The sequence below is a fragment of the Pelophylax lessonae genome, assembly GCF_965119305.1.
Source record: "Pelophylax lessonae genome assembly, chromosome: 1".
Classification (NCBI taxonomy): Eukaryota; Metazoa; Chordata; class Amphibia; order Anura; family Ranidae; genus Pelophylax; species Pelophylax lessonae.
In genome coordinates this window covers 333,062,544-333,206,722 of record NC_138768.1, presented here as the reverse complement: position 1 = coordinate 333,206,722, position 144,179 = coordinate 333,062,544, and the positions used below count along the sequence as shown (strand labels likewise).

The 144,179-nt window shown below is 43.1% G+C and overlaps 1 protein-coding gene across 1 annotated transcript; it reads left to right on the top strand.

Annotated features, from left to right (window-relative positions):
- Positions 1 to 42,750: 42,750 nt before the first annotated feature.
- On the top strand, positions 42,751 to 100,768 carry RABGGTA (Rab geranylgeranyltransferase subunit alpha; the record flags this gene model as incomplete). The annotated part of the gene is made up of 16 exons (XM_082243295.1): positions 42,751 to 42,807; positions 57,696 to 57,806; positions 59,889 to 60,013; positions 62,613 to 62,800; positions 62,908 to 63,105; positions 64,894 to 64,977; positions 65,086 to 65,168; positions 68,111 to 68,203; positions 69,034 to 69,133; positions 69,220 to 69,271; positions 71,486 to 71,574; positions 92,433 to 92,521; positions 93,679 to 93,795; positions 93,879 to 93,992; positions 97,751 to 97,838; positions 100,568 to 100,768. The coding sequence occupies 16 exons, from the start codon at positions 42,751 to 42,753 to the stop codon at positions 100,714 to 100,716; spliced, it is 1,737 nt and encodes a 578-aa protein (XP_082099421.1). The 3' UTR covers positions 100,717 to 100,768.
- Between the last annotated feature and the right edge of the window lie 43,411 nt (positions 100,769 to 144,179).

The following is a 144,179-nucleotide window of genomic DNA, read 5'->3' as shown; positions in this document are numbered from 1 at the left end:
TTGCTGGCACAAAGCATGTTTGCTGCCCTTTCGGGAACTTTGCATGCCTAGACCAGAATTTTCCAGCAATCGCCACAGATTCCTGATTGGCTCACAATGGTCACATTTTATGTAATATGTTTACAATGACGAACGTGCAGTACACATATGCATTGGTTCCCTGTCACAAGAGGGGTCGTCAGATCAGGTACGCCTGTCAGTTGTTCAGACAGACCTGCTTGGACAATCCATTCACCCCTAGTGGGTGCAAATAGACTTGTGTCTGTTTACACCCACCTAGCTCCAGTCCAATTCAATCTGCTGGAAAAAAAAAACATAAGGAGATCTATCCTCTTCCATTTAGGCGGATCAAATCGGAGGGCATTTGGGTGTAAATGGACAATAGAGTCTGTTTACACCCAGCCACCCATAGAGCAGAGCAGGTTCTGTCCATGTCCCCTGCATACATTGAGCCTCATCTGCCTCTCTGCTCTGATCAGCAGGGGATCAATGGACAGATCCCCTGATAATCTCAATGGGGTCTGCTATGTGTTAAAGGGGCCTTAGCCAAAAGTAGGGGGTTAACAAACCAAGTAACAGTTAAAGTGTTACTAAACCCAGGACCCTGCATTCACTATATCCGGTCTCCCACAGTACACAGAACATGGAAATGTTATTATTTCAGTAAATTAAAACTGCTAAATACCTTTTCTCATCAGCAGTATATAGCAGTCTTGTACCTTCTATCATTGTCCTACCGGGCACCAGGTAAAGCTTGTAAGAGGGGCTTTCATTCTTCTCTGACTGTCCTAGGAGGCTGCATGACCCCTGACTTTCTGTCTGGACAGTGCTTATTGGCCCTGTGCTGATCACATGCACCATCACAAAAAAAAAACGGTAGCAATACACACCAATCTGATCACACGCAGAGTGTTTTCAAGGCTCTGTTCTATCAGGAGATGGATTGGGGAGTGTGGAAGAAGGGGAGGATCAAAGAAGACAGGATCAAACAGCCTTTTTTTTACACAATGTGGAGGATTAACCCCTTGGGTCCCACAGTGAGTATAACAAGCATGCTTTACTGCATATACAGACTGCTTTTACTGTTGTGGGTTTAGTAAAACTTTAATAGGTAATAGTACAATATTTATCATATTAAAAGGTATCTAAGGTCAAAATGTATAATTATATATTTTTTTTTTCCACAGTGTATTTCAATTTTTTCTAATTTACTCCTAATAATCTGAATGAGATTACTTCCCTAAATTCTGTGACTCATATTCACACTGCTGTGTCCCACATTTCACAGAGCCTGCCTTCTGAACTACAGAGGTGCTAAGAGGAGGAGTTTCAGGAGGCGGAGTCAGTACAGGAATCACTGCGTGCAGCCAGCAATGTACCATGGGACATATAGTCATTATAAATTGAATGTAAACTGCAGAGGAGAATCTGCAAATTATGCAGGGAACCCATGAAGCTGTGGAAAGAGATGGCCAGCAGACAGGAAGAACTCACAGCATGGACAGAGATGATTTAAGCAAGCTTGTTTTGGATTGTCAGATATAACTATTGTTTGTATTGTCATTACAGCACTAATTTTATAAAAGTTAAAGTGTATGCAGTAACCATAGAATCCATTTAACTGACTCTTATTAGTTGTATCAGCAGTACTTCCTATCTATCGAGGGCTTTCTATACAGTCCAACTGTGTAGAAGACTGTGTCTAACTGCTATTTGACTATTTTAGTTTTGTACAGAGTATGGTCATCAGATGTCAGCTCAGAAAGAAGTCAAACAGAATAAACATGGACGATTTCCCATGTACTTTAGCCTTACCTTATATGCATGTTCTAAGATCCACCCAATGTTCTCACTTTTTAAATGACGGTCATCATTTACTGTGACACATACAAAACGATTCCAGATCTAATTAAAGCTCTGAAATATTTAACACACCCTAGAAAAAAATATACCAGATAATGCTATCACTGCAGACCCATACGCAGGTCATTACAGCTTTGTTAGTATATTGCTTATGAGTAAAGTTAGTAAATTATATAATTGTGTTATTAGGATGCAGTGCAAAATTTTCCTGAAAAATCATGTTGATTTTGGTCAATTTTAAAAATAAATATCATATATCATTTTTCCTTTTTGAAAAAAACTCAATTCCAAACATTGCAACGCAATGGCGATTTGTCCGTTTTTTTTTTGTTTTTTTTTCAACCTGCTGGGTGTACTGAACCCAGCACTAGCTCTACTCCTAATATAGATTTCATTGTCTCTATTTGTTGAGGGCGAAGGGTATGTTTCACTTTTAGGTAATTCAGCTGACTCACTCGTGTGTGTATAATGTGAGATCCCATTGTGCATGCCTGTATTCACAGAACAGAAGTTTTATTCCTGCTATGACTCACACTCGCCACCTGTTGGCTGGAGGAGGTAGATGTGAAATATTCACATGCAATATTTCATATTTTCCTGGTTAAAAAGAAATGTAAAAAACACGTTTGTATTTGCTCTTAGCGGCTAAGTACGGCCGCCGGCCCCGCTTACTAAATGCTATTTGGCGGCTTTCAGCATAGCCCGCGATTACCTGCTGGACATGCTTGTCATTATATTGACTGGGGCCAGTAGCTGCGCCTAGCCGCTGAGAGCCGCAGCAGGAATCATAAGATTCCAGCTGCTACACTTCGCACCAGCCTTAACAGCATGTGTGAATATAGCATAGGGCCCTTTCACACCGAACACAGTTGGCTGCAGTTAGATTCATTTTGAACTGCTCTCCAACCGCATAGACAGCCCAAAACCAGGGTAATCCTATGGGCACAGTTCACATTAATGTATAGAAAAATGCACTGCACTTACAGTGCTAAGCGCAGCACAAAACGCATTCAAGGGCACGTCAAGCGCGTGCCAAGTGAGCTTCAAATGCATGTAAACCTGCAGTCAAAAATGCGCAGTTAAGTGAAGTTTTTGGTGTGAATGGGCCCTAAGTGGTTCTTAAAAATTCAAACAGATACATCCAACATCGATGTTTATCTGTTGACTGCCAGACATGTCCTACACATCATGGCAAGCTGACAACTGCCAACTGCAATGGTAGCTAAGATACTGTTTTAAAATCTGTAGAAGGAACTGTAAAAGCACTAATTGTAAACTGTATTAATTGTTAATTAACAATTAATTAAATGGTTAATTAATTGTTAACTGTAAAAGCACTAATTCCTGATAAATTATAAAAATAAAGGTATGAAGCACTCATCAATTGAAAGACCAACTTTGACTCATCAGCTAAATTACTAAAAAAAAAAAAGATTTATGTGATATAGTTTTATTTAAGAGGCTTTGACGATAATCGCTTTTATTGATATCTGTCGTTGCACTCATCAGAAGTAATGTTAGGAAAAATTTCTGAATTTTTAAAAAAAATTTCCACTAAATTAAACCTAAAAAGAATAAACTTTGCTAGCAAATTAAACCCCTATTTGCCATTTTCCGCCACTGGAGACTGGGTCGGATCGGCTTCAAAAAAGGTATGTGTACTGATTTCTTTACAGGGCTAGATAAGTTGGTGTTAGATTGTGCAGCTCTATAGATGCAGGGATTTTAGTTTTAGGGTGGACTAACACTTTAGTTGACATTACTAACCGCATGCAGTACAATGTCTGTCAACACACTCTAAGTTTCTGAAACATTAACAACTATGTGTAAATCTTGATGGCCCCTAGATTTTATACCCAATGTCTTATAGCTGGCACAGTTGTTTTATTGGCAAAACAGCTATTTTCAAAAGCTAATATGGTCCCCTATTGTTTCAAAGAGTTACTAAACCCACAACAGTAATATCAGTTTGTATATGCAGTGAAGCATTAAACTCACTGTGGAATTGATGCTGTCTTGATCCTCCTGTCCCCAATCCATCTACTGATAAAACAGAGCCTTGGAGGCACTCTGCACATGCTCAGTATGGTGTTTATTGCTAGAGAGTTCTTTTTTTGGTAGGGTGCATGTGATCAGCACAGGGCCAATCAGCAGGGCTGCTGTTAGAAATCACAGGTCCCCGTACAGACTACCCGGCAAGACCCCCTCCCCCCCCACACCAAATTTATCAAGACAACATTTTCACTAGAAATACACTAAAATCATTATTAGTGAACACAAACATACTAGAGAACCTGTGTGAATTAGCCCTTTTTAAATTGTTTTGTAACCTTATTTTTTAAATGTTAAAAATGTTTACAATTATTTTATTTAACAATTTTTTTAATTATTTATTACAAAGTTTAATATTTTTTTTTTTTTTACAATTTGTTATTTTCTTACAGGACAGGGAAGCCTGCAGTGCTGGGGGGGGGGGGGGGGGGCGGGCACAGCACAGTGAAAGGGGGGCATACGAGATGGGGGCCAGAATCAGACAGAACATGGAGGGGGGGGGGATCGGTGTCAGAGAAGCAACTATAGGAATGATGCCCTGTGTCTGTGTCTCTCCCCACAGCAGGTGAAAGCTGGCAGGAGGGGGATAAACGGCAGAACTGGCTTTTAGCTGCTGCAGAGAGCTGTACAGGGCTTCTTACTGTAATTGCCTCACCGCCTGACCGCACCAATTCCCCATGCTTATGGGGCCCTCTGCCCTGTGTTCCCAGGCCCCCTACAGAAGGACCGGTGGTCCTCCCCGATCAGCGGCCCTGCCAGTCAGCACTGTCCAGACAGTAGGTCAGGGGTCATACAGCCTCATAAGACAGTCAAATAAAAACTCCTCCTACAAGCTTTAACCAGTGCTTGGCTGGACACTAATAGAAATCATTTAGAAAAGAAGATTGCTATATACTGCTGATGAGAAAAGATATTTATCAGTTTATATTTACTAAAATAATTGCATTTCCATGTTCTGTGTACTGTAGGAGACTAGATATAGTGAATGCAGTGTCCTAGGTCTAGTAAGATTTTCTTCAGGTGCTTTGCGTTTTCTTCCACAACCCAATAAACAAGTCCTCAGACAAAATAAAGTGCTTGATTAATGTCTCAAATATTAATTACAATACAGTAAGTGGTTTGCAGGTCTCTACAGGACAGAACCCTAATGAGGAGGTGTTTGAGGTATGTCACACCACAACAAGGAGGCACCTAGCTCTAAGTAGGGCCAGGACCAGCCACAATCTTGATGAAAACCCTTGGGGCTGTGGCTAGGCCAACAGGCAAGGATACACACTAGAAGTGAAGTTCTCCAACTGTAAAATGCAGGAGTTTTAAGCAGTGGGATATTAGGGACAAGGAAAAAAACTTTGCTACCATATAAACCCTTATTTGCAGGGCTTTTTTTCAGCGGGAACGTGGGGGAACCCAGTTCCGGAACCTCCAGTCTGAATGTATGCAATGGCAAAGTCTATTGTTGCAGGGGAGGATTTATGGGGGGGGGGGGGGAGATTGTTGCAGGGGATGATTTATTGTTGCTGGGGGGGGGGCTATTGTTGTTGGGGGTCTATTGTTGCTGATTCCAGGGGATCTATTTTACTGTTTTTTTCTATTGTTGCAGTGGAAGATTTATTGTTGCTGGGGGGATCTATTGTTGGGGGGGGGGGGGGTCTATTGTTGCTGATTCCAGGGGATCTATTTTACTTTTTTTTCTATTGTTGCAGTGGAAGATTTATTGCTGCTGGGAGATCTATTGTTGGGTCGGGGGGGAGTCTATTGTTGCTGATTCCAGGGGATCTATTTTATTGTTTTTTCTGTTGTTGCAGTGGAAGATTTATTGCTGCTGGGGGGATCTATTATTGGAGGGGGGGGGAGTCTATTGTTGCTGATTCCAGGGGATCTATTTTACTTCTTTTCTAGTTATCATTATCAAATTCCATACAAATTACCTAGAACCACAACATAATACTTGGTTCTGTATTCTCTAAAAGGGGGGGGGGGGTACTGGGAGGTGGGCAGAGGGTGGAACCAAAGGACAGCGCTCGGAGGTGGGTAGGGAGTGAAAACAAGGGGTGACTCAGAAGAGGGTAGTACCTGCACCTATTCTCGGAGAAAAAAATCCCTGCTTATTTATCATGCCCCACAAAAAAAGCATAACAACTCTGAACAGCCTAGAAAGGTAAAACCTATTTACCACAAAACTGACAGATCTCTGCAATTTAAGAAACATTCTGGTCCTACATGTCCTACATGTGAGAAAGGGCTATGATCTTAAATTGTTTAATCTGAATGTAAATAAGTCCATATCTGGAATTCAGCTTTCACATAACACATTGGTAGTGTTTGGCCCTGTATTTGTTAAAGTACATTATCACCTGGGAATCCCCTATAAATGGCAACTGATAAATAGGGTGTGACATTTATTTTCCTACAGCACAGATTACTGTGAATGACACGGGACTCGTACCAGCAACCAAGCAGATATTTTTATTGGATCATACTAATATATGCGGATAACTGCTAAAATCTGATTCGCCGTGTTTTTCTAAAAAAACGTTAAAAAAAAAAAACGGTTTTATCAGGTAATCTCCACGTAAGCTGTCTTTATTTTGTCTTTCTTATCACATGAAGATGAGGTTATGTTATCCTGACCTGTTTTACCTAGTTACCTGTGATGCAATGACATAGGTTTTTGTTTTTTTGGTCTACATCTGTCTTTTAGCAAAACTCCTAAAATTCATATCATACATACATTATGCACACCCAATATTAGTACAGAGATTGTAAAAGGTATACATCTCAGCCTGACTGCACATGCCTTAATTAACCACTTAAGCCCCGGAAGATTTTACCCCCTTCCTGAGCAGGGCCTATTTTGCGATTCGGCACTGCGTGACTTTAACGGACAATTGCGCGGTCGTGCGACGCTGCACCTAAACGGATTTGATGTCCTTTTTTTCCCACAAACAGAGCTTTCTTTTGGTGGTATTTGATCACCTGTGCGATTTTTTGATCATGCGCTATAAACAAAAAAAGAGCATAAATTTTGCAAAAATAACAATATTTTTCACATTTTTTTATATGAAATTCCCCCCCAAAAAAATGAAAAAATCAACATTTTTAAACATTTTAGGCCAATTTGTTTTATGCTACATATTTTTGGTAAAAAAAAAAATCGCAAAAAGTGTATTTTGATTGGTTTGCGCAAAAGTTATTGCGTTTACTAACTAAGGGAGAGATTTTTGTCATTTTTGTTGTTTTTTTTTAACGCGTAATGGCGGCGATCTGCGATTTTTTTTGCAGGACTGCGACATTGCGGTGGACAGATCGGATCCTTGACTGACATTTTTGACACTTTTGGGGTTACCAGTGACATTACTACAGTAATCAGTGCTATACATATGCACTGTTACTGTAAAATGACACTGGCAGTGAAGGAATTAACTTTTTTTTGAGAGGGAGGGGTGGTGTGTGTCCCCAGTGGCGTGATTCTAACTGTGATTGGCTCTGGCTTGAGGTGTAGGAACAATGATCAACGGTCCTACATAGTAGAACCGTATGATCACTATTCTTACACAGGGGAGAATGACAGGCGGCTTGTTTACATCAGCCGCCTGCCTTTCTCCCGCTCTAACGGACGATCACGAGTGCCCGGCGGACATCGGTCCGCCTGGCACACGAGCGGGGGGGTCCGTGACCGAGCAGGAGCGCGCATCCGGCGGCGCGCGCTCGCTCCCCAGAGCCTCACAGGCTAGTGACGTACCCATACGTCACTTTGCCTGTGAGGGGCTGACCGCCGTATATGTACTTGCGGCGGTCGGCAAGTGGTTAAAACCCAGGCACAAAATATACACCTATCACTGTTAGGATCATTTTTACTTAGCTATCTACTCGTGGCCCCTAAAATTGGAGCATTCAACTTGTGAAAATAAACAGATTAAAAGTCGATAGATGTATTTCGTTTAACGTGTAGCTGGCAGTGAGTAGTCACTTCAAGACATTTACATTGTGCACTGTAAATTGAAGAACAACATCGCCATCATCTGGTACAATAAAAGAATGTATCTTCCTGTTTAGTGGCATTCAACACTGGTCCTCGAGGCCCACTAAAATTGCCGAAAGACATGAGATTGTCACCTAAGTCTGCAAATAATTATTCTCAACCTTTGGAGCGTTGCTTGCGCAGCAGATTGTGGGGAAATAAATATCATTAGAATGGATTGTCCCAAGCAATCACTATTATTTTCCTAAGATGAGGCTAGGACCAAGGTTCTGTTATTTACAAAAATATTTTGGCTGAAACCATTGTACACGCCTATGGAAAGATTTGTTGTGAGAGTTGTTTAACTGGGTATGATTGATTTTATAGAAAAACATAAAATGGGATGTTAAAATTCAGTATGAGATATTTTATGAAAACTTTAAATAAAGAAGAGGATAGACAGATTATGAGTGGTAAAAGAGTAGTATAAAAACGTGTCTGTGGTTATACTGAGATGTTTTGATGTACATAATGATGAAATGTATTAATTCTCTTATGTAACATTTGATGTATTCTCAATGAACTAAGTGTTGTTGATTGTATAATGATCCCAAAAGTTTCAATAAAGAAATATTTGAAAAAAAAAAAAGATTTGTTTTTGAGAAATAGCATTTAGAATTATAGTATAATTATAGTAAGGACACACACTTGGCAGTTTTCCTTCAAATTCAGCCATCTTTTGATTGTATAAAAATCAAATGGATCAAGATACAGTAGGTGGTGGAAAATTGCTGTATGTGTGGGCGCACTGGGCAGCATAAAAGTGCCCATTTTCCCTACTACATAAATACATACTGTATGTAGCAAGGAATGATCTATGACTTGTTGTCATGACTTATTGGACAATGCAGGCTAAGACAAGGTTTTTCTTTTTGAACTTTTTTTTTCTTTTTTAACCACTCTAGTACCGCTCACAGTAATACTACTGCGGCAGAGTGGCTCGTTCCCGTCCAGTCACGTAGTATTAACGTGACTGGACTCCTCCCCTTCTGGGCGGCGCTTGCGCGCCGCCGGAGGCTCGCTCCCGCTGTTTTCATTCACAGCGGGAGTCGGGCCAGGGGAGGAGCAGCGGCGATCGCCGCTGCTCTTACCCGATCGTCGGGGATCGAGTCTGGAGATCCGCCCGCTGTGTGTAAACACAGCGGGCGGATCTCCATAGTGACAGGGAGTGACAGATCGGACTGTTCAGCATAGCTGGACATCCGATCTGTCCATGAATCACATAGTCACCTCCCCCCCTACACGTCAGTAAGCACAGGCATACATTAACCCCTCCCTCTCCAATAAAATTAACCCCTTCCCTGCCAGTGTCATTTTTACAGTAACAGTGCATATATACAGCACTGATTACTGCAGTAATGTCACTGGTACCCCCAAAAGTGTCAAAAATGTCAGTCAGGGGTCCGGTCTGTCCGCCGCAATGTCGCAGTCCCGCAAAAAAAATCGCAGATCGCCGCCATTACGCGTTAAAAAAAAAACACCAAAAATGACAGAAATCTTTCCCTTTGTTAGTAAACGCAATAACTTTTGCGCAAACCAATCAAAATACGCTTATTGCGATTTTTTTTACCAAACATATGTAGCATAAAACAAATTGGCCAAAAACTTTTAAAAAAATTGGTTTTTACATCTTTTTTGGGGGGAATTTCATATAAAAAAATGTGAAAAATATTGTTATTTTTTCAAAATAAACGCTCTTTTTTTGTTTATAGCGCAAAAAGTAAAAATCGCACAGGTGATCAAATACCACCAAAAGAAAGCTCTGTTTGTGGGAAAAAAAGGACGTAAATTTCGTTTGGGTACGGCGTCGCACGACCGCGCAATTGTCAGTTGAAGTCGCACAGCGCCGAATCGCAAAAAGTGGCCTGGACGGAAGACAGCAAAATCCTCCGGTTGTAAAGTGGTTAATCACCACAGAACACTTTGTGTTTTACATTATTAAACGGATGGAAGAGGGCCGTCATGAGGGGGAGGAGCCTAACGGCACGCACGTAGGCTGAAGGGGGAGAAGGCTATCTCCTACATGAAGGAACTAAGGATCCCGACCGCTCCCGACCCACCTTCGGCCAGACTCTAGACGCCTAAGCTCCCGGGGATGAGCGCGGGCACTGTGAGCGGTGAACCTCGCTGACCCCCCCCCCCCTGCCTGACGTCTCCCTCCATGGTTTGATACCACGCTCCGTGCAGCACCGATACCTGGAGGAGTTCCTCTCGCTTTGCAGCACACTGACGCCGACGCTGGCGAGCCCTGTCTCCTGCACGGCGACGCAGGTGGGCAGCTACAGCGGCGATAGGTGAGGCCTCTATGCTAACCGCTAGCGCGGGAAAGCCGGACGTGGACAGTAAGAAGCGGGTCCCGAGGGAGCGGACCTCAAGAGAGCTGCCCGGTCCACCTGAGTCCTGTGAGCGATGTGAAGTCTACAGGGTAGCTGAAAAGGAGAGAAAGACTCCCCACCATTTTTGCACCGTCTCACCCTATCCCGCATAGTCTGTCTGGAGATGCTGATGCCTTGATGCCTGAGGGCTGGGAAGCTGAGGAGACAGGAGAGCAAACAGCCTACAGACGAACAGAAAGTATTTTAAAAGAGGACAGTCTACTAAAACCGTGAGTTACAGAGGAGTAAACCCTCTTTCTATATCATCTCTACTGCCATCCTACTGTTTATTAGAAGGACTTATAAAGACTTCCTAGAGATAATATACAACAAAACAGTATGGTAAAATATAAAGCCAGCACACCTGAGACTGATCTAGCTGCTCCTTGTTTAAACCAGTAATTTTACATAGGTGTCTTTTATTGGATTAGCAGTTGCAACAGTTTCTTCATACCTTAAATCAGCACACGTTTATACTACATGGTACCTCGGCAGCCGGACCATCATATGCAGGTACATATGTATGTATAGCAATTTAGTAGATAAAGGAATGAAGGACCTACACAGAGACTCATAAGAAGAACACAGGTATAAACAAAGACCTCGGGGCTGTATAAAATAATTAACACTTTCTCTGTGAAATAATACCTGGCATTGCCCACGCATTTTGTTATGCCATACAGCATGAGTTTCTTTCTTGCTCTTTTGCTTTTTCTCATTTTTAACATTTAAGGAAGAGATTCACCCCAGCTTGTATAAGGACCTGAGTAGGGAGGTGGAAGGCTGGAAGTGCCTCACACTTCTATCCTTTATAGCTGCCTGTTAATACGGAGTCAATATAGAGGTTACTCGGCCTTTCTGTACTGAATATCAATACGGTATACCTAATTTTTGAGTACCAACATATGGAGTTGTGAGACTTTATAAAGGAACCTCGGAATAACTCTCTACACAATGAGGGGTAAATCCACAAGAGGAGGAGCTATTGCAAAATCACCAAGGGTGACCTCAAGCCCTAACACAATAAGGAAATTTATGACACAAGAAAACTCCTCAGAAAAAACATCTCAGGAAAAACAACAAGGAACAGACAAGAAGAAAGCGGAGAAAAGTCAAAAAGCTGAAGTAGCTAAATCACCAATCAGTTCAGCAAACTCAGAGTTAAGCCTAAGGACTGAAAATGATGAGGAAGAAGAGGAAGAGCAGGGAGAAACAAAAGAACATGCCCCTACAAAAGGTGAAATGCGAGAAATGTTCGCAGGATTGGAAAAATCATTAAAAATCGAATTGGTTAAAATCCAGACCGACCTAGGACGTGTACAGATGGATCTGGGACACGCCCTGGGACGGGTAGAAGAACTAGAGAAAAAACAAGAGGACCAAACAAAAATAATACAGGGAATGAGAAAAGAAATAAATGAGACCAAGAAAAAAGCCAGAGATCTAGCTTATAAACTAGAGGATCAAGAGAACAGAGCAAGACGAAAAAATTTGAGGATCCGAGGATTAAGGGATACAGCACAGGAAGAAAATTTAGGAGAAAAACTTCAAAAAATCTTAAACCCAGTATTAGGAAGAGGGGAAGAAGACCAATTACTGATTGAAAGAGCCCATCGCATAAGAAAACCGACAGGAGTCCCAGCAGAATCACCTAGAGATGTGATAATCAGGTTTCAAAACTATACAGATAAAGCACAAATATGGGAAAACCTAAAGAAGAATAAATCATTACTAAATGCAGGAAATACAGAAAATGACAAGATACGGATATTTACAGATTTGGCACCGGAAACATTGAGGAGGAGAAGAATTTTAAAGCCTTTGACAGAAGAGATGCAAAAACAAGGAATCAGATATAATTGGGGTTTCCCAGCTAGTTTAATAGGAAAAAGAGATGGACGATCAGCAAAACTCACTTTTCCAGAGGAAACTCAAGAATTTTGCAAAAAACTTGATATACAAGAGCCAAACCTGCCCGGATGGTATGAAGGTGACAGGGATGATGATCCAGGAAGAAACTCACAGACGGAAGAACAGCAATGGACATTAGCTAGAAAAAACAAAAGATAAAATATGTGGAAATACTGTCTAAATAATGCAAGCCGGGAGAGAAAAAAAAAAATTTTTTTTTTCCCTCCTGCCATACGCTGAGGGGCTCTCTCCTACCCTCATATCGATGTGAACTGTGTGGGGGGACTGAGGGAAGGGGGGCCGGGGGGGGGGAAGGAGGGAGGGGGAGGGAGGGGAAGGGAGATAAGCTATATAAAGGAAGTAGGATAGCCCCCCCAAAGCCGGAATGTCCTTCAAATTGAGGAAGGAGATATATCGTGCTAATCCACCAGAGCACCACCCCAAAGGAAATGGGTATCAGGGAGAATGACCCAAAGAAACAACTAAATACCCTAAGATCAAAAGCTGATCAAAAGAATATCAATACGAGACGGAGAGGGACGGAGGTGGGGGGGAGGGGGGGGAGGGGGGGAGGGAGAGAGATGGGAGGAAGGGAAGGGACAGGGAAACTCTCCATTGCCTAAAAGGAAAAGAAATTTTAAAAGTCTGTCAGACCAACAACATGGGTAGTATGTTGTCAGCAGAATTTAAATCGATCCAGCCCCTCCGTGTTCGAGGAGGAGCTGGACCGAGCAGAAAAAATAAAAATGAAAGATGAACAACTAAAAATAATAACATACAATGTAAGAGGATTAAATTCCCATATAAAAAGGTATAAAATATTGGAAGAGTTGAGGAGAGAAGCAGTAAATATCGCTTTTCTGCAGGAAACGCACATCTCTCTCCACTCGAATATAAAACTTTTTTCTAAACACTTTCCTAAATGGTATTACGGGGACTCACCAATAGAGCGTGCAAGAGGAGTAGCAATAGGAATAGCTGGAAATATAGAATTCTCCCTAGAAGAAATGAAAACAGATCCGAATGGCCGATACATTTTTCTTAAGGGACAAATAAGGGGGATGGAGCTGACATTAGCCAATATCTATAACCCAAACAAAAAACCAAGTGAATATCTGGGGAGAATCCTGTATGACCTAGAGAGCTTTAAAAAAGGCTATCTGATAATGGCAGGAGATATAAATTTTTGTATAGACCCAAGCGTCGACAGTACATCGGGTGTAAGGATGCTGGGAGAACAAAAACTAAGGAAAATAAGGGAAAAGTTACACCAGAGTCAATTAGTAGATGCATGGAGGGTTCAACATCCAAAAAAAAGAGATTATACTTACTATTCCTCAATACACTCGATGTACTCAAGACTGGACTACTTTTTTATTGACCATCGCCTATTGGAATTTATAGAAACTACAGAAATAGGTACAACCACACTGTCAGACCACGCTCCCCTAACCTTAACAATTAAGACACCGACCCACCACAAAAGTATGGGAACATGGAGGTTAAATGAAGAACTAATTCTAGAGGAAGAAATAGGAAATAGACTAGAAAAAGAACTAGAGTTATATTTTCAAAAGAATGACACGCCAGAAATATCATCCGCTACACTCTGGGAAGCACATAAAGCGTATATCCGAGGAATATTAATATCCAGTGCATCAAGAAAAAAGAAAGAGAGGTCCAATCAAATCAATACACTCATAAGAGAAATATATGATCTAGAACAAAAACATAAAAAAGAATTTAAAAAAGAAATAGAGAAAAACCTTATAATTAAAAGAGATGAATTAAAAGATCTATTGGAAGAAGAATCTAGAAATCATTTCAATAAGATAGCTAGATACAGATACAAATTTGGAAATAAACCAGGGAAATCCCTAGCAAGATTACTGAGGAAGAAAAAATCAAAAAATTACATAGAAAAAATTAAAAACAGTAAAAACGAAACAGTTAACCCAACCACAGGAATAGCTAAAGCGTTTCATGCCTTTTATAGTGCTTTATACAACGTCCGGAAGGAAGAAACCTCAAAAATAAGACAGGAAAGAATAATAAATATCCAAAAATATATTAAGGAAGCAAACCTGCCCAAAATCCCAGAAGATAGATTGGAACTTCTCGAAGCTCCAATTACTGAAAATGAAATAAGAGAAGCATTAAAAACCACTCAAAATGGAAGGAGTCCGGGTCCGGATGGATACACAATAAAGTACTATAAAAGATTTAAAGAAATATTAATACCAAAAATGCAAGAATACCTGAATAAAATAGGGAAGGAAGAACTAAGAGAAGAATCTCTAATGGCATATATAACGGTCATACCGAAAGAAGGGAAAGATCAAACCCTTTGTTCTAGTTATAGGCCAATTGCGTTGTTAAACGCAGACACAAAATTATTTGCGAAAATCTTGGCAACGAGATTAAAAGATTTACTAAAAACGTGGATCCATCCGGACCAGACCGGATTTGTTCCAGGTAGAGAAGGGAAGGATAATGTGATACGCACCCTGCTTCTACTACAAAAAACAAAAAAACATGAGGCCCCCTCCATCCTATTATCAATTGATGCCGAAAAGGCTTTTGATAGGGTGGACTGGGACTTCATGAAAGAAACCATAAAAAATTTAGGGATTGGGTTAAGAATGAGGCAATGGATAGAGGCATTATATAACAACCCCACGGCAAAAATCAAAATAAATGGAAGCCTATCAGAGAAATTTGGAATGAGTAATGGGACGAGACAGGGATGTCCCCTGTCACCCCTATTGTTCGTGTTAACCCTGGAACCATTATTGGCAAAAATTAGACAAAATGTAGACATAAAAGGAGTGACGGTAAACCAAGATGAACACAAAGTCGCAGCATACGCTGACGACTTGTTATTCATCGTCACAAATCCAAGGATTACCCTCCCAAACATTCAAAAGGAGTTAAAAGATTATGGAAAGTTGTCAAACTTTAAAATAAATCCAATAAAATCAGAGATTTTGAATATAGGGTTAAATACTCAGGAAGAACAAATAATAAAAACATACTTCCCATATACGTGGACAAAAGAAAAATTAAAATACTTAGGGATATACTTAACACCTCAAACCGAAAAATTATACCAAGCTAATTATATACCGTTATTGAACGAAATAAAAACAGAAATAAGAAAGAAATCAAATGGTCAAATCTCATGGATCAGAAGAAACAATGTTGTTAAGATGTTTATCTTGCCAAAAATCTTATACACCTTCTCTCTGTTGCCAATAAACATCCCCGCAACTTTTTTCAGGGTAATCAGAACCTTACTGACAAAGTATATATGGCAGTGGAAAAAACCCAGAGTACAGTACAAGATCCTTACAAGAAGCAAAACACAAGGAGGATTAGCAACTCCAGATATAGAAAGGTATTATAAGGCGGTAATTATTACACGAATGGTGGATTGGACAAAAACAGAAAGGAGGGAAAAAAGATGGGTAGAGATAGAATGTACACAAAATAATAATCACCTACACAAAACAATATGGATCCCACCAAAATATAGGGAAACACAGGGAGCACATGAACTGACAAAGGTAGTTTATAAAATATGGGATGGGATAAATAAACAACTGAAATGGGAATACAACTCACCAATGATAGCATTAAATGGCACTAAATACTTCCCACCCGGGGAAGAAGAACAGGGGGGAAATTGGATTGGGATCAGTCATCGTATTGGGGGACTTCAATTACCCCGACATTGACTGGGAAGAGGGGACTGCACACTCACAGAAGGCCCGCCTATTCACGGAAACCTTACTGGATAATTACATGTCACAGTTGGTGGATTCCCCCACCAGAGAAAACGCAGTCCTGGATCTATTGCTCACTAATGACCCAGACATAATCTCGGAGGTAGGAGTCCAGGACAACCTGGGCTCTAGCGATCACAGGATGATCACATTTAGTGTAAATAACAACATAACAAGACAAGTGGGGAACATAAGAACCCTAAACTTCAGAAGGGCAAACTTTCCAAAATTGTACTCAATGATGGAAAAGGTAAACTGGGACCAAACCCTGGGATCCCTGACCACAGAGGAAAAATGGGAATGCTTTAGGAACATATTAGGCAAAGGCATCTTGCAGTGCATTCCTATGGGAAATAAATTTAGAAGAGACAAAGCCAAACCTGGCTGGCTAAACTGTAGCGTCATAAAACTTATTAGGGGGAAAAAATTGGCCTTCAAGAAGTATAAATCAGAGGGCACAGTATCGGCTTTCGAGCAATACAAGGAGGCAAATAAGAAAAGTAAACAAGAAATCAAGATGGCTAAAATCAACTTTGAGAGACAAATAGCGGAGCATAGTAAAAAAAACCCAAAGAAATTCTTTAAATATATCAACAGCAAAAAAACTAAGGCAGAGCATATTGCACACATAATTAACAATGATGGGAGGATGGTTACAGAGGACACTGAAAAAGCAACCGTGCTAAATGCTTTTTTCTCGTCAGTCTTTACACAGGAAAAGGAGGGGTACACTGACCATGACTGCATGGTTAGTAGTAATAAACAGGACTTGCCACCATGGCTAACAGAGGGGGAAATCAGGGAAAGGCTGGATAAACTTAACACAAACAAATCACCAGGACCGGATGGCATACATCCGAGAGTACTCAAGGAACTCAGTAAAGTTATATCGAGACCACTGTTCCTGATCTTTGCTGACAGTATTAGGACAGGAGATGTACCAGGGGATTGGAAGAAAGCTAACGTGATTCCAATATTCAAAAAGGGCCAGAGGCATATCCCGGGAAATTATAGGCCTGTCAGTTTGACATCAGTAGTATGTAAACTTCTGGAGGGGATGATAAGGGACTATATTGTAGAGTTTGCTAAGGACAACAACATCATCAGCAGTAATCAGCACGGGTTTACAAATGGGCGTTCTTGTCAAACCAATCTCCTTACATTCTACGAGGAGGTGAGCTGTGAGCTAGATAGGGGGAGACCAGTGGATGTGGTGTACTTGGATTTCGCTAAGGCGTTTGATACAGTTCCCCACAAGCGCTTAATTTATAAAATAAGGTCTGCAGGTATCGATAGCAGGGTTTGCTCTTGGATACGGAACTGGCTAAAAAGGCGGGTCCAAAGGGTAGTAATAAACAGCGCATACTCAGACTGGTCTGAGGTGGTAAGCGGGGTCCCCCAAGGCTCAGTCCTGGGACCAACCTTGTTCAATTTATTCATAAACAACATTGAGGTCGGGATCAGTAGTTCGATATCAGTTTTTGCAGATGACACAAAATTGGGCAGGGCAATAACTTCACAACATGAAGCAGATATCCTGCAGAATGACCTGGACAAAATAACAGAGTGGGCAACGACATGGCAAATGAGGTTTAACGTGGAGAAGTGTAAGGTTTTGCACTTGGGGACTAAAAACATAAAATCACAATACACGTTAGGAGGGGAGCCCTTGGGGGAATCAAAAATGGAGAAGGATCTGGGAGTATTGGTTGATGATAGATTAGGAAACAGCATGCAATGTCAAGCGGCAGCTTCCAAAGCCAACAGAATATTAGCATGCATAAAGAAAGGGATGCATTCCAGAGATAAGACTATAATCCTTCCACTTTATAAAACTCTGGTCCGACCGCATCTGGAGTATTCCGTCCAGTTCTGGTCGCCAGTCCTCAGGAGGGATGTGTTGGAGCTGGAGAGAGTCCAGAGAAGGGCAACTAAACTAATTAGGGGATTGGAGGACCTTGACTATGAAGAGCGTCTACAATCGCTCGATTTATTCTCCCTGGAGAAGAGACGTCTGAGGGGGGACATGATAGCAATTTATAAATATCTTAATGGGGATCCCAGCTTAGAAAAAAAGCTGTTCATTCGAAGGGATTGCATGAGGACTCGAGGGCATACAATGCGATTAGAGGAGAAGCGTTTTAACCTCAGGCAACGCGGGGGGTTCTTTACTGTTAGGGCAACAAGATTGTGGAATTCTCTACCACAAGAGGTGGTTTCTGCGGGTAGTATGGTGGCTTTCAAAAGACTCTTTTTTTTTAAAGGTATTTTTATTAATAAACATAAAACACAGACAACAGTCCGATATAAACCAGAAAGTACAACCAAGAAGGAAATAATGCATATCCAAAAATCATACAGACAGAAGTACAGGGTAGTAAGGCAAGTAACATCAACCACAGTAGCGCACATATAGCAACCTCAATTGACTGCCCCCGCCCCGCCTCTCCCGCACCAACCAGAGACTTCGTAGGATGATATTCAAAAAGTTTTTTCTTTTTCTTTTTTTTTTTTTTTTTTTTTTTCTTTTTTTTTTTTTTTTTTTTTCCCTAACAAAACCCTTCACGGAATGCATTCCTATCACATCAGCAAATATGCAACCCACCATATGGAAGAAGCACCACCCCCCTCCCAGCCCCGGGCACCCAATAGGTGAAAAAAAAAAAAAAAAAAAAGAAAAACAAAACGTCCCCAAGGCGGAGCAATAAGTTTGACAGACAGTCACATAGCATCTCAGAAGTTTAGACCTCTCTGGACCCTAGAACCGAGTCCATCCAGGAGGACCATACCTTAGCAAATTTTTTCTTGGAACCCCTAGCCAGATATGTTAATTTATACATAGGAAGAGCATTGTTGACCAGTTCCACCCAGGCTGCCACCGTAGGCGGAGCGTCCTGTTTCCATCTCAGGGCAATCAATTTCTTGGCATAGAAAAAAAGTATACACAACAGAGTCCTCTGGGACTGCCGAATACCCTCCTCCCCCAGATTGCCAAGTAGGCATCTGTCCGGCGCGAGAATATTCGGCAGTGCCAATTTTTCCGCAATAAAGGTACATACCCCCTTCCAGAAGGACTGAATCAGCGGACATAACCAGACCATGTGAAAGAAGTCCCCCCTAACTTCCTGGCAGCGGAAACACAATGGGGAGGCAAGCCTTCCCATCGCAAAGAGACGGCAGGGAGTATAGTAAATTCTATGTAAATAATTCAGTTGAATAACCCTGTCCCCCGCAGCTATCAATCCATGGAACTGGGCACTGAGCAAATCATCCCAGTCCGCCAGTTCCAATTGAGGTATATCAGCCTGCCACTTTGCCCGAAGGGACCCCATCCTCCCCTCACCCTGGTCAAGAGTCAACCCATATAGTCGAGAGATGAGTTTAGTGTGGTCGGGATTCATCAATTCCTTTTCCAACCGAGTCGGAGCCAGGTGGACCCCCCGAAGGCCAAATTGGGCCGCCACTGCGTGTCGAAGTTGCTGATACAGAAACCAGCACGTCAAGGGAATCCCCAGCTCCATCCTCAGCTCAGCAAAGGACTTAAAGGTCTGATTCACAAACAATTGGTGGGCATATTTTAAGTCAAATCCCGCCCACCTCCTAGAGGAATCCAACTTATGCAAATCTGGCAGTCCCGGGTTAAACCATATAGGAGCATTAGGGGATCTGTTGAAGGAAGAACCCCCCATTCTAACGTTACAAATATGCACAATTTTGTAGGATAATCTAAGGATAGCGGCACCCTCCTTCGGGTAAGGACCATTCCTATATAGTGAATTAAGGAGTGCCTCATAGGAGCCCATCACCGCTGCCGACGTGGTGACCGCTGCGTTCGGCAGGTCCGGGAAGAACCACGCATGGACATGTGTCAATTGAGCAGCCAAGTAGTAAGCCTGCAGATCAGGAGCCGCCAGACCCCCAGCGTGAGCGGGGAGTTTTAGCGTGCTGAACGAGATCCGCGCCGGCTTCCCACCCCATAGAAAAGAGATCAGTATGGATTCAATGCTTGCAAAGAACCGTTTGGGAAGGTACACCGGTGCCTGCCAAAAAAGATAGAGGAAGCGGGGCAGATAGATCATTTTAAATATATTGATTCTACCCATCAGGTTAAGGGGCAACTTGCTCCAGGTGACCAAGGTTTGTTTCAACCGTTGTATCAGTGGAGTAATATTGTTGTCAACGTACATGCCCACCGGTTGCTGAATGACCACACCCAGGTATCGAAATTTAGTCACCACCTGAAGGCTACGTGGAAGCACTAGGTCAGGTGCCCGATTAGGGTCGAGGGGGAACGCCACCGACTTATCCCAGTTAACCTGGAATCCCGAGAATCGCCCGAAGGATTCTATCACCTCCAGGGCAGCATCCAGGGACTCCCGGGAGTCAGCCAAATAAAGCAGCATGTCATCGGCATATAGAGATGTTTTCTCTTCCAGCTCCCCCACCCTGCAACCACGTATCCTCTCATCACGCCTGAGCAAGTTGGCCAGTGGTTCCAGGGCCAGGGCAAACAGCAGGGGGGACAATGGGCACCCCTGCCTAGTGCCACGGGACACCGGAAATTGTTCAGTAACCCTGTTGTTGACACGCAAGCGCGCCACTGGCGAGTCATAGAGTAATCGCACCCATCTGATAAACTTTGGACCAAATCCCATCCTGCCCAGCACTGCGAATAAATAGGGCCACTCCACCGAGTCAAATGCTTTATGAGCATCTAAGGATAATATCAGTCTGGTGTCCACTCCAGAGGGTGGAGCCTGTAGGTTGATGAAGAGACGACGCAGGTTTATCGCCGTAGAGCGGCCTGGAATGAATCCAGTTTGGTCGGAGTGAATAATCTTAGAGACAACGTTATTCACCCTACGGGCCAAAACCTTTGCCATAATTTTGACGTCAGCATTGATCAGGGATATAGGCCTATAAGACTCGCAGTACATCGGGTCCTTTCCTGGCTTGGGTATCAACACTATCAGGGCCTCCCGAAGGGACGGTGGGAGCTTCCCAGTCTCAAAAGCTTCAGCATAAACCTTGGATAGTCGGGGGACTAGAGTCCCCGAGTAGGCTCTGTACCACTCAATCGGAAACCCGTCCATCCCCGGTGTCTTATTAGCCGCAAAAGAGGAAATCGCAGCCGCGATCTCCTCAGCAGTAATAGGGCCCTCAAGCGACACACTATCCTCCACCTCAAGCGTCTCCATCGGGATGTCCCGTAGGTAGGAGTCCAGTTCCTCTTGAGAGTAGGAGGCTCTTGAGGAGTACAAGGACTTAAAAAAATCTAGAAAGGCTCCCACTATCTCCGTGCCCTCCGTGCACCGCCGATGCTGGGCATCGTAAACACTGGCAATAGCCGTGACCGGGTGCTCAGAACGAGAGAGATACGCCAGAATCTTACTATTCTTATCGCCATATTCAAACACCCGCTGCTTTTGATAGAGTAATTTTTTCTGAGTCTTTTCTACTAAAATGAGATCCAGCTGCCGAGCACTGTCCCGCCACACAGAATAGTTCTCAGATGAGGGGTTTTTAATATATTCCAATTCAGCCTTAGTCGCCTCCGACTGGAGAGACTCCACCCTCCAGGCCCTATCCTCCCTGAGTTGCTTAATCACCCCGGACACTGAGCCCCGCATGGTAGCCTTGAAGGCATCCCACACCATAGCGCCAGAGGCCGTCTCCTGATTGACCAGCCAGAAATGAGCCATCTCCTTCTCAGTGATATTGAAAAAGATTTCCTCGTTGAGCCACTGAGGGCTCAACCTCCACAGTTTGTAACCGATTGAGGAGGAGAGGCCAATTGTAATAAGCAAAGGAGAGTGGTCCGAGACGGCCCTAGGCAAGTAGGAGACGGAAATTAGTCTCGGGAGCAAGTCCGGGGAGACCAAACATATATCCAACCTGGAGAGGGTTTTATAAGAGGCCGAGTAACAGGAATATTCTCTAGCGGTCGGGTTCCTCCACCTCCAGCAGTCCACCAACTGATACTTGTCGACTGAAGCCGCAAGAGAGGAAGAAGCCGACACATCGCCAGGATACCTATCCACCGCAGGGGACATCACTGCATTAAAATCACCCGCAATCAGCAAAGGCCCTTCGGCCACCTGCAACAATTGGGCCATTACCTTGTCCCAGAAGGCTAGTGTAAATGGGGGCGGGATATAAACAGACAAGAAAGTATACACCACATTCTCAATTTGCAATAAAACGATAACATATCGCCCATATAGATCGGTAACAACCCGTTTCACCAGGCACCGAAGTGAACGAGTCACCAGGATTGATACCCCCCTGGCGTGTGTGGAAAACATGGAGTGGAAGCCATGCGCCACAAACGCCCGCTTAAGGGCAAGAACCTTAGACCCAGTCAAATGTGTTTCCTGTAAAAATACAATCTGAGGGGTATATTTCTGTAAGTAATTAAAAACCAGGGCCCGTTTCACTTTATCGTTAAGCCCCCTAACGTTCCAGGAGAGCACAGTTAATTTGTCCACAGCCATGGTAAGAAAAAAGAGGACAGTCCCACGCTGATGAGGTCCCCCAAAAACCGGGCAACAGGGGGCAGTGCATCAACCGCCGTAGGAAGCGTCTGTAGACAGAAGGTAAGGAGCGCAGGAAGCATCCGTGAAGGGTAGAAACCAGTCCCGAAGAAACAAAAAAACAAAAAGTCCCCAACCCCCCACCCTGCCCGTAGCCCCAACATGCCCGAGCCTGAACCCCAAACCAAACCAAGTCAGTGGAACTAGTGGAGAACCGAACCTAAGTAACGTTCCTAGAATGCCACCATACAGTCACACCACATAGAAGTTACCATCCGGGAAGGGGAATCAGGAGTACACCTCCCACAGGTAAAGAAGAGGAGACGGATAAAAATCCAAGGCACAAAAAAAGGGTATCCCCAACCTTGCGACAGGCTCAGCATCCGGAGAGATATCAGGAAAAAAGAATACCCCACTCAGCAAAGTCCTCAGCCCCTGCCCAAGGAGTCCAGCCATTGAGCAGCATCCGCAGGATCCAGGAAGAATTGCGTCTTGCCTCCACACACCACACGTAATTTAGCAGGATACAACATACTGTAAGGTAGCTGCCGCTCCCTGAGACGTTTCTTGACATGCACAAATGCTGCTCTCTGTTTTTGCGTGCCCGCTGAGAAATCCGGAAAGATGGTAATGACAGCATTGTCAAAGCGGAGATCCGGTAGTTCCCTGGCCTTCCTCAGAGCTGCATCTCTATCCCTGTAGTGAAGGATCCTTGCCAGCAAGGGTCGGGGCCTAGCTCCCGGTGCAGGGGCCTTAAAGGGGACCCTATGAGCCCGCTCAACAGCAAATAGTGGGGAGAAGGAATCAGGGCCCAGCGCCTGTTTCAGCCAGGATTCTACAAAGGCCTCAGGATTTCTGCCTTCAGCTCCCTCCGGGAAGCCCAGGAATCGCAGATTATTGCGCCGCAGGCGGTCCTCCATGTCCCCTAACTTAGCCGCCTGGGCCTTCTGCTCCGCCTGTATGCCTCTAAGTGCTGCAGGGAGAGGGAATACATCGTCCTCTACGGAGCTTATACGTTGTTCTGCAGTGGTGACCCTCTGCCTGAGCTTGTGGACATCGTCTTTAAGGAGGGAGAAGTCCACCCTAAGAGCATCAATCTGGGATGTAAGGGAGGTCTGACACATTTTTATGGCATCCATTATTTGCGACAGGGTGGGTTCAGGTACCTGGGATATGCGTGGTCCCACAGGTTCTGCAGCGGTATGGGCACTCGGTGACAGCGCAGGCCATTCAGGACTGTCTCCCATCCAGGATGCGTGAGCAGCTGCAGCGGAGGTCCCGGCAGCGTGAGAGGATCGGGCGCCATCTTGGACCTGCGCCGAGGGATCCGGATCGCGATCCTCCGGGGACACCGGCCTGTCCCTGCCGTACTTCACCATAGCTGTCGGATGCGGGAGTGATCAGGGAGCCGAGGGAGGTAAGTAGACAGCGAAACAGAGCCCGGATGGCAAAGGATTAGGTACAGGAGAATCGATCGGCAGCGGAGCTAGGAGAAGAAGCTCCTCACATCCCGGAAGTCAGCCACGCCCCCCTCAAAAGACTCTTAGACTTACATCTCAAGGATCAGAACATTCAGGGGTATGGGAGATGATTACAGCCACACATGCCTACACAGGTTGAACTGGATGGACTATTGTCTTTATTCAACCTCACCTACTATGTAACTATGTAACTATGTAACTATGTAACACTCAATTAAAAGATATCTTACACAAAGGTCACATAAAAACACTTCAGAAATTAAAACAAGAAAATAATAATATAAAAATAGACGATTGGAGATATCTCCAGCTGAAACATTTTGTCAGCTCATTACCACAGCCGATTAGGTCTGAAAAAAATCTTAACAACATCGAGAAACTGAGCTACTCTCCCATACAAAGGCATGGAGTGTCTCAGATTTACAAAATGCTGACGGAATGGCACAGTCTGGAAAAACCTCCATATATAGTAAAATGGGAGAAAGAAATAGGGACACATTTGCAAGGACAGGAACTTGGGACTGTACTAGGGATGGTTGGATCCACAGCCATAGACGTAAGTACTACAGAATTAAACTATAAATGTCTATTCAGGTGGTATATCACTCCAGAAGTGATAAATAAATACCAACCAGGCAAGACAGACAAATGCTGGCGGGATTGTGGCAACATAGGTACAATATATCATTTATTTTGGGATTGTCCCAAGATAAAAGATTTCTGGCTAGAGGTTAGACAACTGATTGAAGATATCACTGAAATAAAAGTGCCGGACGATCCATGGGCCTGCCTATTTCATAAAACAACAATACCTTTTAAAAAATATAATATGACTCTGGTCCCAACCATGCTGAATATAGCAAAAGGAACCATACCAAAAAAGTGGAGAGAAAAGGAGAGCCCGAAAATAAAGGAATGGTGTAAAAAGATAAATAACAACTATAATATGGAATATGTATGTAATACACAAGAGGAGATCCCAAGAAATTTGAAAAGAAAATGGGGGAAATGGATAGAATTTAAAAAATCAACTAAATATATTGAATTAAATAGTTAAGCATATCTACCATGGGGTGGCACTGTAGAATGGAAACTGCTGGCAAGAAGGGGAGGAATCCTGGGAGGGGGGGGAGGGTGGGAAGGGAAAAATGTATGATATTTAATGTATGAATTACTGTATTTCCTTTTTATTTTTTTTTTCACATAATTTTATTATGTAATTTGTGAATTTAAATCAAAATTGGTGGAATACTGTTGTATATTGAAATTTTATATGCAAATAAAAACAAAGTAAAAAAAAAAAAAAAAAAAAAACGGATGGAAGAGGGTGATATGCATTGTCCTTAAAGTGTAAGTCCACCCTAAAACTAAAATCCCTGCATCTATAGACCTCCATGATCTAACACTAACCTATCTAGCCCTGTAAAGAAGAAATCAGTATACATACCTTTTTTGAAGCCGATCCGACCCAATCCCACGCTGAGCTGTCAGCGGCGGCTTCGCTGTGTAGGTGGTTGCTGAGGACACAGCTGACAACAGAAGCCCCATAGTAAGTCTATGGGTGACATCACTTCTTATTCATTTCATAGCCGTTATCGGCCGTGTCCTCTGCAGAGCTTCTGCCGCTGGAGATCAGGTCGGATCGGCTTAAAAAAAAGTGTATACTAATTTCTTTACAGGGCTAGATAGGTTAGTGTTAGATCGTACAGGTCTATACAGTAGATGCAGGGATTTTAGTTTTAGGGTGAACTTACACTTTAATTGACATTACTGTCCGCATGCAGTACAATGTCTGTCAACACACTCTAAGTTTCTGAAACATTAACAACTATGTGTAAATCTTGATGCCCCCTAGATTTTAAACCCAATGCCTTATAGCTGGCACAGTTGTTTTATTGGCAAAACAGCTATTTTCAAAAGCTAATATGGTCCCCTATTGTTTCAAAGAGTTACTAAACCCACAACAGTAATATCAGTTTGTATATGCAGTGAAGCATTAAACTCACTGTGGAATTGATCCTGTCTTGATTCTCCTGTCCCCAATCCATCTACTGATAAAACAGAGCCTTGGAGGCACTCTGCACATGCTCAGTATGGTGTTTATTGCTAGAGAGTTATTTTTTTGGGAGGGTGCATGTGATCAGCACAGGGCCAATCAGCAAGGCTGCTGCTAGAAATCACGGGACCCCGTACAGACTACCTGGCAGGGCCCCCCCAACAAATTTATCAAGACAATATTTTCACTAGAAATACACTAAAATCATTATTAGTGAACACAAATATAACAGAGAACCTGTGTGAATTAGCCCTTTTTTTTTAATTGTATTGTAACCTTATTTTTTAAATGTTAAAAATGTTTCCAATTTTTCAAATTATTTATTACAATGTTTAATTATTTAATTACATTTTTTTTTTTTTTTACAATTTGTTATTTTTTTACAGGACAGGGAAGCCTGCAGCGCTGCGGGGGGTTGCGGCACAGTGGAGGGGGGGGGGGGGATCAGAAGCAGGCAGAACAGGGAGGGGGATCGGTGTCAGAGAAGCAATTATAGGAATGATGCCCTGTGTCTGTGTCTCTCCCAGCAGCAGATGAAAGCTGGCAGGAGGGGGATAACGGATAAACTGGCTTTTAGCTGCTGTAGAGAGCTGTACAGTTTTCCTTCTGTAATTGCCCCACCGCACCGATTCCCCATGCTCTTGGGGCCCCCCGTGTGCCCGGGCCCCCTACAGGAGGACCAGTGGTTACCCCCCCCCGATCAGCGGCCCTGCCAATCAGCACTGTCCAGACAGAAAGTCAGGGGTCATGCAGCCTCATAGGACAGTCCGAGTAGAATAAAAACTCCTCCTACAAGCTTTAACCAGTGCTCGGCTGGAAACTAATAGTCATTTAAAATAGAAGACTGCTATATACTGCTGATGAGAAAAGATATTTAGCAGTTTAGAATTACTAAAATAATTTACATGTTCTGTGTACTGTGGGAGAGCAGATATAGTGAATGCAGGCTCCTAGGTCTAGATTTTCTTCAGGTGCTTTGTGTTACAATAAACAAGTCCTCAGACAAAATACAGTGCTTGCCACACCACAACAAGGAGGCACCTAGCTCTAAGTAAGGCCAGGATTGCAGCCACAATCTTGATGAAAACCCTTGGGGCTGTGGCTAGGCCAACAGGCAAGGATACACACTAGAACTTCTAGTCTAGAAGTGAAGTTCTCCAACTGCAAAATGCAGGAGTTTTTAAGCAGCGGGATATTAGGGACAAGGAAATGCCCAGAGGCCAGAGATTTTCCCCATTCCAGGGATGCATGAACAAATCTGAATAATTCCTTACGGAATTTCTTGAAGCAAACAAAGGCACTGTGAGCCTTGAGGTCCAGAATAGGCTAGACCATGCTATCTTGCTTGAGAACTTGACCACTTGCAGCAGTCAGCAGCTCTCTGCTCACGGAGCTGTGGGAACAGAGGGAACAGAGCGATCAGTGGTATTAGATTGCTTAGTTCACCGTTCTCAGTGTAGAAGCGGCGGGGGACAGATGCAGCATCGGATCAATGCTGCATCCTCCTAGGTAAGTATAAATGTGCAATATCCCTGATTCCCATACTTTAAATGGTTTGCCTCAACCCTCTAATTGACACTTTTGCTGGACAACATGATCTGTTAAAAGTAAGTTAAAAAATAACAGACTTACAGGCTGGATCACCATGGAAATAAAAGGAAAAAAAAACGAATAAAAATACTAAACCACCCACCACATTTAAAACCACTTGCTGACCTCAATACGTACGTTGCGGTTTGCAAGTGGTTTACTGGGTTAGGACTGAAGTTATCAGCCATAACCCCAATATTTTTTTTGTTCAGTCGGTGGCTGGCTTTCTCATGAGACGCTGGAATGTTTTCAGAAGCAGTGGGAGGGAACAGGGAGGGAAACCCCCCCCCTCCCTGCCCCTCGCTCTTGTTTCTTGGATGTACCGTTTTTACCGGCGCGTCTGAGAAATAATCTGAAGATGTGGCCGGCTGGTCACAGAGGCGATAAAAGACTAAATCATCTTTGATCGCCTCTATGGCCTTGACATCACTTCTAGTCCAGGGTGGAATTAAACAATTTATTTATTTTTTTAAAGCAAAAGATCATTTTTTTTTTGTTGTTGATCTTTTTCTTTTAAAGGTAAAGGAGAGATTTGGGGTCTTTTTGACCCTAGATTTCTTTTTTTTTTTTTGAAAATTTGTTTTTATTGAATTTTTGCACACAAAAAACAGACAAGACAATGCCACGCAGGGCAACAACCATATACAGTGACAACAGGTCAAACCCCTCCCACACCAAGACGGTCCCTCGCAGAGACCAGGTAGGCAAAGGATGAACTCCACATATCATCCCAGTCATCACCATCCAGGTCAGGCACCTCCTCCACCCAGCGTTCCCGACATCTACGTACAGCAGGCGGAGTGACAGCGAACAATTCCCTGTACAATTCTGAGAGAGGCTTCCGCATACCCGCCGCTTGTATCGCTGTTTCAAGAGCTGAAGCTTTAATCACAACCCGAGAGGAACCGAATTGTGCCACAAACGCATGGCGAAGTTGGAGATAGCGAAAAAAATACCCATTTGGAAGATCATAACGCGCCTTCAGGGCATCAAAGGAGCACAGCTCCCCACCAGAGACAATATCCCCCAGCAACTTCACCCCCTTAACGGCCCAGATGGTAGGATCAGGGATCGAGGCAAAATGAGGAAACTTGGGGTTCCACCACAATGGGGAGGCCGGGGAAACACCAGTGGCTCCTGGCTCCACCAGCACCTGCATCTGTTCCCAGGCTTTGATGGTAGAACGCATCGTTCCTGTCAGCTGAAATGTAGCCCTGGACCCTCGATGCAGTAAAAGGCGAAGACTCTCGTAGGAGCCCAAAACAGCCGCCTCCAGCACCGTGGCGGAGTCCCCATCGTCCCCTGCAAGCCAGCGTCGCGCCACCACCCCCTGCCCAGCCAGGAAATATTTATAAAGATCAGGTAAAGCCAATCCCCCCTGACCCCAGGGCTCCTGCAACACCTGCAGACCAATTCTAGGAGGAGAGGTACCCCAAATAAAGGAACCTATCAGGCCATGAACGCGGCGGAAGAAAGAACGCGGGACCCACACCGGGGAATTTCTAAGGAAGTATAGAAAGACAGGGAGAAGTTTCATTTTCACCAAGTTAATGCGCCCCAGAACCGACAAAGGTAAGTCGCGCCACACCTCCGCCCTGCGTTTAAAGACCTCCAGCAGTGGGTTAAGATTCAGAGTAAGATAATCCGCCACCCTCGCCGACACCCTGACTCCCAGGTAGGTGAACTCCGTCACCCATTTCAATGGTAGCGCCCCATCAGCTGCAGCAATGGCACCAGGATCAATAGGGAGCATAGTGGATTTATCCCAATTCACCCTTAGGCCGGAAAACTTTGCAAAAGTGTCTAGCATATTGAACACCGCCCGCAGAGAAGCATTGGGATCCTTCAAAAATAAAAGCATATCATCCGCATAAAGTGCCAGGCACTCCTTAATGGAGCCCACTTCCAGAGCCCCCACCTCCGGAGATGCACGCAACGCAATAGCCAAGGGTTCAATCATCAGAGAGAACAAAAAGGGCGAAAGAGGGCAGCCCTGCCTAGTCCCCCTACCTACTGCAAAAAATGGAGACAGGGAAGATCCAATCTTCAACGCCATACGCGGGGAGGAATACAAAAGGGAAATCCACTTGCAAAATTTAGGACCAAACCCCATGCGCCTCAGCACCACCCCCATGTACCCCCAATCCACCGTGTCGAAGGCCTTGGCAATGTCCAAGGACACCACCACCCTAGTGCCAACGGAGGCATGGGACACCTGCAAATGAGTAAACAGACGTCGAAGGTTGGTGTCCGTGGACTTGCCCGGCATAAACCCGGTCTGATCAATGTCCACCAGGGAAGGCAAGACCACCGCCAGCCTAGTAGCCAAGACCTTCGTGAGTATCTTGAGATCCACATTGAGTAAGGCAATGGGGCGGTAGGAGGAACACAGGGTGCGATCCTTCCCCGGCTTGGGCAGGAGAACAACATACGCCTCGAGCATGGAACCCGGCAGGGCCCCCTGATCAAAACACGCAGCATACAATGCCTGGAGCCTGGGAGCCAGGGAGTCTGAGTACTGCCGATACCATTCCACCGGGAACCCATCAGGGCCCGGCGATTTATTGGAGGGAAAGGATGAGATGGCTCTCTCTATTTCCTTCAACGTGATGTCATTGTCCAGCCATGCACTGTCCTCACCCTCCAAGACCGGAACCGGCAAGCCAGATAAAAGGCGCTCCAACTCCTCCAGGTCATATGCAGGTAGGGGGGAATAGGTGTCAGAGTAGTAATCCATAAAGACCCGGTAGATCTCCCCCGGGTCCCTAACCAGTTCCCCTGAACTAGACTGGATGCACGGAACACTTACCGAAGCCCTCTGATCTGCCACCAAAAAGGCCAAAAGCTTACCATTCTTGTCTCCCTTCTCAAAAAGTGACTCCGCTGTATGTTTAAGGTTGGCATGCGCAAAATCAGTATCCAACAAAGCCAAACGCCTCCTGGCCTCCTCCAGGGCCGCATAGGCCGCCGGTCCCGGAGTGGCCGAGTATTCATCTTCCAACCTACGGACCTCCAGCAGAACAGCTTCCCTGTCAGCATTAGCCTCCCTACGAGATGCCTTAATCGCAGAGATGTAATGACCCCGCATAACCGCTTTGAAAGCATCCCACAGGACCACCCCTGCCGTGGACGAGGCATTATCTTCCCAATATGTAGGCATCTGGGGCTCCACCTGTTGCATCACCTTGTCAGTTTGCAGCCAACCCGGCGAAAGGCGCCATGCACCCCTAGTTCTACCCGTTCCCACCCGCAGAGTCAACAGCAGTGGGTTGTGATCAGAGAGGCCACCCGCCAAATATGTAGCATCCTGGACCAAAGCAAGACAAGGCCCATTAGCAAAAGCCAGATCTATCCTGGACGCCGTTCTGTGCACCCCAGACCAACAGGAGTAGCCACGTACCCCAGGGTTTTTCCAGCGCCACAGCTCCGTAAGCTGAGCCGCGGAAGACCAGGACACCAGTTCAGGAGACGACAGTCTACCCGGGTTAGAGGAGTCCAGCCCGCCGTCCAGAACAGCATTGAAATCCCCCGCCATAATTAGAGGAAGATGCATATAAGGGGCCAAGGTCACCAGGAGATCCACCAGAATCTGAGAGTGGAACGGGGGAGGTAAGTAGACACTCACCAGTACCACCTGCCGGTGAAAAATCTCCAGTAGAACAATAACATACCGTCCGCCAGGATCCGTAATTACCTTTTGAATCGAGCAGGGTGCATTTCTACCCAGCAAAATAGACACCCCACGGGCATACGTGGAGTAAGTGGCATTGAAGATCCTCTGAATCCAAGGCCTCTTCAAGGCAAGCACCCTGCTCCCATCCAAATGCGTCTCCTGGAGGAGGATAACATGCGGTGGAACAGATTTAATGTACCTAAAAATGGCTGTGCGTTTCACCTTGTCATTGAGACCCCGCACATTCCATGACATGATTTTAAGTAGCTCAGCCATAGAACAGCAGAGGGACATATAGCAGGAGGGAGCCGGAGGACCAAGCACAGCCCGAGGACCAACCCGATCCCCCAACTCCATCCAGACATTCAGCAATACAGACACATAAGTAAAAAAGAACAGTGACCACCGGATGGAGCCTGGAGCCAAAAACAAAAAAACATCCCTGCTGTGATACCCAAACCTGGAACAAAAAAAAGTGCAACAGGGTACCCAGCCTAATCCCAAAACCCAGCAAAAATTTTAAAGGCATGGCTGCAACATAAAAACCGCAGCCGGCGTTACTCTTGTCCACCAACGGCAGCCCCAAAAAAGGGGGGGCCGCTAGATAGTCATTCCTCAAAAAAAAGGAAAAAAACCTAAAGAGAGGAAAAATAGAGTCAAAACAAAAAAAAGAGAAAAATGTCAGTTCAACAACGTGTAGCACACAGAGCTCAAATGACCTGTAGACCAGTCCACAGCCCCAGGAATAGAAGCATGGATCCAGCCCAGGGCAACCCAGGAAACTTCAGGGCAGGATCAACAATACAGGAACCATAGATGTCCCCCCAGCAGCAATTGAGGAGGCAGACCGTGCGTAGACAGGAGCTGCAAATAGGGAGTACAGTGCAGCAGGGCCCCAAGAGCCCCATATCATCCAAGAGAGCAGGAGTATCAGAGGAAATTAGATGGAGTCCAACCAGTCAGCAGCCTCCCCCGCCGAATTGAAGAAAAGGACAGATCCCTTGTAATCCACACGCAAGCGGCTCGGGTACATCATACCATATTTCAGGCCCTTGGTTCTCAGGAGTTTGCGCACTTCAGTAAATGATCTGCGTTTCTTCTGCGTTTCCACAGAGAAGTCAGGAAATAACATTATCTTGCTGTTCTCAAACTGCAATTCCTCCTGCTTCCTGGCCTCAGAGAGGATACGATCCCTGTCACGGAAGTTCAAAAAGCGGACCAGAAACGGGCGCGGGGGGGCCCCGGGTGGCCGAGGTCCCGTGGGAACCCTATGGGCCCTCTCCACCACATATGTCGGGGGAGGGGGAGGCAATTTGAGTAGATCACAAAAGAACTTCTCAGCAAACAACGTAGAATTAGATCCCTCAGCCTTCTCTGGCAAGCCGACCACCCTGATATTGTTGCGACGCTGTCGGTTCTCAGCATCCTCCATCTTGTCCGCCAAAGCATTCACCTGGGCCTGCATGGCAATGATTTGTGCCGAATGGGAAGCGGTAACATCCTCCACCTCAGACACCCTGCCCTCAGTCTCAGTCAGGCGCCCCCTGATTTTATCCAGATCATGGCGGATTAGGGTACATTCAGAGGCCAGGTGGTCAATCCGGAGCATCAGGGCAGTTTTTGAGGCGTCTATAGCAGCCAGTATGGGAGCAGTAATATCCCCCCCTCCATGCGACCCCCCATTCTGACCAGCGGTCCCCGGCAGAGACCCCCCGGTTCCTGAGTCCATAGGCTGTGCCATAGGAGGGTCCCCGGCCCCCGCGGATATCCTTCCCGACTTCAAGAAGGCCTGGGCGCCTGTGGCTGCAGAGGAAGAAGATGAGGCCTGGACCTGCAAGATGGCGGCGGCCGCTTTCGCGCCTCGCGGCGGGACCGCTCGTTTAGGCCGCGGGGTCGGTGCTGAAACCCGGGATTTTCTCCCCGGCATCCGTGCCCCACCTGTGCCCGATGCGGAGGAGGGCAAAACCGCCGCGATCCGAGGCACAGGGGCCGTGGATGGAGCCGGATAAGATCAGGATGGTGGAGAGCTCTGCTAACACACGTCCGGCGCCGTCTACATCCCGGCCACGCCCCGACCCTAGATTTCTACATAAAGAAATTTCTGTTAAAAGGGATATTTACATTTCCTGTAATAGGAAAAAAAAGTGATAAAGAAAAAAAAATGAAAAGGACAGTGTAAAAATAAAATAAATAGGGAACAAAAATTAAAGTGCCCCGATCCCTCTGTACATGGTTGGGATGGAAGGGGGGGGGGGTAAAATTACCTATTTTTACCACACTCAGCCCTAGTGAATAAGGTCTTAAACTGATTTCCAGGCAGAAACGAAAAACGTTTATCTGCAAGGTTTTCCTAATCCATGTCCCTCTTGGGCTTTGAGTTCACCAGAGCTTCACAGGTTGCCATTGGAGTCCACTGGAACCCACTTGACACCATCTGAACCAAATACGTTTATCTTGGTCTAATTAGACCACAGGACAAGGTTCCAGTAATCCATGTCATTAGTCTGCTTGTCTTCAGCAAACTGTTTGTGGGCTTTCTTGTCATGTCATCTTCCTTCTGAGACGACCACTTTGATGCAGTGTGTGGCATGTGGTCTGAGCACTGACAGGCTGACCCCCCCCTCCCACACCCCTTTAACCTCTGCAGCAATGGTGGCAGCACTCATACATCTATTTCCCAAAGACAACCTCTGGATACGATGCTGAGCACATGCACTCAACTCCTTTGGTTGACTATAGCTAGGCCTGTTCTGAGTGAAACCTGTCCTGTTAAACCGCTGTATGGTCTTGGCCACTGTGCTGCAGTTCAGTTTCAGGGTCTTGACAATCTTCTTATAGCCTAGGCCATCTTTATGTAGAGTAACAATTCTTTTTTTTTTCAGATCCTCAGAGAGTTCTTTGCCATGAGGTGCCATGTTGAACTTCTAGTGATCAGTATGAGAGAGTGAGAGCGATAACACCAAATGTAACACACCTGCTCCCCATTCACACCTGAGACCTTGTAACACTAACAAGTCACATGACATCGGGGAGGGAAAATGGATAATTGGGCCCAATTTGGACATTTCCACTTAGGGATGTACTCACTTTTGTTGCCAGCAGTTTAGACATTAATGGCTGTGTGTTGAGTTATTTTGAAGGGACAGAAAATTTACACTGTTATACAAGCTGTACACTCACTACTATACATTGTAGCAAAGTGTAATTTCTTCAGTGTTGTCACATGAAAATATATAATAAAATATTTACAAAAATGTGAGGGGTGTACTCACTTTTGTGAGATACTGTATATAGCAACAACAATTTACACAGCACTTTACATATATATTGTACATTCACATCAGTTCCTGCCCTCAAGAAGCTTACGATCTAAGGTCCCTTACTCACATTCGGATATACACATGCTAGGGTCAATTTAGACAGAAGCCAATTAACCTACCAGTTTCTAAAGCAAATTCTGTATACCTATAGTGCATAATAATACCTAATGTATAAATAAAAAATAAACTGTAAAAAAAAAAAAAAAAAAAAAAACAGTAGAGTTTTAAACATATAAATGATATAGGAAATATACAGTACAATATGCAAAATTCTCAAGCCCATGCAGTAAAAGGTAGAAAAGAGAGTATGGAAGAATATTTGTAGGCAAATATTAACATATGACCACTAGAGGGAGACAGTGTACTAATATGAAATGTGATTATGAGCTGAAATAAATGGCAAATGTTATGATATACAGTAGATTGCAACATAGTAATTCTACTGGAGGGTACAATCCAACTATCATAATAAATAATATGTAGCAATCAAAATAAAGCAAGAGACTGAACTATTCCTTAAAGCGGTAATAAACCCAAAAGCCATCATTTATTATATTGCAGCTTACCAATTCTAAAGCTGGCCATACAATATACAATTTTCCAGAGGTGTAACTAGAACCTTCAGGGCCCCAGTGCAAGAAACCATAAAGGGACCCCTGACCCCCCCTCCCCTTCCATCCGAGCTTTGGGCTTCCAGTTCTGGGAGGGCATCCATGGACATCCCCCCAGAATCCTGCCTCCCACGTGCCCCCTGGGGCGTGTATCCAGCATGCTCTGTGATTGCTGTGTCCTTCGGACAATCTCAGTGGCCCTTTACCATGTGATCAGCTGATCACAAGTAAACAGACATGCTGTGTCTGTGTGAGGAAAGGAGAGCTGTTAACCAGCAAGACTGTCAGTACATTGTTTACACTGATAATCAGGGCTCTAATCATCAGTGTCCTGATTATCAGTGCAGCCTCATCAGTGCTGCCTATCAGTGCTATCTATCAGTAGACTGCGAGCCAGGCCTTCTCTCCAACATCAGTGCTTGACCTCAGAAATGCGCTTCTGGAAGAATGATCAAACATTTTTATTGACACACTCCTAAACCTTGTGGACAGCCTTCCCTGAAGAAATTGTTATAGCTGCAAAGGATGGGCTTGTAGGAGAAGTTTTCATTCTCCCCTGATTGTCTTATGAGGCTGCAGGACCCCTGACCCTCTGTCTGGACAGTGATGATTGGCCCTGTGCTGATCACATGCACACTCCTAAAAAAAAAAAAACTCTCTAGCAATACACACCAAAACTGAGCATGTGCAGAGTGACTCCAAAGGCTCTGGATTGCAGATGGATTGGGGCCAGTGGAAGAAGGCGAGGATCAGAGAAGACAGGTTCAAGCAGCCTTTTTACACAATGAGGAGGATTAACCCTTTAGGTTCCACAGTGAGTATAACAAGCATGCTTTACTGCAGATACACACTGATTTTACTGTTGTGAGTTTAGTAACACTTTAACCACTTCAAGACTGCAATACGTATATATACGTTGTGACTTTGAAGTGGTTTACCAAGATTATGGCTGAAGCTATTAGTCGTAACCCCACTATTGTTTTTTTCAGCCGGTGGCTGGCTTTCTTGTGAAGATGTTTTGAGCAGCTCATGAGTCGCTGGAACGCTTTCAGAAGCTGGTGCCTCTTGTTCTTACTCTTTTTGCTGGCTGGCCTGAGAAACAGTCCAATGTTGCGGCTGGCTGGTCCCAGAGGTGATCAAGGACTAGATTATTTTTGATCGCCTCTATGGCCTTGGTGGATGGGAGTGACATCATGATGTCTGATGTCACTTTTGGTCCAGGCTGGAAGTAAACTATTTATTTTTTTTAATGCAAAAGATGAAAACATGTTTTTTGGGCCCTTTGCTTTTAACTGAGAGATTTGGGGTCTTTTTGACCCTAGATCTCTCCATAAAGAGGACCTGTCATTCTTGCATTCCTTGTAAAAGGAATAAAAAAAAAAAAATGAATGTAAAAATAAAAAGTTAAATAAATAAGAAAAAAATGTAAAGCGCCCCCCATTCCTCCATCCTTGCATGCAGAAGGGAGCACATACGTAGGTAAGCTGTGCATTCATATGTAAACAGTATCTGCACCACACATGTGAGGTGTTGCTGCAAATGTTAGAGCGAGAGCAATAATTCTAGCGCTGGACCTCCTAAACAGGTGTAGCACCCTGCTAGGTAGGTGCTAGAGAGTGAGTATAGTTTTGGCTCTGTCTGCCTATCAGAGGAGCAGCAGGCAAATTCTATATTGCTTTCTACTAAACAGAGAGCAGGATCTGTGAGTTAGGTCTGCTCATGGTGCTCAGTGTGTGATTCATTTGGTCTGGAGAGTAGTGGCGGCTGGTGCTCAAAATTTTTTTTTGGGGGGGGGGGGGGCGCAAACAGAAAAATTGAATAGGCATTGCTTTGAGGCAAAAAACGCTGTAAAAAATTGCGTGACTTTGAGGTCACAAAAGTGTGAAAGGGGCCTTCAGTAATTAAGGTATAGCGTGCCCTTTTCAATGCACAGAGACCAGCGTGCCCCCTTTCAATGCACAGAGATAATCATGCCCCCTTTCAATGCAGAGATGCCAGCGTGCCCCCTTTCAACACAGAGATGCCAGCGTGCCCCCTTTCAACACAGAGATCATCGTGCCCCCTTTCAATGCAGAGATACCAACGTGCCCCCTTTCAATGCAGAGATACCAGCGTGCCTTCTTTCAATGCAGAGAACATCGTGCCCCCTTTCAATGCAGATATGCCAGCGTGCCCCCTTTCAATGCAGAGATGCCAGCGTGCCCTCTTTCAATGCACAGAGACCAGCGTGCCCCCTTTCAATGCAGAGAGATCATCATGCCCCCTTTCAATGCATAGATGCCAGCATGCTCCCTTTCAGTGCAGAGATACCAGCATGCCCCCTTTCAATGCAGAGATACCAGCGTGCCCCCTTTCAATGCAGAGATACCAGCGTGCCCCCTTTCAATGCAGAGATGCCAGCGTGCCCCCTTTCAATGCAGAGATCATCGTGCCCCCTTTCAATGCAGAGATACCAGTGTGCCCCCTTTCAATGCAGAGATACCAGCGTGCCCCCTTTCAATGCAGAAATACCAACTTGCCCCCTTTCAATGCAGAGATACCAGCGTGCCCCCTTTCAAGGCAGAGATGCCAGTGTGCCCCCTTTAAATGCAGAGATACCAGCATGCCCCATTTCAATGCAGAGAGATCATCGTGCCCCCTTTCAATGCAGAGTGACCAGCGTAAGCGTGCCCCCCCTTCCCTCGCGAGACCAGTGCACTTACCTCAGGCAGCGACGGCTTCTCCTCAGTCCCCCGGCGTCTCCTCGAGTCCTCAGTCCTCCCGCCTCCTCCTCGGCCAATGGCATGGGGTTTGCATTTCGGCCAATCAGGAAGCGGAAGGACCCGCTTCCTGATTGGCCAGGAGGAGGATCCGTGTGACAATAGCGAATTTTCATTCGCTATTGTCACACAATGGGTGGACTCGGGGCGCACTGCTCTGCGCCCCGGGTCCACCCTTTGCTGAAGCCTATTAGAGCCTCTGGCTCTAATCAGGTGACTAAAAAAAAAAAAAAAGCCCCATTGAACTCCATGCGTCAGGCGCCCCCCGTGCAGATTAGGGGGTCGGACGCATGGATGGGGGGCGGTGCCCCTGTGCCCCCAATTCACCGGCCGTCACTGCTGGGGAGTGTTCCACACTGGTCCAATGGGGAGGCACATTGGACAGTGGAGGAAACCTGACCGATGGGTACACAGACTTTGATACAGCTTCAGTGACTGGCACAGACTAGATGTCTCTGTGCATTCTGGGGTGCGGTATAAAAGCCAGGAGCACGTGTGCTGCGGGGTCTTTGGCTGGTGAGCAGAGTCCTGGAGGGAGGGTGACGGCTGTCTCCTCCTTTGCATTGGTGGCACGTGGTCACAGGCAGTCAGCTTGGGGACCAGTAGGAAAGGAGCTGAACCCAGAGGTCCAGAAGAGCTGACTGGAAGGGGTTGAGACACTGGAGACCCTTGAAAAACAGTATCATGAGTAAAGGGGATCGTGTCTAAGGGCCTGACCTGAGAGGTGGCCACCCTGGTGTAGGATAGTCAGAGGACGGGTGTCAGTCTATGGAGTGAAAAGGGGATACCAGTCGGGTATCCCGAAGATAGTCTTCCTTTCAAGTGATCTTACAGAAACTTAATCCTGATTCATCCAGTGGCAAGGTGGATCTGCAGCCTGGCTGCATCTTCAGACAGGAGTCCTCATCCATTGTGAACAGTTCAATTTGGAGTATCCCACTCTTCCCTTTTTCCCATCACTAAATTATATAAAAAACACAAAAACAACTACAATCCCTAGACTGTTTATTGACTGAGCCAAGCAGTAAAGAGTTAATTGTGCATGCTGCAGTTGCTAACGGTAATCCAGGGGGATCCCAAGGTGAATAATCCAGCAGTCCTTAAGGGGGCAGTGCTACACAGATAACCTGAAAAAAATTTAAAGCATTGTCTACTGAGATTTTTAAGTACTGTAGGTTGTCACCATTCCACGAGCGCGTGCAATTTTAAAGCGTGACATGTTAGGTATGCATTTACTCGGCGTAATATCATCTTTTGCATTTTACAAAAAAATTGGGGTATAAATTGTGGGGGTTTTTTTCAATTCATTGAAGTGTATTTTATGCCAAAAAAATTGTGTTTGCAAAACCGCTGCACAAAAACCGTGTGAAATAAAAAATTGCAACGGTCGCCATTTTATTCCCTAGGGTTTCTGCTAAAAACAAATGTATAAAATTTGGGGGTTCTGATTAATTTTCCAACAAAATATACTTATTTAAACTTGTAAACAGAAAGTGCCAGAAAAAGCTTGGTCTTCAAGTGGTATGTTATACTTACCTATCATCTTTTATATTTTATTTTTTTTTAAATGGGAAGGATATTCTGTTAGGAATTGTAGTATATTCTTTACTGAAAATTAGAGCTGCACGATTAATCGTTAAAAAATCACGATCTCGATTCATCCCTCCTCATGATCGGAGTTCCACCCATTTTTAATAGGTTGGAATACATAGATCTATGTAATCCCCTTTAAAATGGCTTTTACCAATGGAAACTTTTTTTTTTTTTTTGCTAGTAAATACCTTAATTTCTGCTTTATTCCTCCTCTCCTCACTTCCGGGTCCGATCGGCGATGACGTCATTCGGCGATTTGCAGTGTGTGCTGGGATGTATTCTATTCCAGAAATCTCGCAGGAGCTGAGCTGTAACACCGTGCCTGCCCCGCCTCCGCCCCGCCTCCTCTCATTGAGTTGTATTGTATGCCATGTATTCAGGCCGTTCTCTGCCCCGCCTCCGCCTCCTCTCATTGAGTTGTATTGTATGCAATGTATTAAGGCCGTTCTCTGCCCCGCCTCCGTCCCGCCTCCTCTGTGAGTTGTATTCTATGCTATGTATTCAGGCCGTTCTCTGCCCCGCCTCCGCCCCGCCTCCTCCTCGCCTCCTCTCAGTGAGCGAGGACTGAAATCATTATATCCTTACTGAGCTCACTGAGAGGGGGCGGGGCGGAGGAGGGGCACAGAACGGCCTGAATACATGGCATACAATACAACTCACAGAGGAGGCGGGGCGGAGGCGGGGCAGAGAATGGCCTGAACACATGGCATACAATACAACTCAATGAGAGGAGGCGGGGCGGAGGCAGGGCAGGCACGGCTCAGTACAGCTCAGCTCCTGCGAGATTTCTGGAATAGAATACATCCCAGCACACACTGCGAATCGCCGAATGACGTCATCGCCGATCGGACCCGAAAGTGAGGAGAGGAGGAATAAAGCAGAAATTAAGGTATTTACTAGCAAAAAAAAAAAAAAAAGTTTCCATTGGTAAAAGCCATTTTAAAGGGGATTACATAGATCTAAAGTTCCAAAAATGGGTGGAACTCCACTTTAAGTCCCGGTTCACATATATGCGATGGCAGACATCGCATGTGATTCGGAGCGCACTGCTCTGCAAATCACATGCAATATCTGTGCGATTCGAATTCAGCCATACAGATTGTATGGCTAAATTTACATCGCATTCGGACACAACTCGCACAGGACCCTTTTTTGGGTCCGCACCAGAAACGGATCGCATGGGTGTTCACACCGATTCATGTCCAAACTGACAGTTCGCACTGCGATATGTGAACTGATCTGGGGGTGCCGTTAACTTTGTATTGACACCCCCAGCGATTCGCATATGGCAGTGTGAACTGCCTGCGAGTTGGATTCACAGGGTTCCCGTATTGCATTTATGTGCAATACGGCATACTGTATATGGTGTGATGCATATATGGTGTGATACAACTATAAACACAATGTTTACAACGTATCATTTCCTTCTTTTAGAATTTAGATCAAAGGAATGATCTTCCATGTGTAAGTGAGGGCAGTTTAACCACTTCTGGCCCGGAAGGATTTGCCCCCTTAATGACCAGGCCATTTTTTGCGATTCGGCACTGCGTTACTTTAACGGACAATTGCACGGTCGTGCGACGCTGTACCCAAATAAAATTGACGTCCTTTTTTTCCCACAAATAGAGCTTTCTTTTGGTGGTATTTGATCACCTGTGCAATTTTTATTTTTTGCGCTATAAACAAAAAAACGACAATTCTGGAAAAAAAACAATAATTTTCACTTTCTGCTATATAACATTCCAAAAATAAAAAAAAATAAAAAATTAAAAATCAAAATGTTTTAACATTTTAGGCCAATTTGTTTTCTGCTGCATTTTTTTGGTAAAAAAAAAAAAAAATCGCAATAAGCGTATTTTGATTGGTTTGCAACAAAGTTATCGCGTCTACTAACTACGGGAAAGATTTATGTCATGTTTATTGTTTTTTTTTTTTACTAGTAATGGTGGCAATCTGCGATTATTTGAGGGACTGCGACATTGTGGCCGACAGATCGGACACCTAACTGACATTTTTGACACTTTTGGGGGGACCAGTGACATTACTACAATAATCAGTGCTAAAAATATGCACTGTTACTGTAATAATGGCACTGTCAGGGAAGGGGTTAACACAGTGATCAAGGGGTTCAATGTGTACCTAGGGGCGTGTTTCTAACTGTATGGGGGTGGGGCTTGTGAAATTATCATAGAGACCTGTGTTCCTAAATAGAAAGATTACAGGTACTCCGGGATCATTCCAGAGAGAAGAGCGGTCGGCTGTGTTTACAACAGCTGCCCGTCCTTCTCTCTCAGCGGGGAGCGATCTGAGCCTCCTGCCCTGTGCATTGGAGTCCCCGCTGATGAGTCGAGGCGGGAGTGCGCAGGCGGCGGTGTGCTCTTGCCCCCTAACGTAGACCTGTGCCGATTCACGCAGGAGGGGCTGCCTGCCACAGTAAAACTGCGGCGGGCCATCCGGAAGCATTTAACCTCTTAAAGACTAAGCCTTTTTTCTGACACTTGTTGCTTACAAGTTAAACTCAGTATTTTTTTTTTTTTGCTAGAAAATTTCTTAGAACCCCCAAACATTATATATATATTAGCAGGGGCCCTAGAATAAAATGGCGATGGTTGCAATATTTTATGTCACACTGTATTTACGCAAAATCTTTCAAACGCATTTTTTTGGGAAATAAAATACAAAGATCAACATTAAAGTTAGCCCAATTTTTTTATATAATGTAAAAGATGATGTTACGCTGAGAATCGTGATCTTTATTTTAGGTAAAAAAAATCGGATGTCTCGTTTTATCCAGAATCGTGCGGCTCTACTGAAAATATGGGTTTGATAAAGAATTGTGTACATAAACATTGGAAGCTATTATCTTCTTCTACAAACCCTCTGCTTTTAGAAAATATAATATTTTGGTGGGGTTTAAGTCATTTTTAGGGAAAAACTGCACATTTCTGTGTCTGAGGGAAAGAGAGAAATGTATACGCCACCGAAAGGGTTACATTTCCTTCCTGAACAGTACAATCCCCGCCTAATTCATCCCTGGTAGCCAATCAGGGACCTGATGCCAAGTCTCTAGGCTACATGCTTTCCTACTGGTGGCTGAGTGGAGAGTCACGTGGGCAGTTCTCCAGCGATGATTGGTGGGGGTTTCCAGTATAGGACATTAGAAGGAGCTGGCTGTCACAGGCAGGTAATTGGAGTGTTCATTGATTGTATGGAAAGATGGTTGTGTTGTAAGGACTGCAGACATCAGCAGCACCCGACATTCTCTGTATAGCACTTCATTAGAGGTTCTGTGTCCTCCCTGTCCAGTCACAGCACCTCAGCTTGTCACATGTAATGCTTGTATGGTGCTCACTCACACTCTGCCAACACCCATACTGTATGTAGCACCATCATGTCACCAATGAACAGTAACACCCTTTATCCAAACCTATATAAGGGGCCCCTAAAGAAAACGATATGGATTGTAAATGTTCCATTTTTTTTTTTTAACCACTTGAACGCCAGAAGATTTTACCCCCTTTATGACCAGGCCATTTTTTTGCTAGTAAGCACTACATTATACTTCATAATTATACCGTCATGCAACGACGTACCCAAACGAAACTGATATGGTTTTCACACAAATAGAGCTATGTGATCCCCGCTGCACTTTTTTTATTTTTTGTGATATAAAAACGAAAAAATATTCAATAAAAAATGTAATTTCTTCATAAATTTTAAACAAAATTATATTCTTCTACATTTTTTTGATAAAAAAAAAAATCCCAATAAATGTATATTGATTGGTTTGCTTGAGAGGTATAGCGTCTACAAACTATATATATATTGGAATTTGTATTTTTATTTTTTTTATACTACTAATGGCGGCAACCTATAACAGGACTGTGATAGTGCAGCAACCAAGCTGACACTAACTGGCGCTGGAGGGTACTGACTGACACTGACATCTCCAGGGACACTAATACAGTGATCAGTGCTAATAATATACACTGTCACTGTATTAATGACACTGGCTGGGAAGGGGTAAGCAAGGGGCTAAAAGTGTGCCTAACAATGTGTAATGGGTGTAAAGCGTGCTGATTATTACTAACATGAAACTGACAGATCGCTCTTTCTGTACATGAATCATTGGGTAGGACTTGCTCCCAGGCTCCTGTTGTGTACAATCATCATCAGTGTCCTGATAATCAGTGCAGCCCTAACAGTGCCCATCAGTGCTGCCTATTTGTACCCTTCAGTGTTGCCTATTTGTGCCCATAAGTTTAGCCTCATCAGTGCTGCCTATTTGTGCCCTTCAGTGCTGCCTATTTGTGCCCATATGTTTAGCCTCATCAGTGCTGCCTATTTGTGCCCTTCAGTGCTGCCTATTTGTGCCCATACGTTTAGCCTCATCAGTGCTGCCTATTTGTGCCTTTCAGTGCTGTCTATTTGTGCCCATAAGTTTAGCCTCATCAGTGCTGCCTATTTGTGCCCATAAGTTCAGCCTCATCAGTGCTGCCTATTTGTGCCCTTCAGTGCTGCCTCGCGATCGTCCGTTACACTGGGAGAAAGGCAGGCGGCTAATGTAAACAAGCCACCTGTCATTCTCCCCTGTATTTGTGCCCGTAAGTTTAGCCTCATCAGTGCTGCCTATTTGTGCCCATAAGTTTAGCCTCATCAGTGCTGCCTATTTGTGCCCATAAGTTTAGCCTCATCAGTGCTGCCTATTTTTGCCCATAAGTTCAGCCTCATCAGTGCTGCCTATTTGTGCCCTTCAGTGTTGCCTATTTGTGCCCATAAGTTTAGCCTCATCAGTGCTGCCTATTTGTGCCCTTCAGTGCTGCCTATTTGTGCCCATAAGTTTAGCCTCATCAGTGCTGCCTATTTGTGCCCATAAGTTTAGCCTCATCAGTGCTGCCTATTTGTGCCCATAAATTTAGCCTCATCAGTGCTGCCTATTTGTGCCCTTCAGTGCTGCCTATTTGTGCCCATAAGTTTAGCCTCATCAGTGCTGCCTATTTGTGCCCATAAGTTTAGCCTCATCAGTGCTGCCTATTTGTGCCCATAAATTTAGCCTCATCAGTGCTGCCTATTATAAAGTGTACCCACATGGAGGGCCATGTTTACCCACATGGGGATGCACAGGTGTTCCATACATTCCCTTGCAGGTAGTCCTGTTCATGTCAATTGAGATGCAGCAGCTGCACGGACACAGCTACTGCTTCTAATTTGACATCTATATGTCATTGAATGCATACTGTGTTCTGGGACACGCACACCTAACCACTTGCCGACCGCCGCAAGTACATATACTGCGACGGTCAGCCCCTTACAGGCAAAGTGACATATCGGTACGTCACTAGCCTGTGAGGCTCTGGGGAGCATGCGTGCACCGCCGGATGCGCGCTCCCGCTAGGTCACGGACCCCCCCCCCCGCGCGTGTGCCCATCGGACATCGCGCACTCGCGATTGTCCGTTACACTGGGAGAAAGGTAGGCGGCTAATGTAAACAAGCCGCCTGTCATTCTCCCCTGTGTAAGAATGGAGATCACACGGTTCTGCTATGTAGGACCGTTGATCACTGTTCTTAGACCTCAAGCCACAGCCAATCACAGTTAGAAACATGCCTCTAGGGGCACACTTAACCCCTCCCTCTCAAAAAAAGTTAACCCCTTCACTGCCAGTGTCATTTTACAGTAACAGTGCATATGTATAGCACTGATTACTGTAGTAATGTCACTGGTAACCCCAAAAGTGTCAAAAATGTCAGTCAAGGGTCCGATCTGTCCGCCGCAATGTCGCAGTCCCACAAAAAAATCGCAGATCGCCGCCATTACGCGTTAAAAAAAAAACAAAAATGACAAAAATCTTTCCCTTAGTTAGTAAACGCAATAACTTTTGCGCAAACCAATCAAAATACACTATTTGCGATTTTTCTTTTTTTTTTTTTTTTTTTACCAAACATATGTAGCAGAAAACAAATTGGCCTAAAATGTTAAAAAATTTTAATTTTTACATTTTTTTTGGGGAATTTCATATAAAAAAATTTGAAAAATATTGTTATTTTTGCAAAATTGACGCTCTTTTTTGTTTATAGCGCATGATCAAAAAATTGCACAGGTGATCAAATACCACCAAAAGAAAGCTCTGTTTGTGGGAAAAAAAGTACGTCAATCTCGTTTAGGTACAGCGTCGCACGACCGCGCAATTGTCCGTTAAAGTCACGCAGTGCCGAATCGCAAAATAGGCCCTGGTCAGGAATGGGGGTAAAATCTTCCGGGGCTTAAGGCTGGCCATACACCATACAATTTTCTTATTCAATTTCCTTTAGATTTACCTTCAACTATGTAGTGCAAGGGCCTGCCTGATTGCATACAAATTGAAAGCGTTCAGGTTTGAACTTATATTATATGGTTTTGGTAAATCTAAAGGAAAGTTGAACAAGAAAATTGTATAGTGTATGGCCAGCCTTAGTGGCTAAACACACACCTGTTAATTTGGCAGCAGCAGCTGTGTTCGTGCAGCCACTGTGTCCCAATTGACATAAGTGGGGCTGTTTGCACAAGGATGCACAGTACGCCTGTGCATCACCATGTGGATAAACATGGCCCTCCACATGGGTAGGCTCTAGTTGGCCCAATGTGAACAAGGCCTTAAGATAACCACACGCATTACAATCAGTATAATTTCCTTTCCATCTAAGAACAAGTATGTAGTACAAGGGCTTCCCTGAATGGATATTTTAGTTAGGTCCTCATAATACATCATTTTGGTATATCTAAGAGTCACTATACACATTACAATCTGATCATACAATCCCTATGCAATGACTTTCAGATCTACCAAAACTGTATAATAGGAAGATGTACCTAATCTATCAGTTCAATGTGTATTTAATAAAACTGGCCCTTACACTAGATGTGTATGAACACCGCTCTAGGTCAGTTTCCCCATCTCCCCATCCATCACTGATTCCAAGTAACAAAAATAATTCTAGTTGGCCGCACGTCCATTAAAATCACCTTTATTTTAGCAAGTCCATAAAAACGAATACAAAAACACAAACAGAGGGGAACAGCGTCACCATCTAACACGTTTCACCCTTCCTTAGCACTTACTCATAGGCCCTTGCACTACATAGGTGTTGGTAGGAGATTGTAACATCAGATTGTAACGTGTTTGGTGAGCTTTAGGTTGATAATAAAGAAATTGTACAGTCAGATTGTAACCTTTATGGGGAGCCTTATCATGGCTTTGATAAATGATGGATTTATTTTCTGATCATTCTCTATTGATAGGAATAATCAATCTTAGTCAGCAACAGGGATGAGCTCAGGCATGTTTTGATCCTAGTTGGAACCCACCTGAGCTATCCTGCAAGAAAACTGTCACTGTACTAGGCTAATCATAAGCAGCCGATGCCCCACAGCTACACGTATACAAGGGGTGTGCATACGTGTCACATATTCACATCATCACAGGGCCACCGCACAACCTATAAGAGACAGCTGCCCCTTCTGGTGATATCAGAAAAAGATGGTGGTGCAGGACAGGGGGTGCTGCAGTGAAGAAATGGATCCCTAGGGATTGTAAGTATGCTTTTGGAGGACAACCGAGCTATACAGATATGAGGGGAGGAGGAAAAATAGGTAGGGACGGCAGGGGTTAATTTCCTTTTTAAAAATTCTGTTGTCCTTATCTAATACCTAAGTGCAATATACTTACCTTTTCAGCAGCTCGTGCCTTGATATGATGGCCATTAGATTGTAAGCTCTTCTGAGCAGTGCCCTCTTAATCCTCTTGTATTTTATTGTATTGTAAATGTACTGTCTCCCTCGAATATTGTAAAGCGCTGCGTAAACTGCTGGCACTATAGAAATCCTTAATAATAATAATAATAATAATGGTGCTTTATTGCGCTCTGGTCACTGAAAACATTCAACAAGTTGGATCAGTCAAATACCTGTTACCCTTCTGTACACTGAGGTTCCTTTCAGTGGGCTTGTACGTCCTGTAGTGGGAACAGGGCAGCAGGAGAAACCACAGCATGCTGCAGGGGAAGTGGGTATTCCACTTAATAGAAAGTACAGAATAGCTGAAGCAAGCAAGAAATAGTAATGCTCTGGTGGCTCACTTTAAAACTGTCAATTGCAATCTAAAGGTTTATTAATAACTCCTAACAGTAAAATGTGTGTGTGTGTGTATATATATATATATAAAATTTTGTTTAGCAGGCATGCCATTGTATAGATGTGACCCTATAGTGACAGGGTCACTTTAAAGCAAAAGTTAGAAGATTGCAATCATGTGACCAGCAGAGGATCTCAGAATGAGGCTTGGTTGTGGAAGAGAGCACACAGGAATTCAGAGTGAGGCTTGGTTTAGAAAGAGCCCAATAGGAGAACTAATATCGAGGCTTGGCTCTGCAAGAGAAAGAGGAATTGATTCCAGGAAAAGAAACACCAAGCCCAGCGATCACTGGATTTGTAATGTTTTTGATGTTTTGATAAGTGTGCTGTCTGAAGGAGACTGCTGTGATCTGCTGTAAGGTACTGTGGATATGTATTCTCATTTACCAGTTTTCTTTATCAATGCCTTGTATAGGTTTGGAAAAGGAGCACCTCATGCTTGTTACATCAGATGCAGCAAATCTTCTGTCATCAAAATGATGTGCACAGTTGTTCTTTTCATGAAGAAAAACAATTATTTGTTTGTATTGTTGCCATTATATTTAATATAGTGTGTGGATACACACACCGCAATAAAAACAAGCCTCTTTCTCCCTTTAGGTTAAACATTTTCTGTGAAATTGACCATTGAACGTGGCTTTGAATTGAACTCGCACGATTTCAAAGCTGCATTTCAGTCTGACATTGGGGGCGACTTTAAAGACATCTGTGCATTTTCATGCACAGATGTCTATTGAAATTGCCCCCATAGTCACCAAAACTAGTGCAGGAATTACTTTTGGAAATCAGTGTGGCGCTGCAAAGTCGGTGTCGCACCGATTGGGATGCTCTCATTGCCGGCAGTAGGCTGCGATTTGACGTGATTTGACCTGTCAAATCGCATGTCAAATTGCGCTGATGTAAACAGTTAAAGTTAAAACTGAACAGCGGGGAAAGTATAATGTAACAAAAATGGACATTGAAGTGCTATACCACTGCTACGTGGTGCAGATACAACTTTATATCAATAATAGTCAGGGGGACAATTCAAAAAGTAACTAATGTGTTTCCGGGATCAAAGAGTGCCCCCTTCATCAGGGCTAGAAAAAACATATTGACATCTCCACATCAATCCAATATGAATACAATATCCCCACCTCAGGGTCATGTTTAAAACCAAATAGCTAATAGTATTGGATGTATAAAATGTTTTATGTCATGTGACCTTGAATAGATAACATACAAAAACCACAGACAAAGGTGAGAACATAAATAATAAACCATACCATTTCAGTTCATCAATTTGATAAAAAAAAAAAATAATAATAATAAAAAATAATATTGTTAATAATTAAAATACATCAGATTAAAATATGGATCTAATGAGAATACAGTATACAAAAATTAGTAAAATGTATCAAAAACTATACTATAACAAAGCTATATGAAAAAAATATAAAAAAAACGATATGTATAACTCAATTCATACACTATATATTCTGATTATATAATTGCTAAACAATGTCCCCTAGCCTTACCAACATCCTGCATTATGAGGATAAACCCAAACAATCTGATCCAGGGACAGTAAACCTACCCCTTTGCAGTGGAGCTGCCCCTGCGCTGCATGGTTAAATGCTCCATTACATAGGAGATAGGTAAAGGCAGTTTTAATTACCTTCCATTCCTGCAAGTGCCTCTGCGCTTCAAAACTGGTTCCTATGGCCTCTTCTCCCCTGCACTCCAGCGGTCTATGGCCCTCTGATATCATTAACCACTTGCCTACTGGGCACTTAAACCCCCCTCCTGCCCAGGCCAATTTTCAGCTTTCAGCGCTGTCGCAATTTGAATGACAAAGCGCGGTCATGCAACACTGTACCCAAATGAAATTTTGTAATCATTTTTTTTAAACAAATAGAGCTTTCTTTTGGTGGTATTTAATCACTACTGGGGTTTTTATTTTTTTTCTAAGCAAACAGGTCATTTTTCTCCTTCATTGATGTGCGCTGATAAGGCGGCACTGATAGGCTGCACTGATAAGGCAGCACTGATAGTTGACAATGATGGGGGGCACCGATGGGCACTGGGCGGCACTGTCATTGGTTGACAGCTGATCACGTGTGGTAAAGGGGCGGGACCGCCCCCTTAATCCGATCTGTGATTAGGCTAGTCTCACGGACTCGCTGATCACAGAGCGAGCCGGGCGCTCCGCAGGGAGTGCACAGGCCGCTCGTGCAAGGGAGGACGTCAATGTACGCTCTTCCGGCAATTTAGGTCCGTGCTGTAGCCGTCATTCGGCTAAAGCGCGGGTGCAAGGTAGTTAGTATAAATATAGGGTCCATGGCCCTACATTAAGAGTGAGGGCACTGAGGAACAGTCTACCACTGGAGCATAGGAAGCACCATCTCCTAAAAAAGCAGAGGATCGGGAAAGTAAAACTGCTTTTCCCATCCCCTAGACCTGAAAGAGCATTTAACCAATGCAGTGCAGGGACAACCCCACTGCCAGGGAGAATTTTTACTTTATTCTAGAAATGAAGAAGTACAGCCAAAGCTAATTTGGCTATACTTCTCCTATGGATCACAGGAGTGCAGTTCATTCTGCACTTCTGTGACCTATTTTCAGCCAACAGTGGGCTAAAGCCCACTGTCAGCTGACCTCACAAAGCCGGTCCAGTCTCTAAAAATGGTCGGGATCCACCCAGAAGCCTGGCTCAGCCTCTCAGCGATCTGCCAGGAGCATGAGCCAGCCGTTCCCGGCCCCTCCACAGCCCACACTCCAGTGAGCACTGGAGGGGAGAGCAGAGCAGGAGGACTGAGCGATCAGCGGTGTTTAAACACTCAGTTCTCTTTGCAGAGCCAGCAGGGGACCGATACAGCATCAGATCAATGCTGCATCCACCTAGGTGAGTATAAATTATTATTTTTTATTTTTTTTTTCGGCCCCCTTGAACTTTGCGACCTTTTGCCACATTTTGTTCCACTTCATGATTGTGTTCCACTTGTTGTTGATTCTTCACAAAAAATTACAGTTTTATATCTTTATGCTTGAAGCCTGAAATGTGGCAAAAGGTCGCAAACTTCAAGGGGGCCGAATACTTTTGCAAGGCACTGTAGCTGGTGGGCTTACCAAAGATGGTGCTTGCTTCAGGAACAGAGGGCTTTGGCAAGGACTGAAGCATTCTTTTTTTTTTTTTCCCAAACAAGGACTGAAGCACTGTTATTGCGCATCTAGAATCAATTGGGGAAATTATGATTATAGGTAAAATTTTATAATCAATTATGCTGAGTAAAATTATAGTGCAAATATGTGGTTGGCCTTTAACACAGTTCTAATGATCAATAATACATTCTTACCCATTTACTGCCTATAAAATTTGTAAGTGAATGTGCAGTTTTAAGAATGAGTGTTTAAACTCTTGCCCTGCAATAGCGTGTTCACTTTAGTTTGTCTTAAGTTTTATAAATAAATAATCAGGGCAGAGGTGTCAAACTCAATTTCATTGCGGGCCGCAACAGCATTATGGTTGTCCTCAGATTGCCGGTTGTATCTGTAAGATTATATAAATTTATGCAGGGCTTTTTTTTCTCAGAGAATAGATACAGGAACTCAACCGCGTCCCCCACCAAGCTGCATCAAATAATGGGTGTGGCCAAATTGCACTAACAGTGGGAGGATCTTTTAGGGGGCAATAAGTCCCCGGAATGCATTATGTGTGGAGTTCAGGGTTGCGCTACGTACAAAATGCAAAGTTCAGGGGTGTTCTACGTACAGGGTGCAGAGTTAAGGGGTACACTATGTACAGAGTGCAGGGTTCAGGGGTGAGCCACATGTAGAGTGCAGGGGTGCACTATGTACAGCCTGCAGAGTACAAAGGTGCACCACGGGCAGAGTTCAGGGGTGCGCTACATATAGAGTGCAGAGTTCAGGTGTGTGATACCTAAAGAGTGCAGGGTTCAGGTGTTTGCTATGCATAGTGTGCAGGAATCTGCTCTCACAGGCTGTTCTCCTATTACTTTCACCCCTCCCCCTGGGTGCGAGGGCCACATGAAATGGCCTACAGGGCCAGGTTCGGCCCATGGGTCATGTGTTTGACACGTGGTCTAGGGTGTGCATTTTTTAATGAGAACGAATATTGTCATTTGCTTCTAATTATACTTTGTGGGGTACCTTGGCCTACATTGAAGGCCCATTCATAAAATACATGCCACGCCAAAATACATTGAAGGCCCATTCATAAAATACATGCCACGCCAAAATACATTGAAGGCCCATTCATAAAATACATGCCACGCCAAAATACATTGAAGGCCCATTCATAAAATACATGCCATGCCAAAATACCGGCCCGTTCATAAAATACATGCCACAGTGTGGAGCCTGCAGTGTCCTATAGAGTTTTCTGTGCTTAAACTATACTGTATTTAAATCCAAATTTTCAAATCTTAAATACGCAGTAGGCGGTAGCACCCGGTATGCTGAGTTTGTAATAGATTAGAAGAAGGCAGAAAAGTGTTTTTTTTATTTTGAGCTTACAAAAGCTAAAACATGTGGTTCAGGTGGCAGATAACAAAGGGTAAAAATATCACTTGCTTACATAGCTGGCTTTCTTCCCTTTTCTACTATGTGGCTGTTTGTTGCTCTGCTAAAACTAAAATTGTTGAATTTGTAGCGAGAAATTGGTTTGGCGCTGCTCTGTGCGTATTGCAATAGTGTTAAAACCAACTAATTGTAGCAAAACCAATCTTTCACAAGAACTAAAAATATCAAAACATCAATATAGTGCAGATAAAACACAGAGTGTCCAAATTATACCATATCTTCATTATAGGAAAATAACAGCCCATTCAGACTGGCGCGATCTGACTTCGAGGGGCGACTTTGGCGCGACTTGCAGGGACTTCACATAATGGAAGTCTATGCAAGTCGCTCCCAGGTCGCCCCAAAGTAGCTCAGGACCCTTTTTCTAAGTCGGGGCGACTTGTGTCGCTCCTATTAAAACGGGTCCTGTGCTAATCAATGGCGAGCGACCGAGCGCGACTTGTCAGGCTGACAAGTCGCCTGACAAGTCGCGCTAGTCTGAATGGGGTGCAAAATAAGCAATAATATTTTGAAAGTTCTAGTGCCAAGTGAAAGTGCCCAGTGTAATATATCAAACCTATTACACTTAAAACATCAATCAATATTATTATAACATGTATAGAATAACAAAGGCTGATATAAAGTGATCTGTGCCCTAGATGGAAACTGTATACATAGTAAGCGATAATCCTTCCATTATTCCAGCATTCCAACCATCACTGCAAGTCCTTATAATGGTGATGTTGCAGAAAATGGAGTTCCACAGTATCATGCAATGTGCCCGGTGTTTCCACACGCCCCCCCCCCCCCTCTTGTTGTTTCACTCACCAGAAATCTCTCCCCTCAAAAGGGGGTAACCAGCATTCACAGCTCCACCTGGCTGTATATGGATATCCAGGACTAACCCTAGGACATTTTCTCCTTCCAATCTCCAGCAATCTTTAATATCACTTTAAAGTTTATTACCGAGCTGGAATCTCCCCTGCAGGGACGTTCATTTTGCATTTTCCTCTGAGATATTGGCGTTGCAGAGGTTCTTTATATATGCTGCACCCCCACTAATCTTTGGTCCCATACAGGGGTTAGGCTCCTCTAAAGTAAGGGTGTCAGCTTGTCTAAAGCTTGTAATCCTCCACCTAGTCTCATTAGCCTCTCACCTCACACTTAGCCCCTGTGTCACCAGACGGGCTAGTAAGACATAAACTTTCTCCAAGGATATCACCAAATATAGATCAGATCATTATTCCTCTTCATCAGAAAATAATGCTCACAGGTAACAGATCACAGGTCCATAAAGCGGGTCACAGGTCCATAGGAAAACAAAGGTCCGGACATAGTGCATTACCGCAATAAATTACTTTATTGAACATAGCATAAAATCATAAAATTAACTTGTAAAGCACAATACAAGTGCATGTGATGAGCAGATCGTATTATACACAGCGGTATCGACCGCAATGGATGGTGGGTGACGCCACTGGCACCTCCCCCTTCGCACACGTTACGTCCCACTGGGTGGAACTTCATCGGTCTCATCAGCTTCATCAGCTGATGAAGTCCCGCCCAGTTGGACGTAATGCGTGCGAAGGGGGAGGGGCCGGTGACGTCACCCGCCATCCATTGCGGTCGAGACCGATGTGTATAATACGATATGCTCACCACATGCACTTGTATAATGGTATAATTTTGACACACTGGGTTTTATCTGCACTATATAGATTTTTTTTTTTTTGATATTTTGAGGTCTTGTGAAAGATTGGTTTTGTCACAATTAGTTGGTTTTAACACTATTGCAATACGCACAGAGCAGCGCCAAACCCATTTTTTGCTAAAAATTCCACATCAGACAATACCCCGGTCGTTATTTATTTATTATCCATAGCGCGAATCACACACACACACTTCCAAAACTAAAATTGTTGCCTATAATTTTTGTGACAATTTTGGATTCTTTCCATCATCTTTCAAAATCTGCAAACCTTTTAAGTTGTGGGGGGCACATTAACAAGGACCACTCAGTTAGAAAAATACAACAAAAAAACAAATGTTATGGGTTTGGTTCCACTTTAATCATCCGCCAGATTTGGAAACAATGGCATCCTCCCTGTCATTGATGTAACATGCAGTTGAGTAATTTACTAAAACTAAAGAGTGCAAAATCTGGTGTGGCTCTGCATAAAAACCAATCCGCTTCTAGGTTTTTTTGTCAAGGCTTAAAGTATAACCAAGGGCAACATTTTTTTTTTTTTTCGGGGGGGGGGGGGATACGGTGGAGATGGATTGGAACAGTTGTCAGTTTTTATTGCTGTCTGTGCCCCCTGTTAAGGAGATTGACCCTCTCTATTTGTCCTGTTTACCATTATCATTGAAAGTAAACGAAAATCCCACATTTTGGGTTATCCCCAGAAACGTAATAACGGGGAAATCTTCCAATGGGGACACTGGTTCTGGTTGCCTGGGGGTCCCAAAGGAATTGCCTTAATTTGCAGGGATTTCCTCTTACTTCCTGTTTGGCTGTGGGACAGGAAGTAAAGGGAAATCTCCGCAATGGGACGTAGTTGGCAAAATAAAATCTGACAGGGGTTATAACTCTCCCTTACTCTATCCAAAATGAAAATAAAAAAGTTTTGCCTATGACTTTACTTTAACCACTTAAGCCCCGGAAGATTTTACCCCCTTCCTGACCAGGGGGTTTTTTGCGATTTTTTTTTTTTTTTTCTGCGTGAATTTAACGGACAATCGCGCAGTCGTGCGACGCTGTACCTAAATGAATTTCACGTCCTTTTTTTCCCACAAACGGAGCTTTCTTTTGGTGGTATTTGATCACCTGTGCGATTTTTTGATCATGTGCTATAAACAAAAAAAGAGCGTAATTTTTGCAAAAATAACAATATTTTTCACTTTTTTTTTATATGAAATTCCCCAAAAAAAATGTAAAAATCAAAATTTTTTAAAATTTTGGGCCAAATTGTTTTATGCTACATATGTTTGGTAAAAAAAATCGCAAAAAGCGTATTTTGATTGGTTTGCGCAAAAGTTATCGCGTTTACTATCAAAGGGAAAGATTTTTGTCATTTTTGGTGTTTTTTTTTTAACGAGTAAAGGGCGGCGATCTGCGATTTTTTTTTTTTTTTTTTTTTTGCGGTATTGCGACGGACAGATCGGACCCTTGACTGACATTTTTGACACTTTTGGGGGTACCAGTGACATTACTACAGTAATCAGTGCTTACTGCAAAAATGACACTGGCAGGGAAGGGGTTAACTGTATTGGACAGGGAGGGGTTAAGTGTGTCCTAGGGGCGTGATTCTAACTGTAGTGGGACATGGCTATTGGTGTAAAAACAAAGATCAACGGTTCTACATAGTAGAACCGTCTGATCTCCATTGTTACACAGGGGAGAATGACAGGCGGCTTGTTTACATAAGCCGCTCTGCCTTTCTCCTGCTGTACCGACGATCGGCGAGTGACCGGCGGACATCGGGTCCGCCGGTCACACGCCCGCACTCCTCCCTGAACGAGCCGAGGCGGGCGTGCGCTCGCCCGCTATTGGCTCTAATACCAGTGACAGGCGAGCGACGTAGATCTACGTCACTCTGCCTGGCCAGGGCTTACTGCCGCAGTAAATATACTGTGCGCAGTCGGCAACCGGTTAAATTAACAAGCTGAAGTTAGAAGCTGATTGGCTACCATGCACAGCTGCACCAGATTTTGCACTCTCCAGTTTGAGTAAATCAACCCCTATGCGTCAATCATTTTTTTGCCAGGCAACATAGTCATTTTGTCCTTAACTGTTTCTTCTATACATGTAATAATAAATATATAGTGTATAATGTGGGTCCCCCACATTGCACTAATCAGGAGTTTCATCCACTGTCAGAAGATTCTAAACTGCATACAGCCATTGAGTGGGATTTGTTTTTAGAAAAACCTGCCTTTCAGTATCAGGCTACCCAAGGGTGTGTGTATGTGTGAGTGCAAGGCGGGTATTGGTGCTATTTTTATGAGGGTATAAATACCCTTCGGCATAGGCATGCTCAGGGGGTGGCATACCCTAATCACCTTGTGCGTTACCAATTCCCTGTACTTCCCGGGCTTGCCCCCTTCCCTTGTGTGCCCCCCCCCCCTCCCTGCAGTGCAGCTGGCTTCCCTCCTCTCCTCTCCCCCTGATGGCTGCGGGGGGATGTTTCGGGATGGAGAGCAGGGGGAAGGGGCTGATAAATAGTTTATTTTCAAATTGAACACCGTGAATACACTTTTTCACTTGTGAATGAACAGGAAGCCACTCCGCACAGAGCACTTCCTATTCATTCACTGCCCCATGGAGCTGAGGCTGCAGAGAAAGACATGTGTGTTTAATCTTTGGGGTGCACACCCTTATGCATTATGCTGCACACACATATGACCATAGGGAAACCGCTAACTGAAATATCAATTAGGGATAGACTTGGGTTCATGAGACGTGTACTGTTGGTAAAAGTGTATAGGTTATAAAAGATCAGCTGCACCCCAAACTAAGCAAAATGTAATTGCTCATCTAATAAAATAAAATCTTTATGTATTTTTCAATTTTCCCCCTTCTTGGCAGGCCCATTTTGTACTGGTATAAAGCTCTCTTTATTGCGACGGTGGAAGTTTCCATCTATTTTCCTACCCTGCAATTCAGTGCTGCAGTAGACTTAGATAAACGATCTATATATAATAAGCAGGTTACACTGCTATGTTTAAATGACTTTTTTTTCTTAAATGTATTTGCATATTTATTTTTATTGCATGGTTCTGTGTTCTGTTTATTTCACCCCATTTTATTTTTAAATAAATGTTTACTTTTGCTACAGTTTGGTTTACCCATACTACACAAAACCAAAGATGGCCACATTTGGAACACTGAATGGCAGGGTTACATTTCTGTAAATGATTATACACATATTTTATTGACCTCTACTAAGCCATGTTACATTTCTTGATCTTTTGCAGGTCGACTTCTCCTCAGTCCTGAATCAAAATGGTATGTGAAAGCTTCACTTGCATCTCTGTGTGTTTTATTTTTGAAGGAATTTTCCTCACTTTGCTTGGCTGGATCAAATAATGGTTTATTTTAGGTTCTTCGTAAAAATGTTTTATATTTTGTACTTAGTGAGTGAGTATTTAGTTGGTGCAGTTTATGCTACTCCAGTTTTGTCTACAATGCCACCTGGTGGTTTTAAATGGTACATATGAAAATATAATATGTAAGAATGTATATATTTCCGTAAAAAAGTGAAAACATACTGTACATTTGCTTTTAATATGGTCAGTTAAGCTTTGTTTATTGAACAAATCACAACTGATCCTTTATTTCCAGCATGGGCGAGTTAAAGTAAAGACTACGCTGGAACAGCAGGAGGCAAAACGGAAAGAGAGAGAAAAGAAGCTACAGCTGTATGTGAGTGCCACTCAGGCTGCATTGAACAAGGTAGGAACCTTTTTTGTGATTTATTAGGGTTCATATACACTGGTGTTAAAATGATATTAAGCAGAGAACCGAGTGGCCGAAAAGAAACTACTGGATGGGTAATTTTGCAGCAAAAGCAAGTTTTGTTATTTTATCCTTTAATGGACATTTCCCTTTTATCTCGTTATTATTGACTGGAGTTCTGATTTTATTTTTTACATTTTACAGCTCAATTAAAAGGTATATATTTTTATTTATCTAGAGTTGTGCTTTAACTATGTTGCAACAGTGGAAACATAAAGCTTGCAGTATAGAGAAGCTTAAAGTGATACTAAAGTCTCCATTTTTTTTCTACCTAAAATACAAAAAGATGTGCAAGGATATTGCACAGAGTGGCCCCTAACCCCCTCTTATGGAGTTCCCTGGCAGCGCTCTCTACTCCTCTTCTCTCTGTACCCTCATAGCAAGTCGCTTGCTATTGGGGTACACATGTGGACATGCTCCAGAGCCAAGCTGTGGGTGTGTACAGAAACACACAGCATAGATTGTCCCTGCTCCCCTCTCCCTTGTCACAGGATTTGATTGACAGTAGTAGCTGCCAGTGGCTTCTACTTCTGCCTCTGTGCCTGTGGGAGAGAGGGAGAGAAGACAAGCGCTGCTGCAGATGGGCACAGCGCTGGATCGTTACAGGACTTAGGTAAGTTATTTATGGAATAGGGGAGAAGCAGCTAGTGGGATTTTTTTTTTTTACCTTAATACAGGTAATGCATTAAGGTAAAAAGCCTTTTTGCTTCAGAACGATTTTACGTTTTTTTTATTTATTTTTTATTTTTTTAAGTAATATATTGGCATACCTAACCATCACTAGCACTGGTCTACATGATGTACATCCACTGACATATTGGGGTTGATTTAATAAAACTGGAGAGTGCAAAATTTGGTTTAGTTCTGCATAGAAACCAATCAGCTTCCATTTTTTTTTTTTTTTTTTTTGTCAAAGCTTAATTGAACAAAGTGAAGGTAGAAGCTGATTGGCTGCCATGCACAGCTGCACCAGATTTTGCACTCTCCAGTTTTAGTAAATCTTCCCCATTGTGTTTTTTCTTGCATGTGTATTACACTTGCCATCAGTACTGTATCTATTGTAACATAGCAATGTGCATGCCTTTTAAAGTGGTTGTAAAGGCAGACGTTTTTTTACCTTAATGCTTTCTGTGCATTTCAGAAGTATGGCCAAAGATTTTTTGGCCATACTTCTCATATGGATCGCAAAAATGAAGTTCTGTTGGCTGCCATCATAGAGCCAGTCCAGGCTCTTAAAAGATCCCAACCACTTGTTCGGGATCTACCCAGAAGCCTGGATTGGCAGCTGGCTCAGCCTCTCAGCGATCCGCTGAGAGTCTCAGTCAGCTCCTCCTGCAGCCTGCCAGTCACCGCTCTCTGCTCAGAACGGGGGAGGAGAACTGAGCAATCAGTGGTGTTTGATCACTCAGTTCTCACTGCAGGGCCAGTGGGGCTCAGATCAATGCAGCGTCCACCTAGGTGAGTTTGTTTGTATGTTTAGTTAAACCCCCAAACTTCTCTTTTATGGTAAAAAAAGGCATGCCCCAGCCAGCCCCCCCCTCTCCAAAATACTTACCTGACCCGATCTCTCTCTCTCTCCTCACTGGACATGGAGGCAGCAGTGGAAGCTATTGGCTCCTGCTGCTGTCAATTACAGGCTGTGAGGAGAGAGTGGGGGCAGGGCAGAAGCGGGCTGTGTGTGCCAATGGACACACAGAGCTCGGCTCAGGATCTAGCCCGTAGCATACCCCCGAAGCAAGTGTCTTGGTATGGGGTCACTCAGAAGAGGAAAGGAGCCAGGAGCACTGGCGGTGGACCTCAGAGGATTTGGGCTGATCTGTGCAAAACGTTTACACAGAGCAAGTATGTATAACATGTTTGTTATTAAAAAATAATAATTTTACCTTTTACAATCACTTTAAAATTCAAATGAGCATATTTTAAACTAGGGCGGTTTGTATAACATTCGCTGCATATAGTTCTTTCTCTTGTTTTTGTCATCTCCTATACCCACTCTTATGCACTGGTGGTTTTCTACAGCGTGAAGCTGGGCAGTTGGATAAAGAAGCGCTGGAGCTAACCGCTCAAATATTGGCATTAAACCCAGACTTTGCTTCCCTATGGAACTTGAGACGAGAAGTCTTCCTTGCACTTGGCAATGAAAGGTAAATACCAAAGGTTGTCTGTCTCATTGACTATTTTTATGCACTTTTGAAAATTAAAACCATTTCTGCTGCCCTTAGCTAATAATCAGAATCATCTAGAAAAAAATAAGCTAAAAACAAACATTTGATTCGCTGATAGGTAGAGGCGCACCGAATGGAAATTTTGGTATCAAAACCGAAAATGCAGGATGCGCTTGGCCGAAACCTAAAATGGCAGTTTTTTAAAAATTATATATATTCTTAATTTATAATTGTATTCTATTTGATTTTTTAACTAATTTGATTTTAAATAAATTTTAATTTATTGTCGGCTATTATTGGCACCTTTTTAGCGCAAGAAAAGCTTAAGAAAAATGCATCCCTATAAATTCTATGTATCTCTTCACATGATCCGTTGCGCTTTCATTGTGGTGTTAAAAACCTTGCTTGCTGCATTTTTGGTCAGTTAAAAAACCTCCCTATTGAAATGCATTGAAAACGCAGCAAGAGCGCATCAATATTGCACCCGTATTACGTTTTTGATGCAGTTTTTGCCGCCATTATCGGCACCTTTCTCTCTATCAGCAAAATGTCGATAGCACCATTTTCAACCGATATGTTTCAGGTCGCCAAAATTTCGATGCATCTCTACTGATAGGAGGAACCTCTGCCATTTTCATTTTCTATTTTTTTTATGAATGACATTTGTAAAATTCTATATAGAGGCTACATCTAGTGACCTGGATGTGGTTATTGATCTATGTATTTCTCAAACATGATACCAGTATATTTCTTTTGATTATAGATTGTTAGCAAAATCAGTTAATGATGGGTTAACTTCAGGAATACGGCCTCAGGAAGGTCAAAAGTCTGTAACATAGTGGGATTGACTTACTAAGACTGGAGAGTGCAACATTTGGTGCAGCTCTGCATAGTGGCCAATCAGCTTTTAACTTCAGCTTGTTCAGTTAAGCTTTGACAATAAAACCTAGAAGCTGATTGGTTTCTATGCAGAGCTGCACCAGTGTTGCACTCTCCAGTTTTAGTAAATCAATCCCCATGCTTTATATACTGCAGACAGATGCTTTGGTATAACTCATCACTCTAAAATGATTTCCTTTTAGCAAAGATAGCAAGTTTTTCATTCTGCATGAAAAAATATTGCCCGAATGTGGGGGGGGGGGGGGGGGGGGGCAGTTACCAGTATGAGAATGGGGAGAATTGTGATCTATTTCTGAATTTGCAAATGCAGCAAAATGCAAGGACAAGTACAGACACATAGCTTTCAGTAGGATAAACGTAAGACCTGATTCATTGAATTGTGTAGGGGAAGAAGACCTACATGCTGCATTATCTTGGTACATTGACTTGCCATTTTGCCATTCAAGTTCAATACATATAAAGTTTTTAAAAATGCATCCCAATGCATTGTTAAGACAGCAATCACAAAGTCAACCATTATTTTGGTGAGAAAGAGACTATAAAGTGAAAAATTGTGCTTTAACAATATAGGGTAAGCAAAAGGTTCACTTAAAGTGGACCTTTACCCTCTCTAACAACATTACCTATTTTTAATCCTTACTCTTAGCCGTAGTAAATGGAGAGTAAGGTATAATATATTTTATTATAGTTACTCATATTAAAAAAGGTTTTTAACATTTCTTTGGTTGCTTAGTTGCTTCCTGATTTTTGGCCTAGACTAGAATGATGTAATAAATCCCAGGAGTCTTCATGTCCATTTTTTTTCCTTTTTATTAACATTTTTATGTGAAAGAGAGGAGGAGATTTTTCATCTAAGCACACCCCCTGCCTGCATACCTGACCAAGGGCAGATGGATTCAAGAAGTAAATGCTACATAAATCATCTGCCCTTACTCAAGATAGCCGAGGCTAGCAATGCTAGGGGACTGTTTTTTAATGTGATTTCTCAAAATAAACATAATGACAAATGGACTAGGTTGGATAAGTGAGTTTGCTTTGAATATAAAAAAAATGAATTAAATAGTGTTTTCTGTTTTGTGTTGCTCAGATAAAGTTCTGTGTTAATTCTCCCCACCACCCATAATTGCCATGAGCTCCCTGCCCCTCCATTTACCTGCAAGAGCAATAGGAAAAAGCCCTGTGAAAGCTTTAAGTTGATCTGATTGTAGTTTATACAAGCCTATGGACTTTCACCTTCTTACCCTAGTATGATGATGTTAAGGTCTGTAAATTCACCTTTCAGACATCCAGCTTTGCTTAACACTCCCTTATAGCCTGAATTGCTGAGTAATTAGTTTGCTCTAATCAGGGCCGTCTTTATTATTGATTGGACCCTGGGCAAACATTTACTTGGGCCCTCCCAAATCCACTTATCAACTATCCTCAGGCAGTGCAGGCTCAAGGGGCACCTGCTTTAGGCCCCACAACAATGACTGGGCCCGGGGCAGCTGCCCCCTTTTGCCCTGCCTTAAAGATGGCCCTGGCTCTAGTGGATGAACTGGTACTATAAGCCCCTGAAATTACAAAGCGCGGGATCACATAAAGGCTAATTTTAAGGCAATAGACCTAAACAAACACAGGGTCATAGCAGAAGACAAACGTGTTTCTAGATGCATGTTTTTCCATTTCCACCTGTCAGGTCAGAAGAGGAGATACGCACTCTTTATGTGGGAGAGCTGTCCTTTCTACAGAGCTGTTTACGTGTAAACCCCAAGTCTTATGGGACTTGGTATCATCGCTGTTGGGTAATGCAACATATGCCTGAGCCAGACTGGTCAAGGGAACTGCAACTCTGTAATAGTTTTCTGGAGATCGATGAAAGGAACTGTAAGTAACACTTGGTATGTAGAGAATTTCTCAAGACACTAGAAATGTCCAAAAAAGGTTTAATAACTTAAACTCTCTTTACCTGTTCTTTTATAACTTTTCCGCAGTTCATTGCTGGGATTACAGAAGATTTGTAACTCAGTCATCACATGTCCCTGATGCTGATGAACTTGATTTAACCAGTAGTCTTATCACCAAAAATTTCTCCAACTATTCCTCCTGGCATTACCGCAGCAAACTGCTCCCACGAATACACCCTGACCCAGAACGACATGGCAGACTCTCAGAGGAGACCTTGCTTTCTGGTGAGATGGACAAAATTAGTAGAGGGGTGTAGTAGAGACCTACATTGATCAGTTTAATTGATGCTGAGTAGAAGAGCAACATTTCACCTGTTTCACTGCATGTAAACAATGAAATCTCCAACATCCAATGAAATTGGGTTCTTCTTCTATAGGCTTAGTTACAGAGAATCTTCAATGAGGTATTAAAGTGTATCTAAACCCAGGAACAAATATGTTATACAATGCAGTTTTCCAGCCCTTAGACATGGGGGGGGGGGGGGGGTGCATTAGATTTCTCTTTTCAGGCTTTTTTTTCCACCTGCGATCCTGCTAGTAAAACAATTATTTTCCTAGAATAACAATGCTTTCTCACTGTACTGTATCTATGGAGGTGCAGTGTTTGTCCCCCTAGGAAAGGAAGTGTGTTTGGACTACAGAACTCCTCCCCTGTTTTCTCATCTTTGTTAACATGTGGAAGGCATGCAGTAGTCCTTACACTTCCTGATTGCTTTGTTTAAGATAACACTTCAAGGGATGCAGAATGGCACTGGAATTCTCACAGAATCAACAGGGAATTTTTGCACTTATTAAACAGATATAACCATAAGCTTTTGAACTGAATGGTAAGGTAGAAGTCACCAAGTTGTGAGTGATACATTCCACTTTGCAACCCTTTAGCATACATTCTGATCTCTTACTACCAGTTTTTCATAGTTAAAGTGGTTGTATGCCCTGTCATATACCCAGTGAATTGACTGGCCTCAGGTGATACACATGGATGAAACAAATTGTCCTACATAAGTTGTGCCTTTTTGTCTACAACCCTTTCTTCTTTACATCTGTTCAAAGTGCTGAATTATAAAGCCTGTCTGAGAGTTCAGAAAAAAGGGGGAAGAGAGCTGAAGTTTCACTCTACAGAGCTCATTGAGGAGAGCTCCGAGAGGTGATTGGAGGGAAGGGACCCCCCCCCCCTTCTACATAACACACAGGAGCAGAACTGAGGGTGTCAATCAGCTGTAGATCTCTCCCCTGTCCTCTTTTCTCTTGGTGTCAGGAAAACTTGTCAGAAGTGATTCGTGCTTATAGCAGAGGAATGAGGCAGCAGATAAAAGTGACACTTAGTGCCCTTATTTGAGACTATAAAGAGATATGTTTTGTTCATGTTTCACGTTTGAGGTTTACAACCACTTTAATGCACTGTTAATTGTGAAATGCACAGGCTTCAGGGTTTCACTAGTATTAGATACCAGTATCGTGAAAGTTGCAGGCCTGTAGCCTAAGTCCCCTTTCACACAGGCGGATCTGAACGGATGCCCCATGCATCTCTATGGGGCTGCGGATGTCAGCGGAGACATGTCCGCTGACATCCAATCTGATCCTGTCTGTCAAATTCAGACCGATCGAAACCCTATTTTCCATCCGTCTGGCGGATCAGATCGGATGAGAACGGACAGAAGGTCCTTTCTCATCCGATTCCCCCGTAGAGGACAGCGGGGATCAGACACCTCCGCACACAAATCGGAGATGGAGCTGTCATCCGCCTGCTCAGCGGGGATCGGCGGATTGATCCCCCGTTGAGCAGAACGGCTCCGTCGACAGAACAGAGCCGTGTGAAAGGGGCCTTAGCAACAAATACATTAAATGTATTAATAAGGTTATCTGGCTTTCAGATTAAGTGACATTTTTAGGTCTATGGGTCTTTTAGGTCTTTATATGCACCTATTTATTTATATAGTGTTATGATTGTACAGGGTGCATATGAACTACAAAATTCACACACCATATTAATGAGTTGCCTTTTGTTGACAGAACTGGAGCTTGTACAAAATGCCTTCTTTACTGATCCAAATGATCAAAGTGCCTGGTTTTACCATCGCTGGCTTCTTGGAAGAGGTGAGCAAACTGAAAGCAGGTTATGTTTCTTTTATAGTAAAATGTTTCCTTTGGTTTTATTGTTTCTTTAGTAAACACTGAATAATAGCTGTTTGTTTTTTATGTCAGGTGATCCTCCACTTTCCATTCGATGTATCTTAGCTGATCTGGAAGTACCCTTTGTAACTGTCACTTTTTCTCATCCAGTCCTTGTAAGTTAACACTTCAGGTTGATCATTTTATTTCGAAAAAACACACCTATGCCCTGGATTGACCATGCCTTATTTTCTATGAACTATAACCAGATTTGATTTCAGTTATGGCTTCTTGATGGTTTGTAGGCAGTTATTTATTTGGTAAAGTTTAAAATACTATATGTATATGGGGTGCGCTGTAGATTTTTTGTAATGTATGAGCTGAATGATCTAGATTTTGTGTGTGTGTAATAAAATTTAATGATTTAATTTTACCTTTTAAGTTTTATAGTTATATGGCTGGCATACAGATCACCCCCTGTCTCTCCCCTGCTTACTGTATTATAGTGTATCATTGTCAACAGCAAGGTTAAGAGGATGTGAGCTCATAATTGATGTGTGCAAAGATCTGTGTATACAGTTAAAACATGGCTCACAAGTTAAAAACACTGACAGTATCTTTAACCATTAATTATAAACTTGCTTTTACCCAACCCCCTTTTTTTAATTAGTCACTTCCTCCTTACCTTTGCATTTGTGTATATTACATACATACATACATACATACATACATACATACATACTGCACATTTTCATGTTGTCTCCTATTATTATTTTGCTTTCACAACTATTATTTACTCAAGTAAGGAATAAATTTAAAGCCAAACTGCAGGAATATCCAAAATTCACCCTTGCAGTGCCACCCTCACACACTGCAAGGGTCAAATGCTTGTTATGTGTAGGGAGGGGCACAGTGCTGATTCTATCACTTACTGGTCTCTGCTCTGGTCTGGTCTCTGGTCTGTGGATGTATTCTCAACCCCATCACATATAAAACATAGACATTAACTGTCTTGTACATTGAGGATGCAGGAGTGCGACTGCAACTGTTCTCTGCTTAAAGAGGCAGCTGCAGGAGACTGACGGCAGCATTAGAGGGACCCTGGTGGAGCAGTAAAAAAAGGTAAGTATTACTCCTTATTTTTCTATCCCTAGACATAATGAGCATTTAACCCTTGCAGTGCAGAAGGGCTGCACTGCAAGGGTGATTTTTTTTTTTTTTATATTCCAGATTTCTGGATTTGGGCTGTAAAGAGTAACTGCACTTTGTTGAGAAAAAAAAAATATTTCCTCTGGGTGATTAATGTACATTGCAGGGATTGTATTGCACTTTTTATCAGGTCCCTACCTTATGTTTCTCAGAAGAAATAGCTGTTTGTTTTGCAGTGCCCTTTGTAAACTGATTCTGAATGGAAGGAACTGGTTCATTATAATCAGCAAGTGCTCTGTGTTCTAGAGAAAAACTGCAGTTTCAGCTTCCCTTTAGAAGTATTTAATCCTTGGGAAGTATCTTACCGAAACTGAAATTCCGATTTGCAGGGTGTGGCTAAGATTTGACTTGTATCTTGGTGCAGACTTCAGGGAGAATCAGTGAGCTAATCACATACACAGAAAATAACATTTCTGGGGGTATTCTTTACATCGCCTCCAGATTTCCATGGTTGATTGAATTTTATAGAAAATTACAGTGGCTGCGAATTGCAAAGAAAAGGTCATCTTTAATGACATTTAAGAATATGTAAACCCAATATTTCACATTCCTGATATGTGCCTACTGTCATAGGCATGCACAGCCTTAGCTCAAACACATATGCGTTTGTGTATGTATACTGATAGTGTCAATAGGGCAGTAGACAGTGTCAGTAGTTTTATTTTTATTTTCTATTATTTTTTTTACAATTTTATTTTATTTTTAAAGTTTTTTTTATTACAATTCTTTTAGGACCCCTGTTAGAGGGCTTTGGTGAAAAATCAGGGGGCATCTGCACCACACAGGGTTATTAGGGTGTGCACAGGCACACCTGGCATACCCTGTGCGCATGCCTATGCCTGCTGTACCATGTACTTGTATGAGAAAGTATCCTGTTCTCTTTGTATTGCTTCTGTTGTGTGAAACCCCTGGTGTTCCTGACAGTCCCTCTGCTTTCATATTAAAATTCTGACCACACTAAGCAGGAGAACACAGTGTGGTCAGTTCTCTAGCTGTGATGGGAACTCAGCCTGCTGTCCTCAAATCATTAAGCTCTAACAAGCAGGGCCCTCTGATTTCTCCTGTATTGAATTGTAGTGTAACTGTATTGTCTTCCCTCACATTGTAAAGTGCTGCGTAAACTGTTGGTGCTATATAAATCCTGTATAATAATAATAATAATAGTTAAGACTTGTCCTGGCTTCCCCCCCCCCTCCCAGCCATTCATTGGGAAGATCAGTGTGATTACTTATAAGCAAGTGGAAAACATATATTTATAATGTTTTTTTATATCTATACACAAATGTTTTGCCTTCCACTTTTATTTTAAACTGAATGGATTGTTTCATAAGGTGATCGTTTACACTTTAAATTACAATATGGCCTGTGTAGCAATTATATACTATGATTATTTTATTTTTTATTTGCTATAATTTTTTTAACAATAGTTCAGTTACTCTTTAAATAGTAAGACACTTCTGCTACACTGGCAGGTAGAACCTACATAAATAGAAGCAGTACATACAATTTAATAAAGAACAATACTACTAGCCACTGTTCAGTGTTTGCATTTTGTTTCTTAATACATTGCATGGCAGATCTGTAGTTATACAGGTAACGCAAACACACCTACAAGGTTTTGCAGCTGGTAACTGCATTTGCTATGAGTTTTAGGTACTCCTGTATTGTCCCCAAGCAACATAAATGGTGTTGCAACAGAAGCTACATCATAACTTGAATGTGACAGGGCCCTCCCAGATATCTTTTGGACACCCCCCCCCCCTATTTTTTTTTTTTATTTTGACCCTGCAAAGCAATGCAACAGCAATCGGTTGATTGCCCATTTTTGCAAAATAGATGCATTTAAGATTTACACATTTGTTGTCACGTATATGTATTCAAATCTATTTTCTTGTTCCACATGTCTTAGGTGGGGTGTGATTTAATACTGTTTATTGATGAGAGACCTGTCATGGTCACCTGGAAAACTCCTGAAGGAAAAGAAAAGCCAAGTTTAGTCTGGGTAATAAATTATTAAAATATATGGTGTGCTGATTATTAACTGTGTATCGCTTGTGTTGATCTTTCTCAAAGTCCTGATCTCAAGTTTGTAGGATTTATATTTTATACATGTCCAATGTTAAGGTCTCACTTTACTCATAAGGGAGGAATCTCTCATTCTGATTCTCAAAACCATTACCCAAGTAGCTTTAATGGGTATTCCAAGATGTATGACCACCATCAGCTCTGCAGTCAAACATGGCGTGCAAAGGCCATGGATAATCATTTGTTTGAACCAGTTGTAGCATTCTGAATACCAGGAGAAACTGCATAAAACTCTTGGCTTTTTCACCAAAATCAAGCTCGCCGAGTTAAAAAGGGTTAAGTATGTCACACTAATATGGAAGGTAAATTCAGGTTTTATTCTGACTGCCCCTGCACACATTAAAAAGTAAAATTATATATGTGGTAACCTTTAGAGTTAACGTATGATTTACATAAACTGCAGGAAAGGCTTTTCACAAAGGTAAATAAATACCAATACTTCAAATGCAAAGGTTATCCCCCACACTGCCTGACCCTCATAGCGCATTGCAGTATTTTGATTAATAATCAAGCCAGCTGCGTCCTTTTGTGTGCATTTCTCCATTAATTTCTATGAACTAAGCACCTTGCCTCAGTAGTACAGCATACGCTAACGGAGCTTCCTTAGACATGGTTACATCAAAAGTCTTTTATTCTGTCTTAAATGGTCAACTAATGCAAAACTGGATACTGTACACTTGGTTGACTGGACCAGTGTGAATATATTTTGCAGTCTGACATAATGATATCTGCGTTTTTTTTTTATAGGTCTGTGATGTCCCCAAAGACCGTTTAAGTGGCCATTGTCAGCATAAGATCAAGGTCATCTGGAAAGATGGTGAAGTTAAGGAGTGTTCGTCATATCCAGGTGACCATCAGACCTTATAATCAGTGCAGTATCTGTAAATGTATTCATCCTCCATATTGGAAACTGATGTTTTCGCTTTAATATAGGAAAGCGGGTCACATGGTTTAGAGATTCTGTAACAGAAGATAACATTTTCAGGTAATTTTTTATTTATTTTATTTTTTTTCTGGTGTAGTGCCCTTTTTTGTGAATTTCTTATATTGTAATACTACTCCAAATGTGTAGTTTACCCTAAACACACCCTCTAGGGGAGCATACTGTATATAATATGGGATCCCATTCAGATTTTTAAGTGTCATGGCAGGTCTGAGAAAAGATGTGAGAATTGTAGGCAGAGATGTAACTAGATCCTTAAGGGCTAGAACCAGTGGAAGAGACCATAAAAGGCCCACCTGACCCCTGGCCAGGCCCTTACCTCCGGCCCGGGGTCCTTCCCACTGATCCCAGGGCCCTTTACTTCCATCACAGGACCCTTTTTTATGGTCCTGCAGGTGGACCCTTTCGCAAGTTCTGCATTGGCCCCCTTCCTGCCATCCTGGCCCTCCATGGTGGCAGAACACCAAGACCCATTCGCAAGTAGGACCTTTGTGACCCCGGTAGTTCTGCCACTGGTGTCAGTAGTTTTCATTATTTTATTTTTACCTTTTTTTTTTACAATTTTTCTAGGAGCCTCGTTGGCTTTGGTGAGATATTAGAGGTCTAAACAGACCTCTGATGTTCCACCTTTGAGACAGAGAAAGGAGATTAGGGACACAGCCCGCAATCTCCATCTCTGCAGCTTCAGTTGCACAGAATGAATGGACAGGAATAGCTCTGTACAGAGCTTCCCCTTTATTCACAAACTGAAGCATTGTAAACTTTGTTTACAATGCTTGTTATGAATAAACAGAGTCTGTGATCGGTACTGATCTCTGACTCTGTCCATCCAGAAAAGGTCAGTAAATTACATACTTACCAGTCCCTTCCCTGCTCTCCATCCTGCAAGCGGGGAGGGAAGGTAGCAGAGTTGCGGGAGATGAGGGGAGGGGGGGGGGGGTAGGAGGGTATACGGCGGCCAAGTGCAGCAAGACATGGATAGGAGGGCCGGGGTGGGTGACATATTGAAGAACTGATCCCTTTCATTTTCCCCCTGCAGCCGCTAAATGCCTGGGGAGGGAGAGGAGGAGATGTAGGTGTTCAGCGGCTAGAGGAGGAAAATGGAAGGGATCAATTCCTCTATATGCTGCCCCTCCTATCCAGGTGTACAGTTGTGTAGTACAGGACCCCTGGAGCATAGGGCTGAGTCGCAATTACAACATCTGTAGTTATGCCCCTGGTTGTAGGCTTACCTTGGTGGCTACAAAGCAACAGTTCCCAGATATTCATACTAACATGTATCAATCCTCTGAAGTTCAGTTATAAACTGTTACACTCAATGTAATGGTGATGCTCTGCACAAATCAAAAGCTCTGAAAAAGTTCCACATTCAGTTTCTTGGTGAAGTCGAAGTTTAGCTTTAAGATCTTAAGGCTACATTCACACCTGAGCGTAGCGTTTTTCGCGCGTTTTTTACCGCGATTTTACCGCGATTTTTGCGGCGTTTTTTACCGCGATTTTACCGCGATTTTTACCGCGATTTTTGTGCAGGCGTTTTTAGATTCAATAGAGATCAATGGAAAACGCCTGTAATCTGCCCAAAAAGAAGCTCATGTACTTTTTTGAGCGTTGGGCGTTTTGTATACAGCTTCAAAACGCTCAGATGTGAACAGGGGCCATTGAAATGAATAGGATTTGTCTTGTTGGGCGTTTTGAGAGCTGATCCTAGAGCAGAAAAACGCCCCAAAAACGCCCCAAAACGCCTACATGTGAACGGAGCCTAAAGCATTTTTAACACAAGAACAAAAAATAATAGTTATTTGTCCTAGATGTGATGGCTGCATTCAGTTTCCTTTTTTCACTTTTTATTATATTTTTACCTGATAATCCTGACACTAGCACTATTCTTGTCCTAGTGTGAGAACCATAGAATTATCACTGGTGTGTTAGGACTACATAAAACCTCTCTCTCTTCTCTATAATGGGGAGGTCCACAGAGAAAGTAGAGAACAATGCTAACTGGTAACAGTTCAGAGGAACAGAATTCAAAAGTCTTGGCTCACAAGATTTGTGGCTGAATGAACAGCTACTGTTATTTTTGCATTTGTTAAACCGCTATTAATGTGTTCAATAGTATAATTAACAGAACAAAAGGTTGAAAATTAGAGAAATGTATTGTTAGAGTTTGCCATATGCTTTAATGGTGTAATAATTAACAGTTTTTCTATCAACAAAGCCTTTAATGTCTCCATCTTAAGTGTTGCTATTCTTCTCTAGCTTGGAACTCTCTGAAGGGAAAAGCAATGTCCTGCAGCAGGAGTTACAATCTTGCAAGGAGCTCCAGGAACTGGAACCTGACAATAAGTGTAAGTTTTGTCACTGTACATTGTTGATGCCTTTTTTGTGATTCACTCAGTTTACAAAGGCATTTTTATGATTATATAGTAAGAGATACCTTTTTACTTACTTCACGCCCAGTTGTACAAAGCACATGAAAAGTTTGCCTGTGTTATATTTATGGTTTGAAGAGCCAGACTGAGACCCTGGATGATGTAGCACAGAGCATTATTTGTCTGAAGTCTCATTACTTTTATGGTTGGTCAAAGCAGAATTGCAAAATCATCTCTCTCTCTGTACAGTCTGAGGACTTGCAACTATGGCAGCTCCATGATACACAGTGCAAACCTTATTTCTAACCAGACAATGGCACTAGAGACATTAACATGTACTTATAAAAACTTAAAATTTGATTTTTTTTAAAACATTTTTATTTATTACAAGGTCCACTTACGTGCAGGTGAGGCTTGGTTGACAGGAGACAGGATTTATTTTCAGGAAAATTAACCCTATTTGTAAAAACAGATCTTTATTGCACACATTTCAATTAATCTTACAAGATGCACCAATAACTTACACAAATTACAGTATGTACTTTGCAGGCAATCTTATGAAGAAACACCATTCTCCTGTAAGGGACAGCTCCTAAATACTATTATCTGCTACCTGGCATGAATTAACATCTCAACTCTTTTTAAAACCATGGTAGTGGAAAAATGAGATCATCAGTTCTAAGCTAGCCTGCTGCATGAATCAGTATTGGTAATGTTTTGAAAAGAAAATGAATAAATTAAAGCACTGCCATTGATAGAAGAAATAGTTTTACTGGAGAAATATAGTTCAGAGGAAACCTGTATGACAGATATATGTAGACTGCCATTGTTTTGGCTGTCATGCTGATCTAATGGCTTCAGTATTTTCTGTGTCAGTGAATAAGAGCAAGTATGCTGATAAGGTTTTCGGAACTTTTGTCTGACATTCCTGAGCTGCCTACTTTTCCAGACAGGATTAAAGATGGAAACACTTTTGGGACATTTTCAGATATTGATCAGTAATGGCAGCCTTTACATTTCTCTCAGTATGGAATCCTATCCTATATTATAAAGTCCAAGTGTCTCTGCGTCCAGTCCCTGTGTCCGTGGGATTGCGCTACTGCACATGTGCCCCACGGACAGCCGTTGGGACTTGGAGCGCAGAGACTTCAGGCGGCCGGGCGAAACTCTTGAAGCGGTGGGTGTGCGCGGGCATGCAGGGGGTGCGTGCTCGCACGCGAGAGCCGCTCGGTCAGCTCTGCGCGTGTCCCCGATGTTGCTAGGGCAACAGGGACGCTATGCCCAGTGCTGGCTACGTCATGCGGCTCTCGCGTTGTTAGAAAAAATGTTTGACCACATATGTTCTAGCGCCCGTTAATTCAACGGGCTTAATGTCTAGTTCCTTTAATAACCAGCAGATGTCACTGTCCATGAAGAAGTGCTTTACATTGTATTTCCAGTTATATAGACTATTTTATAGACAAACTGGTATAGAAGCTACTTTTTACATTTACATTTTTTTACATGTTTTAACTCACCTAGCATAACCTGAAACAAAAATAAAAACTACTACTTTAAATTTTATTTGCAGTTTTTTAAAAAACATCAAAACTGATGTTTCCCCCTGCAGGGCTGCAGTGAAGTTAGTGTTTACCGTAAATAACTCTGTACTGTGTTTGCAGATTTCATTATCATTTGTAAACTGGATTTGAATACAGTCTGTTCGAGTTTAATAAGGAGAGACTCTGTGTATTCCTTTTTGTCAGTGGGGACAGATTCTGTTCTGTTTCCAGTGACGCTTTATGCATTGACATACCTGCTTAGACTCAGTCTGTCCGGACAGTCTGGTCACCTGCTGACTTGCCACCATCCACAGGCAGCTCAACTCTTTAGTAAGAGAGTAAGGTGAATCAAAACAGCTTTATTTCAGATAATTGCAGCAGTATAGAGGATGTTTTCCAGTCTTTTGAAGTATAAGAAGACAGTGAATTTCCTAAGCCCTGTCTCTGAAGTACTAACACTGACTGAGGGAACATAGAAGAAACATGGGGGGGTCTAGCAATACTGGACTAAACAGAGGGGGAGGATAGAGTGAGAGATCTAGCTGTGGTGGCCCAAAAACCACCACTAGATGTCATCATACACCAAACAATAGTAACTTAATCTAGTTCAATACAACACAAAAAAAAAACATAAATTGGATAGAATAGATTGTTTCCTCTTGTTTTAAATTGTTCTGAATAAGGGTCCTTTCACACAGGCTTGCCGCCCGGCGGACTTCGCTGTGCTCATCGTGGGATCGATCCCCGCTGAGCAGGCCGATGACAGGTCCATCTCTGCTCACTGTGCTGAGAGTGACCTGTCAGGGCCACACTCTCCTCTATGGGAGATCTGATGAGAATGGATCGCCTGTCTGTTTTCACTTGATCCCATCTGATCCGATCCTCCAGACTGATGGAAAAAAAGGGTTATCATCCGTCTGGTTTTCATGGACAGGATCAGATCCAATAGCAGCAGGTGTCAGTGGACATATTGCGGCTGACATCCGCTGCCCCATAGAGGAGCATGGAGAGCCTGATTGGGTCCACCTGAAAAACTGACAGGCAGACCTGATCGGAAAGCCCATGTGAAAGGGGTCTAACTTGCAGTCTGCCAAAGACCTGCTCCAAAAAAACAATGAGAAATTTATGTATTACTATTAGGTATGTTATGTGAATGGGAATACATAATAAACATATATAGCGGGTTTTTCTCAAAATTGACTGCAAAAGTGGAAATACACTTTACAGATTGTTACCCCAGCATTTTTTTATTCCTGCTGTAGCACGTACTTGTGTTAAAAAAATGTCTGTTCTCTTTCCATTGCTCCGTTTGTGTGGGAATATCTTGTGATCCAGTCCCCCTGCTTTCCTATTTCAAACTGACCACATTAGGCATAGAAGTACATCCTTCCCAGCGTGGTCAGTTTTCTGGCTGCGCTCAGAGAACAGCCTGCCTGTCCTCCAATGACTAAGACTTGTATTGTCACACCCTCTGCACAGCTCTTCACTGGGAAGATCAGTATATTGCTATTTCTTCCTGGTACTATTCTAAGGTACTTATGCTGGAAATATACACTGCTCAAAAAAATTAAAGGAAAACTTTAAAAAAAACGGGGGAAAATATCATGCTGGATATCCATACTAATATGGACTCGGTAATGTGTTAGGAACAAAAGGATGCCCCACCGTTTGATGAAAATGAAAATGATCAACCTACAGAGGGCTGAATTCAAAGACACCGTAAAATAAAAGTGAAAAAATGATGCAGCAGGCTAGTCCATTTTGCTGAAATTTCATTGTAGCAACTCAAATTGATACTCCAGTAGTTTGTATGGCCCCCACGTGCTTGTATGCATGCCTGACAACGTCGGGGGCATGCTCCTAATGAGACGATGGATGGTGTCCTGGGGTATTTCCTCCCAGATCTGGACCAGGGCCTGAGCTCCTAAGCAGACTGAGGTGCAACCTGGCGGCGTTGGGTGAACCAAAACATAATGTCCCAGAGGTTTTCTATTGGATTTAGGTCAGGCGAGTGTGGGGGCCATTTAATTGTATCAATTCCTTCATCCTCCAGGAACTGGCTGCATACACACGCCACATGTGTCCGGGCATTGTCGTGCACCAGGAGGAACACAGGACCCACTGCACCAGACAGTGGGTCCAAGGATTTTATCCCAATACCTAATGGCAGTCAGGGTGCCATTGTCTAGCCTGTAGAGGTCTGTGCGTCCCTCCATAGGTATGCCTCCCCAGAGCATCACTGACCCACCACTAAACCCGTCATGCTGAACGATGTTATAGGCAGCATAACATTCTCCACGGCTTCTCCAGACCCTTTCACGTCTGTCACATGTGCTTAGGGTGAACCTGTTCTCATCTGTGAAAAGCACATATGGCAGACCTGATGATGGGTTAAGGACCTTCTACGGCCCTGTCCAGCTCTCCTAGAGTAACTGCCTCTCTCCTGGAATCTCCTCCATTCTCTTGAGACTGTGCTGGAAGATACAGCAAACCTTCAGGCAATGGCACGTATTGATATGCCATCCTGGAGGAGTTGGACTGCCTGTGCAACCTCTATAGGGTCCAGGTATCGTCTCATGTTACCAATAGTGACACTGACCCTAGCCAAATGCAAAGTTAGTGACAAACAGTCAGAAAAGATGAGTAGGGAAAAAATGTCAGTGGCCTCCACCTGTAAAACCATTCCTGTTTTGGAGGTCGTCTCATTGTTGCCCATCTAGTACACCTGTTGTTTATTTTATTAACAACATAGCAGCTGAAACTGATTACCAACCCCCTCTGCTACTTAACTGACCAGAACAATATCCCAGGAGTTTAATTGACTTGATGCTATACTCTGATTAAAAAGTGTTCCTTTAATTTTTTGAGCAGTGTAAATAAAGTGTGTGTCAAGCAAAAAAAAAAAAAGGGATTTACTACACCTCCTGGAATAAGTGCACTTTTCTTCATGATTTATCCCTTCAAACATGCTGCAAGTACATGCAATTATAGGACAAATAATCAATGTGCTAGAAGAATGGTGTATTTGATTACTGAAAATGAAAAAAAAAAACTGACATGGTCAGTGTCAGAGACCAGTAGCTATAGCAGTAGAAAGGCTCCCACCACCCAGCAGGTACGCGAGCAAGTACACAAGCAGGTCACCCTGGCAGATGACGCGGGCTCATCCGAGGCGCAGAGGCTAAGCACTAACTGGTCTTCACCAGAGCTGTTGATGGTGGAGATGGGTTTTGCTGTATGTTAATAACAGGTTGCAGTCCTCAGGAATGGCCCACTAGGAGGTGAACAGGCCAGGCTCCAGTAGCAGATGTGGCAGGTAGGTATTAAGCGGAAGCGTAATCCGTAAACAAGTCAAAAGTCAGTAACTAGTTGTAGGTTAGGAGCAAGTGAAAGCGTAGTCTGAGAACAAGCCAAAGGTTGGAAATGAGTGGTAGTGAAGATACGGACGGCAGCAGTAGTGAGAGGAGCAAGATATTGGCTGGAAAAGAGTACAATAATCTAGCAAACAGGAAGTGCAAAGACATGGCTTAAATCGGGATGTTCATGTGAGGAGCAAAGAGTTTAAGGTTCACTAGAGACAAGGTACAAGGAAGGATTGTTTAAGAAATTAGGCAAGGAGCTGTCCAGCATCTCGAGTGGCACAAAGATATATAGCCAAACACTGCAGAGGTTGCAGGTTCAGATCAAGACCCTGAAAAAACCTTGAACCCTTTTAAACTCTAACTTTTTCATTTATGCTGAGATGTTTATTATTAGTTTAAAGTTCTAAACACAAAAAGATTTTTTTTTTCCCTAATGGAAACCTGTTAACATCTGCAACCCCCATACTACCCTAATCACTTACCCGAGTCCGCTCTCGAACCAGTGCTGTCCCCTAGTTGCCATACCAACGCTTACACAATTTCTTAGGCATATGGCCCTGCCTACTTCATTTATGATGGATTACAAGATCGCAATCCTCACCATCTATTTTCCTCTCCTCATCTCTGTAACCTCTCCTTGTGGACAGGCAGAAAGCACAGGAAGTTATCAGCTCACAAACTTTTCTGGAAAAAACATGTATTTTTTGCACTTATCAAATATAACAAAACACATCCAACGATCTATTTAGCAGACAAATAAAAGAAGTTAATTGTTAGGGTTTAGGCCCCTTTCACACTTGTGCGACTTAAAGTCACGCAATTTAACCGCGATTTTGCCGCGATTTTGTTGCCGTGACTTGAAGCAAATGTCTTTTGGACCTCAAAACGCATTAAAATCGACCAAAAGTAGTGCAGGGACTACTTTGAAGTCGTTGCGACTTGAAGTCGTACAGATATGAATGGTACTCATTGGAAGTCATGGAGAACGACTTGTCATGCAACTTTGCAGTCCAAAATCGCAGAACAAGTCGCACAAGTGTGAAAGGGGCCTTACATTGACTTTAGGAAAATGATTATTTGACATAGAAGTACATTTAAAAAAAAAAAACAGATATTTCAGAATTCAGTATAACAATAACAGCAGTTATTCAAGGAAGGTTTGTTTTCATAAGAAATGCCTTGTTGTTGACAGTTGTTTTCAACTAAGAGCCGGTTCACACTGGGGCGACTTGTCAGGCGACCTGGTCGCCTGACAAGTCGCCGTGGGTCGCCTGCCCATAGATTAGCACTGGACCCGTTCTAATAGAAGCGACACAAGTCGCTCCGACTTAGAAAAAGGGTCCTGAGCTTCTTTGGGGCGACCTGGAGCGACCTGCATTGACTTCAATGATATGAAGTCCGTGCAGGTCTCTCCTCACAGGTCGCCCGCCAAGTCAGGTCGCTGCTATGTGAACCGGCTCTCACAGATTGTTTGAAGGGATTGAATTTCTGAGTGTTGGTGTATGGCCAGCTTAATAGGTCTGTTTTTTTTTTTGTTTAACCAGTGGGCTGAATGAAAAAACTGACCTGATTCCAGCATCTACATCTGATGTGTCATTTAATCCTCCCCGTATCATTGTATTCTGTCAGCAGAGGGACTTCCCTGCCATCAAAATACACAGATCAATGCTGCAGTCAATTGCAGTTTATTTTACTATGATGTGACTTTGGATGAGTGTGACTTGGACGCGGCTTGGATGCAAATTTTTGTTAAGAAACGGGCGTCTGTGGCGTCCTTAACAACCACTGAATAGCAGGTTGTCAAGGAGCGAGCGGCCGCCGCATTCTTAAAGAGGAGCTACAGCCACCTATATAAAAAAAAAAATAAAAGTCAGTAACTACAAAAAGTGTAGCTGCTGACTTAAAAAACAGGCACTCACCTGTCTCATGGTCCAGCGTTGAGCTCATCCCAGCTGTCTTCAACCGCTCTACACCCCCAGCAGCGCCAGCATCTTCACTATGGGCACCCGGCTGTGACAGCTTGCGGCTTCACAGCCGGGTGCCCACTGCGCATGCGCGAGTCACGCAGCACATCCTGGATTGGCGGATGCAGTTTTCTAGGACCTGTCAGTGTTCAAGAAGACTGCAGGGGGAGGGAGGGAGGAGAACTTCTGTTCCTGAGCGACGCGGCATTCGGAACAGAAGTGGGAGCAGGTACCTGTCAAAATCGAGTACCCGCTCCCCCTCCTCAAAAGTTCCAGTTGTGCAAGAGGAGCGGGGGATGATTCCTTAAAGCGGAACTTCCACTTTTGGGTGGAGTTCCGCTTTAACAAACAATGACTCATCATCTGTCAGTGGGATTCCCTGCTGACTGCTGAAGGTAAGCAAAAGAATGCTGGCATTTAAAAATAGTTATAAATTTATATTCAGCTTTCAGCGAGGAATCTGCTAATTACTGCTTGTTGAGGACACCAGTGGGTGCTGGCTCCTGAACAACCAGGGCGTGCCTCCAAAATTGGACAAAACTGAATATTTTACATTTCATTTGGAAATCAAGGTCCCAAAGTCTGGAGGAAGAGTGGAAGTGTGCAGAATCCAGGTTGCATGAGGTCCAGTGTGAAGTTTCCACAGTCAGTGATGATTTGAGGAGCCATGTCATCTGCTGGTGTTGGTCTACTGTGTTTTATCAAGTCCAAAGTCAGCGCAGCCCTCTAGCAGGAAATTCTAGAGCACTTCATGCTTCCCTCTCCCTAATTGATATCACTTATAGAATATTGCTATGATAAAGACCACTTTCACCAAAAGAGAGCAAAGCTGATTGGCCAGTATTATGCTTTGTTAGCACTAGTTTATCAGGAAAATATTCAAAAAAGGTTATTTACAAGGCAAAGGGGCATTCCACTTGATTCCGGAATATGAAAAAAACGTTGAACCCTTCAAACCCCAACTTTTTCATTGACGCTAAGATGTTTATTATTAGTTAAAGTAGTTCTCCATACAAAAGGCTTTTTATTTACCTTTGCATTCTCTACATTAACCCCTAGGCACGGAGCGCATGCAGACATGTGGCCTCTTGGTGGCCAGGCCTTGGTGCCGAGTGGTTGCATATTTTCATGCATTAGCACTGACAAAACTGTGTCGAGAGCCCGCACGCTCCCGGCTTTATGACCAGCGGCTCACGAAAACCTCCCGACCACTTCTTAGTTTTGCGATCATGTGACCGCCTTGACAGCCAATCACGGCAGTCACATGGTCACAAAGCCCACCCGGCCTCCTGGAATGCTAAACCCCTAAAGGGCTGGCGGGAGCCGGTGCAAAGGGATTAAAATCCTTCCAACACCAGACTAGAAATAATTATATACAATGTGGAAATGAATATATGATTTCAGATTTTGATCATAGATAGATATGCTTTAAACAACACAGCCCTGGGATCTGTCTAGTCCTGGCTATAAGAGGCCTTTCAGTGAGTGGCAGTCTGTTTATAACACTCACCACTTAGTAGTTGGTCTTCTTGCTGTACTTAAGCAGTTGTGCAGATGACCATGCCATCCATGACTCTGAGCATAAAAAATGCTGCCATCATATTTATGACCACTGTGGTGAGGATAGTGCACCATTTAGATGTCAAAACCGAAATCGATAAGATTTCAATAGAACTTTACCCAGGTTATTTAGCATTCTTTATTCTGTATAAGCACTGGCCGACTGTATAACTTACATACAGTATAAGGCGGCTCTGCTTCGTGGGATCACATACCTAGTACGTGACCCTGCACCTTCGGGGCTGGGGCGTGCATACTCGCCAACGGCAGCCTGCCCCCACTGATTATACACAGCGGGAGCTGATCTGTGGGTACTGCAGACTCAATGTTCAGCACAGAGGCCGAACCGCGATCTGCCTATGTAAACAAAGCAGGAACATGGATCAGTGCCTTCCCCCTAATAAAAGCACCTTCCACACAGTACACTAACACTGGCTAGGCACACAGTTAACCCTTTGGCCGTACCTGATGTTAACCCTTTCCCAGCCAGTGTCATTAGTGCAGTGACGGTGCATATTTTTAGCACTGATCACTGTATTAGTGTCCCTGGTTTCCAAAAAAGTGTCAGTTAGTGTCCGATTTGTCCGCCGCAATATCGCAGTCCCACTATAAGTCGCTGATCGCCACCATTACTAGTAAAAAAAAAAATAAAAATAAATTAAAATTCCATAAATATATATCCCATAGTTTGTAGATGCTATCATTTTTGCGCAAACCAATCAATATATGCTTATCGTGCTTTTTTTCCCCCAAAAAATGTAGTAGAATACATATCGGCCTAAATTGATAAGGGAATTTTATTTTTTACATATCCTATTTTTATTGGATATGTTTTATAGAAAAAATAAATAAATATATATATATAATTTTTTTTTTTTTTCAAAATTGATCTTTCTCTTACGTCATCTTCATATTCGTCACAATGGGGTATTAGACTTTGCTCCGAAGGAGTAGCTAGGCAACAGAATATGTTAACATTAAAGCTTTTAACATATCCCACCCCCAGGGGGTGGTCCCCTCAGTCAATACCCTCCTACTTCCTGCATCCATATCTCAGTTTCAATGTCTAGCTTGTCAGGAGTAGCTGGATCTCTCTATGCTGGGGCATTTTGCCTCAGCCTTTATCTTCTTTTTTGATTTTTTGTTTGAGTTTTTTCTCTCTCTTTACTTAGCTGTTCTTTTTGTCAGCATTAGTTAGTTCTTCTGATGAAGAGGATTCGTGCGGGCTGGGTCTCGGGCTGATTCCCCTGGTCTCAGGTTGTGGGTCAGTGGCTTCCCAGCCTGCCATCGAGCGTTCAGCCAGGTAACGCTCCTGGCACAGTGAACAACCCATCCCTGTTCGGTGCAGGGATGCTTGGTGAGGTGGCTACCTCACTGGACGCTGTGCGGTTTCTTAACCCCGATTTTTCTGCGTCCTGAATGCGACTCTCCCTGCCACATGTGCAGTGGCTTGTTCGCCTGTGCGGGTTCCCCACGCCATTTAGGTAAGTGTATCTGTGTGGGGACCTGTCTGTTGGGGGGGTGTCAGTCTGGGACTGTGTAACCTGCCTCTGTTCACACTGTTTGGCTCCCTATCACTCTGGCTGCATGCTGTGGGCTGCAGGGGGGGGGGGGGGCTGTGCTGCACTATCTGTGTCAGACTGTGGGATGTGTGACAGGCTGTGTGCTGTGGGGCATGTTTTGTCATGTTTGGGCACAATACAGCGATCGCTGCGGCGGTCCGCCATGTTTTTTACATGCTGTAGTGTTATACTGCGGTCCTCACAGTAGTGGGGGGGCGGCGGTTTCGGCGCCAAACGGCGCCATTTTGGCTGCGCTCGCCCCGGCCGCATGTTTGCACTGCGGGCGGCCATTTTCTTGTAGCCTTCCATAGGCTTTAATAGAGCGCCCTGATTCATCACTTCCTCTTTCCTGGGTGCACCGATCGAGGCGGCAGCAGCAGCAGCAGTGGTCTCTTCAGGTTTAATCCTCTCTTCTTCCTATATCCATTGCCTGTATTCAGTTTTATCCCTGTGGGGGTCTGCTTGTGCTAGTGTGTGTGTGTGCGGTGGGCTGCGCTCGCCGCGCTTGTTAAAGGGGCAGTTAACCCTTTATTCTCCAGCATATTTTTTGGGGCAATGGATTCTCAGGAAGGCAAATTTCCTGCCACCTTGGTGGGTAGCCAGGGGACTGCTGTTTCCCCCCCAGGGGGGGATTTGGCTGAGGTGGTGGCTAACCTTGCTGCTCAGGTGCAGATGCTTGTGGCTGCTCAATCCACTAAAAGATTCAGAGGGTGATGGTGATGGGGCTGCTATGGCTGGGATCTCCTTATCGGGGTCCCGTTCCTCCCTGGATCTCGTGGGGTCCGAGGTGGAGGCTGAGGTTGAAGGGGTTGATAATTCTCCCCCTGGCTCGCCTGAAGAGCTTGCAATCATGGATGAATTGGTTGCTTCTATTAAACAAACGCTATGTTTGCAGGATGAACCGTGTCCTCCTGCTGCCCTGGCGGCTTATGGGACACAGAAAAGACGCAAGACATTGCAGGTCTTTCCCTGCACTGATGATTTTCAGCGCGCTGTTAAGGAACAATGGCGCAATTTACGCAAACCTTTTGCTGTGCCAAGTAGGTTCAGGCTGCGTTATCCTTTCACGCCTACCACTGATGAACGGTGGTGTGTGCCACCCCCGGTGGATCACGCGATAGCGGTTTTGAATAAATCCACTGCCATTCCTGCAGAAGATACTCCGGTGTTCCGAGATCCCACGGATAGGAGACTGGAGTCTCTTGCCCGTCATACTTATTCTGTTACGGGTTCGATGCTTAAAGCTCTGTTTGCCTCTCTTATGGCAGCCCAGGCTGTCGCGAGTTGGACGCAGGTGCTTAGGAGTGTCCTAGTGGCTGATTCGGCCTCACCGGCGACATTGGATATGGTGGATCAAATCCATCAAGGTGTCATGTATTTGTGTGATGCGGACTTGGATTTAGTGCCGTTGGCTGCACGTGTACACAGCGTGGCGGTGTTGTCTCGCCGCCTGGTTTGGTTAAAGTGTTGGTCTGTGGACCAATCTTCGCGCAAGACCCTAGCCAATCTGCCTTATGATGGATCTCGCCTTTTTGGGGAATCCTTGGATACATTGATAAAGGGGATCACGGGCGGTAAGAGCACACTCTTGCCCCATTTCCCCAAGGCTAAGGGGGCTCCTGGTAAGAAGCATACTAATTTTTGGCCTTCTCAGGGGTCCTTTCGTGCCTTTCGGTCGCACTACAAGGGCAAACCGTTCAAGGGTCACGGCTCCCAAAAGAAGCCGGGGTCTGGTAAGCAGAAGTCCGGTCAGTCCGGACCCGCTGCCCATAACAATGCGGCCTGAAGGGACGCCCTCACCCAGTTCTGGGGTGGGGGGGCGCTTGCTCGGTTTTCTTCAACCCTGGCTGGCCCGCGTTCGGGACCGGTGGGTTCAGGAGATCGTTCGATCTGGCTACAAGATCGAGTTTCTCTCTCGGCCGGAGAGCAGATTCTTTCCCTCAAATCTTCAACTGTCTCCAGAGCGTTTGCAGGATCTGCACCTAGCGGTGCGGGACCTGAGGGCTCAGGGAGTGGTGGTTCCGGTGCCTCATCGGGACAGATTTCGGGGGTTTTATTCAAATCTGTTCACCGTGCCCAGGAAGGAGGGCAAGGTTCGTCCAATTCTGGACTTGAAGGCTCTGAACCGCTTTGTGCGGGTTCGCAAGTTCCGCATGGAATCCCTGTGGTCGGTGGTGGCTGCCCTGGTTCCGGGGGAATTCATGGCCTCCATCGATTTGAAGGATGCGTACCTTCACATCCCGATTTTCGAGGGTCACCAGAGGTACTTGCGATTCGCCATTGCGGAGGATCATTACCAATTCGTGGCGTTACCTTTTGGTCTCGCCTCGGCTCCACGGGTTTTCACCAAGGTGCTTGCACCGGTTCTGGCTTTGTTGAGAGCCCAGGGCATCTCTGTCCTGGGGTATCTGGACGATATTCTGGTTCGGTCTGCGACCAGCCAGGGTCTGGAAAAGGACCTGTCCGTCACGATGCAAACTCTACAGGAGTTTGGTTGGACGATAAATTTTCCAAAATCGACGCTGGGTCCGTCGGTTCGTCTTCCCTACCTGGGAATGATCCTGGACTCGGTCCAGGCGAAGGTCTTCCTGCCGGACGACAAACTCAGGACTCTTCAGGAGGAAGTCAGGTCCCTCAGGGACGTTCCACACTCGTCACTGCGGACGTGCATGAGATGTCTGGGGTTGATGGTCTCGGCCTTCGAGGCGATCCCCTTTGCCCAGTTCCACACGCGGGGTCTCCAAGCGGAGATCCTGTCCAGGTGGGACGGGCGACCGCAATCTCTGGATCTTCAGATCTCGTTGAGCCATCGCACCAGAAGGGATCTTCTGTGGTGGCTCCAGTCCCCGATGGTGTCAGGGGGCAAGTCCTTTCGTCCTCTCTCGTGGACAGTGATCACCACGGATGCCAGCCTGTCGGGCTGGGGTGGTGTTCTGGGCGTTCTGTCCGCCCAGGGAACTTGGTCGGAGGGGGAGTCCTCCCTTCCGATCAACATTCTGGAATTGCGTGCGATAAATCTCTGCCTTCGTCGTTGGACGGACCGGCTGCAGGGCTGTCCGGTTCGGGTGCAGATGGACAATGCCACGGCGGTGGCCTACATCAACCACCAAGGGGGCACCAGGAGTGCCCGAGCGGCTCGGGAAGTAGCCGACATTCTATCTTGGGCCGAGACTCACGTCCCGGCGATAACGGCAGTTCACATTCCGGGGGTGGAGAACTGGCAGGCGGACTATCTGAGTCGCCAGACCCTGGATCAGGGGGAATGGTCTCTCCATCCGGCTGTCTTCCAGATGTTGTGCGCGAAGTGGGGTCTTCCAGATGTGGACCTGTTCGCATCTCGTCTGAACAACAAGGTGAAAAAGTTTGTGGCAAGGACGCGCGACCCTCGGGCAGACGCGTCGGACGCGTTGGTGGCCCCGTGGCATCAGTACCGACTGATGTATGCGTTTCCACCGATTCAATTGCTGTCCAGGTTCCTTCGCAGGTTGCACTCGGAACGCAGCACGGTGATTCTTGTGGCACCGGACTGGCCTCGCCGGTCCTGGTACGCGGACCTCGTGAATCTGGCGGTCGACGCCCCGTGGCGTCTGCCTCTTCGAGACGATCTCCTGTCTCAAGGGCCGATATTCCATCCTGCTTTACAGTCGCTGGCTTTGACGGCCTGGCTGTTGAGACCGAGGTCCTGAAGGATAGGGGTCTCTCCCCTGAGGTCATTCACACTTTGATCAACGCGAGGAAGCCTTCCTCGGGGAAGGTCTATTACCGTACTTGGAAGGCCTATTTTGCCTGGTGTGAGTCCAGGGGGTTTTCACCTCGCACGTACTCGGTTTCTCGAGTGTTGTCCTTCCTTCAAACGGGTGTCGACCAGCGTTTGGCGCTGGCTACGGTCAAGGGTCAGGTGTCTGCGCTGGCTGTTCTTTTTCAACGTCCTGTGGCTTCTTACCCCTTGGTTGGCACTTTTGTTCAGGGGGTGCGACATCTGGTCCCTCCTAGGAGGGAACCTCTGCCTCCTTGGGATTTGAATCTCGTTCTCTCCGTGTTACAACGTGCTCCTTTTGAACAGATCAGGGAGATCTCGTTGTCTATGTTGTCCAAAAGGAGTGTCGGAGCTGGCGGCTTTGTCCTGCAAGTCTCCGTATCTGGTTATTCACTTGGATAAGGTGGTCTTGCGACCTAACCCTTCTTTTCTTCCGAAGCGAGTTTCGGAATTTCATCTCAATGAGGATATTGTTTTGCCTTCGCTTTGCGCGAAGCCTAAGCATCCGAAGGAGGTGAGGTTGCACTCCTTGGATGTTGTTCGGGCGATAAGGGTTTACCTTAAATCGACTGAGTCTTTTCGCAAGACGGACTCTTTGTTTGTTCTTCCGGAAGGTCCTCGGAAGGGCATGGCGGCGTCGGCTTCTACCTTCGCCAAATGGATCAGACAGACCATTGAACAGGCATATGCTTTGCAGGGAAAAGTCCCCCCTATGCCTGTAAAGGCGCACTCTACTAGATCTCTGAGTACGTCTTGGGCCTGTCGTCATGGGGCTTCTGTGGCCCAGGTGTGTAAGGCGGCGACCTGGTCGACCGTGCACACTTTCACAAAATTCTATAAAGTGGATGTTCAGGCATCGGCAGATGCTTCCTTTGGCCGCAAGGTTCTTAGTGCGGCAGTTCCTTAGGGTCCCTTGTTTTGGACCCTGGCTGTTTTGGGATACGTGTTTTATCCCTGGGTTATTTGCTTTTCCTGGGTTGTTGCTCCTGTTGAGCAAGTTTTTTTTCATGTTGCCCAGCTGGTTTCCTTCCTTTGGTAAGGTTCCTTTCTTTGATGTGGAGACTGCGTTGCCTTACGGCGCAGCTGCGTTTCCCACCCCTCATGTTTGCACTGCTTTGGGACGTCCCCATTGTGACGAATATGAAGATGGCGGCGACTGTCGGAGGACGTAAGAGAAAACTGAATTTTTGTAAAATCTTACCTGTAAAATTCCTTTCTCTGAGTCCTCCGACAGTCGCCGCCCCCGCCCCTCTTTTGGGGTTTGGTTATATACTCTACTGCTATTCCACTGAAACTGAGATAAGGATGCAGGAAGTAGGAGGGTATTGACTGAGGGGACCACCCCCTGGGGGTGGGATATGTTAAAAGCTTTAATGTTAACATATTCTGTTGCCTAGCTACTCCTTCGGAGCAAAGTCTAATACCCCATTGTGACGAATATGAAGATGGCGGCGACTGTCGGAGGACTCAGAGAAAGGAATTTTACAGGTAAGATTTTACAAAAATTCCGTTTTTTTTTGTTTATGGCGCAAAAGACAGCTCTATTTGTGGGAAAAAAACAAACATTTGGACACAGAGTCGCACAACCACCCATTTCTCAGTTAAAGTAACGCAGTGGCGTATCGCAAAAAAATGGCCTGATCATTAGGGAAGGTAAATCTTCCCGAGGTCAAGTAGTTAAAGAACCAGTGGATGTGTCTAAACTCCAGTACAATGTAAGGATAGCATATATATTGTTAGGGAGATACATTTCCCTATGAAAATGTTGAGTCACTTCACTCTTGCTTATTGCCAATTGATGGCAAGTGATGTTTTAAGTTCCATTCAGATGGTTTCCTTTGATTTTCTCCCCACTTTTGATCTTTTGTTTACTGAAAACTATGAAACTATACTTTTGAAATTGCTAAAATATCATCTTATGTTTTCTTAGTTTCTCAAAATAGGAAGGAACTAATGAAACATTTTCTTCTTATCGTGCAAAATATTGTGAAAATAGCAAAGGCACATATTGCATAGTATATTAGGTTAGTTATCTTTACACAAAGGGGTTTATTTACTAAAGCTGAAAAGTGCAAAATCAGGCTCACTTCTGCATAGAAACCAATCAGCTTCTAGGTTTGATTGCCATAGTTTAATTGCACAAGCTGAGGTTAGAAGCTGATTGGTTTCTATCCAGAAGCGAGCCTGATTTTGCACTCCCCAGCTTTAGTAAATAAACCCCAAAGTTTGCTGTGATGCTCATATAAGAATAATAGGCAGTCAGAACTATGACTCTGGACCTAACTGAATAAATAGAAATAACAATTCTGCTAGATAACAAAGTGAAAACTAAATTAGGCAACATTTGCATGGGGATTACACAGCCTGCACTTTCCAGCGATAGGAATCAGCGGATTCCTGTAGCTGGAATTGACAGATATGTGCGAATAGCTGGTGCCACTGAGCCCATATAATGCAATGACAGGCTATTGGCGGCCACAGCTATTCTTGACCATTCGAACAGCCTGGATTTCATGCAGTAATCCTAGCTGGATGCACTTTGTGTGTCCAGCCATGATCTCTGCAGGTAATCTCTGACTGCAAACAGTCACAAAATTTCCACACGACTTTGTTTATATCTGTCAATTCCAACTGCAGGAATCTGCAGATTCCTGCCACTGGAAATCGCAGTGTGTGAGAGTAGAATGTTTTAAATCATAAAGGTCCTATTTCCTCAGATGTTTTCTTATGTTTTACATATGTCACATGCAGTTCATCATTTATCTATGCAAAGCTAATATCAGACCCCTAGAATTTGGGGCATACCTACAGTAATTGGAGGGATCGCAATTGTGACCCAGCCTCATGCTCCAGGGGGCCCATACAGCTCCCCTGTACACCTGGATAGGAGGGGCGGTAGGGGAAGCGGCATATAGAGGAACCGATCCCCAACATTTTTCTCCTGCAGCCGCTAAAAGCCTGCTTCTCCTGCTCTCTCTTCTGCAGACATTTAGCGGGTGCAGGAGGAAATGGAGGGCGTTGGTTCTTCTATATGCCACCTGCTTTCCTATGCAGGTCCTGCTGCCCCCGACCCCGGTGTACTCTCTTGTATAGAATAAGAGCCGGTTCACATTAGAGTGATCCGACTTGCCGGGGCGACCTCACAAGTCACGGAGCGGCCGGCACGGACTTCATAACATTGAAGTCTATGCAGGTCGCTCCGGGTCGCCCCAAAGAAGCTCCGGACCCTTTTTCTAAGTCGGAGCGACTTGTGTCGCTCCTATTAGAACGGGTCCACAGCTTCTCTATGGCAGGCGACCTGTCAGGCGAGCAGGTCGCCTGACAGGTCGCCCCAGTGTGAACCGGCTCTAAGCCTCGGTTCACATTTATGCGATGCGGGAAGGCTGCGAATCAGCAGCCTGTTCCCGCATCGCACACGCACCCCCGGCAGTTCACACTGCCATTTGCGATACGCTGGGGGTGTCCATGTAATGTTAACGACACCCCCAGTTTGATCGCATATCGCAGTGCGATCGTGCAGTTCGCACAGGATCGGAAACTGTATGGCTAAACTCGCACCGCACAGCCGATCGCATGTAATGTCGGAGCAGTGCGCTCCGACATTACATGCGAACGCCGCACACGCACAAGTGTGAACCGGGGCTAAGACAATAAAATTGTAAAAAAATAATAAATAAAAATGGTAAATAAAAAAACTAAATAAAATAAACTGCAGACACAAGTGGTGGAACTACCAGGGTCGCAAAGGTCACACATGCGACTGTGCCTTGACATTCTTGACATTCTGCCACCATAGAGGGGGACCTGCTGCAGAACATATGACAGGGTCCTGCTGCAGGACCATAATAAAGGGTCCCACGATGGGAGTAAAGGGCTCCAGAATTAGTGGAAAGGGCCCTGGGCCCGAAGGGAATGGCCCTGGCCGGGGGTCATGGGGACCCTTCATGATTTCTTGCATCGGAGGCCCTGAGGGTTCTAGTTACACTTCTTCCTAGAATCACTGCTGGAGCTTATTCACACCAGATGCAGTGTCATGCAGTTTGCTGTGTTTGTAAACTCTGCACTCGGTGGGTTGAACAAAAGACTCACAGATTCCAGGACCCACACAAGCTAATGTGGATGCAGGAATATCCAACGCTAAGTTTTTATATTCTGAGACTGGGATTACTCCCGTCTTATCAGAATACACTGATCAATGCTGCAGCCATCGGCTTCAATAGCTGATTGAATGCTGTTTTTCCCAGCAGGACCATTCCTCAGAAGCCGGTCATTAGAACAGAGGGGGATATACACATTGATCCAAATGATTCCTGTTCTTGCTGAACCGGCCAAATTTCTATGTTTGTATCCAGCTTAAAGTGGTTCTAAAGGCTAAAGGTTTTTTATACCTTGATGAATCCTATGCATTTAGATAAAAAAAAACCTTCAGTGTGCAGCAGCCCCGCAATACTAACTGAGCCCCATCTCGATCCAGCAATGTTGCACGAGAGCCTCAGCCACCCGGGACTCTCCCTCCCTAATGGCTCCTGCTGCTGTCAATCAAAGCCAGTGAGCCAATGAGGAGAGAGAGGGGGTGGGGCCAAGCCGCATCTCCATGTCTGAATAGACATACGAACAGCTGCTCGGCTCAGGTGCCCCCATAGCAAGCGGTTTGCTGGGGGGGGCACTCAGTAGGAGGGAGGGGCCAGGAGCTCCAGCAAGGGACCTGAGAAGTGGAGGATCTTTGCTGTTCTGTACAAAACGAACTGCACAGAGTAGGTAAGTATAATATGTTTGTAATTTTTAAACAAAAAATAAAGAATTTAATATTCTTGTGATTAGGACTCTTCTCACTGGAACAGTGCTTTGCATGACATTTTGGAAATATCCTGCATGTGGCATTTTACCTGTGATGATCTGTATATTCCAGATCAAATCAGAAAAAAATACATCCGACTGCATCTGACATCGCATGTCAGTGCGTATAAAAGTTGCTTTCGTTTTCAATCGCATCTGGTGGGAAGACAACATCTGTCTCAAGATTATGTAAGTTTTCTGTATATCTTACATATACAGTGAATTGTAGCATTTTTTTTTTTTTTCTTTTTTTTTTACTTGTTTACTTTAGCAAAGCAAGGAGTCAGGTTATTGTCCCAGAGGTGAATGTGAAAGGACAGGAGGAATATTTTAGGTAGGTTTTTGTTTTTTTACCCATACAAAAGCCCTAGTCTACAGATAATTGGTCATTATGTGGGCTGTTCCTGACAGTCACAGCTAAGCAAAGATACATCAGTCTGCATATCTGCAGGGGTGGAGGATGTGCTCTACAATGGCCGCATAGATGCATTCTTGGTATAATCCCTTCTGTTTAGTATATATTCTTAGACTAGTTACAAATGTAATTCCTAGCTTACCTGAGGCTATATATCCTACGACTGTGCTTCTGGCACTGATGGAAGATATTCACTCCAATGAGTCTGAACACTCACACTTTATTTTTTTGAGTGCACCCATCAATCATAATGGAATGAATTAGTCTGTAAGAAAGAGGTTGTTAGAACTGTCAAAAGGCAGATAATTATAATGTGGCTTCAACCCATGCATTGTGTGTGTGAGAGAGATTACAGTCTGGTTTATTTCCCAGTCATAGATCGGAATGCTGGAATAGATGAGAACCCATATGGTTATTCATATGTATGTATGTTTTACTAAACATTCACAAATTAGGCATTTAAAAAAAATGATTATGCATAATAGTAAATGGCATTATGGAGATACAATTTAACAATATACTTTATGACAATATAAAAGTAGTCTATGCCTATAGTATAAGTGAATATGATATTGTATTTTGTTCATGACTTCAGATGAGATTCTCTATTCTCTATTCATAGTGAGACTGACAAAAATGAAAGTAAAGCTGTCATAAAAGAAACATAAAGGTTGCGATTTTTCTTCTTTCCTTCTGAAACTGTTAGGGCACTTTCACACAGGCATTGGAAATAGGCCTTTGTTGTTAACGTTCCCTGAATACCTATCAATGCCACTCAAAATTTATACAATAAGGAGCAGATGGAGGTGTTCATACTGCAGCATTAGCATTGCTTCGCATTGGGGCGAGGTAGAAATAACGCTGCCTGTAGGGTTTAGCAAGTGTTAACTCTTTGCAACTGCTTCCATTCTCTTCTACTGAAACGCACCACAACTGCACCTTTAAACGCACTGTAAATGCGCCTATGGTGTCTACAGTGCATTAACGATGCAGTTGCAAAGCGTCAAAAGTGATCATTTGCCATTTTAGCCTGGTAAATAAACAACAACACACAGGGAAGTTTTGCCTGATGCAACATGAACGCCTGTACAACAAATTCTAAATGCTTAATAATGCTATAGGTATGGTAATACGCTTTAAGGCTGCTTTAAAATTAAATGCACGTGTGAAAGAGCCCTTTGGCACATGGCTGTTTTGTTGGCCGCCTTGCTTCAGTGTTTCAAGGCACTGACTTTAAGGGCTCTTTCACACAGGCGGACCGTTCAGATCCGCCTGTCCGTTTTTTTGGCGGATCTGAACGATCCCCCCATGCATCCCTATGGGGCATAGGATGTCAGTGGAGACATGTCCGCTGACATCCGATCCGATCCGTCAAATCTGGATGGATGGAAACCGTATTTTCCATCCGTCCAGCGGATCGGATGAGAACGGACCGCGGAGACACAGCTGTCATCCTCCTGCTCAGTGGGGGATTGGCAGATCGATCCCCCGCTGAGAAAAACGGACTCCGTCCAACGGACAGTGTGTGTGAAAGGGGCCTAAAACAAGTATACAGATAAGGATATCTGATTTTAGTCTAATATTCCTCATCTATATAGTTTAAGATCTGTTACTCAGAAAGCACTGAAGGTACTAAATCAGCATGGCAGTCAAAATAGTAGCATGTTGTAAGGAGTTCAGATATTTATCTCATGACGGGTAATTTCATATTGTACATATCTGAGCATAAAGTCAGGTTTCTTTTCAGAAGATAAAGATTTTTTTCAAAAAATGAAGCAGTATGTCTGTACTTTTTATCTCGTGTTCCTTTTCCTTCACCTTGTTGTCTTCCTTCCAGGGTGCCTTCTAACCATAATTCTGCTGATGAGAGCTCTTGATCCATTGCTTTATGAAGAAGAGACTCTCCATTATTTTGAAACCCTGAAGGTATGCACAATTAGTAAAAATGAAGCCCACATGTAAGAAGCCAAAGAAGGTCTATCTCCATTGTCATTAATCTGAATTCTGACATTTAAAGGGGGTTTTCTGGGGGATTTCGTATCCAAGCATCTGATTCTGACACCTTTCTCTTGTAATGTTTTACAAAACCCTTGTAAGCATCCTACCTTGTTTAACTTTGACCTGTCTTTATATATGGCAAGCCATGTATTGATACCAGACATTAGTGTAGGGAAAGGGTGATAATAAAAGTAAATATGTCACTTTTGTTAATGTTGAAACTAGCCACAGTGTAAAAATATAGGTACTAATCTAATGTCCCTGAACTCCGAATCTTGGGGTGCTTAAATATTTAGCACTTCCTGCAGTGTCAAAGGCTGCCTCATTATTTGGGTTCTCAGCAAACTGTTGAAAAAATTGAATAATATTGTTTATATATCGTTGTATATACAATACAGATGAGCTGGATATAAATAATGTTATCGGTGCAAGCTGAATAAATACGCTTGTGTTCCGTAAGTACACTATATATATATATATATATAAGGACAGATATATTTTCCTATGGCCTATCTAATGAAAAGCCTCTGCTTCCCAGTCGTTGCAAGTATTCAACCAGTTGGATGGCTCGAATACTTGTTCCCCCTGCCGCATGCTGCAGTTTCTCCTGTCGGCTTGTATGTCCTGTAGTGACATTCGCCGCATGTAAAGTAAGCATATCCATGCTTCTTTTAGAGGCGAGTTATTCAGTAAAAGGTCACGCTGTGGTGACAGGTTTACTTTAAGATACACTTTAATACAAACATCTGTAATGGCCGAAAATGTAAATGTCAAAGTCACATTAAAATTACTTTTAAGGCAAAGACTGCAATAATGCCTCATGAAATGATATAATTCCATTAAAAATATTAAGAGAAGACTTTTTTGTTTCATAGATTATAATGAGAAAACTACTAAAATGCATTCCACTTGATCACACATTTCTCATAGCTAGATTCAAAATTCTACATCTTCGAGCAAAAGTACAGACATTCCTAAAATTCCTATCTTCTTTTTTTAACAAACTCTGTCACTTTGTCTAATTTGAAACGAACTATTGATTACACAGTCAGCTGAGAAAAAAAAACGGTGTTATTCCATTGCAGGCTGTGGACCCAATGCGCTCTGGCTATTATGATGATCTTCGCAGCAAGTTCCAGATGGAAAATGCCATATTAAAAATGGAGTATGCAGAGTCCAATTTGGTTATTGTTGTAGATAAGGTAGTCTGTGGGAAAACTTTACAACAAGCTATCTGTTGCTTATTGCCAGTAACAATTTCTAACACATTCTATTTTGTTCTCAGAAGTTAACAAGATTATGCCACCTAGACCATTTAGTATTAATCAGTCACATGTGTCTGTCAAACAATCAGCTTCGCTCCCTTCCCAGAGACATTTCCATGCTGCTAAGTATTGAGGTATGTGAATTTTTATCAAGGAGGGTAGGGCCTTGTGTATTATATGGATGTATATAAATTTGGTAATGTACACTGTGTGCACAATTATTAGGCAAGTCAGTATTTTTACCAAATCATCATTTTTATGCATATTGTCCAACTTCAAGCTGTATAAACTTGCATGATTATTGGATTTAAGCATATCGGGATCAACACTCTATTATCAAGATGTGCATAATTATTAGGTTGCTTCTTTTCCTCAGGCAAAATGGGCCAAAAAAGAGATTTAACTGACTCTGAAAAGTCAAAAATTGTAAAAAGTCTTTCAGATGTTGGGGCGTAAGCACAGAACCATCAAACGTTTTGCTGCAAATAGTCAACAGGGTCGCAAGAAATGTGTTGAGAAAAAAAGATGCAAATTAACTGCCAAAGTTTTAAAAGAATCAAACGTGAAGTTACTAAGAACCCATTATCCTCCAGTGCTGTCATATTCAGAACTGCAACCTACCTACCTAGACCGATACATGGCCAAGGTAAAGAAGGCTTAAACCCAACCACCACTGAACAGGACACATACAGTATGTTGAAAGGTCAATACTGGGCCAAGAAACATCTGAAGACAGATTTTTTTAAAGGTTTTATGAACTGATGAGATAACAGTGACTCTTGAAGGACCTGTGGCTGAGCTCCACTTCAACTCAGACATATCAGCAAGGTGGAGGTGAGGTACTGGTATGGGCTGGTATTATTAAAGATGAACTAGTTGGACCTTTAAAAGTTGAAGATGGACTCAAAATCAATTTCCAGACCTACTGCCATGTTTTAGAAAACATTTTCTTCAAGTAGTGGTACATACAAGTCTGCATCTTTCAAGAATACCATGATGTTTGTGCAAGGCAATGCTCCATCACATGCATCCAAGTACACCACTGCGTAGCTAGGCAGAAAAGGCCTTAAAGATGAAACATTGCCCTCTTCCTCACCTAAATTAAACCCTACTGAGAACTTGTGGGCCCTTCTTAAATGGGAGATTTATGGTGAAGGAATTCAGTACACCCCCCTGAACAGTGCCTGGGAGGCTGTGGTTGCTACTGCACAAAAAGTTGATTGTCAACAGCTGAAGAAACTGACAGACTCCATGCATGGAAGGCTTATAACTGTTTTTGAAAAGAAGGGTGGCTATGTTGGTCACTGATTTTTATTTTTTTATTAAAATGTCAGAAATTTTTATTTGTAAATTTTGACGTTTGTTTATTATTCTCACTTTTACAAATGAAAATAAACAAATGAGATGGGAAAATTTTTCATTTAGTTGCATATTAATTCTGCACACTAATAGTTGCCCAATAATTGTGCACACATAGATATTCTCTTAAGAAAGCCAAAACCTCACTTTTACTTTAAGTGCTCAGGTTTGAGGTTTATTTACATTTTGGATTGACCAAGAGTACTGTAGTTCAATAATTAAATTCATTCTCAAAAATAAAACTTGCCTAATAAGTGTGCACACGGTGTCGTTTTCACACATGCGTTATTCAAAGCTGCATGACTCTTTTATAACTCAGTTGGAATCCTATTAGCGCAACACTGCTGAAAATATGTAAAGGGTTCTCTGATACATTGGAATAATTTTTTTACACTGAAGGTGACTATGACACTAATGTCTTTCTGTTCAGTATGTTACATATCTTAGAGATGTGGTAATATAATAAAGTAGAAGATCCATTTTATGCCCCCCCCCCACCCCTTCTCTTCTTCTGGACCCTTTTTTTTTATGGAGGGGGGAAATGGGTACCTAGTTTATGCACGTACCCACTTATGGTCGGATCACCTAGGTGATTTCACTGGAAGCTCAGCAACCCCCCTCTCTGCCCTTAGCCTTCTGGGACACGTCACAGGTCCCAGCAGGCTGCAGGACCATTTACACTGCACAGTGCAGCTTGCACATACACAGTGAGAGGCTGGCTGTGAGGTCGCAAGGAGTGACAGCTGGCATCCCACACTAAACATGCTGGCACTGGGGACCCAAAGACCGGCGAAGCACTGGCCCATATGAGGATAACGCTGGATCCCTGGACAGGTAAGTGACCTTTTTTAAAAGTCAGCAGCTACAATATTTAAAGCTTCTGACTTTTGATTTTTTTTTTTTTTTTTTTTAAACAGAATGAAGAACCGCTTTAAACATCCAGAAATTAGGATGATAGGAGTGGTTCTTCAACCTTTCACCTGCATAGGCTCCTGCAAATATAAATACATAATTTTAAGTGTCAAATTACTTTTCATTCATGTGAACACCACTGCAGATCTGCTTTATTGCAGACCAGTGCTGCTCACCCTACTGGTTTATATATAGGGTATACATACTAATTATGTCACCTAGAGATGCCCCGAATGAAGATTTTGATGCCAAAACTGAAAATTCAGGATGAACTTTGCGGAAACCGAAAATTACAGTTTTTAAAAAATATATATCTATTTTTTATATATAATTGTATTCAACTTCTGTATTCTATTCAAAAAAATATAATGAATTTAAATTAATATGAATTGTTTGTATGTCTTCACACTGGTCCATCACTCTTCCCCCTGTAGTGTTAAAATCTTGTTTGCTTCATTTTTGGCCAGTTAAAAAACCACACCAAAAATGCACCTCCCTAAAAAAAGGCATTAAAAATGCAGAAATAGCGCATCAATAACGCACCCATTTTACTTTTTTGATGCAGTTTTTGAGTCACATGACATAATCGGCACCTTTTTCTCTATCGGAAAAGTGCTGAAAACACAATTTTCAGCTGATATGTTTCAGCCGCCGAAATTTTGGTGCATCTTTAATTTCACCTGTGCCCAAATTGCAGTTTATGAGTTTAGGAAGGGGACTTGTGTGTTTCTACCAGAGGAGAAAGTCATCTACATGTACAAACTATAAACAAATCACTAACATTCATACTTCTGGCCACTTTCCTAAATTATCTATACTGCAACAAGGCACAGCATTAAAGAGAAACTATGGTTAGTAAAAAAAAAATTAAAGTCAGCAGCTACTGTAGAGCAATCAAGACGACAATAGTGGAAGTGAAAGCAAGGTTAAAAAAAAAAAGCCACCAGTAGAGAAGGGGGAGAGGATGAGGTTATGCGGAACATTCACTTTTACAATACTGCTTGGGTTAGCAAATCATGTTCCAGCCTTCTCAATCTAGAGCAGGAAATGAAGTCTAGCTCAAAAAATATTGTGTGGTCTTTGGGAACAATTTAGCCATTATTCTCTATGTTTTTTTAATATTACAGTGAAATGTCTATCAATGCTTTTCTTGATTAGAAAAACTTCCCCTTTCTTGCTGTTTCTCAGCTTTGCAACATTCAGGAAAAGCTACAACTTCCAAAAAATAAAAAACACAGCAGAATTAAAAAAACTTGACATTATGTACGTTTTGTTACTGGTAATTTTATATTCTGACTGAAAGTGTGCACACTAGACAGTAACGTTCAGAAAAATCCTGACATAGGACAACCCATGTAAACAGTTGAAGGGTCTTCAATGACAAGACGTTTACAATACATACAAGAGGTTCTTGAAAATGTAAGTTGAAGGAATTAAAAGGAAAAGAAAAAGTAGGATTTGGGTCTGAGTTTTTCTGTAAAATAAAATGATTATTTCAGCATTGAGTATGTTTTAGAGATTTGTGCATTACTGTAACTATATGAAGATGTGTGGATGCCATCTCTATGTTTGAAGCTGGTATCCTGCAGTTGGTTTTATTCTTTTCTATTTTGTTTTGCAGATGCTCGAAGTTGATAATAATGAGGTTTCACATCTGGAAGGAGAGTGGAACTTACCACATCTAGAGGAATTATCCCTACAATGCAATAGTATCCTTTATATTGGTATAATATGTTATTTTTTTATTTGTAAGCTTTGGGAGAGGTTGTACTGTGGAACAGAATTTAGTAAAACTGTTGTTATAAAGGGAATCTATAAGGGTAGAAATATGGGAGCTGCCATCACTGACTTTTTTTTAAATGCGCTGTCCTGTCTTAACTTCACTACCAAGTCATGGACTACGAACAAACATCAGCATACAGTGAGGGAAAAAATGATTTGCGCCCCTGCTGATTTTGTTCGTTTGCCCACTGACAAAGAAATGTTTAGTCTATAATGTTAATGGTAGGTTTATTTTAACAGTAAGAGACAGAACAACAACAAAAAATCCAGAAAAACATATTTTAAAAATGTTATATAAATTGATTTGCATTTTAATGAGTAAAATAAGTATTTGACCCTTTCGCAAAACATGACTTTGTACTTGGTGGCAAAACCCTTGTTGGCAATCACAGAGGTCAGACATTTCTTGTAGTTGGCCACCAGGTTTGCATACATCTCAGGAGGGATTTTGTCCCACTCCTCTTTGCAAATCCTCTTTAAGTCATTAAGGTTTCGAGGCTGACTTTTGGTAACTCGAACCTTCAGCTCCCTCCACATATTTTCCATGGGATTAAGGTCTGGAGACTGACTAGGCCACTCCAGGACCTTAATGTGCTTCTTCTTGAGCCACTCCTTTGTTGCCTTGGCCATGTGTTTTGGGTCATTGTCATTATGCTGGAATAGCCACCCATGACGCAGTTTTAATGCCCTGGCAGAGAGAAGGAGGTTGTCACCTAAGATTTGACGGTACATGGCCCCATCCATGATCCCTTTGATACAGTGAAGTTGTCCTGTCCCCTTAGCAGAAAAACATGCCCAAAGCATAATGTTTCCACCTTTATGTTTGACGGTGGGGATGGTGTTCTTGGGGTCATTGGCAGCATTCCTCCACCTCCAAACAGTGGGCGAGTTGAGTTGATGCCAAAGAGCCTGATTCTGGTCTCATCTGCCCACAACACTCACCCAGTTCTCCTCTAAATCATTCAGATGTTCATAAGCAATCTTCAGACGGGCCTATACATGTGTTTTCTTGAGCAGGGGGAACATTGTGGGCACTGCAGGATTTCAGTCCTTCACGCCGTAGTGTGTTAACAATTGTTTTCTTGGTGACTATGGTCCCAGCTGCCTTGGATCATGACAAGATTTCCCTGTGTAGTTCTGGGCTGATTCCTCACTGTTCTCATGATCATTGAAACTCCACGAGGTGAGATCTTGCCTGGAGCCTCAGACCAAGGGAGAATGACAGTTATTTTGTGTTTCTTCCGTTTGCGAATAATCACACCAACTGTTGTCACCCTCTTACCAAGCTGCTTGGCGATGGTCTTGTAGCCCATTCCAGCCTTCTGTAGGTCCACAATCTTGTCCCTGACATCCTTGGACAGCTCCTTGGTCTTGGCCATAGTGGAGAGATTAGAATCTGATTGATTGCTTCTGTGGACAGGTGTCTTTTATACAGGTTACAAACTGAGACTAGGAGCACTCCCTTTAAGAGAGTGCTCCTAATCTCAGCTCGTTACCTGTATAGAAGACACGTGGGAGCCAAACGTCTTGCTTATTGATAAGAGATCAAATACTTATTTCACTCATTAAAATGCAAATCAATTTATAACTTTTTTGAAATGCGTTTTTCTAGATTTTTTTGTTGTTGTTATTCGGTCTCCTAAAGGTAAAATAAACCTACCGTTGAAATATAGACTGATCATTTCTTTGTCAGTGGGCAAATGTACAAAATCAGCAGGGGATCAAATACTTTTTACCTCACTGTATCATATGTTTCTATCTGATTATTATTGAACCGGCTGATGCCACTGTGTGTACAGCCCTTAAACTCAGGGAGACCCAGGAGGCGTAGCTGAGAGTCTAGTTGTACCTGGGAACCCATGATGTCATGCAAAGAGGTGTAGTTTTTACTTCAATAAGATTTATAAATCAACTGTAGAAGACGGTCCTAGCACTTGCTGGACTTTCTTGGGCGTCCTGAATCCTTATGAAACAAGTGCAGTGGAAATTTTTTTTTTTATGGGATTAAGTTATTTTCATGGCAAAGAGGGACTTTGCAATTAATTGCAATTCATCTGATCACTCTTCATAACATTCTGGAGTATATGCAAATTGTGATTATAAAAACGCAGGCAGCAGACTTTGTGAAAATCAATATTTGTGTCATTCTCAAAACTTTTGGCCACGGCTGTACACAGTGTGTATGTCTAATAACAAAAAATTCTAGTAATCAATTTTCCATGTAGTTGTGCAAACCCATGCCACATTGCTACCTTACCTGAATTGTAACACTAGGAAATTAATAAATGTATCGCTTCCAGTTCCATAGTCCAGTCATTTAAATGTATTAGCCCTTTAATGCTAAATGGTTTAATAGTTGAAGTGGAGTAGGTCACAACTGTACTTCTCACAAAAAATATAAACTATTTGATTAACATTAAACCCCAATTTTTACTAGTGTACTGTTTAGCTTCAGTATAAGTTTCCCTGTTAGGAGCAGAATTGCGTACATGACATCTCTTGTAAGGCTCATAAATTTGTATGTCCCGTTTATTTACACGGTCTATTTATCTTGTGTGTTTCTTGTCTTTCATTTATGGTTTCTTCAAATATACTGTATGGTTCAGGGCTGAGTCTACAATTCAGAAATCTGTTTTTGCTTAACTGGTTATCTTAGAAATATCAAAAGTCTCAGACCTCCAACCACTGGTCAGCTGTCCTCGCCTCTCAGTGCTACGTTTACAAGGAAACCCCCTGTGTGAGATTGTGGATGTACAAGATCAGTTGAAGGCTTTTCTTCCACAGGTGGATACTATCGAGATTTAACTTATTTATTATGGCAGTTTGTGTCCTACATCAATAAACAGTATGCCCTGGCTTTTGTGGTCTTTATTTTGTGGTGGTGGTTTACCATGGAAGATTAGAGTGGAAGGTTTTGGGAAAAATCTTAAACCTGAATTCACAGGTAAACTACCTGCCTAAATGATTTATATTTCTGCCCATTCAGTCCTGAGATTTACACAGTTCTGCCATACAATACAATCCTGCCTGGTGGAGGGGGAAAGGTGATACCTGATTTGTCTGTGTGGCAGGTTTAAAAACGGCTTGCACACACTGGCCGAATATTCGGCGGTAACAGCCGGTTCAATAGACATTTGGCCCTTGTGTACGGCAGCCGGTCCGTCAGAAGCCGGCCGAATGTCCGGCTCCTGACTAAAGGGCATGATCAAAAAAGGTCTGTCAATCGGCATCCAATCAGTGCTCTCAAGCCAATGGCTGCTGTGTTCTGGCGGGGGCCGTCACAATAGCTTAGTGGGGGAGATAGCTGTACTAACATTGGATAATTAGTACAGCAGCTCTCAGGTTTCATTCTGCCCGCTGGGTTGAGCGAAAGAAAAAACTGTTAGTGTGTACTAGGCTTTACTCTCAAAGGACTTCTTCCCTCCAGCACTCAGTAAAAGAAGGAGAAGAAGCACATTGCTGAGCTCATCTGTCACTCTGCTTTCTCCTCCTGTTAACATGTGACTTGTGCTGCTCCTTCATCCCACTCTCTGGGTTCTGCTGTACAGTAGACTGCAAGAGGCAGACACTAAATGCATTTAATGATGTGTTAATGAATAAAGAGCTACATTCATTTGTGCCTTTTACTATATATTTGCCTGGAGCTCAGTTTTTAAACATTCCTAATAAAATGGTGTCAGGAAAAGGAAACAGACTACCATAACTACTACCATAATTTTATATAACCATTATAGTTCCACTATAATACAACATAGCGTAGCTCCACTATGAATACAACATAGCGTAGCTCCGACACATGTTTTAAAGCCCAACTCTGGGCACCAAGATTTTCCAATTATTAGAGCTGCAAAGCTGATACTACAGCTCCCACTGTACTTCTGATCCAATCTGGACTTGAGTGCTGTAAGTTTCATAGTACTCAACTCTGGTGTCCTGCCATGCCCCCCTCTCACCTGTGGTCATTCACAAAACACAAGACTGAAGGTTACATTTTGTGAATGGTGGAGGTACCACACCAGTACTGAGGTCTATGAGACCTGCCGGGCTTATTCTGGATTGAACCAGAAGTAAAGGGGGAGATGTACTATCAAGCAAAGTGACAAAGAGAGAGTTAGTTAGTTAGTAGTGTCAATGCCCATTAAATAATTGGAAAATCCTAGTGCCTGAATTTAAGCTTGAAAGCAAACCTATGCTTTATTGCCCCACCCCTTAGTAGCACATACTTGCCTTGCTCCAGTTGCTCTAGTCAAAGCATAAACAGGCTAAGCTTTCTCTCCACCCCTATGTGGTAAACCCAGGGCTTGGAACTCCACCACCTTTGGCTCAGGCCCTTTGCTCCCTGCTCACCACTATCATTTTGTAAACACAGAAGTCTGGCTTCCTGTGTTTTCCAAGTGCAGTATGGGGACAAAGGAGATGGCAGTGCCTGGGGTGCAGTGTGAATGCTGACACCACCACTGGATGATCTCCCTGCAAGTGAGAGAGGTGACGCCACCTACAGTGTGAGGGAAGGTACTAGAAAAGAAGAGGGATAAACGTGAGATGTGGTTGGGGAATGCAGAGCTAAGCAGCTGTGGTAGAAGGCTGAAGTCTGCACTCTAGGTGTAGCGCACCCCTGAACTCTGTACGCAGCACACCCCTGAATTGTGCACGTAGCACACCCCTGAACTCTGCACTCTGTGTGTAACCCCACCAAACTCTGCACTCTGTACATAATGCACTCCTGGTACTTGACATTGGGGGGGGGGGGGGGTTTCGGGGGTCATGGTTGAGTTTCTGCACCTTTTTTCTGAGAAAAAAAAAGCTCTGGATAGACCTACCACCAGTGCTGTCACATAGGTGTAAGGGTCATCATACACATTACAATCTTTGTATAAACAACTTTAGATTTACCAAAACTGTAATATAAATGTAGCACTGCCCCCTTGAGGGCTGCTGGATTTCACACTTACAGGTTACCAATAGCAACTTTGACATTCACAGTTTATCACTTTACTTCTTGGCTCAATAAATAATCCATCCATTTTTATTTATAAATTAGGGATGGGAGAAGGGAATAGTGGGATACTTCAGATTAACTATTCACAAAATGGAGGACTTCTAACTCTCGGTACAGCCAGGCTGGTAATCCACCTTGCCACTTAGGTGGGTTTAGGGTTAAGTCTCTTTCCAGATGACTTGATGAACTAAATTAGAAACTAAAGCTGGATGCACACTATACAACTTTTGTTGTCAGATTTCCTTTAGATTCACCTTTTCTATGTAGTGCAAGGGCCTGCCTGATTGCATACAAATTGAAAGTGTTTAGGTTTGACCTCATATTATATGGTTTTGGTAAGTCTGAAGGAAAAAATCTAAAGAAAATTGTATAGTGTGTATGGCCCATAAGTTTCTTTCAAAGTGTCCTTTGACTTCCAGTTAGTGATCCTGGCCTGTTGGCCCAAAGGATCTTAATAGAATATTCAGTAACAATAGCTTATTTTAGCAACCGAAGCATAGAACTAAGTGACTACTGAAGTCCTCTGAATAGAAAGTCTTTTGGGAGTTAGAGGGTCGGCCCTCTTCTGATGATACTACACAGTGGTAGCAGTTCTGCTGATTCCCAATCCCTCTTGCAAGGATAGAAGGGAAAGGGGTAATGTGGGAATAGGGCTTTCAACCCCAACAACAACTTGAACTTCGGGCTCTCCAGCCCCTCTTCTTTTTAAAGAACTTCTAGGCTAGCCGGCCTTGTAGCATCAATTTCTCTGCAGGGGTTGGATCCTTCATCCTCAGCAATAGTGATTGGGGTGAGGGATTCGAACAGCTTTCCTCTTTAAGTCTTGAACACGAACAGACCCAGCCTGGCCTGTTCCATTTGGGCGGCGAATCGCAAAACGGTCTGTGTAACTGGCCTGCCCTAAACTCCAGTTCGTCTTTACAGAGCAAAAGGTGTTCCACAACTCAGGCCTCTCCTTGTTCTCATACGGTTTAGGGATGTATAGGAACTCCCAAATTGCCCAAATCACCTCGTCACACCATTCTTCTCTCGTGGCCTCTATTTCCTGCATAATCTCCCGAGGAGTGTAAGGGTAGTCGTACCCATACTCCAGGGCCACCTTTCTCTGAATAAGAAGCTGGCATCTTGAGAACCTGGGAAGGGTCTGTCTGTTTCCTCTCCCAGGTGGGGAATATAGGGTCTCTTCCCTCCTGATGAGTTTTGCGTATGCCTCGTTCTGATCCCAAGCCCGGGTGTAGGTACGAGGTGGGGACAAATCTGTGACCCTTCTAGCATAGGCCTCACAGAACCCCAAGTCTTTGGCACACTGCGGTGATTCCACTAACTTTCCAGGTCCTCCGCCAGCGCGTGGGATAGCCCCTGCACTCCGGCTTACTCCAGCATCCACCATCTTGCTCCTCCACACACCTGTCTGCTCCTCAGCTACACCCAAGAGCGGAAGTGATGTCTCAGCTCTGTTCCTCCACTCAGATTGGCAGTCTGTGAGTGGTAACCATGCCCACAAATCCAGACTAGCTGACTCTCTGGCAGGGGCTTCCCCTGTTAGACAGATCTCTTCAGTGCATGCTTTCCCGTGCAGTGAGGTAACTTCTTCGCTGCTGCTACAACTCTGCTTAGCCAACACAAATGTCACCACATGGCACACACACACACACATCTGCCCTTTCCATCTGTACCTGGGCCTCAGCTGCACTTCTTTCTTCCCAAGCCAACTGGCCTCCCATACTGTGTAGGAAAATTGTCCCGCTGTCATGAATTACACCGTCAACATTTTTCTTCACAGTACATGTTCAGACATGACCCCCGACACACCGATCCCTGTGTCCCGGGTCACCACTCTCCTCATCCACACTTGAACTGATTACTGTAAAGCAGACACAGTCCTTTTGTACAATACAATGCATTTTTTCTCCATCAGCTCTCCAACATTTTACTTGAGAACACATACTGTTTCCTTGGTAAATGTCCGTTCCTTGCCCATGGCAACCACCGTTGCTAACTTGACTTGTCAGCATACTTTAACCACTTAAGCCCCGGAAGATTTTACCCCCTTCCTGACCAGGGGGTATTTTGCGATTCGGCACTGCGTGACTTTAACAGACAATTGCGCGGTCGTGCGACGCTGTACCTAAACGAATTTGACGTCCTTTTTTTCCCACAAACAGAGCTTTCTTTTGGTGGTATTTGATCACCTGTGCGATTTTTTGATCACGCGCTATAAACAAAAAAAGAGCGTCAATTTTGCAAAAATAACAATATTTTTCACATTTTTTTATATGAAATTCCCCCCCAAAAAAAAGTAAAAATCAAAATTTTTTTAAATTTTCGGCCAATTTGTTTTATGCTACATATGTTTGGTAAAAAAAAATCGCAAAAAGCGTATTTTGATTGGTTTGCGCAAAAGTTATCGCGTTTACTAACAAAGGGAAAGATTTTTGTCATTTTTGTTGTTTTTTTTTTTAACGCGTAATGGCAGCGATCTGCGATTTTTTTTTTTTTTGCGGTACTGCGACATTGGGGCGGACAGATCGGACCCTTGACTGACATTTGTGACACTTTTGGGGTTACCAGTGACATTTCTACAGTAATCAGTGCTATACATATGCACTGTTACTGTAAAAATACACTGGTTGTGAAGGGGTTAACTTTATTTGGGAGGGAGGGGCTGTGTGTATCCCTAGGGGCGTGCTTTCTACTGTGATTGGCTGTGGCTTGAGCTGTAAGGACACTGATCAACGGATCTACATACTAGATCCGTTTGATCAGTGTCTTTACAGCGAGGAGAATGACAGGTGGCTTGTTTACACAAGCTGCCTGACATTCTCCCTCTCCCCCGCCGATCGCCGAGTGACCGGCGGACATCGGGTCCGCTGGTCACACGCGCGGGGGGGTCCGTGACCACGCGGGAGCGGGAGCGCGCCTCCGGGGGCGCGCACTCGCTCCCTAGACCCTCACAAGCTAGTGACGTAGCCCTACGTCACTTTGCCTGTGAGGGGCTGACTGCCGACGTAGATCGGCGTTAGGCAGTCGGCAAGTGGTTAACTGATCACTGTAGAGCAGACATTATCCTCTTCACCGACACTCCAGTACAATACTTAGGAAAGCATGGCGTCACTTGGTGGGATTTCTCGGCGGTTGCCATTAATAACTGTTGATGTAACCCAGGGGTCTTTTTCCTGGATGACGCCCCCAAATGTAGCACTGCCCCCTTGAGGACTGCTGGATTTCACACTTACGGGTCCCCCTGGGTTACCAATAGCAGCTTTGACATTCACAGTTTATCACTTTACTTCTTGGCTCAGTCAATAATGTGTCCAGGGGTATGTAGTTGTTTTGTATTTTATTTTATAAATTCGGGATGGGAGAAGGGAATAGTGGGATACTCCAGATTAACTATTCACAAAATGGAGGACTTCTAACTCTTGGTACAGTCAAGCTGTTAACCCACCTTGCCACTTAGGTGGGTTTAGGGTTAAGTCTCTTTCCAGATGACTTGATGAACTAAATTATCTTCAGGACACTCTCCTAGTATCCACTTTCTTGACTGCTGACACACCATCCCCTCAGGTCAGGCCCCTTGACACGATCCCCTGTACTCACGATACTGTTTTTCTAGGGTCTCCAGTGTCTCCCCCTCAGTCAGCGCTCCTGGACCTCTGGGCTCAGCTCCGTTCCTCTGGCCCTCAGGATGACCCCCCTGAGGCCACGTGCCACTGCTACAGGGGAGGAGGCCGCTGCCACCCTCCCTCTGGGACTCTGCTCACCAGCCAAAGACCCCGCAGCACATGTGCTCCTTGCTTTTATACAGTATCCCACAATGCACCAAGGCAGCCTGTCTCTGCCATTACTGTATCAAAGCCTATTTATCCATTGGTGAGGTTTCCTCCCACTGTCCAACATGCCTCCCTTTTGGACCAGCGTGAAACACTCTCTAGACAAAATGAATCACATACTGAACACACTGAGCAGACCTAAATCACAGATCCTGCTCTTTGGTAGGCAGAAAGCAATATAGATTTGCCTGCTGCTCCTCTGACAGGCAGACAGAGCAAAAAAAACTATACTCTCTCACTAGCACCTACCTAGGAGGGTGCTACATAAATACCTACCTAATCTATCCATTCAGGCAGGCAATTGCACTATGTTCTAAAACGATAAACAGACACAAGGGCGCACCGGCCTAGTGCATTATCCTTTAAGCAGGTTTATTAAAATAATGAATTAAAAATACTCACAAACTAGTTCTTGGTAAAAAAGCACATCAGACAAAGTATAAAATCCTCAGCATCGAGATCGGAATTGGATCGTCCCCCGAAGCTGTACAGGCTTACACGTTTTGAGGCTGCGCCTCTTCTTCTTCTTGTAAGGTATATATTGAGCTTAGGGCAAAATGCCCCTCCAAATTTAGAATTCCAGGTATGTTCTTTGATCCCAGCAGTTGAATGGGGCTAGGGGGTAGTGACGAAATGTATGCGCTGCTAGTAAAGTTGAGCTCAGGCATCCTCCAAACCTCTCTCTAATCCAAACTCCGAACCCTCACTCTTTTGTACTTCAATGAGCTGCGGGGCAAGAAATGACCCAGTCCGCAGTTCACTAGAGTACAAAAAAGCCTGGGTTCAGAATTGAGTTTGAAGAATGCCCAAGCTTCTTTCTAGCTGCTAGGAGCGCATGGAGCATTTAGGCAAGACTGCTGCTTTGCCCTGTATGACCAAGGCACAAGTTTGCTTTAAACAGAGTCACAAGAGCTATAGTTTTAATAAATGCAATATATATATATATATATATATTGTGTGTGTGTGTATATTTCTTTCTTTTTTTTTACTGTTACAGAACATCTTTTTTGGTGTGACATCATTGGCCATTTTCTCTCACTTCCTCTTTGGCATTCTACTGACCTCCTGCTTGATACTAGGAGAGCAGGTTTATCACCATTAAAGTATGGTTTCCTCCATGTTGCAAATGATGACAGTCTCCTCGGCAGCATTAACCTGTCTGGGAGTAGACTGTAACTTGTTTTTTTTTTTTTTTTTACTGGCACACTGTAAGGGAACAGATTGGGCTTATAAATATTTAATAAGAGTAGTTAAGACTATGGCTAACCTATCATTTAAAGGTAATTATGCTGTACTTGGACTCACCAGGGAAATAAAAAGGTGGTGTCCTATTCTTCCTTCTTATTTCCACACCTGTTCCACCTGTTTGGAGTCAAAACACACCTAGGAGAGCCTCTTCATGAATCAACGCTTACTCAGAGGAACCAAGAGCTTTTTGTCATTGTCACTGTAGCCTAGGGATTAGATACCTACTACATTTCTAAATTCAGCAGAGACCGTCATCTCAAAGCTAGTTCTAGCCACTAACATGCATAGATTTGATACAGGTGGGTATCTTAACAAGCATTAATACTAAAACTAAATTTACAAGCAATCCTTTGTATACAATTGAGAGTGGATCATATCGGAAAGAATTTCTCAATTACTCCTAATGGAAGTCCCTTATCTGCTTTTCGTACCTCCTGATAGTAATTAAGAGACAATCCCCTGGTTGCTTGCCCTGCTTAGTTTACATTTCTTAAGGAATATTTTCCTCTTCCAGACCACGGCGATGACTGACAGGTCATGTTATCCAAACCTCTATGCATAATCCATTGTAAAATAATTTGTTTTTGCTTTTATGCTGTGATTAATGAACACACAATTTCAGTTCCCTTTAAGATTTGAAACATTGACCTGTTAGTGATGCTTGATGAATGTAGCTGGTTAAATTCTTGGTTAGAGTGCGAAAGTTCATATAAAGAGATGTTATAGGTAAATATAGATACATAGTTTGTTCTGTCATTAAACTAACCCTCCGTCAAATTTTTACTGCTATCCGTAGCTTGGTTAAAAAGATTTCCCCTCACTTCCTGTCCTGCTGACAAAGCTTTACCAGACAGGAAGTGAGTATAGCTCTCCAACAGTAACAAGGAGAGAAATATAAATGCCTTTACTTATTAGAGTAGGGGGACGCTAGAAGTCTGTCTATCTTTTTCTGTTCTAGATTTCCATTTACTTCCTCTTTCTTGAAACTTTTGCTGGCAAGGTAGGAAGTTAGGGTAAATCTCTAATAAAGTCCTGAATAGTAGTAAAAACCTTGGAACTGTGTAAAGGCGCCTGGTCCTTTATGTATCTACAAAATGACAATGACCTGCTGCCCCTTTAAATTAGTAAATGACACAAATATAGACAAAAAGATTTAAATAAAAGTAGGCGCTGGTTCAATGATATCAACCTAAAATAAATATATGAGTGGGTCTCAATTCCTATGAATAAATCCAATAATTGAAAAAAATATATAATCAATAAATATTATGTGAAATTAGGTGAAATAAATCAGTCTGTAATGTTCAATGATCCTTCAAAGCTGTTAGGGTAAAATAAAATGACCATAAATATGAATGTGCAATTGATATATAATCAAGTAAATATGACTGATACAGTGAAGTAATCCAAAATAATTAAGTACTTAATATTAAATATCACAATTAAGTGAAATACAAGCAAGTGAGTCAGATGAAAATCCAAAAAAAAAGTCCATATACAGTGTCCAACACCGTGTTTGAAGAAAAGATTAGGAAAAAAATCTACCTCCTGAGCTGTAATAAATAGTATGCTCACCAGAACCCAGCAGGTCACTAGGACCTATATAGTTTTATCTAGACACAGGGTGATCTCCCTTCACTATTTCCTTTGGTAAATGCTGGTAACAACTTAGACTGACTCCCTGAGGGTGAATAATGAATATCCCTCCAACGATGCCAAAGAAGGAAACAGGATGCACAAAATAGTGTAATCCCGTTTTTATTAAAATAAAAACCGCCGCCCAAGACCTGATCAAAGCCGCATTGGGCTCTGATCGGGTCTCCATGTAAAAACACGAAAGTGATGTCATGACATCACTTCCGAGTACTCAGCACCAGATTTTAAAAAATGACAGCATTCAAGACAGCCAAACTTGGCGTTTTGAATGCTTTTAAGTGCAGAGGAAGGGTTTGGAGTCTTTTAGACCCCCAGATCCCTCCACAAGAGTAACTGTTAAGTGATAAAAATAAAAATATATATTTTTTTTAAATGTACAAAAATATTGCCGATATGCAATGGCCAAAATATCAGTATCGGCAACGAAAAACCTATATCGGTCAATCACTAGTAAAAACCTGACCGTGGTTCTAATCCTTCCCCACTCTATCCTAAAGTATGAGAAAAAGGTTTTGGCTTGACATACGCTTTAAAGGTAGATGAACCCAAGCAGTATTTGCTATGTTGTAGCGAACTGTTAGAACTGGTAATTGTGTCTAAGCAGTACCCTGAAAGATTTACAATTTGCCTGGAATTCCTCCTGAAAAATAGTGCTCTTCCTGCTATATGAATGTGCCTAGACACTCCTGTTGTGTGCTGTATAGCTGTATGTCTGCAGCGTGAGATCTAAGGCACTTATGCCTCTGACTGCTGGTCTCAGAAGATTGGGAGTGAGATTTGTTGATTTAACTGCTGCATGCTCAATGCTCTTGGGGAAGCAAAGCCATGCTTCAAGATGGCCACACCACACAGAGACAGCGCAGAACAAGACATGGTGGGGGAAATTCATAAAGGGTATCAGAGACACACTTTGGAATTTCGTTGGCCCCACACCTAAACTGTTGGTGCTTACAGATAATTCACGTACCTGTCACAGACAGGTACATGAATCTGCAGTGCCTACCACTGAGATCAGAGTGTCTATACTGGACTCCCCGATCTTACTGAACTTGTCACTCCTTTCAGTAATGCTACTAAAACTGGCACAAATGCTTGCTTGAATTAGGCACAGGCAGTTTTACTGCGAGAAAAGTGCCATTAAAGCGGTTGTATCCTCAAAAAAAAAATCCTGCTGGACAAAGGCATAATGAGCTAGTATGCATCACGTACCAGCTCATTATGAAATCCTTACCTTAGAACGAAGCCCCAACACGGTCGCCCAGACACCGCTGAGGCAGCTAATATCTTCCCTCTGCGTCTCTTCTGGGTTTGGCGGCTCCGGCGCTGTGAGTGGCTGGAGCCGCAATGACATCAATCCTGCGCATGCGCTCGGGAGTTCACTTGCCGGCAAAGAGCTCTGAAGGTTCGCTGGACCTTCAGAGCGCATGCGCCACTGGTGACAGCGGCTGCATGCAGGGAGAATATCTCCTAAACCGTGCAGGTTTAGGAGATGTTCATTTTGCCTACAGGTAAGTCTTATTATAGGCTTACCTGTAGGTAAAAGTTAAAAAGCGGAGTATACTACCGGTTAAAGGGGAGTTCCGCCTGGGAAAAAAAAAAGTAAATAAAAGCCAGCAGCTACAAATACTGTAGCTGCTGACTTTTAATATATAGACACTTACCTATCCAGGGAGCCTGCAATGTCAGCACCCCAGCCGATTTTCGGATCAGCTGTCAGGTGCTGCTGCCGCCATTTGTCATGAGAGAAACCAGCCTTTCGGCTTCACACTGCACTTTCCAATTGGCCCAGTGGTGGGGGAAGGAGAAGGGGGGCCGAATATCCAAGGGACAGCGCCACGCCGCTGTCTCCCAGAAGTGGTAAAGGGTACCTGTCAAAGACAGTTACCCCTTCCCCCCTCCCCCCTGAAAGGTACCAAATGTGTCACTAGAGGGGGGGGAGGAGGCAGATCAGTGGAAGTTCCACTTTTGGGTGGAACTCTGCTTTAAGGCTTTATTGAATTCTCATTGGTATAAAATCAGTAATAGAGAAAATCTCCTGCAGGGAAATACTGGTAACTAGTCATGTTTTCTCTGCCTGCCTTTTCTTTGGGCACAGCTTCCAGAGTTCAGTTTCCTGTTAAATACTGTTCCAAATTTAGCAATTATTTTGAGGGCAACATAAAAATCTTAAAAGACACAGAAAAGCTGCTCTGCATGTTCTTGATATAGCAATACTATAATTGAAGAGCTTCCCCAAGATTTAGGCAACTGCTCTTTCATGTGGAATTTTATTCTTTCATTAACAGCCTTCTGTGGCCACACACAAAGCCCAGTAGTAGAGAAAAAAAGGAGACTGTATCGTTTAGATCCATACTAGCTGGTCACAGATGTGTGTCCTACAATTTACATGCAGTATATGTTGTCCTAAATACAGAAGCATATATTTATGGCGAGAGTGTATGTAACTTGTATCTCTTTGTTTAAAGTCTAATTTTGCCAAAAAAACTAAGTACAAGGGACATGACTTACTATCCATCCAATGTGTTTCTTGTTTTGCTGCCTCGTTGTTTAGTTGGAATCCCCTCCTCCGATACTCCTACCTCTGTAATCTATAAATAAAAATGAGACATGTGCAGAACGTAAACATTTGTTTTGTTTCGGATAGATTCATTATGTTACTAATTTTGTTTTGTTGATTCGTTTCGCAATTTGTTCAGTTTAGTTTCCTTTAATTTCATTTTATTTATTAATTTTGCGAATGAATTCCAAATTTTTGGAATAATTAGAATTCGGATCGGCCGAAAAATTCTGTGTCAAGAATAGCTGGTTGTTAAGGAGCTGAAGTGTGGGGAAGTGGCCCCAAAGGGCTTGGTGTGGATTGGGGGGGCAGGGGAAATTTTATATTGCCGGCATTCTTTTGTTTACATTTCAGCTGTCAGTGGGGAAGCTCGCTGACAGCTGATGAGTCATCGTTTGTTAAGGATGCAGCAGCTGGCTTCCCGGCCTGCTCCTTAACAACCATCTATTCTTTACACAGAATTCAAATCGGTCGATCATTTTTCGACTGAACCGAAGTCGAATCGTTCCAAAAATTTGGAATTTGTTCGAAAACTAATACACAAAACAAAAATTGAAATATTAACAAAATTTGTTACTATTTCATTAGGAGATTTGGTATCCGAATCTCCAAATAACCAAAAATTTGTCTGAATTTATATTCAGCAAATTGCACATGTCTAATAAAAATCAATTTCTGAATGAAGGTTGCGCAGATGAATGAAAGGTATGCCTCCTCCATTCGTAGATCATTCTTCATTCATAGAAGGTACAGTACAGCTGCTGTGAGTGGAGGGGATGAGTGGAAAAGGGGGGCATAGTCAGCACTCTTGCTGAGTGCACACTGGAAGATTACAGCGGCAAGGGTAGGGGAATTGGAAGAAGAGCCAGCAGTACAAGGACATGGACACAGACAGGAATAAAACGCTGACAACAGTTCTAACTCCTCCCCACTCTATTGAAAAGGTTTGCCTTTAGTCATACCAAAAGTAGAACTATACTGTAGGCAAAACTTTTTTTTTTCATTTTGGATGGAGCAAGGGAGGGTTATAACCCATGTCAGATTTCTTTTCGCCATCTGTATCCTATTTTGGCGATTTCCCTTCACTTCCTGTCTAATAGCCAAACAGAAAGTGAGAGGAAACCCCTGCAAATGAAGGGAATCCCTTGGGGACCCCCAGCTCACCAGAACGAGTGTCACCGTTGGAAGATTTCCCCACTAATACTTTTCTGGGGACAACTCAAAATTTGGGATTTTCTTTGTCTTGCCTTTAACCACCTCCCACCCGGCCATAGTATATATACGGCCGGGCGGGAGTCTTGTCCTTCTGAATGGACGTTCCGGAACGTCCTTCAGAAGGAGAGAGATCGCGCCGCCGCGGGCATGCGCAGCGGCGCGATCTCGATGTGCCTGTGTCCCTCGGACACAGAGCGATATCATTCGGCAGGAGGGCCCTGTGATTGGCCCTCCTGATCACATGACGGCTGTGTCCAATCACAGCCGTCATATAATGTAAATAGAGCCGTTGTAACGGCTTCGATCTCTTCTCCTCCTGACAGATCCTGTCAGTGAGGAGAAGATCAGAGGATCGTGCTGCTGCTGTGGGGGTGATCAGTGAGTATTTCTAATTACTCACTGATCACAGGGGGGGGTCTGTGCTGGTAATCAGAACATTGATTACCAGTGCAGCCCTGGGGGGAGGGGTGCCACTAAGCCACCAGGGATGCCCACCCATGACCACCAGGGATGCCCACTATGGCCACCAGGGATGGCAAGCAGGGCTCAGAGAGCCCCCCAGTGCCCTCCCTATCAGTGTTGCCCACCAATGCCATCTATCAGTGCTGCTGCCCACCAGTGCCATTATTGCCATCTATAAGTGCCGCCCACCAGTGCCCATTATTGCCCACCAGTGCTGCCTATCAGTGCCCATCAGTGCCCCCCATCAGTGCCGATCAGTGCCACCCATCAGTGCCGATCATTGCTGCCCAACAGTGCCACTATCAGTGCCCATCAGTGCCGCCAATCAGTGCCCATCAGTGCTGCCTATCGGTGCCCATCAGCGCTGCCTATCAGTGCCCACCAATGCTGCATATCAGTGCTATCTATCAGTGCCACATATCAGTGCCCATCAGTGCTGCATATCAGTGCTACCTATCAGTGCACATCAGTGCTGCATATCAGTGCCACCCCATCAGTGTCTCCTCATCAGTGCCTGTCAGTGCGGCATCATCAGTGCTCATCAGTGCAGGAAAAAACATATCTATTTACAAAATTTTATAACCTAAACAAAAAAACTTTTTTTTTTTTCAAACTTTTCAGTCTTTTTTTATTTGTGCACCAAAAAAGAAAAAACCTGACGGTGATCAAATACCACCAAAAGAAAGCTCTATTTGTGGGGAAAAAATGACACAAATTTGGTTTAGGTACAGTGTTGCATGACCACGCAATTGTCATTCAAATTGCAACAGCGCTAAAAGCTGAAAATTGGTCTGGGAAGGAAGGGGGTTTAAGTGCCCTGTATTGAGGTGGTTAAGTATACATTAAAGGAATAGTCTGGCTGCTATAACCAACTCATCCACTTTGCTTCAGACATTTTTAAAAAAGTCCTAGAAATGTTTTAGCCTATAGGTTTCCCATTATGTTAGTTTGTTAATCATACCTCCACTCTTAATGTACATCGAGGAATGCAACTAGGAATGATGCATTAGACTAGCCAAATCATCTCAGTGGCACTGTTGGTATGCAGGAATTCTAGCACCTACAGTAAATATCTGTTTCACATAGCTGATACTGTTTTAAAGAGGCTTATAAATTTCTGGAAAACAAGCCTGGTCATAATTAATTAAAAAGTATCTAAAGTTAAAACTTTTTTGTAGCTTTGGAAGAAGTAGATCTTTTTAAAATCTTTGTCAGTTTTTTTTGGATTTGCTGTCCTGCGTCCCAGGGATGCAACAGGAAGAGAAAGCAAATCTTTCTATATGTGAGGGGAAATCCTGTCTTCCGGGTCTTGTACACGGCCATAGTTTACACTGTATGGGTGTACAGAGAAAAATACAACTGTATTTGTGTCACCCAGGAGCCACAGCTGCAGCATATTTTGCCCATAGGAATGCATTAAAGAAAATGCTGTGCGTGGCGTTTACTCACCCATGCGTATGGATGTATTTTTCAAAACGTAAAATTTAACATTTTGAAAAATACACCAATATGTGTGTGTGAATAAAGGGCCAGGGCATATAGGCGCACACAGTATTTTCTCTAATATACTCCTATAGGTATGCTGCAGCTGTGGCTCCCGGGCCTCTGAACTATTATTATTATTATTATTATTATACAGGATTTATATAGCGCCAACAGTTTGCGCAGCGCTTTACAATGTGAGGGAAGACAATACAGTTACAATACAGTTCAAAACAGGAGGAACTAGAGGGCCCTGCTCGTTAGAGCTTACAATCTAGAAGGGAGGGTCAAGTGAAACAAAAGGCAATAACCGTGGGGGATGGGTTGATAGAGAAAATGGAGGTACATTTGTTAGGTGTTGGTAGGATAGGCTTCTCTGAAAAGGAGGGTTTTCAGAGATCGCCTAAAAGCTAATAGAGTAGGAGATAATCGGACAGATAAGGGTAAGGAGTTCCATAGGATTGGAGAGGCTCTGGGAAAGTCCTGGAGGCGAGCATGGGAGGAGGTGACAAGGGGGCTAGAGAGCAGGAGATTTTGAGAGGAACGAAGAGTCCCATTTTACTCTGTACCCCATATGCTGTAGATTACGGCAGTGTGATCCTGTAAATTATGACAGTGTGCAGAGCTCTAAGACCAGAGGCATAGCAGGAAGCTTGTTCTCCCCAATGCAATAGTGGACTTGGGACTACCACCCGTGGCTTCCACGTGCTTGCCTCATCACCCTGTGTAGGTATAACTCAGAGAGCCCAGGACAGGCCTGGGTAAGCCCTTGCCCAGACCCTCTAAATTTACTGAATTACCTATGCAGGATAACGTAGCAAGCCCTTTTCTCCCAGCAACACAGTGTAAAAAAAGCAGTAGGCAACCTTTGAAAGATGGAGATCTACCTGAACAACATGAATGAGATCAAAGATAACCGGGGTTCAGCACCCTTTTAACTAGCAAGGCCTAACTAAAAAGTAAGGAAAACTTAAAAAAATAAAACAAATGTTTCTGAAAAATATAAACGTAGCCTACCTTAAAAGTCGACAGTGTTAGTTGTACAGTGAATGGTGTGTGGATAGATTTTTATTTTTATTATTTTTTACACTTTTTATTTTTGCTTACAATCTTATATTATTGTTAAAAAATATTAAGAAGTCTTGTTGGGGGGCTTTGGTGAAATATCAGGAGTCTAAACAGACCCCTGATGTTTTACTTTTGAGCAGAGAAAAGGACTGAGGACAGAGATTCCTCAGTCCTTTTCTCTGCAGCCTCAGCTATACTGGACAGTGAATGAATGGGAAGCGCTCTGTGATGAGTGGCTTCCTGTTCATTTACAAACTAAAGTTCAGTATGAGTGAACACAAATTACTCACTGTGCTCATTAGGAAAAGGAAGGGGTGGGATAATTACATATTTAGCAGCCCCATTCCCCGCAGCAGCCAACAGAAGAGGAGAGTGGGGAAGCTGGCAGCAAGAGGAGCAAGGATGGGGCGGCAGGTGCGGCATTTACTAGAACCGATTAGCTGTATTTTCTGCAGCAGCTGAATGCTGGCAGGAGGGAGAAGAGGAGAAACGGGCTTTCAGCTGCTGAAGGAAAATACAGCTGATCGGTTCTAGCAAATCCTGCCCCTGCCACCCCTCTTGTTCCTGTTCCCCATGCTGCCCAGGTCCCCATGCCTAAGACAGTTGTCACTGTTTGAAGGTTTCCCATCACCTCCTGGTCCTGTGACAACTGTAACATTTTGGATTTTCCATTTCTGTGACAACAGCCCCCAGAAAAAAAAATAAAAGGGTAAATTCAATTTTCCCTTTTTGTAACTAAAACCATAGACACTTACACTTGAACATCCATGTGAAAGCTTGCTATATTGGTGTCCTACACTTTGAGCTCAGGAAAGTGTGCTGTTTAACCCTTTGACTGATAAGGATGTGTCCTATGTGCCATGGCAATAAAAAGGGTGAGGGCGGTAGTAAACCGCTGCAATAAAAAAGAAAAAACACAACTTTCCCCTGCAAAATAATAGCATAATGTGCTAATATACATTGCATACTAACACATTATGAAATACCTTAAAATTAAGCTCTTTAGAGGCTCGCTGTCACTGCTGAGAGGGCTTCCATCTTTCCCCGGTCTTCCTTCTGGGTTTGCAGACTCAAACTGTGTGAATGGCCGGAGCTGCAATGAGGTCACTTGCTTGCGATGACGTCACAGCTGTGGCACGGTGCTCTGAAGGTCCAGCTCTGTATACTGGACCTTCAGAGTGCATGTGCCAGTGCACGTTTAGGAGATATTCATTTTTTTTTTTTTTTATATTTCTTTATTGTTTTTTTTATAATTAAAACATTTAACATTCGTTTCTTCTTTCTTCTATGAGGATCATCATATTATATAAAACCACACCAAGTATATGCATTTATCTACTCAATCCCCTACACCTGGTAATCTCCATTTTATCCCTTCCCCCCACCCCACCCCTATTCCCCCCCCCCCCTTACTCTGCTCTCCCTCCCCCCCTCCCCCTCTCCCGGTATAATTATGTAATCCCTCCTTCCCTTGAAAATTCTCCAGTCCTCCCAAATATCCTCCCAATCTCCTTGTTCTTCTTCCCCCCAGCTTCTTAGAGATTCTAATTTTCTCGTTTTTTCCACCCTCCTAATCCAAGAAGAAGGGGGCTTCTTCTTTTTGCCAGTTTAGGGGTATTAAACTTTTTGCCGCATTCAGTAAATGAGGAATTAATATTTTTTTATATTGTTTTACTGACATTTTTGTACCATGGAACAGACAGATCCAGGGGTCCTCTGGGATATGTATATTTATAATTTTTTTAATTAGAACTATCACTTCTCTCCAGTATTTTTTAATTTTCGGGCAATCCCATCATATATGTGCCATTGTACCTACTACCCTACATCCCCGCCAGCAGTATTTCAAGCTCTCCAGTTGATATCTCCCCACTTTATCCGGGGTATTGTACCATCTGGAGATAAGTTTGTAATTTATTTCCGCTGTGTTAATATCCACTGCGGAACTATGTACCAACTTCATGCATTTTTCTAATTGAAACCCCTCACCATGTGTCTCTAATTCCCTTTCCCATTTCTCTATGAGTGGCGGTTCTGTCGGCTTCATCCTTGCTATCATGATTTTATAAATATTCGAAATGTTATTTGTTATCCTCTCAGAAACATACATTTATTTGAAAGGCAACTCTTTCATATCTCTTAATGGCTGTGGCAACGAAGCAACAAAGTGCTTCAGCTGACAGTATCTCCACTCATTTACTTTCCAATTCGTTTTTTGTTTTAATTCTGAAAAAGTGATTATTTTTCCATTCTCCATTATATCTTTTATCCGTGCATCTTCATCTCCAATCCACTTACCATAACCCTTCTCCTCCCCTGGTGTGTCCCGTAATGGGATCAACGGTGAGTTATATTTCCATTTTTCTTTTTTGTGTATCATATCCCATATTTTAAAGAGGTTGTAAACTCGCAATTGTTTTTTTTTTTTTTTTTCACCCTGCAAGAGAAAGACATAATGAGCTAGTATGCATCGCATATTAGCTCATTATGCAATACTTACCTTAGAACGAGCCCCCGCCATGCCGCTCACTCACCTCTATGACAGGCGACATGTCCAGTCGCCCGTCTTCCGGGATCCAATCAGATGGCCGGAGCCGCGGTGACGTCACTCCCGCGCATGCGTGCGAGAGCCGACAGTCACGGCACGGGACTCTGAAGGAACGGCACGAGCGGCCGTTCCTTCAGAGCGCATGCGCCAGTGACGTCACTGGTTGCATGTAAGGTAAATATCTCCTAAACGGTACATGTTTAGGAGATATTTACAGTACCTATAGGTAAGCCTTATCATAGGCTTACCTATAGGTACAAGTTGTAGAGGAGGGTTTACTTCCTCTTTTAAGTGCCTGATGTGTAATTATCAGGGCCGCTGATAGGGGGGGACCACCAGCCCTCTTGTAGGGGGCCTGAGTACACAGGGGGGGCCACACAGAGAGGGGGATTAGTGATGGACAACAAATACAGAAATCTTCCTCCAGCACCTGAATCTGATCTGTCCCTCTCCCTGCTATCAGCTTTTATCTGTTGAGAAAGAGACAGTTGTCCCTTACTAATCCCCCTCCCTTGTGTGCCCCCCCCCCCTCCCAGCACTTATCTCTGCTCAGGAGTTTATTTGTAAAATGTAACTTTGTTTCTCTCTCTCTGTCTCTCTGATCACTGAGCTCCAACTGCCCAGCCTGTATATTTTTCTCATTTCATCTTCTTTTTTATTTAACATAGTTTTTTTTTTTTTGATTTAGCAGGAATTATGCAAGTTATGTTATATTTGTGTCTGCTAATAGTGATTTTGTTGTAATTTAAGCTAAATATATCTTTAATATTTTCTTGGGGGGGCCCTGCCAGGTAGTCTGTACGGGGCCCCGCGATTTCTAACAGCAGCCCTGGTAATTATATGTGTATTTGAATTTAGCTTTCTATACGGTGAAGGAATCCACATCATTTTCCCTAAGTGTGTATCACTCATAGTGCCTTCTATTTTTACCCAACATTTCTCACTCTCTTTTTTGCCCCATTCCAACACCCGTGTAAGTACTGAAGCTTGGTAATATTTTTTAAAATTGGGTATCGCTAACCCCCCTTGTAGTTTACTTTTACTTAATGCTGCATATTGTATTCTAGGTTTTTATTTTTCCAGATAAACCTGTTTATTAATGATTTCAGTGTCTTGAAAAATGCCTGTGGGATTGGAATTGGTATCATTTGGAATTTATACGATATCTTTGGGAGTATTGCCATTTTTATGATATTTATTCTTCCTATCCATGATAGGACCCTTGTTGTTAATTTATTAATCTCTGTTCTTATTTCATTTAGTAATGGTAAAAAAATTGCTTTAAACATTTTCTCTGGGGTAGATGTTAATTTAATTCCTAAGTATTTTAATTCATCCTTTCTCCACAAAGGGAAATTCACTTTTTAACCTCTCTTCCTCAGATTTCATGAGAGCTACACATTCCAAAAAAGTTGGGACAGGTAGCAATAAGAGTTCGGAAAAGATAAATGTACATAAAAGGAACAGCTGGAGGACCAATTTTCAACTTTTTAGGTCAATTGGCAACAAGATTGGGTATAAAAAGAACCTCTCAGAGTGGCAGTGTCTCTCAGAAGTCAAGATGGGCAGAGGATCACCAATTCCCCCAATGCTGTGGCGAAAAATAGTGGAGTAATATTAGAAAGGAGTTTCTCAGAGAAAAATTGCAAAGAGTTTGAAGTTATCATCATCTACAGTGTATAATATCATCCAAAGATTCAGAGAATCTGGAACAATCTCTGTGCGTAAGGGTCAAGGCTGGAAAACCATACTGGATGCCCGTGATCTTCGGGCCCTTAGACGGCACTGCATCACATACAGGAATGCTACTGTAATGGAAATCACAACATGAGCTTAGGAATACTTCCAGAAAACATTGTCGGTGAACACAATCCACCGTGCCATTCGCGGTTGCCGTCTAAAACTCTATAGGCCAAAAAAGAAGCCATATCTAAACATGATCCAGAAGTGCAGGCGTTTTCTCTGGGCCAAGGCTCATTTAAAATGGACTGTGACAAAGTGGAAAACTGTTCTGTGGTCAGACGAATCAAAATTTTAAGTTCTTTTTGGAAAACCAGGATGCCATGTCATCCGGACTAAAGAGGACAAGGACAACCCAAGTTGTTATCAGCGCTCAGTTCAGAAGCCTGCATCTCTGATGGTATGGGGTTGTATTAATGCGTGTGGCATGGGCAGCTTACAAATCTGGAAAGGCACCATCAATGCTGAAAGGTATATCCAAGTTCTAGAACAACATATGCTCCCATCCAGATGTCGTCTCTTTCAGGGAAGACCTTGCATTTTCCAACATGACAATGCCAGACCACATACTGCATCAATTACAACATCATGGCTGCGTAGAGGAAGGATCCGAGTACTGAAATGGCCAGCCACCAGTCCAGATCTTTCACCCATAGAAAAAATTTGGCACATCATAGAGAGGAAGATGCGACAAAGAAGACCTAAGGCAGTTGAGCAAGTAGAAGTTTGTATTAGACAAGAATGGGACAACATTCCTATTCCTAAACTTGAGCGACTTGTCTCCTCAGTCCCCAGACGTTTGCAGACTGTTATTAAAAGAAGAGGGGATGCCACACAGTGGTAAACATGGCCTTGTCCCAACTTTTTTGAGATGTGTTGATGCCATGAAATTTAAAATCAATTTATTTTTCCCTTAAAATGATACATTTTCTCAGTTTAAACATTTGATATGTCATCTATGTTGTATTCTGAATAAAATATTGAAATTTGAAACTTCCACATCATTGCATTCTGTTTTTATTCATAATTTGTACAGCGTCCCAACTTTTTTGGAATCGGGTTTGTATTTTTGTGAACAATTTTGTATCCGCATTTAGGAGTGAAATGGGCCTATAGCTAGAACACAGTACTGGATCTTTCTCTTCTTTCAGAATGACAGTAATAGATGCCAAGAGAGCTTCTTTGCTCATCTCAAACTGAGACCCTAGCCCATTCAGATAGCCCTTCAATTTCGGAAACCAGAAGTTCTCTTTATTTCTTGTAGTAATTAATTGTGAACCCATCAGGGCCTGGGTTCTTTCCTGAGGTGGTGATTTTTATGGCTCTTTCTATCTCTTGGTGCGTAATGGGGGCTTCCAAATGTGCTAGTTTCTCCTCATCAACCCTTGCCATCCTCGCTTTTCTTAACCACTTGCCGACCCCGCACGACTATTTACTGCGGCAGTCAGCCCCGTACAGGCAAACCGACGTAGGGCTACGTCGGTCGCCTACGAGCCTCTAGGGGGCGAGCGCGTGCCGCCAGAGGAGCGCTCCCGCCCCCGCTCGTTCCTTGACATGTCCGTGCGAGTGACCGGTGGCTCCGATGTCTGCCAGTCACCCGCGATCTCCGGGTGGAGAGGGAGAAAGGCAGGCGGCTAATGTAAACAAAGCCGCCTGTCATTCTCCCTGGTGTAACTGCAGAGACTACACGATCCTGCTATGTAGGATCGTATGTCTCTGTGGTTACATCACTAGCCACCCCCTTTACAGTTAGAATCACGCCCCTAGGGACACACTTAACCCCTTGATCACTAATACAGTTAACCCCTTCCCTGCCAGTGTAATTTTTACAGTAACAGTGCATATGTAAAGCACTGATTACTGTAGTAATGTCACTGGTACCCCCAAAAGTGTCAAAAATGTTAGTCAGGGGTCCGATCTGTCCACCGCAATGTCGCAGTCCCGCACAGATCGCTGCCATTACTAGTTTAAAAAAAAACAATAAAAATTACATAAATCTTTCCCTTAGTTAGTAAATGCAATAACTTATGCGCAAACCAATCAAAATACGCTTATTGCAATTTTTTTACCAAACATATGTAGCAGAAAACAAATTGGCCTTAAATGTTAAAAAATTTTGATTTTTACATTTTTTGGGGGAATTTCATATAAAAAAAAGTGAAAATATTATTTTTTCAAAATTGTTGATATTTTTTTGTTTATAGCGCAAAAAGTAAAAATCGCACAGGTGATCAAATACCACCAAAAGAAAGCTCTGTTTGTAGGAAAAAAAGGACGTCAATTTAATTTGGGTACAGTGTCACACGACCGTGCAATTGTCTGTTAAAATCACGCAGTGCCGAATCGCAAAATAGGCCCTGGTCTTTGAGCAGGAAAATCCTCCGAGGCTTAAGTGGTTAAATATTCTTTAATTTTCTCACTCCTAACTGATTCAGTCTCATGTTTAACCTCTCCTCTTACTGCGTATAAGTTCCCATAGTAGCTCTGGAATTCCCTTGCTATCTCGGTCGTGGAATGGACTAATTCCCCATTTTTGCTCTTAATCTTGTCTATGAAGTTCGCTGATTTCTTTTTTTCAGGATCCTTGCCAAATTTTTCCCAATTTTGTTACTCTTCAGATACTTCTCTTTTGCTATTCTATTGAACTCCTGTCTGGTTTCTTGTTCCAACAACTCCTTTAATTCCTCTCTTTTTACCTCTAGTGAATAAGTTAATTCTCCATCTAGGGTTCTTTTATGCTTTTGTTCTTATTCGTAAATCTCTTTTATTAATCTGTCTTTATTTTTAGTTCTTTCCTTTTCCCTTTGTACTCCTTTAGAGATTAAAATTCCCCGCATGTAGGCTTTCTGTGCCTCCCAGACAATATCTTTTGGAGATTCCTCTATATCTTTTATTTGGAAATATAATTCCAACTCTTTCTCTATTTCCTTTCCCCACTTTTTATCACTTATTAACCGATTGCCAACCGCTCACTGAGCTGGTACTGTGGCAAAGTGGCTCGTTATCATCCAGCGACGTAGACCTACGTCGCTGGATCCCGTCCCCTCTCGGCGGAGCGCGCGTGCCGCCGGAGGCTCGCTCCCGCTGTATTCAGACACAGCGGGAGTCGGGCCAGGGGAGGAGAGGCGGTGAACACTCGTCAGGGATCGAGTGAGGAAAACCGCCCACTTGTGTAAACAAAGCGGGCGGATCTCCTATGTGACAGGCAGGGACAGATTACAGGATTCAGCATAGCTGAACCTGCGATCTGTGTCTGTGTCACACAGTCCCCTCCCCCCACACACGTCAGTAAGCATGAGGCATACATTTATCCCCTTGATCACCAATAAAGTTAGCCCCTTCCCTGCCAATGTCATTATTACAGTAACAGTGCATATTTATAGCACTGATTACTGTAGTAATGTTTCCCCAAAAGTGTCAAAATTGTTAGTTAGGGGTCCGATCTGTCCGCCGCAATGTCGCAGTCCCGCAAAAAATCACAGATTGCCGCCATTATTAGTAAAAAAAACAATAAAAATGACATAAATCTTTCCTGTAGTTAGTAGACGCAATAGCTTTTGCGCAAACCAATCAAAATACGCTCATTGCAATTTTTTTTACCAAAAATATGTAGCAGAAAACAAATTGGTCTAAAATGTTAAAAAATTTTGATTTTTAATTTTTTTTTTTTGAGAATGTCATATAGCCGAATGTGAAAAATATTGTTTTTTTTTTTTTCAAAATTGTCACTCTTTTTTTATATATAGCGCAAAAAAAAAAAAAAATCACACAAGTGATCAAATACCACCAAGACAAAGCTCAATTTGTGGGAAAAAAGGACATTTTATTTGGGTACAGCGTTGCACTTGGGTACGACCGCGCAATTGTCCGTTAAAGTAACGCAGTGCCGAATCGCAAAATAGGGCCTGGTCAGGAACAGGGCAAATCCTTCCGGTCTTAAAGTGGTTAAGGATCCAATGAACCTGTCACCTGCACATTGCTATCACATAGGGGTACAAAAAAACAAATAATTCTAATGATTAAAATATTAAAAAAAAAAAACAACTAAATTGGTCCAGCATAAAATGGATACAACCTGAGTTTGAAATGTGATATCATATCCTATTGCTAACTCTCTCTTTACTAAAGCAGAGATAAGCTATCCACCCATGTGATGCTTACATGCATTGTATTCTGTATATGTGAAGCAATACCCAGAGTAGAGAAGAACAGGAACAATATTTGGTATCATATAGATATGACTAAATTATGAGTAATTTATATGCACTGCCTTCAAAGCTGAAGTGTAATAGCTGAACATTCTTCCTCCTTTTACATCAGCAGAAACAAGTTAGCAGTGTGAATTTCCCCATGCTCACATATTTTGACAAGTGTCAGTTTGGTAAAGAGTTGTGTCATTCCATTCACATTTGCCATAGTTAAAACTGAAATGTTCAGAAATATGGTACCATACTCTTATGAAGTCTGGTGCTAGTGTATACATGGTCTACAGATATTCACCTAACGCAGTGCACCCCCCTTCCTAACTATTTTCTCCCTCCCCTTACCTTTATTCACTGGGTTATCTACACAAAACATACTCACATGCCCCACCAAGCAGCAGTGTTCTGTAAGGATCTGTTGCCCCACTGCTCTTCACCCGGTTCTGCACCTCCATCTTCTTCTCTGACATCATTAGTAGCCAGCTGTATCGTCTATGTTAGTGTAGCTGGTCCCCTTATGGCACACGTAAAACACAGAGTGTCATCGGGGGGTGGCTGCAAAATCCAGGAAGAGATAGCCAGCCCACCGATGATACAGCACATGTGTAGTAGAATACCCCAAGGCCTTCTGGGATGCATGACGTGGGTATCTCAGGAGGTTGCTGGCTACTGCATCATCATTATCACCTAGACAAGAATCCAGGATGTGTGGATCCTCAAGTGGTAACTATAAAAAAATAATATTCTGAGAGATGAGGGGGGTAAGGGTGAGATGAACAAAAGTGAGCGGGGAGGTTGAAGGTTCACTTTAAAAAACTTTGTGGCAAGATGTTTGTATATTTATAGGGCATGAATACCAGGGAGTAATTAATAAATAGTTGATTACTGTATTTTCTGGCGTATAAGACTACTTTTGAACCTCAAAAAAATCCCCCAAAAATGGGAGGTCGTCTTATACACCGAGTATAATATCTCCAAGGTAACCTAAGTATAAGTATTACCGGTAGATCATGTAATAGGGGGGTCGTCTTATATGCCCAGTCGTCTTATACGCCGGAAAATACGGTAATTATGAAATAAAGTGCTTGTCTGTTAAAAAAAGTGCATAAGTGAAGAATAAATGAAGAATAATTCCATGTAACTGTGTGTATGACATGCCTGATCAATTCCAGGTATGTTATACTATAGATAACTCAGCAAAAAGACGATATACTAAATACTATGTGGATATCTAGAATTATTCTTTGAACACTGTACAGTTGTCTAACACTGAGGATTCAAGCTAAAAGGCCAATTATCTGCATATGTAGGAATGTTCACAATAGCTTTGTCTGCTATGTGATTCACAATATATGCAACTAAGGGGTCTATTTACAAATTATTCACTATGCAATTCCCACAGCAACTGTTTGCTGGTCATTTTTAATTTTTGTTTTATGGAATTCAGCCATTATTTTCAAAGATCCTTTGCCCTATTTACCCATGATTTTCAAACACGATGTGCCCTACTTACCTTCATCATAAAAAAAAACGTACAAATCGTCGTACTAACACAAGCGAAGTTAGTGCGATGATCTCACTGCTGTGCTATTGTGTTCTGACAGGGATACTGCCCCCTCGCCAGAACACATTAATCAGCTGATGAGATGCTGGTTTTCCAGCATGCCCATTCAACAGAAATCGGTCATAGACCAGCTTCTGTCAGACAGACTGCTGTACACACTAGCCGAATGTGGGTCGTTTTCTGTTGAGTCAGATATTCAGCCCCTGTGCACCAGCCTTAAAGTGATTGTAAAGTCTCAAAGGTTTTTCACCTCCCGCAGCTATCAATCAAATCCAGTATCAATGGAGAGGAGGGCAGGGCCAAGTCCCGCTGTCTGTGTCAAAAGACGCAGCAGGGAAAGCCGCTTTCCATGGAGGCATCCAATAAAGGGGAGGAGCCTGGAGCACCAGCAGGGCACCCCAGAAGAATCGTATCGGGGTTGCTCTGTGCAAAACCCTTGCATAGAGCAGGTAAGTATAACATGTTTGTTATTTTTATTTAAAAAAATGAGCCTTTACAACCCCTTTAAGCAGTGTAAGAACAAAGGAGTGGCAAGAGTGCCAGTAGATAATGCTCATGTTACTAGAACTTGAGAGAGTATAAGTTATCTGTGGATGACAGCCAATAAGGAAAAGAGGTCAGGAAGGAGCCTAGGTCAACCATTGGCACGTAAAATGGTACCAGATCATCAGGCAGAGACGGAGTCAGGAATAAGCTGGGTCAGCAACTTGTGGGCATTGAAGTACTGGTACATAGGGTGGAAGATGTAGTTGGTGGATGAGCAAGGTCAGTGCTGGAGCTGATGAACAGGCAAGTAGGAATTACAAATGGTTCAAAGCAGGGCCAATCCTAGGGTCAAAGACACCTGGGTGCAGAAATATTTCTGGTGGTCCACATGGGCGTGGTCATCTTACTAACCCCTCTCCATTACAAATGTTTCTTTGGCAACGAGTCCCACTATAAGTCGCTAATCACCGCCACTACTTGTAAAAACAAATAAATAGAAATGCAAACCAATCAATATACACTTATTGGGACTTGTTGTCCCCCACTAGTTGAGAGTGGGGTGGGTGACACATCCTCAACTCTGAGGGGTTCATGCTGGGACTTGCAGTCCTTCACTCTTGGGAGGGTCACAGACAGACTACAAGTCCCAGCATAAACCCCTCAGAGCTGAGGACATGATTCCCCTTCACCCCCAACTAGTGAAGGACTAGTCCCAACATGAGCCCCTGAGATTTAAGAATGTGATCCCCCCAAAAGTGAAGGACTACAAGTCCCAGCATGAACCCCTGAGATCTAAAGATGTGACCCCTTAGATCTCACAGGTTCATGATGTGACTTGTAGTCTTTCACTAGTTGGGGGGCTGGGAGGGACACCTATTCAGCTCTGAGGGGCTCATGCTGGGACAGTTGGACTATCCCCAAAACTGAGGGACTACAAGTCCCAACATTATTTCCTGAGATCCATCCTTGTGACCTCTTCTTCCCATTCCTCTGCGGGTGTCATCTGCTGCCAGCTGATGCTCCCTATGACAAATGACACATGACAAATGACACACCACAATGACAAAATGCACTAGGCGCAGAGGAGGATGAAGTTAAATCCTCCTCCGCTCTGAATGCTGGGGCCTCGGCCTCGTTCTCCTCCTCGTGACGTCACTGGTTGCTAGACGCCAGGTGGCAGGTGATCCTAGCAACCAGTAAGGGCAGTAGAAGCCAGCAGTGCAACAGGAGGGTCTCGGCTGGCTGGAACAAATACTGAAGCACTGTGTAAGTAAATCAGAGTCACTGTTGCTGAATAGTGCCTCTTGAGGTTTGGCGCCCCCCTCTGCCTCAGCTAGCGGCCCCTGGGCACGGTGCACCCTGTGCACCCACCTAGGACCAGCCCTGGGTCAAAGGATAAGCCAGGTCAGTAACAGAAATCAGGATCAGATTGCAGGATCATAACAAACAGGAGTATAGCTCTAAGGGCTGGCACAGATCAGCCTAAAATAGCCTGATTGGTGTCACTGCGAGCAATGAATGTGCTTGCATGCCCCCCCCCCCTACACTCACACACACAAACACACTGTAAGACGTGTAGATAAATATGCACACACCTTGCACTGCCAATGCACATGCACCTGCACATGCATGATTTCACTGACCTTGGTCAACATATTAAAAAAAAATAAATAAAAATAAGCCAATAGAGTGAACCCTCTTTGAAAATGATGGCTGAATTCTGTAAAACACATTTAAAGTGCAAATTGCACAGTGAATCCTTTCTAAATAGACTCCTAAATCATTTTATGGGGGAATTTGTGTCATACAGTAAATCACAGTCAGGCAGACAAGTAGCTCCAATATACTTTACTGTAAATTTTATGTAATGAATGAAATGCAGAAATAAAACTAGTAAGTAACATTCTCTGTAGCGAACACACATACAAAATAAGGTGTATACAGTGTGCTTTCACAACTGTCTTACATTTCCACTCTGGACGTGACAATATAGATGACATACAACGTGCATTTTATTGCCTGGAAAAGGAAGTTGTTTTTTTACAAACCTTAAACCTGCTTTGCAAAATACCAAAGTATTTACTGGGTTATTGTTTTTATAGGTGACATACCCATGTTCTACATTCTGTGCTCTTTTAGATGCACCTGACGGCAATGTACCTCTTGTAAAAATACTCCAATTTTTTTTTTTATGTGGCCAATCCGTAAAGAAGAATTCAGATCATTTTCAATACATTGTGGTGTGGTGCATTTTATCCTTATATAAACCTAGTTCTGTCAGTGCATGTGTGAGACTGGATTGTGCTGCCTTCCCTCATGAAAAATATAAATAAATTATCTTTTTATTTTTGATAGAGTTTTGATTTGAAAGAAGGGCTATAACCCCTTTCACTTCCTGTTTTATAGCCAAAACAGGAAGTGAGAAGAAATGCATCCAAAGTGAGGGAATCTTTGGTTGGCACCAGGTTCCCCACTTGATAATTTCTTCTCTATTCCTGTTCTGGCAAGAACTACAAATTTGTGATTTTTTTTCCCTTTCACTCTGTGATAATGATAAACAAGAAAAATAGAGAGGATGAATCTCCCTAACAGGGACAGAAATAAAAAAAACTGAGAGGTGTGCACATTATCGAAAACAAAAAAAAATGTTTTACCTTTAATTATAAATTAAAATGTATTATTATTAAATTATTTAAATCGGAACTTCTGAAAAAAAATGCTGAACAAGCAGGATTTTTAATGCAAAAGAGGCATACTGCGTTTCTTGCACTTTGAAGTTTCTTACCTGTCTGTCTGCCCTGTACACTGAGCTGCACACGAGTGGATAAGGTGTAAGTTCCATGGCTGTCATCTTGATCTTGTCTCCACAGGGTCCAAAGCATACAATATCCACTTTGAAAAAGTAGAGAATGCATACTTACCTTTTTGGCAGCTCATATCTATGTTGCTGCTTTCCAGCCAAGGTAGGTATTCCTCTCTTCCAGAAGTGTGAATATCCGCTCCTCCTGCTGCATGTTGTGATTCCTTCCGCGGGCTCAAACCTCACTAAAGGATGTATGAGTTGGCAGAAGGAACCACAGCTTACTGCAGGGGTGTATGGATTGAACCTATGACCAGAAGATTTGAGTAACATCAGTGGCTGGAGAACAGCAAAGTGGCCGAGTTTATTGAAAGGGGCTACTAGAAAGGTAAGTATACATGTTCTCCTGTGACAAAGTGGTCATTTTTCACTTTGGATGCTATGGTGACAGGGTCATTTTAGGAAGCATAGTGTTAGGCTAGGTTCACATTTGGGTATTGTTTAGTACATTTTACAGAAGCACAGGAATGTACCACAATCTATTTATCTTGGTTATCTATGGGTGCTGTTCACACCTATGCTGTCTCCTGCAGTGTGTTTTTGGTAGGGTTTTTTGTTTAATAACCAGTCTCCTCCTTCAAAAAAAAACACGAAGTATGAAAACGCATTAAAAACACACCAGAAAGTGCATGAAAAATGCCCTGTAAAAATGCACCTAGGAATGCATGAAAAACACGGTAGGTGTAAACCCAGCCTTAGACTACACATATGCAGTCATAGGGACATGTTTCTATTACAATATATATCTAGAAATACACACTAAACACTATAGGGGTGATTTACTAAGGTGAAATAAAGTCACGTTTAGAGACTTTAAACTTTCACATCATTGAGGCCCCTTTCACACATACGGTTCGTTCAGTTCATCAGTTCAGTCACGTCAAAATGTATCAGTTTTCCATCCGTTTTTCATCCATTTTTCATCTGTTTTGCATCTGTTTTTCGTCAGTTGTCATCCGTTTTTGGCAGTTGTTAACCGTTTTTTCATCCGTTTTTCATCAGTTTTTATCTGTTTTTCATCCGTTGTCATCCGTTTTTCATCCGTTGTCATCCGTTTTTCGTCCGATCCGTTTTTTTGACGGATGAAAAATAGGGCATTCATCCGTTCAAAAAAACGGACATTGACGGAAGCGGATGAAAAGGGATGTTAACTGATGATCATCCGTTGTCATCTGTTTTTACATAGAGATACATTGATGTCCGTTTTTCATTTGTCAACGGAGGATGAAAAACGGACAAACGGACAGCATGTGTGAAAGAGGCCTTTTATCCAGTCCCCCCCCCTCCCCCCGCGTCCTCATGCATGACTGCAGTTGCCATTGATCAGATATGTTTTACTCTAGACAAAGCCAAAACGTATGCAAGTCATCATGCTTCTGATACTTCTACATTATGCATTTAAAAGCGAGATTTAATGTCCAATTGCAGGTTGAGCAACCTCTCTCCTCTTGTACCCTGTCTGACCGCCACCTTTCCCACAGATACAAATACATATTTTCCTCCATATTCACATGAGAAATGGGGTCCTTCCTCTCTTTTTCCAGCGTTGGCAGTGGGTGGTCGTTAATGCTGTGAAGAACGGATCTCATGTATTGAGTATGAATGCTAATCCTTTCATAATTCTATTGTGAGCCCAGTCTGTGTGATGTGGTGCTCCCAAGTGTTGAGTCAGTGATAGCCTGGGCTCTCAGAAAGCTTAGCATCATTTAACCCAAGAGAGAACTAGTGGCTCGGACCAGAGGGCAGTAATGCCACATGGAAAGAATGAATATTTTTTAACAATGATTTTTTTCTTCAAATGGGAAGGTAGGGTATTGAAAAATAATTGAAGTGAGCTTTTACCAATAGGTGAATAGAAGATTTTGCTTCACCCAAATTAAACCCAGTCAATCTGTATCGGAACATTTCAAGGTATTTAACAAGTGAGAGCAAATTAATTGTTTTGTTAATGTAGTGCTCTAATAGCTTATCAGTCTTCTCTCCCTAGATAAATCAGTCTGTCAAGTTTACGCCCTTGATCTAGTTATACTAGTCTTTCATACCCAAACATGTTTTGCATATACCATTGGAAAATACAGTACACATGTATAGTGGTTTACATTGTACATTCATTTTTATTTTTATTTACTGTAATATGTGTATCATATAGGTTTATCACTTGCAGGCAGCAGGTGGTGAGCATGAGAAAACACAACCTCTTTACAAGGATGACTTAAAACTGTAACTGTACTTTTAGTAATGCGAGTCCCTCAAGTGCTCCACTTACCTGTGCATTGGTTATCAATCCCAACAATCAACAGGCATCCTGTAGGAATGAATTAATTTTTTAAATATTTTGAATGAAGTTGGCAGAGTTTGATATTATGCTGCCTTGGACTTCATTTGGGAGGGATCCCCACCCATGTTTATATCATTTTATGTTGTTAGATACACTCCCTTGCACTTCTCTTTGGAGTGCAAATTCTATATATTTTTGCATACACCCACTTAGGTGCCAGCATCTTGATATCAAAAGCACCTTAGTGGATATGTAAGAGGTAAATGTATAGAATGCATTTCAGAGTCAGAATGTTTCATTATTAAAAAGCTGGCCGCATGCACCTTCCCATGGATGCCAGTCTTCGGTCATCTTCATTGGCCTGCGCATCCGCAGGAGGCCATCATCCCGGCACACAAGGACATTGATGGCAGTGTATGCTGAGCTTAGTTCTGCTTTAAAAGAGATGTATGTTTTTCTTTTTTTTTTTTAAGATTCACACTTACTTAGGTGGAAGCAGCAACGTTCCCTGGCGCCTCTACGCCGAGAACCGAGCGATCAAAGTCCCTATGTAGACTGTCAGTCACCAGCTCTCTGCTGTTTAATGCCTTGGAGCATGTAACCCTGGATATTTTCTTTATCATTGCTTTATTTTGGTATTTGCTGAAATGCCTTCTGTTTATTCTAATATAGGATAAGTAATTTTTTAAAGTTGCACATCCTATACCATGCAATGAACAGATTGTACACTTCTGTCCTATCTTCGGTTCTTCTGTACACTTTTGTTCTGTCCTATCCCTTACAGCAGTAGCTTGCATTTTTCTTGTCTATTGCACAGTATGTGCTGTACTTCTTCCACATGACGACAAACGACCTAATCAGCATTTCTACTATTTGTATTATTGTAAGGAATGTTCCCTCACTTGCTCCCTGCACTGCGGCACATACTCCACAACCACTCCCAAAGAAACATAGAAACAGCTACATTTATGTTTCTTATTGCCAGCTTTGCAGATGTGAGGAATCTGGCCTTTGTTTTACTGCCACTCCCTGTATGCCATGAATACCTTCAAAGTTGTGTGTAGATGTAACAGCCTGCTGTCTCAAAATCTAATGCTGGCCAAATTAAATAGGAGGAGATCTCACAATGTCTCAGTGGGGACACAGACCGATATAACAATCCAACAGAGGTTGTACTGTAATTGTTCAAACAATTCTACTGGTAATAAATACCTGAAACGGCCCAGTTTTTGGATTACATGGACAGTAGTCACGTCATCTTTCCCATCCCACGGTGCAGCACTTTGTGAACTGTTATAAGTCCCAAGAATTGGTATAACTGCCTATCTTAGCCCTGGAAAGAGTAAAAAAAAAAAAAAGGAATGGACTTTGTAGGCATAATTAAAAGCTTACTAGTATACTATACAATATTTGTTGGAACAAAAGTACATACAAATATAAAATACATATACCAAGATAGGGATTGGTAAAAAGTATTATTCAATAGCTGTAGGTTGATTGAATCTCTGCCAAGGTAAAAAACCAAACTATAAGGAGCCATTAGCATCCCTAAGATGGGTAGGTTACCCCAATGCAATAATACAGTATATGACCCGAACAGGTGCTGTCCTGGGGGAAATACAAGGGGGGGTCCAAAAGCCACACTCAGGATAGGTCAGCTAAGCTCAATATTGGTTCAGTATATGCTCAACTAGTTTTGCATGATATCGCACTTCTTCAGGAGCTATTCATATCTATATGAACAGTGAGTGCACAATGTCTAACTCGAATTGATATTATGCACTCTCCGTTTATATAGATGTGACTAGCTCGCAAAGAAGCGCGTCATCGCGCAAAACTAGTTTAGCATATACTAGTGCTGAGCTGAGCTGACCTACCCTGAGTGTGTCTATTGGACCCCCTTGTATTTTCCCCAGGACAGCACCTGTTCGGGTCATGTAACGCATCATTGTATTGGGGTAACCTACTCTTTTATAGTTTGGTTTTTACCTCGGGCAGAGGTTAAAACAACCTACACCTACTGAATAATACTTTTTTTTTTTTTTTTTTAACGATCACTATCTTGGTTTTTTTTTGGTTTTTTATTTGCATGTACTTTTCTTCCAATAAAGATTGTATACTAGTAAGCTTTTAATTATGCCTACAAAGTTCATTCCTTCTTTCAGTCTTTCCATGACATTCATTAAGATGTGGCATAGTATATCTTTGATTGTCCACAGTACCACCATGTGGGGACATCATTATTTCATTTACTAGAGTTGTCTAACTAAGCCAACGTAGGTTTTGACTTTCACAAAGTCAGTATTTGCATAGAAAATTTGGAGCGATCCATTGGCTGTTTAAAGTGGATCTTCACTGCATCTAAGCACCACAAGCCAAAAACAATACTTAATAAATTTTTATTATTCAAAGCAAACTTCCCCATCCACCCATGTCTCCATGTTTTATTTTGCTGAGAAATCACTTTGAAAAACACCAGCCAGCATTTCTGGCCGTAGCCATCTAGAGTAAATAATTCATGTAGCATTTACTTCCTGGAATCCATCTGCTTGGCTGAGAAATACCCTCCTCCCCTCCTGAAGACTCCTGAGACGTATGACATCATTTGCCTAGGCATGAAACCAGGAAGTAACTGAAGAAGAGAAAAAACAAAGCATAAAGCAAGTAAATATGATATACTTTCCTATCTATTTACTAATGCTAGCAGCATGAGGATTAAAAAATATTCAATGTTGATTGGGAGAGTGAAGTTCCACTTTAAAAATAAATGAGTATGATGTAATGGTGAAAGTATTTTCTTGCAACTTTTGGTGTATACTATACAATCTGACGTTAGCATATGTCTATACGTTATGGAAGATATTGTATAAAGATAGTTTATATTATTTACATGTACCTCAAACATAACAGAGAATTCTACAGGGCAATGTAACACCAACATTCTTGAAGAAATTAGATGCAATTTTTTTTATTAATGGAAGAATGCAGTCATAAAATGTTTGCATTTTGGTGTGTGCAGGATATACAGCTTTCTGACTGAATAGTTCTTTTTTAACCAGTTCTGTACCGGAAGGTTTTACCCCCTTAATGACCAGGCCATTTTTTGAGATTCGGCACTGCGTTACTTTAACTGACAATTGTGCGGTCGTGGGACGCTGTACCTAAATAAAATTGATGTCCTTTTTTTGCACAAATAGAGCTTTCTTTTGGTGGTATTTGATCACCTCTGCCATTTTTATTGTTTGTTCTATAAACAAAACAAGAGTCACAATTCTGAAAAAAAAACAATATTTTTCACTTTCTGCTATATAAAATTCCCCAAAAAAATGTAAAATTATTTTTTTTCATCATTTTAGGCCAATTTGTATTCTGCTACATATTTTTGGTAAAAAAAAAAAAAAATTCCCAATAAGTGTATTTTGATTGGTTTGTGCAAAAGCTATCAAGTCTACAAATTATGGGAAAGATTTATGTTATTTTTTTAATTTTTTTACTAGTAAAGGCAGCAATCTGCGATTTGTAGCGAGACTGTGACATTTCGGCGGACAGACTGGACCCCTAACTGACATTTTTGACACTTTTGGGGGGACCAGTGCCATTACTACAGTAATCAGTGCTAACAATATGCACTGTTACTGTAATAATGACACTGGCAGGGAAGGGGTTAACCTAGGGGTGATCAAAGGGTTAATTGTGAGCATAGGGGGGTGTTTTCTAACTGTGGGGGGAGGGACTTGTGAAATGACCACAGAGACCTGTGTTCCTATATAGTGTATACAACAGCTGACCATCCTTCTCTCTCAGCGGGGAATGATCACGGATGCTCGGCGGCAATCTGTGACATCCCCACTGCCTAGTGGGGGCGGGAGCGCATCGCCGGCTGCGCACGCTCACGTTTAGAAGCGCTCCCTGGGATCGCCGTACAGGCACGCCGATTCGTGCAGCCGAGCCAGCCTGCTGCAGTATATATGCGTCAGGCGGTCGGCAAGTGGCTAAATATGTTTTTATTCTGTACAGCTGGCTGCTCCACTCACTGATAACTGGATGTATTTGAATTGGTATCTACTTTGTCTGTGTAAATCTAGGTTAGTGCTCCCAGGTTCCAGGCGTCGATCAATGGCAGCTGGCCATACAGTACATGGAGTGAAAAAAAATAGCAGAAGACTGATTAGGTAATTTCTCTCCTTACTAGTAATGAGCTGCGGGGTTCAGTCTAAGCAGGGTTCAGCTAACATGATTAAGCTTGATTGCCAAATAAGAACCGCACTGAAGTCAACAGGAGACAAATGTTAAAAAACAGTTCTGGACGATTCTAGGCTATTAGGCAAAGAAATATCAAACCAATGATACTGGGGTCTTTTTAAAATCTTGGTTGGCAGGGAGCAGTGATTTTAAAAATGCAGTGAAACATTAACAATGCAAAACATCAATAGCTTTCCTGAGAAATTCCCTGACCCTGGCTGTGAAATGTACTTCTGTATACAATCTACTACAGGGACCCTGACATTTACAAAATGCGGTCCCCGCATTACAAACATCCAATTTACAAATGACTCCTACTTACAGAGGAAGACAACAGGAAGTGAGAAGAAATCTAGCCCTACGAAGGGAAATTCACTTCAGGCATGGGCCATACACACTATACAATTGTCTTTAGACTTTTTCCTTTAGATTTACCAAAACCAAATAATATGAGGTCAAACCTAAACACTTTCAATTTGTATGCAATCAGGTAGGCCCTTGCACTATATAGTTGAAGGTAAATCTAAAGGAAATCTAACAACAAACATTGTTTAGTGTGTATCCACCTTAAGAGTTTTCATTGGAAAAAGATGTCTCTGCTGAAGCTTTATTACCAATCCTGGTTTCCACAACAACCCAAAATTTTCAAAATCAAACTGTGTTAGGCACAGAAAGTGAGATTTAAGGCCCGTACACACGTACCGATCGTCGGCATACAAACGTCGGTGGACGAAGGATCTGCCGATTGTACGCGTGTTAGTATGGTGCCTCCGACAGATGTCTGCGCACAATCCGCGGACAAAAGTCTTTCGTGCAAACATGAAAATATTTGTATGCCGACACCAGAACGGACGATTGTTCGCCTGTCAGTACACAATTCGGCCGACAGACCGCAGATTTGCAAGACTGGGCATGCTCAGAAAATAGAAAACACAGGGAAAGTTAACCATTACATGACATCACTTCTGCAGTCGGCGGACAAAATTCTTGTGCTGTCCTTGTGCTGTCTTTGCACTTTTCAGCAGACACCGACATCCCGGGGAGAAAAGAGGAACATTTGTAAGCCGACCATCGGTACGTGTGTACGGGGCTTAAGTCTTCTGAACAGGGGTACAGACAGAAAAACAAATGGTACAGGGGTGTTAACCCTTCACTATGCTATCCAAAAACTTAAAAATTATTCTTTTGGCTGGTGTTACAATTAAAAAAATGTGCCTATTCCAACATACAAACAAATTCAACTTAAGAACAGACCTACAGACCCTATCTAGTTTGTAACCCGGGCACCGCCTGTGGTGTGTTTAACCACTTCCATACAGAGCAGTTAGACACCCTTCCTGCCCAGACCAATTTTCAGCTTTCAGCACTCTCACACTTTGAATGACAATTGCTCAGTCATGCTACACTGTAACCAAACAAAATTTTTATCATTTTTTTCACACAAATAGAGCTTTCTTTTGGTGGTATTTGATCACAACTGGGGGTTTTTTTTCGTGATATATGCAAAAAAAGAGCAAAAATTTTGAAAAAAAAAAAAAACTTTTTTTTAGTTTCAATTATAAAATTTTGCAAAACATTAATTTTTCTTCATACATTTGGGCCAAAATGTATACTGCTACATGTCTCTGGTAAAATTAACCCAAATTAGTGTATATTATTTAGTCTGTGTGAAAGTTATTGAGTCTAGAAGCTATGGTACCAATTACTGAAAATTGATCACACCAGATGTACTGACTGCCTATCTCCTTTCTTGAGGCCCTGAAATGTCAGGACAGTACAAATACCGCCCAAATGGTCCCTTTTTGTAAAGTAGACAGTCCAAGGTATTTAGTAAGAAGCATGGTGGGTTTTTTGAAGTTGTAATTTTTTCCCACAATTCTTGGGAACACGAAGAAAACATTTTTTTTTTCTTTTTTTTCCCACAAAGTTGTCAATTTATAAGCTATTTCTAACACATAGCATGTACACAGCAAAAATTACACCCCAAAATACATTCTGCTACTCCTTCTGAGTATGGTGATACCACATGTGTGAGACTTTTACACAGCCTGGCCACAAAAAGAGACTCCACGTCCAAGAAGCACCTTCAGGCGTTCTAGGAGCATAAATACACATAAAACTTTCTTACTACCTATCACACTTTTCAAGGCCCTAGAGCACCAATACAATGGAAAAGTCCACAAAATGACCCCATTTTGGAAAGCAAACACTCCAACGTATATTCTATGATGCATTATGGGTCGTTTGAACGTGTCATTTTTTTCCACAAGTTTTTGGAAAATGTGGGAAACAAATGAAAACCTTTTTTTTTTTTACACAAAGTTGTCAATTTATAGGATATTTCTAACACATAGCATGTAAATAGCAAAAATTACACCCCAAAATACATTCTGCCACTCCTCCTGAGTATGGCAATACCACATGTGTGAGACTTTTTCACAGCCTAGCCATATAGAGGGGCCTAACATCCAAGGAGCATCATCATGCATCCTAGTCACTTGCCTAGGCCTATTTTTGACATTTGGTGTTTACAAGCTAAAATCAGTTGTTTTGCTAGAAAACTGCTTAGAACCCCCAAACATTATATATTTTTTTTTAGCAGAGACCCTAGAGAATAAAATGGAGATTATTGCAATATTTTTTATCACACCGTATTTGCGCAGCGGTCTTCCAAACGCAATTTTTTTGGAAAAAAATCACTTTTTTTAATTAAAAAATAAGAAACCAGTAAAGTTAGCCCAATTTTTTTCCATAATGTGAAAGATAATGTTACGCCGAGTAAATAGATACCCAACATGTCATGTTTCAAAATTGCGCACGCTCACGGAATGGCGACAAACTTTGGTACTTAAAAATCCCCATAGGTGACAATTTAAAAATTTCTACAGGTTGCCATCTTTGAGTTACAGAGGAGGTCTAGGGCTCAAATTATTCCCCTTGCTCTAACGATCGCGGCGATACCTCACATGTGTGGTTTGAACACCGTTTACATATGTGGGCGGGGTTTCTGTATGCGTTCGCTTCTGCGCGCGAGCTCACGGGGACAGGGCGCTTTAATTTTTTTTTTTTACTATTTATTTTATTTATTATTTTTTATTTTTACACCGTTTAAAAAAAAAAAAAAATTGATCATTTTTATTTCTATTAAAAGGAATGTAAACATTCCTCGTAATAGAAATAGGCACGACAGGACCTCTTTTTTGTGAGATCTGGGGTCAAAAAGTCCTCAGATCTCACAAGTACACTAAAAGATAGAAAAAAAAAAAAAATTATTATATAAAATGAAAAAAAAAAAAAAGGACCTTTAAACCGGTTGCTAGGCAACAACATTTTCTGTAGCTCCGGTCCTCCAAGACCATAGAGTCAAGTGAGGGCAAGCTTGCCCTCACTCGACATCCTGTCTGTGAGGATCTGGGACCGGATCGTTTTCCCCGCTGCCGGCGGGTCCGGTAAGCGGGGAAAAGGACCGGAACGCGGCGGGAGGGGGGGGCGCCTCTTCCGCCATCCCGGAAGGGTGATCCCACGGTGAATCCGCCGCTGGGACCACCCTTATCGGAAAGCCAACCGTCCACCGTTTAAAAAAATACCAGGGTTATGGCAGCTATCTGCTGCAATAACACCGGTATTTAGGTTTAAACGGAGGACGTATATAAACCTTTTTGGACTTGGACATGGTGGCTGTATGAAGGGTGACAGGTACTCGGGTACTTTGTTGGGCAGGTGACAGGTACTCTGGTACTGATGAGCAGGTGGCAGGTACTCGGGTACTCCGATAGGCAGGTGACAGGTACTCGGGTACTCTGATGGGCAGGTGACAGGCAGGTGATAGGTACTGATGAGTAGTACTGATACTGATAGGTGATACTGTACTGATGGGTACTGATGATCAGTACTGATACGTGATAGGTACTGATGAGTACTGATGAGTAGTGATGGGTACTGATGAGCAGGTGGAAGGTACTTGGGTACTCTGATGGGTAGGTGACAGGTACTCAGCTACTCTGATGACAGGTACTCCGTTGACAGGTACTCAAAGTACCCGAGTACCTGTCATCAGAGTACCCGAGTACCTGTCATCAGAGTACCCGAGTACCTGTCATCAGAGTACCCGAGTACCCGTCATCAGAGTACCTGAGTACCTGTCATCAGAGTACCCGAGTACCTGTCATCAGAGTACCCGAGTACCTGTCATCAGAGTACCTGATGGGCTGGTGACAGGTACTCGGGTACTTTGATGGGCTAGTGACAGGTGCTCTTTATTGGGGGGGGGGCAATCAGTGTGTTTGGGGTGCACTGTAATTGGTAACTAGCTGTTACCACAATCTCTTCCTCACACAGGATCAGTGTGTGAGGAGGAGAACATGGTGACAGCTAGTTACCGTGTTCTCTGTTGACATTTGTGACCGGCTGTGATTAGACACAGCCGGTCACGTGGTAAAGAGCCAATTTCATTGGCTCTTTACCTAGATCGGGGATCGACTCTGTCCGAGGGACGAGCCTCGTCCCCGATCGCTGCTCTGCGCGCCCCCGGGGGCGCGCATTGCAGAGAGAACGAGCGACTCGTGCTGGAGCCGCTCATGTGATCGGCTGTGATTGACACAGCCGATCACATGGTAAACAGCCAATTTCTATTGGCTGTTTACCTTGATCAGGGATGGGCTATGTCCGAGGGACGAGCCTCACCCCCGATCGCCGCGCTGCGCGCCCCCGGGGGCGCGCAGTAGAGGGGAGATCCGGGCGACGTCATATGACGGCGGCCCGGATCCTTACAACCACTTTGCCGACGTCACATTACATGACTCGGTATGGAAGTAGTTAAAGCCCAACTCCATGTTTTAGAAAAATGTAAATCGTTTGTTTGGGCTAAGCCAGTCCAAACTAATAATTTCTTTCAGTAACACACTTTGGAATCTGGAAGCCCCTTTCAACAATAAGGAGCCCCTAGATCTCGTCCCTACATGTGAATGAGGAAGAGGTACATAGGACCCCTTCTCATTCATAAAAAATGTAAACAGTGAAAAAAAAAATATAGAATTTTTGACAAGTCATTAAATAACCCCCCACCCCTAAACAATGTCTTGTGATGTACATCTGTTAATCACATTGTTCTGTGATGTAGATCATTGTCAATTACGTTGCCCGATGACAACCAGCCAGCTGAGAAAAAAACAGTGTCCACTGGCACATCTTGTCCTGTCGCTTTACTCCTGCTGAATGACAGATCCAGCAGATGGCAATTTATATAAGTATGTAAATGGGTGGGGTCTACTGAATGACATCATTGACCATGCTATATACATGGTAATATACATTATTGTACAATGTACCTCTTACTCCTTCACATACAGTATATATACAATAGGGAGCAGTATTTTGTTGTCCATTTATTGTTAAAGGGGGCTTCCAGATTCCTATAAGCCCCCCACCCACAGACCCCCCACAAGCACTGTGCCAGGGTTGTGGGGAAAAGGCCCTTGTAATTATCCACACGAGGGCAAGGTACTCTTCAATGCTGAGCCTGGTATGACTCAGGAGAGGAGGGGGTGCACATGTGTTCCCCTCCTTTCCTGGTCTGTCAGGCTGCATGCTCAAATAAGAGTCTGGTAAAGATTTTTCGGGGGGCCTTCTGGCTTTTTCTTTTAGATTTTTGTGTGAAGTTCTTACCAGACCCCAATAATTTAGGATAGAATCTGGTGGTTAGCTTCATGCCATTTCCAGACCTGAAGGGCGTGGTATGAACTATGATGGAAGCCCCACGTAATTTTTTTAAAACCTGTCCTTGGCTCTTTTGTTTACATGGCTGGGGATTTCCACTCATGTAAGTGAATGGGGATGGCGACGTCACCGGATAATAAGGACTTGGCAGTGCTTGTGCCTTTTGGCATACTTAAAGCGGTAGTATACTCTAATGATAAAAAAAAAAAACCTGCAAGACAAAGGCATAATGAGCTAGTATGCATCGCATACTAGCTCATTATGAATTACTTACCTTAGAACGAAGCCCCGACACGGACCCCCGGACACCGCTGTGGGAGCGGACATGATCCCACAGCGCCTCTTCCGGGTTCCGCGGCTCCAGCGCTGTGAGTGGCCGGAGCCGCGATGACGTCACTCCTGCGCTTGCACGCGGGAGTAATTTTCCGGCAATTCCCGGCAAGGAACTCTGAAGGTCCGCCGGACCTTCAGAGCGCATGTGCCGCACTCGTCAGCGGCTGCATGCAGTGGTAATATCTCCTAAACCGTGCAGGTTTAGGAGATATTAATTGAACCTACAGGTAAGCCTTATTATAGGCTTATCTGTAGTTAAAAGTTAAAAAATGCGGTATACTACCGCTTTAACAATTATTAACAGCAGAAAGCTGTCGTGTATACAGTAAACCCCCCTCCATTGCGGGGGTTACGTTCCGAACCCAGCCGCGAAAAGTGAAAATCCGCGAAATAGAAAAACCCTATTAAAATGCATTTTAGGCATGTTTTTTTACTGTCACTGTACATGTAAAAGCATTTTAAGGTCTTTAAACACACTTTTAAAACAATAGAAACTCATTTAAACACATAAAAGATACTGAGAGACATAGCAAGAGCTATGGAAAACACAAAAATATTTAATTTTTAATGATTTATATAGTAAAATAACAATACAAAAAAAACCGCAATATACCGGGACCGCAAAAACTGAACCGCGATGGAGCGGGGGTTTACTGTAGTAGCAGTAGTAATAATGTCATTATACATGACATTTGATCTTGGTCAAACAGGTAAATATTTGGCCATTCATCTAAATGCACAAACAGCCAAGGATCACAAGGTCAGACTGAACCTTAAGCTATTTCCTACACCTCACTTTGTTCTCTACCTCTATAGGCATGTTCCTTGTGAGTATATTTGCATCCAGCACACCTGGTTGACTCCCTACTATTGCTGTTCCCTTCCAAGTCTGAGTGTTCCTGTAACAAGGAAGTTGCAAGTGATTGATTTAAAGTTAATTCTCAGTGCAGAACAAGGATGTATTTACCATAATGGCACTTGTGGGCCGGAGCCTTTAGGCGGCAAATTAGAGAGGGCAGCTACAAACCTTAAAACACACAGACTGTGACTTTTTCTTTTTTTTTTCCTCTACTGGTCACCTCTGGGCATTTGTGGTAAATACAGCCAGTAAGAAAATAGCAGGGCAAAGGGAATTCAGGGGAGATTGAGTGACAGAAGGTTCTTTGCAGTATCATGTCAGAATATTTATACTGCTCTGAATATAACAGTGTCTATAACACTCTTTTTCTAGTTTGGTTGCCTGTGCAGGTGTAGGTAAAGCACATGATGGTGTTTCTCATAGCACATTCTAGCACATGAAACAAGTGGCAGAATGGTTTCTACATATGGCTCTGCTACAATGTTTTTTGTAAAAGTGAGATTAAGGTTAGTGTGGGGGTATTCCATGAATACAACAGGAAGCAGAAGAAAATTTCTACAAAGTAAGGAGAAATGATTTCTTTGGCAAGTCTCACCAGAACAGTTGCCCCACTGTTGTGATTCCCTTCATATTCAGTTGCATTGATGGCTACGAGAACAAAATGTACAGAGATTCCAAAACTGGGACAGAGAGTGCGGATAATGCTCTTTATTTGTATCACCTCCGTTAAAATGATGTGCTCACATTAAAAGTCTAGATAGCCATTTGCATTTTTTACCAGGTACGACGTTGAATACAAAGAAATGCGCGTGTTGGGAGGGACGCTATTCCACAAGTCAGCCTGACTGCTTAGACCTGCTGGTTGTTTGGAACACATGCTGTGTAATTCCTTCAAAATGTCTATCTTTGCCTTAGGAGATT